Source organism: Lynx canadensis, chromosome A3, assembly GCF_007474595.2.
Source record: "Lynx canadensis isolate LIC74 chromosome A3, mLynCan4.pri.v2, whole genome shotgun sequence".
Taxonomy (NCBI): domain Eukaryota; kingdom Metazoa; phylum Chordata; class Mammalia; order Carnivora; family Felidae; genus Lynx; species Lynx canadensis.
The window spans coordinates 56,895,465-57,039,643 of NC_044305.1; the positions used below are offsets into that span (position 1 = coordinate 56,895,465).

Genomic DNA, 144,179 nt, shown 5'->3' on the forward strand with positions numbered 1-144,179 from the left:
TTCAACGTCTTTGGCCAGCACTGTGGTTACTGTTCTTTCTCTTGGCGAGCTGATGGTTTTGAAATTGGGCTTCCTGACTTCAAGTGGAGATTTACGGCTATGGCTTTCCCACAGCCTTCTGTGAATCTGGCTGCTGCTTGAGGGAGAGACTAGGATGACAATGTAGTGGCTCATGGCTCATGGGTTGGTTTCTGTTTCCAAACTATCGTTGAATGTTTCTGGCATTTTCGAAATAGCTTTTATTTTGTCCATTCATTGAAACATTTTGTCCTTTCTTTGAGACACCACTTGTGAATGCCGTCATAGTGTGGTGCGTAGGCAGTTCCTGTGGAAGCTTTTTATTCTCTCTTTGCCTTTCTCAGTTGTGAGAGCCCTGGAGTTTCAGTGTTTCTTTCTCCCCTTACTCAATAGAGCACTGACAGACTGCTGCCCTGTGGATGAGTTTGCAGCACTGGACCTCTGCCCGTATTCAGTGAAGCTGCTTGTTTTTAACTAACACCCCAAAGGAACAGAGCATAAAATAAGTCCTTTTGACATGCAGTTAATGATCACCTTATTTGGGATTTTCACCCCATTTCCGTCACATACGTTCTTACTCTTCAAGTCTTTTGAGTTTACCCTCCAGGATTCATGCTGCGCCTTTCTATTGACCCCCCCCCCAAAAAAAATGTTTATGAAGGTCTTTGCTTTGAATGTGAACAGTCATTAAAATGTTTTTATTTAATATGACGTGAGCCTGGTTTGAGTAATGATAGTTCTGTTAGGTGAACGTCATACTCTTTGCCAACAGGAGAGCTATACATAAAAATTCTTTCTTGCTATGGGGACCTCTACAGTGCTTGGTGGCCCAGGGATGTGAGGGAGCCCTGGGAAGCCTTGCAGGGGTTGTGCCACGCAATGTCCTGTGTAGATTCAGGTCCTTGTATCCTGAAGGTGAACCTGAGGGAGGTTGAAGTACCAGAAGCAGACCTTTGGTGTTCCCCTCCTCCCTCTGTCCCCTAGCCCAGCCTCTGAAATGTACCAGAAAGCTCGTCGGTTTCTCACCGCATACTCTCACCACATTCCTCCTTCCTTAGGTGTGTGAGGTGAACCCGACATCGGTATCATTTCAAAATAAACACAGTACTATAATCACAGGAACATAATCTATCAAGCCTCTTAGGAATCATCTTCCGGCCCCGTCCTTTCTCACATTCAAGGAAATAGGTCTAGAGAGAGTCTCTCTACCTAATTACCAAAGGGATTTATAAGTTTGTTTCCCAGAGAGGCTGGTTATCAGGCAAACACCCTCTCTGATGTTTAGACACAGCTGGGTATAGAACCCAGCATCAGTGTGCTGGCAGAGTGATGTGCGGAGTTAAACTTCTTTCAAGAAGATCGCTGGAAACTGTTGTGTTACATCACAGTTGGGAGAAAATTCAGGCAGACCCTGCAGGAGCATTGATCGAGTGCCTGCTATGCATCAATCGACATTGTGGGCAAGCTGTGTTACCAGAATGCACAGTCTGTTCAGCGTATGGGAGTATGGGCGCAGACAAGTCAAATACATCAGCAGAAGTAGGAGGAATATGAAGTTGTAACATATAATTGAATCTCTTATTAAGCCATGTCACAGCTTTCAGTTTGTTTAGTCAACCAATTCATAACCCTCTTGCTAATAGAAAATCAGTTTGTATTGTTTAGATGACCGTGTCATCATATTTTTATATTTTTACTCCCTATCCTTCTTGCCTGTTCTGTTTCTCTCTGTAGCAATTATCACCTTTATACACATACACACACACACACACACACACACACACACACACACGCACACACAGGCTCTGTGAAGATAGATACATTTGTGTCAAGGGTCAAAGTTAATGCTGGACGTATAGTAGGTATGCAGTGAATGTTTATTCACAGAGTGAATGAATAAAAAATGATACATCTCTGTAGAGAAGTCACCATGAATTGCACTTGGCTAACAGAGAGGACCGGAGATACTGGGATGTCAGGGTGGGAGGTGGGGAAGCTGAGGATTCAGGGCTTCACCACCAGGGGTAAGTTGACCAACTAGGACCGTGGGGCTCGACCGGGAGTCCAGTCACGGAGGCATCAAACTGCAGAGCTTAGACATTCAAAGAGAGTGGAGACTAGAACTCTTGTCAGTGATAGAGATGAAATGCAAGATACTTTTGGTCTGAAAAATGTCACAGAGCATGTTTCTTGTCCCCTTACAGGTATTTTTAAACACACACTCTCCATTTCAAGAGCTCTGCTCTCTGATCTGGTTGCAGAGAAGGAACGACCCCTAGTAATTGGACAGTTCAATGCAGCCTCTGGTGTGGGCTTCATCTTGGGCCCCATGGTTGGTGGATATCTTACTGAGTTAGATGGTGGATTTTATCTAACAGCCTTCATCTGTTTTTCTGTCTTCATTCTCAATGCTGGTAAGTTGACATTTCATCATAAGAAGACTGTTTAGTTTATGCATTCACACTGATTTACTTTTATCTCCTTACAATTTGTTGTTCTTAAAATAGGCGGATTTTTGTTGTTGTTCCACTCTAGTTAACATACAGTGTTCTATTAGTTTCAGGCGTACAATACAGTGATTCAGCCATTCTGTACATGACTCCGTGTTCATCCTGTTAAGCATATTCTTAACCCCCTTCACCTTTCACCTTAGAATAAGTAGACTTATAATTTGAAGTTGGACCACTTCATCCCCTGCTACAGACCCCCCCCCCCCATGTCTTTCCATCATGCTAAAAGCACATATGTGTCTCATACAGCCAGCGTAGTGGTGAGCTGGCCCTGCCCCTCACTCTGCCTCCCTTCGTATGCGTCAGCCACACTGGCTTCCTGGTCGACCTCACACACACCAGGCTCATTCCCACAGGAGGGCACTGCAATTTGCTCTTTCCTCCGCCTACAGCATTCTTCCCAAATATCTTTACTGGGTCTTTCTTCTTATCATTCAGGTGTCAAATATTTTCTTCCTTGGAAAGGCCTCCCCTGATGATCCTGTTTAAAATAACTCCCATTTTCTTGACAGCACTTCTGAAATTATATTAGAAATTTGTTTTCTTGCCTCTATTCTTTCTGTCCCTCTCCTCCCCACCTCCCCACACATACCATTAGAAAGTAAACACACAGGCATAGGGGTTTGCTCATTGTTGTCACTCCTGCCCAGAACATGCCAGGCATAAAACTGAACTCAATAATATTTGATGAATCAAAGAATACTGACTGGACTGTGAGCCCCTGGATACAGGGTCAGTTACCTAAAGCAAAGAAGATGAACCTCTTTGCCCAGAGACTGGAACGTGGATGAGCCTTAGATGAACAACTTTATAAGCAAGAAGAGTGATTCACGTTATTCAGTTTTTCTTAAATGTAACGCTAACCTACTGCACCATTTTCAGTCTTTGTATTCAAGGCTCCACATTGAGTGATAACTTCCATGTTGAGCTAGGATTTCACACTCAGGAAGCAGAGTTCGTGGGTTCAGTGTCAGTCCTCACAAGAATACTTTATGATTTCCTGCCAGAAGTTTAACCTGCAACCTCAACCGGGAGGCGAAGTCTGATGGATTAGTGTAAATCTAGATAATACTTTAAGCACCTGACCAGTTGGTGTGGCCAGGTACCTTCCCACACGAAGGAATGTGATGAATGCGATAGCCCTTGAAGTCAGAAGTCAGTGTGTAAACGAAGAACATGATTATGGAGTTCTGTTTTGGATTCTCCAGTAGTGCTGCTGTTTAATATTTTGTCCTCACCTAAGCCTGTGAATGGGTCTGAGTCAGTCAGGGATACATTCACCTGCAAGCGTTCTCAACCACGATGGCTAAAAAAAGTAATAGGGATTTATCTTACACTCTTAAGAAATGTGGAGGTCGCTGGACCAAGCTGATGCAGGAAATAGCAGAGGAGAACAAGGGGGGGTGAGGGGCTGGAGAGCAGACGGTGTCTCACACGGGGCTTTGGCCTAACAGTGCATTGAACTCAGTGCACGGTGTTTGTTTTTGTTTTTGTTTTTTTTCCCCTCAACAACTTCAACTGTTTTCCTCAACCCTCTTTACCCCTTCAGCTTCTCATATCCTCTGTCTGATCTGCCCCGTTGCCTGAGAAAGGCCTTTTATGTCTTTTTTCCACGATTTCTGTTTTCAGACAGAAGTCTAACAGACTTAGATTCAGATTCCTGCTTTGCCACTTTTTAGCGTGGGCCTTGGGTGGGTTGCCTCAGTTCCTCATCCGTAAAACAGGGTGACAACACTCCTGTGCTTGTTAGGACGAACACCATAGGCCTTGCACACAAGCAGCTCACCCCTCTGAGTCGAGTATGGGAAGCCCTCAGTAAATGTTAGTTGCTGTCATGATTATCATCTTACTATTATTTTAATTATACTCCTCCTCTCAGTCTTCCAGGGACAAGCCTTTCTCATTTTTATCAAGGTTCTATGAAATGTCTGAGGGCCCTTTTAAAGATCAGAAGAGGTGGAAAGTCCAGGCCTGCATTCTTGCGTGGTTAGTTTCCTGTCATAAATTAGTCCCTGGCTAATAGTCCACCTGTACTATATTTGGAGAAACCACACACACACAGATGTAGCTGCTGAAAACGGCATGAGGTGGCCTGAATGGTCACTGGTCCAAGTTGAATTTAAGTGTGGAAGGACTGAGAACCCAACAGCATGAGTTTGGAAAAGATATCGTAGAATGGCAAGCCGGAATTCAGTTTTAAGACATTTGGGGGCATGGATTGGCCATGCCAATAGGTCATTCTACTTGGATGGCATGGGATAAATAAAACAATCATGGCAGGAATGTGCCAGTCACAAGGGTGGAGGTGGGATTATCCGAATAGGAATGGAGTTGCTGTGTCAGGTCATGCATCACGGTCCGTGAGAATGGCACCCCCAGAGATTTTGAGGTGTGACTCACGAAAGCACATGATGGCCTTGACTAGGGGCAGATCCAAGCAGGTGCTTTCTGATGGGTCCTGGGTGTCAAGCTGTCCCTCCCCGGCTGTGTCTGTTCACAGCATCCTGTGCTTCCCCTAACTTAGCACTTACCCTGTAATCCAGTTGCTTTGCTTGTCCAACCCCCCTTTTAGACTTAAATTCCTTGAGGGCAGGGATTGTATAGGCCTGGTCTTGTTGGTTAATATATTCCTACTATTCAGCACAGAATTTAGCATTTAGGAGGCATAAATATTCAGTATTCGAACGGATGAAATACGGGTGGTGAATGAATGGGTGGATGGATGGGTAGGTAGATAGTGGATAGGTGGAGAATTAGAAGGTAATGATAGGAAGAATTTAAACACACAGCATGAGAACTTAGATATTGCATGATATAGGAAACCAGCTCTTGAGATGGGAAAAAAGTGAACATTTTGCAGGTGTAGGTTTTGGTTTTTTTAGGTGAATCGCAGAATTCTGCGATCAAAATGGGGTAGAAGGAGCTGTGGGAATAGTTAAAAACTGGATTCAAAAATACAGATGGGTAAACATACTAATACAGAAATACAGAGTAGCAATCCCTTACAATTGCTCACCCCCGTGGGGGCGCTGTGGGATTCAGGGCGGGCAGCCTGCTGTGACTGATCCTATGCTGTCTTAACAGGGCTGGTTTGGCTGTTTCCATGGCGGGATGCTGAGCTCACCAGTACAGAAAAAGGCCTGCCAGTGGGTAAGAACCCCACACTTTGGGGGAAGACAGACTGCGAAGTGCAGGAAGCGGCCGCCCCCTGCCAGAGCAGGGCCAGTGGGAAGCCTGCCAGGCCGCCCTGGGTGGAGGTCGCTTCCACCCTGCGGGACATGAAGAGCCTGATATTTTCCGAAATGTGGGACATCTTTATGGTGCGCTTGCTGATGGCCGTGGCGGCCATGCTCTACTACAGTAACTTCGTGGTGGGCCTGCAGGAGCGCTTCGGGGTGCGGCCGCGGGCGGCCGGCTACCTCATCAGCTACAGCAGCGCCCTGGGCGCCCTGGCCGGCCTGGCGCTGGGGCCCATCCTGCGGCTCTACCGGCATGACGGCCACGCGGTCCTGCTGCACTCGAGCGCGCTCACCTGCCTGCTGCTGCTGCTGCACGCCGCCACCCACACGGTGGCCGTGGCCGTGCTCTGCGCCTCGCTGCTGGCCGTCTCCACCGCCGTGGGCAGGACCTGCATCACCGACCTACAGCTGGCTGCGGGAGGGGCGCAGGCCAGCGGCACCGTCATCGGTGTGGGGCAGTCGGTCACGGCCGTGGGCCGGATCGTCGCCCCCCTCCTTTCGGGGGTCGCGCAGGAGGTCAGCCCATGCGGGCCCCCCAGCCTGGGGGCTGTCCTGGCCCTCGTGGCGATTTTCATAATGTCAGTGAACAGACCCCGCTATGGGCGTGGGGGCAGAGACAAATTAAAAAGCGAGTAGAATGGAAGTGGACGGGCAAGAAACCAACTCCGAGGCTGTGAAGGAGGGATGGTTCCCCAGCGGGTGTCCCGCGTCGATAGACGTCCGGGTCCATCCTGCTGGATGATCAGAAGTCATCTCTGTCAAAGGGGAAGGTATTAAACGTTCTGTGAAAGTCTCCTCTTCGCACCCAACCAGCGGGGTTAAAATTTTCCAGGGAAAGCACTACCAGCTTTGGGAGAGGGGGATGGTGGTAGGTTAACAGAAGGTGATATGGTCCCCTGCTAAGTAAAAATTAGGGTATCACATTAATAAAGTGATCCACTGGGACACAGGTGTCATTTCAAAATGCGTAAACTAAGAGGGGGCCTTTCTGCTATGAGAATCCTAGAGATGGAAGAAGCTGCTTTACTGAAACTCGCCTGTCACTTTCTCAAGTCATAACAAGGTTATGAGTTCTAGTTCCCCCTGGGAAACCAGGAAAATCAGATAGCTGGCCCCAGAGACTGATTCGGGGGGCCTCGGGAAGGCCCAGAAACCTGTATTTTATCAGCACCACTTGCACTTTCTCATGGAGGCAGAAAAAGGATCATTCAGAGACCATACTGGTTTTGAGTCAAGTCAAAAGCCAGAAACTTGGTTGTGTTTATGAATAGCTAACCCAGTTCGAACTATTAAAATTAAATGATCACAGTGTGTGACATTTCCCCGAGCTCTTGGCAGTCATGCTCCATAAGAGGAGAAACAGGTTCCTGGGCCCCGTCCCCTGTGTCCACTGCCTCTGAAGCCCCACGCTCTACAGAGAGCTGGTTGTTGTTCGTCTGGCCAGTTCTCCCTGGATTATCGGGCATGAACTGCTCCCAGAAGCCAGTGGTCCAGCAGGTGCATCAGTTGGATGGTGGTAGAGCCCAGTGGAGAAGCCAAAGCACAGGAATGCCTTTAAGATGACATCTCATGCAGTGTAAGAGTCAGGTGTCATGCCTCATCAGAGGGATCTTAGTTCTACAGCATCTTATGTTAAAAGTCATTTCCTTTATCTCTTTTTAGTATCACAACTGGGAACGAAAGAGCTATGCTGATCTACAGGGAAATGTTTTGGTGTGCCTTTTCCTAGGCCCAAACTGCCATTCCAAAAGTAGGTCCCCAGGGTCCAGCCAAGAGGCCCAGAGTGAAGGTTGGCACAAACTCACAAGAGCATCTGTGAGGCTCTTGCTATTTGGATGATGTCAGCCATTAATAAAAATTACTTTGGAGCCCCTTCTATTTTCCTCACCCAAACTACCACAGTTCATATTCCCTTCATTCTTTTTAAGTGGTCCACTAGGAACTTATTCCTGTTCTCAGCCTAACACATGTATAATTGTAAATGATACTTTAGTACACTAATCAGTTGTAACGTTAATACTAGTATGTAAAGCAGAAAAAAAAATGTTTCTCTATTTTTAGAAGTTGTGTGTGGGGTAAACTCATACCTTTATGAGAAAGAATTAATTGGATGTTTGAAGATTGTCCTTTCTCCTATCTGGCTGCAAAGAAAATATTAACTTTTTATTAAGTGTTATAATTGTGAACTTTTATACAAGCGCTAAGTGCTTTTGGTGAAACCAAAATATGATATACAATGGTGTTGGCCCTTAAGGAGCACACCAAATCATCATAGAGGTTAGACGCAAAAGACAAGAAGTAATCATGGGTTTATGCAATGAAGTAGAATTTCTCCGAAGATTATCCTTTCTGTGCACTCAGAAATAGACAAGTTTCTTAAGCACTCTTTAATATAGTCATTATTAAATGTTTGAAATCATAGGACTTTAATTTTGAAGTTAAATAAAGCCTACAAATTTATTAAGGCTTTACAATTAACCAGATCTCTGGAAATCCCGAAAACCAGGGTTGATCTTAGTACAGAAGAGTAGAGAAACATTTTCGTTATTCTCCACACTTATGTTTTTTTTTGAGAAATATTATGCAGGCATACTTTGTCTTATTGCACCTCATTTTATTGTGCATCACAGATACTGTGTTTTTTACAAACCGAAGGCTTGTGGTAACCCTGCATCAAGCAAGTCTGCGCCATTTTTTCCAATAGCATTTGCTCGCTTTGTGTCTCTGTGTCACGTTTTGGTCATTCGCACAATATTTCCAGTTTTTTCACTGTATTTGGTCTGGTGATATGTGATCAGTGATCTTAGGTTTTCCTCTCGTAACTGTTTTGGGGTGCCATGAGCCACACCCATATAAGATGGTGAATTTAATCAATACTTGTTATGTGTTCCAACTGCTTTACCAATTGGCTGGTCGCCTGTCTCTCGCCCTCTCCTCGGGCCTCCCTATTTCTTGAGACCCAACAGTACTGAAATCGGTCCAGTTAACAACCCTTCCGTGGCCCGTAAGTGTTCAAGGCAAAGGAAGAATCAATCGATGTGGCAAACTTCCTTGCTGTCTTACGTTAAGAAATTGCCACAGCCACCCCAGCCTTCAGCAACCACCACCCTGATCAACATTGAGAAAAGATCCTCCAACCAGCAAAAAGATTACCACTCACGGAAAGCTCAGAGGGTGGTTGGCATTTTTTAGCAAGAAAGTATTCTTCACTAAGGTATGGACATTGTTTTTTTTAGACATAATGCTACTGTAAAGTTAATAGACTACACTGTAGTATAAACATAAGTTTTATGCATAAGAAACCAAAAAATGCATTTTACTCGATTTATTGCAATATCCACTGTATTGCGATGGTCTGGACCAAACCCACAGTACCACTGATATATGCCTGGAGTTCCTCTTACGTGGTCCAATGTATTGCTCTTCAAAAGTATGTTCCAGGAACCAGCAACGTCCACATCCCCTGGAGTTTGTTAGATGTGTAAACTCGTGCCCCACCACAGAGCTGCTGGGAACCACTCTCACAAGATACCCAGCTGCTTTGTATGTACAGTAAATTTTTAAAACCACTGGTCTAATGGACAGTATTTGTATGACTTATGGAATATGATCTCAGGGAAATTAAATCTGCTCAATTAAAGTTTGTGTTAAAGTTTGCGTTTTGTTTTTAAGCTCTTGAGTAACTTGTGTAAAATTTCCGAAGTATGTAGGTTGAGCCACATGAAATTGCCATTTTTCTAAGTCAAAAATAACCGCGGTTTCACATGATTCAACTTAATATTATATGGAATCTTATTTTAGGGGCATTGAACTTGCCTGAGAAGTTTATAAAGGAAATGGCACCCTTTCACCATTATGCCAGCCACAACTTATAAGTTCTGTGACTCAGCCTCAGGGTTTTGGGTTCTGAATACTTGGCCTTCTCCACAGAAGGAAGGTATACCTCGCCCTCAAGTCCAGAGAGATGAGCAAAATTCACAAAGGGAGCAGGGCATTCCTGGCCAGGGCAGTGACCCGTGCAAGGCTCCGAAACCCAGGCCGTGTGGGTCAAGAGTGATGTCTGCAGCACACAGAAGGGGCTAGAATCAGTGCTGCATATTAGAGTCACCTGATGCCCAGAGCTTGCCCTGGACCTTGAGAACCAGACTCCAAAGTGCCCCAGAGTTGAGAGTGTCTGGCTTAGATCATGGAGGGTCTTGTGTACCATGCTCAGGAGTGAGCTTCATTCTCACAGATGGGGGGGGGGGGGAGCCACTGAAGAATTCATGTTGGAGAATGCTCCCAGGCTTTATGTTAAAGGTCCCTCTAGGGCGGGAATCCAAGAGGAACATGAGGGAGAAGTGGTCATGCACACTGAGGGAGGCAGGTAGGGCACAAAATTTTCTGAAAGGCCTGGAGATTATCAGCTTGTGACCTCCAGGGAGATTCTGGAAGGGACTGTGGGCAACACCCACGTGTCTGGTCCAGGTGGAGGTCAGGCAATGTTAGAAAGTCTCGTAATGAGTGTTGAGCACATTGTGCCCCTTCTTATGTTAGCTGGCAGAGAACACGTGTGGGCATTTATGGAAGTTTGTTCTCTGCATGTTCAGAACATTAAGAAGGCGTCTTTTCCTGAGGACATTTCTAGAAGAAATTTAGACATCTGTGGGGGAGGGGGAATGTCAATCCACTTAGGAGAAATTTCAGGCATTTGGGCGTCTGTTACAAGAGAATGGCTTTTTATTTGGAGTGTGAGCGTAGCCAGCATGGTAATTCTCCATGTCCTATTCCTCCTGGAAACTTAAGCCTTTAGGAAGTCTCTGAAATAGGGGCACCTGGGTGGCTCAGTTGGTTGGGCATCCAATTTCAGCCCAGGTCATGATCTCCTGGTCCGTGGGTTCAAGCCCCACATAGGGCTCTGTGCTGACCGCTCAGGGCCTGAAGCCTGCTCAGGATTCTATGTCTCCCTCTCTCTCTATGCCCCTCCCCTGTTCGTGCTCTGTCTTGCTCTGTCTCTCAAAAATAAATGTTAGAAAAAGATTTTTCTTTTCAAAAGAAGTCTCTGAAATAAGAGATTCCACAATAGAGATACCACAGATCTAGCCAGGATGATGTATAATGTGACTCCTCTCAGAACAGGGTGATGAACTGAAAAAATAATTTTCTGTCCTAAAGCTTTATTTTTCCTGAAGAACTTGCCAGTTACATGGTAATAATTTTCTTTAATCATACAACCCCTTTAAAATTATAATGAAGTGTTGTCATTTATTCTAATTGTCATTTTTAGGAGCCATTGCTGTATCCTGATACATATTTTACATCAGTATCCAGAAGCGCCTGAAAATGTGAACTTCCAGTTACTGTAGAAACATGTCCTAATAGTAAGAACAACAAGCTTTTGGCTTTGCACACCATCTGCTAATACCAAATATACACATAATCTGAAATTTATTGCACACCGTTGGTAAGCAAATTGTTTTAAGATATCTCATCAATAGGATTTATTTTTAATCAATCAGGTACACAAATGCTAACTTATTTTAAAACATTATTTTACTTTAGATTTCTCACTTTTCCCAATGGATTGTCTAATCCCACTATTTTACAGACGGCTGCATATGAAAAACAATGCAATTTCTACTGTTTTTGTGATTCAGTACATTGTAAGAAATAGTGTGGATTTTATCTGGAATTGGACACTCTCAAACAGCTTGTGCTGTTCCTTGAGGGGAAAAGATAATTATAAACATTAAAGAAGGAGGTGTTAATTATTACCAATAATTATACGCATAAACTATAGCATAAAAGTGGACTATAAGGATCTTGTTAGAATGAAAAATTGTATTTTAATCAGTCTTGATTTAAACTATACTACATCCTGATAAATAAACATCTTTTTTTCCAAAATATACACTGTGGCGGGGGATAAAAGTAGTTAAAGTACCTATTAATAGTTGCAGTTTACAACATGGAATAGGAGATGTCCTTTCTTCAGGCTTATCAAAGAATCTCTTACATTTTGAATCACTGGGACTCAGCTTCTTATCCATATTGAGAATTATTTTTTCATGTGATAGCTTACCCACCTAAATCTCTCCTGAGTTTACCCAATGAAATTGAGGCCACATGAACTATCCAGAATGAACCTGATGTAATGAATGCATTTGCTGCTGACTTGGGGCCTGGCCCTTGTGAGTGGGAGTGCATGTGAATGGGTGCATGGTCCAGCTTGCCTTGGTCATGATGCCTGGCATCAAGCCAACTCCTGACCAGTGCCAGGTGGTAATGACACGGGTAAGGGTGATCGTTTTCTCCTGGGCACCTTCAAAGCACCTTCCCTGTGCCATCTTTTTGGAATGAGTAACACAACAGAGTATGCCAAGTTGTGACGCCATTCAAAGTAACTTTCCAGCTAAAGGGAAGAACTTGAACTGCACGCCCAGCAGTAAGAGGTACTTGGGGTAGCAACTGAAACCACAGTAAGTGGTTTCGATCAGGTACGAAAACGTTAGTGAAAACCTAAAAATGTGATCTGTTGGTACACAGCCCTGCATAAATCATCTCTAAAAATCATTCCTTAAGACAGTGGATGGCATTAACCTAATTTGTTTTCCTTGCGTTGGCTTTGGAAAGCAGCGTTCAAAATTCCAGAGCATGCATTATCTTCGAGCCCTTTACAAAAGGGTCTGTTGACATACAGAAAATTAAGGGGCACCTGGGTGGCTCAGTCGGTTAAGAATCTGACTCTTGATTTCAGCTCAAGCCATGATCTCAGTGTTGAGATCAAGGCCCACATCAGGCTGTGCACGGAGCCTGCTTAAGATTCTCCCTCCCTCTGCCCCTCCCCCACTGGTGCAGGCCCTCTGGCACTCTCAAAAACAAAAACAAAAAAAGAAAAAAAAAAAGAAAATTAATGGACCAGTTAAAATCTTCATTCCTTTAATCGGGTTCTTTAACACGGTAGCAATGTTAGCCCTGTTTAAGATATGTGTATTTGAAATTAAAACAACTGAAATTTTTAATACTCTTGAATTCTTACCTTTCACTAATTCCAGCTATCATGCCTCCATTTTAGCACAAATGAGAGTGGTTTTGATATATAAACGTAAAAAGTGGAATTTGGGGAACTGTCCTGGTTTCTTGTGATGCATGATTTTCTCCACGGTGATTATTTCCATTTACATTTATTCCATTAAATGTTTCCACTCCATAGTGATTTAACCCTTAGACTTTTGTATACTTCACAGACACCAGGAAAACTTCTTTGTTGGTGTACATCTATAAAATTTGTTCGGCAAGCAGTGACCATGACTAGATGCAGAGAGCCTTGTTTAAATTAGAAATGTTGTGGGGCACCTGGGTGGCGCAGTCGGTTAAGCGTCCGACTTCAGCCAGGTCACGATCTCGCGGTCCGTGAGTTCGAGCCCCGCGTCGGGCTCTGGGCTGATGGCTCAGAGCCTGGAGCCTGCTTCCGATTCTGTGTCTCCCTCTCTCTGTGCCCCTCCCCTGTTCATGCTCTGTCTCTCTCTGTCCCAAAAATAAATAAACGTTGAAAAAAAAAAAATTAAAAAAAAAAATAATAAATTAGAAATGTTGTTACCACTTGCACTGAGGACAAGACCCAGTGAAATAAAAAAAAAAAAAAAAAAAGGAGAAATGTACATTTGAATATTTAATTCAAGGTATTTTTTTACAGTGGTGAAAATCAGAAAAGTCACCGCCAATGTGTCTGGCATTCTGTCTACTGGGCATCTAATGGAGGGACAGTTCAACACCGAACAATACAAGGATAAAAGATCCCCATGAAACCTATGTGACATAAAAGCACTGAAGTAGGTGCTGAGCCATTCAAAATAATCAATATGCTGTGCAGATTGAAAATTTGGTAATCCGTTTGCAGTAGATATATTCACTCTACACACAGAAACACTTACTTCTCTGACCAGACAGTTAAGAGAGCTAGCCACATTTTAATGACTCTTTTTAGAGGTAGTAAAATAGAATTTTCTTTGAGAAAAAATGTAGAAAATTAGAGAACAAAAGGGATCAAAAAGCCGTGTACCATTGCAACATTAAAGACGTTCACAACTAACCACGTGGGTGCTTGGTCTGCACATCTACGGTGGGCGACCATGTTTGAGGGTGTCAGCCACATGTGGAGTGAATGACATCGTAAAAAGTTCTGAAGGGAGGCGTCAATTTTCTTGAACAAAGAGCTGTGGTCACTGGCAGGCAGCAGTTACCCAAAAGGGGCTCTCACTGCCTTACAAATGGATTGAAGAAAGGGCCTGGTTAAAATATCAGAGATAAAGTACCAGCAAGCTACTTGTTTTGCTCTAAAAGAAAACAAAAACAGAAACAAAAAAAAAAAACATTCACACACACAAAATCTCAGATAATGAGACAGTTGAGTCACGAGCCAAAATCTCGTTCATCTCAACAAAGGGAATCAACATACTGTGTTCAGGCTTTGGCAGGTGATGCCAACAGCTACTTCAACTGGACAAAGAAATCTCTTTAATAACTCTTCAGAGAAGAAAGTCAAGTGTGAACTTTGAGCTAACAAAATATTACAGTTCTCACACTTGTCTATAAAATGCCAGTTTTCACATAGACATGATTTGGGCAGGACAACAAATGGAAAACATGCTGAGACATGTAATATATAACTACTTCTCTATGCTCTTTATATAAATAAACACTCCCTTCCCCCACTACAAAGCTCAGAAAAAGCCAAAGGCAATTTCATCCCAGATATTCTGGGGGCTCATACATAAAACACATGTTTTTTAAAAGTATCAAACTCTGGAGCCAATTTCTAGTTGTTTGCTAACTGGCCTGTTCCCAACAGTCAGCCCTTAACATTAAACGTAAAGAAACAAGCCTTGACCTTGAACTTTACAGGTTTCAAGTCAAATCTGTTACAACAATCACCAAACACCCATCAAAATTCTACAGTTACACTGGAACTTTGGTTGGATCAAGTATTGCTTGAAATAGGGGAATCATTTACAAAGGGTCTGGGATGGGTCTGTCCTACAGAAAATTTAGACTGTTTTGATATTTAAAGTATCATATTCTCTCCTGTAGTGTCTAGAACTTAATTTTATTTGAAAAAAAAGTATAGAAAAAAGCGAAATTAAGTCAAGGTTATTTTTCATTGCTTTCGTCATTCAACAAATAAGAAAAAATTTAAATTGATGATGACATTAAGTGCTCCTTTTTTTGTTTTGTTTTGTTTTGTTTTTTGGAAGTTTACACAATGTCAACCAAATTCTTTATTGACTTTTAATCAGTGCTAGATGAACTTGGTCTACCTGCTTAACAGGAAGAAATGTAACAAAAATTTTCAGGTTTTCTCCTTCGGTTCTAGAAAATTGGACTCCTTATACTATTTATTATTCTAGGACACCAGGAAAAATCAGGAAGTTTATTTTTAAGGTCATTTTCCATTTTAACCTCTTTTTTTTTTTCAGTCCTCATTAACTTCTAAAAATTTATTCTGAACATTCTCAAAAATATTCATCCCATCTCTTCATGAATCATATTCCTATAGTAAAATTCTAAAAGTCAGTTTTAATTTCTTTTCTGCAGATGAAATATATGTATTTTTATATAAATATTTTTGCTTAAAATTAAGATATTTGGCACAGAGTCCTCAGCTTACAGTTTCCAAATTGTGGCTGTGCCACTTTCCACTGGCCAACGTGGAAGAGTTTGGGAAGGAAATGGTGCTCTTGATGAACTTGTACCTCCTGTCCTTATCTCTCCCTCCGCCTCACGCCCAGCAATCTAGCAGTATTCCAAGACTGTAGAACATGCGAGAAAGGGTGGAAGATTCATTTCTCCATGTCGATGGGGAGGAAGGAAGGGGGTAGGAGAAGTGTTGCTGAGGATTTCTGAGTACTGAGTCTTCGTTTAATTTATTCATGTTTTTCCACCAACAATACCATGGTCCCTTGTGTCCTCTGCTGCATCTCCAATGTGCACCCAGGGGACAAAATGTGTGGCCGGGTTTGTATCTAAACCCAGACATTTAGAATCTTGTTCTAGTCAAGTTTTAAAAGGGAGTTTCTCAGGAAAGAAAAAAAAAACAAAAACAAAAAACCAAGACGGCAATAAAATCTACAGTTTAAGAGACAGAAATTCAAATATTAATCTTTAATGATTATATTCCACTTCTTGTCTTTCTGCTGTACTTTTAAAAAGTACTCAGATGAGGAGAATCCATTTTTATATGAAGAATTTGAGTCACTACTTTATTGAGGGGCCGGAGGTAACAGATTACACACTAGTGCAAAAAAAAAAAAAAAAACAAAACAAAACAAAAAACTACATTCTCCAAAGTGCTTCCTGAATAAATTTCAAGACCTGAATTCTCACCAATTTGCTAAATATTGGAATACTGTTTGAATAAACTGCTTGGAGGCTCAAAGTTCTAGAACATTCTACAGAAAATTCTGAAGCGGGTAGTCCTAGAGGGGCATGAAAGGGAATCTCCTGTATCCTCTTCCCAGTATTGCACAATATAAAACCTGCCCACAAGGTGTAAGCAGGTGCTGCTTTATCTCCCCCACATTCAACATGAGGCCTGCACGCTGGAACTTCATCAAAAGCTGCCACCAAGTCTGTCATACGTCGCGTCACCCACACAGCCTGTTTGCGCCAAACACAAATGAGAGATGGAACCTATGTCACCCCCAAACATACAGAATGAGGAACACAGTAAGTCCTGCTGACTCATTGTTTCACGGGAATCCGCGCTCTGGGAACCAGGCCACCTCATCTGCCTAGATGTTCTGGTTGTCTCCCTGGTCTGAGTTCATGGAGCATGGTCTGCTCCATGCTGTGCTCTTCCTGTACCAACTGGTCATCAGCTCAGGATGGCAAAACACCTTGACTCTGAACAAATGGCCCACCATCCTCCGGGCGCCGCCTTTTACACCCCAGAAAGATGTTGAGTATGTTTAGCGCCCTTCATTTAAAAACTGATTACAGATATACATGTTTTCATAAATAAAACTTGAGGCATACATGTATATATTAAAATTTTCACCAACAAGGGTGTGTTAAAAATTTCAAGTTCTGTCATTCAAGTTCAATAAAGGCACACTTTTTTTTTTCCTTTAGGCTTGCAAGGAATACAACTGCTAGCAAGAAGTCATAAAAGGCATTTTATGGGACTTTCTTCTTTGATTTTCCTCTTCTTGGGATGAGCGTTCATCCTCAAAGTCAATGGCATGACTCTGCTACCCAAAGAAGTATTGAGATGCATAGAGGGCATTAAATGGATTCCACTTCTGTGTCATGTTTCAGAGTGACAACCCCCAGCTGTGCTGGGCCAGTCACTCCAGGTCTGCTTTGGCCATTTCCATCAAGGCTTCTCACTTCCAAATCGGGCTTTCCGGCTGCCGGGTTCCGATGCCCTCCGGACCAGCCTGGGTGGTGGCTTGGGGCAGACGCCTTCGGTCACACTGTCTTCCCGCACTGAGCCAAACTGGCCTTTGGAGAGAAGGGGCTGCCGTAGCATGCCTGGGGTCTGGGTGCCCCCCTCTTTGCTGGGGAGTGCTGGGGGGTTACAAGGCTGGCCCTGTCCGGAATCGACGTCTACCTCGTTCTTCCATTCCATTTTATAGGGCTGTGGGGCTTTCTTTGAGAACTGTTCTGGCAAGAAGCCCCTTGCTCGGGGCTGCAAATTGAGGACGGTAGTCCCAACATCTGTGTCCGAGTCACTGCTATTGCCACCTACCACAGAGCAAAAGAAGGACAACATGGGCAAGCATTTCAGAGGGAAGGAATTTTAAGTGACTCAGCAATGCATCAGTGGGTCCAGCATTTGCGGTGCCCTCAGGCACCTCAGGCAGGGTTTGGGCAGGGGAGGTCCGAGGGCTCGCTACCTCTAGCCCACAGACCTGGGCATGATACATAACCTCTGTGGGCGTTAATGTTGACTGTCCACACTAACGCCGAAGAGCTTACTGTGCGCCAGGCAACTGTCCTAAGCACTTGGAAATGCATTAACCCATTTAATCCTCACAAGCGCCCATTCGGCAGGTGAAGTAACCGAGCTTCAAGAGATATTATTAATCAGTGCATGTGGGTGTCACAGTGCGACTATCTGGCAACAGCAGCTGTGTTCCCACCTGCCCCATCAGAACGATCCCAGAAAGGCTCAGCTACGTGTCTGGCACACAGAAAGCAGATTGGCAATTGGCTGCTATTATGAAAATTCTTGTCTTGATCTGGAATCTCAGAGACAGCCTTCTTTATCTCCTGTGCAGTTTCATAAAAGGGCCGAAACACCCATGTGCCGTTTACAAACAGTGGGAAGACACACGATCAGAATGAGCTGGTGTCAAAATTCAGGTCCTAGAGAACTGTGGGTAGAAGAGCTGACGGGGAGCTTGCCCAGGAGCTGAGATTCTTGGGACCCTAAGACCCGGTCTTAGTGGACGTGGCCCACTGCTCTACATATTCAGTGCTGCCTGGCCTCTCTTCTCAGGTCTCATCTCACTGATCATCACCACCAGCCAGCATTAGAATTTCCTCTTCTTGGTTAATTAAGTAAATAAGCAAAAATAAAGGGCGTGGTAGTGTTATACCCCACATTCTAATAACATGGTATCTTAAAATATTTCTCCTGGGGTTCACAGAAAATGGCTGGGAGTCCACCCAAAGATTATCATTAAATAAAGAGATATTAGACTCGTGATTATAGGCAGAAGTAAAATTTATGGTTGACCTTATGAAAATATATGCAGGTTGTAAAAATTTAAACACTCCTTCGCACATTCACAACTCTCTATTTATCTGTTCACTACCACAGGTGACAATAGTGGCTCATGCTGTATCAAATGGAATCATTATGGAAAATCATTGGCTAAATTATTTATAACGTACACAGAATTCCATCCAAAAAGCTTACAATGCTAATAATAAGTCACCATATTATTATTTGAAGTTTGCAAACCATTAAACAGATTGTCCTTAATGAAGAAGAAGAATGGGAAATTTTCTCTATTTTGTGAACATTAGTAACATGACTCTGCTCCAACTGAGTTCATTACCTGTGTTAGAAATATTCTTTTTCTTTTGTAGCTTTTCTGGAAGCTTTGTATTTTTTGGTAAGGATAAATATCGAGAGGCTGAAGTGGACGCCTGTGAGAAACACAGAAAATGTTTAGATTACGCAGATGTCATTTATTGTATATTAGAAGTTTAAATTCTTAGGGCAAACCCTGGTGTTAAAAATTAAAATTGTACTTTTCTACTCCAAAATTACTTGTGAGGGGCTGGGGGCATAGGGAATAAAGCTCCCAGCAATAATTATTTTACTTAAAATAACCAAATCTCTTCTAAAATGTAATAGAAATCAGTATTAAGGAAAATGAAAATAAAATAGGACCATTAACAATAAGATGTGCAAACTACTGAGTCTTTTTAAAGAAAAGCTAAGGAAACACCTATGTATAAGAATATACAAAAGATATGTAGAAACAAGGCACCTGGGTGGCTCAGTCAGTTAGTGTCTGACTCCTGATTTCAGCTCAGGTCATGATCCCAGGGTTGTGGGACCCAGCCCCGTGTCAGGCTCCACGCTGGGAGCCTGCTTGGGATTCTCTCATTCATATTCATTCTCTCTCTCTCTCTCTCTCTCTCTCTCTCTCTCTCTCACCCCCCTTCCCCGCTTGCACTTTCTCACTCTCAAAGTAAATAAATAAACTTTAAAAATATGTAGAACCTATATGTATGGGAAGAAAACATGAAAAATGTAGCTTACTTGAGTTTTAATTACTTTAGTAAGTCTTGAAAATGATAGAACAAAAAGTTATTAGTATAGCTAATTTGCTGACAATTCAAATGCCACAATCCTACTTTCCTTAACTTTTCATCGATGCTGCCACATTTTACACATTAAAAAAAGATAATTATCTTGTTCACACATTACCATTTTGGTCTCTGACGACCCAATACAGAATATTATTAAAAAATGAAATGCAATCCTAAAATTAATGCAACCTTGTGTGTCAGAGTGATAAGATACAACGTCTGCTACGTTAAATCAATCAATCATAATGTCATTTAAGATGGCTGTCCTTATCTGTTGACAATGTCCTCCACCAAGGGCAAGGTGAACACTCACGTCCCCCCCAGCGGCTGTGACCTTGCAGTTCCAGCACGTGCCACTTGCCCATCTTTGGGCTGCAACCTCTCCCTGGAGATATCAGATAGGACTTTGCAAATGAAGCTTGGTCCAGCCATGCTGTTTAAATCTGCAACTTAACTGACCCTTTCTGTGCTCCCAATCTCCTTCCTCAGCATTGTTTTTTTGTTTTTTTTTTTTTCCCATAGCACTCACTGCTCTCTAACATAACAGATAATTTATTCCATTGCTGGCTGCCTTCTCACTAGAATAGGAATTCTACAAGCGAAGTATCTTGCTTGGTCAGTTCGTTCACCAACATATTTCAAGTGCCTAGAACAGTGCCCGGAACATAATAGGTGTTCCAGAAATATCTAGAAAGACTTTACCATTAACTCCATCTCAGAAGTCCTGTGACTCAACCCTCAGCAGCCATTCTGTCAGTAGAGCCTCCAGACTGGCGGCTGGCTCTGCTCTGGGAAGCCTCCCTCCTCCCAGACAAATGGTAACAATGCCAGTACCCTGTGCTCCTGGTTCAAGCTGCTGTCTTTCCGGATGCTCTCTCGCCAACACTGTGCCTTCGTCCGGATCAGAATTTCCTTGGCTTGTCGCTCACTTGTGTCAGCCGTCAGATTGTGTCTGTTGTAGGACAAAGTCTGAAATGAAAAAAGAGACATTTTACAAACAACAAACAAACAAAGCCTGATTGCTGCCCCAGAAATTCCAAAACTTTGCTGGTTTCTTTGGCTTTGCACCTCAGCGAGGCACTTAACTAATGTGCAGAGCAGAAAATAAATGAATAAAAAGCATAAAAGTTGTTAACACTCATAAAAAGTTAACACTCGTTCAAATTTTGAAAGCACTTGTTTTCTAATAAAAGTGTGTGAATAAAATATCTTTCATTCAAAAGCGTGATCTTCATAAATCAGAAAATGATGGAACTCATCAAATGCCTCTGTCTACCTTGAAGTGCTTTATACGTTTTATTAGCCCTCATTAGTAGCTGGGGAAAATGATACAATTCATCTTAATAAATTCTCTATTGAACAGGAATTACTGGTATGAAAACAACCACTTTGAGCCACTTGGTGGTGCGTGTCCTTGTGATTAAACTTAAGAACACTTTTACAAACTGGGTGGTCAAACTGAAAAGGCTGGGGGCTATCACCAGCAATAACCATGTGCCAGTATTTGAAGCAGTAAAATTTCTAAACCGGACTGGCACACATTGTTAGTTTTCTAAGTTTCCTAAATAAACTGTAATTAGCGATGGAGTTCATTTTCTGGTGTCTTAATATATTCTTCTTGGGAATATCCAAGAAGATTGGGAATATCCAATATTCCCCACTTGGGAATATCCCTGTGTCCCGAACTATTAAATATTAATCTTGAAGAAATATGCAAAACTGATAGAGAACAAGGCTCAAGTCCTGCCTTGAGAAAATTACTGGCTGGCTGGACAATCAAAGGCTAACAAGTAATACAAAATTGTGAAATTAAGTGCTAAAACTATGTGGTACGTTATCAGCTCCTAGTGCTACCCACTTGAAGACAGGGCTGGGAACAATACGGAGGCTGTTGAGGGAATCCTTAAACATCGGAGGATGTGGATCTGCTGACAGGAACCAGTGGGACATTCCAAGTGGAGACAGAGAAAAGAGGAACAGAGTCCAAGGAAGGAAGACAGAACCTGGGGGCTTGGGGAGGGCAAGGAGGTGTAAGGTCAGACACTGTAGAACTTGGAATTAGAGATCCCAAATTCTGAGAGGATAGTTAGCCTGTAAGCCACAGCTGTGGTTTGTTTCAATTCAAACAGGGGAAGGCTGCTTAAAAGGTGCTTTAGGGGAAAAAGGAGGAGCCATAGTAATGCAGGATGGAATGGGGACTGCTTTGGGGAAGACCAGCTGAAAAGTGCAGAAATGACCCCAACATGGGTGAGGAAGGCTCCTGACAAGCGATGTGATCTGTGTGCACCTCGCCTCACTGTACCTTAATTTATTCATCTACAGAATGGAAACAACAGTCACCCCACTTGGAGAAATGAGTTAATACCTGCCGAAATGGGGCACGGCAAATTGTATGCACTCTCGAAATGTTAGCTATATTATTAGCCAACTGTTAGAATGAGGTGTTAACAATGGGACGGCTGTGAAAGAAGTGATTCCGGAGATACATTAAAGGAAGACACTATAGCACTTTATGAATAACAAGGAAGATTAAACGAATTTGGATAAGTTTTCTTAAAGCTGTAAGTTTTCTACAAGCTATAAAGCTATTTCACCAAAAAATTAATGCCTGGGTGGCCCAGTCGGTTAAGCGTCTGACTCTTGATTTGGGTTCAAGTCATGATCTCATGGTTGTGAGATCAAGCCCTGTGTCAGGTTCTGCGCTGAGCATGGAGCCTGCTTAAGATTCTCTCTCTTCTTCTCCCCTCTGCCCCTTCCCCACATGCGCTGTCAATCTCTCTCTTAAAAAAAAAAATCAGAAGAGAGCCATCAATTTCTTTTTTCACAATTAGTTAAAACATATTCTTTTATCTCCAAGTCCAGAGTAACAGAACTCCCAGGGGACTCCAAGATTTTTCCACTGGTGTCTGGGAAGGAATGGCACCCTAACAAGATAGGACCCAGAGAGAGAAGTTGTCTGGTGTGGGGCAAAAGGCTGGCATAATCGTAGGGCAATATCCGCTACAACTGGGTAGCATGAAATCAGAAGGCATATTCTCAGCCAAAGGCAAGGAAATGCTTGGCTAAATAAATTATTCTCACTCGCTGTCGGATTTGATAGAGATTTCTGGATAATATTTCTCGGATTTCATCCATTTCACCAGGTGTGAGCTTCCTTATTTTCTCTTCACGACAATCACTGTGAAAGTTTAGAAGAAGAATACATTTTACTATTTATTGGACAAATGTTGGAATCATCAATTTTTTTTGAGATAGAGTATCATCTAAGTAGAATCTTAGCTTAAAGAATAACACTTAGGGATTATTCAGTATTTTAAGATCACTCAAAATTCTAAAACTGTTCAGCATCAAAATTATTCAAAACAAGTTCAATCATGCACAAGTTTTCACAGTCTGTTCATGAAATTATTTTTTCCATACAATTATTATTTTAAGGAAGAAAAACTATAGTAGCTTATAATGGTCTCACTTTAGTATTTCTAATACTCCATAAATAAGGTAATACATGATTGAGTTTTTTCCAACAGAAACTTAATTAGCTACATTTTACTATTAGGGCTTAGTCCTTTAAACACATCATTATAAATATTTGCAAAGACGCCACTTATAATATGGATGCATATACAGTCAATCATAATTATTCAAGGATTTCATATTTGTAAAGTAACCTACTTGCTAAAATTTACTTGTAAACACAGTATCAGTACTCCCGGCACTTTTTCACAGACATGTGCAAAGTGGGGGGAAAATATGAGTGCCCCAACACACAGGTTCCTGGATAAGGCTGAACAGGGCAACACTCTGCCTTCTTGATTCAGGTCTTGTACTGTAAACAAATGTCCTTTTTGTGGTCTATTTAATGACACATTTTTCGCATTTTTGTGCTTTCTTTTGGTGACTTCACTGTTTAAAATGGCCCCCAAGCATGGATCTGAAGTGCTGTCCAATTTTCCTAAACAAAAGAAAGCTGTGACGTGCCTTCTAGAGAAAAGTCATGTTTGGTAAGCTTTGTTCAGGCATGAGTACAATGCTGCTGGCCGTGAGAGGAATGTTAATGAAATAGTAATATACATGAAATAAGGCGTCTTTAAATAGAAACGTACATAAAACGAGGTTATATATCATCAGTTGATGAAAATGTTGTGACCAGAAGCTCACAAGAACCTAAGCCCGTATTTCCCCTAGGAGCAACTGTTCAGTATGGGCAAATCAGCGTTTATGGCAATTTTACAAGACATGACTACTGCCAACAATGAGAACCAACTGTATTTATACAGTTTTATTCTACTGCCTTCAAAAAGACTTTGAGAGGGCCTACAAAAATATACAGTAAATAAAATACATAGCTAAGAAGATAAATTAAGAGAATAAAGCTGAGAAAGTTAATATACATAAATCCAGGTCTTATAGAAGATGGGCTAAGGACACAATTGAAGGCATAGTTCCTTTATTTTTTTTTAATGCAAACTTGCTGTTACTGAAAATCAGCCATAATATTAATTACCTATGCCCATTGGTACTGGAGAAAAGCAAAGGAACAGATACAGAGATTTAAGGCTTCAGCAGGACAAACTTCTCTAGATATAAATGATTCAATTTTGCCTCAACCTCAATTGTTCTTGAGTTTTTAAGAAGCATCTTCTTAGACTAAAGCATTGTGTTTAGACAGCTGTCCAGGTATCTAATCAGGAGTTTGATCAGCAAAGTTAATTCACAGGACTTGAGAAGGACAAATATAGTCAAGAGGTAACATCTTTTGGGTGTCTGATTTTCTTGTACAATGTTCCCACCAAGTTTTATCCAACATATGTTTGTATAACTCTAGTGGTAAGTGCCCAACTACCTCCCTTGTTTATACCCAAAGTGTATCTACTGGAATGTAATACAAAAACAAAAAGTACAGGAATCTTACATGCACAGCTCAATGAACTACCACAAAGCAAGTGTACTTGCACAACCGCTACTCAAGTCAAAAAACAGAACGTGACCTAGAACCCCAGAAACCACTTCATATTACACGCCCCAACAATCACTACTTCCTTCCCTCTTTGACAAAAACAACCACAATCCTAACTTTGGAATTCACAGAATACTTTTGCCTGAATTTGAACTGTATATAAATGGAGTCTTTTAAATACAATAGGTAGTTTTTTATTTTTATTTTTTATTTTATTTATTTTTTATAATAGGTAGTCTTTTAAAATTTAGCCTCTTTTGCTTAGCGTTATATGTTGGAGATTCAACTGTGTTATTGCATGTAGCTATTGTTGGTTCATTTTATTCATTGTGCAATATCCCATTACATGAATATATCACAATCTACCCACTTTACTATTGATGTGTATTTGGCTTATTTCCAACTTTTGGATATGACAAACAATGCTTCTATGAAAATGGGTCTATTCCAAACTCTTACTTTGTTCTGCTGGTCTATTTGTTCTTTTATCCTTACCCAGGAATCACATTGTCTCAATCATAGGAGTTTTACAGTCTTGCTACCTGATAGTATAAATCCTCCAAATTTGTTCTTTCATGTTAAAGACAATTTTGTCTTGGTTAATTTGGGCCCTTTATGTTTCCACAGAAATGTTAGGACCAGACTGTCTAATTACACACTGGGATTTTGAATGAAATTGCTTTGAGTCCACAGATCAATTTGAGAAGAGCTGATAGTCTTATAATATTGAGTCTTTCTTTTTACTAATATAGTCTTTATCTGGTTTGGACTTTCTGCAGAGAGGTCTCACACATATTCTCTAAATTTCATTTGATGTTTGACATTGACGTATATGAATGTTTCATGATACCATTCTAAATTAAGCATTTTTTTAAAGTGTCATCTTCTATTTGTTGATACTTATAAAGCCACCACTGATTTTTTTTTTTACCATGTTAAGAAACCTAGATAAATTACCTTATTATGTCTAATTACTTTTCTGTAGGTTCTTTTGGATTTTCTCTGAAAACAATCCAGCTGTTTGGGAATAGTGACAGTTCTACTTCTTTTCCTATCCTTAACTTTTAAATTTTTTCTTGCCTACCATTGGTACAATATTCATAGAAATAGTAATAATAGGCATCCTTGTTCTTGATCTCAGGATAAATCTTTCAACATTTCAACATTAAAAATCGTATTTGCCATAGATTTTTCGTGAACAAACTTTATTAGCTTGAGAAAGGATTTCTTCTATTGTTAGTCTACTTAGATATTTAAAAAAAATAAAGGATATTGAATTTCATCATATAATTTCTGGGCCGCTATTACAGATAGATAATAACCCTTGATTTTTCTCCTTTATTCAGTAAAAGTGGTAAATAATGGATTGATTTTGACTCTTAAATCATACTTATATTCCTAGAATAAACCAAAATTATTGTGATGTGTATCTTTTTTATAGATCTCCGGATTTGGTTTGCCAATATTATGTTTAGAATTTTTACAGGTTTTTATTTTTCCTTTCTTATAAGTGTCTTTGTCAGGTTTAGTATCAAAATTATGCTAGTCCCATACGGCAATTTGGGAAGCTTTCCATTTTTCCTTACTTACTGAAGAAGTCTGTGGAAGATTGGTTTTATTTTCTCCTTAAATATTTTGTAGAATTACAAATAAAGCCAAATGGTCTTGGGGTTTACTTTGTAGAAACAATTTCAAGTACAGATTTATTTCCTTAGTATTTACAGTACTATTCAAATTCTCTGTTTTTTATGGGTTTAATTTGTCATTCCTTTTTCTAATTTCCTAGTATGATTTATTGATTTTCAGCCTAACTTTGTTGTTTTTTTGTTTTTGTTTTGTTTTTTTGTTTGTTTGTTTTTGCCTATTAACTGTATTTCTAACATTTTCATTAAAGGTTAAAAAAATTTTCCTCTAAAAATGCTTTATACAAGTTTTCATACATCCTGTTTTTCAAAGTATTTTCTGATTTATAGCATAATTTCTTACTAGATCCAATTTTTATTTAACTTCTAACTACAGGGATATTCTACTTTTTATGCTGTTTTATATTTTATTTTGGTTCTGATTCCCGCCTGGTAAGGGAACATACCCTATATGAAACTTTTTAAGACTTGATTATTTATTATGTTATTGAAATCTTCTATATCCCTGTTGAAAGTCTGTCTGCTTATTCTATCATTTTCTAGGAGAAGAGCAATACAGTTATCCACTATGATTATGAATTTGTGTATTTCTACTTGTAGTTCTGTTATGTAGAATGTAATGTTTACATTTTATGGTAATAATATAATTATACAAACTTTCTTTTGTTTAGGTGCTTTAACAAGATACCTTTTTATCAACCTTTCACTTGCAATCGGTCTGTACTTTTAGCTAGAAGTGCTATCTCTTATAAGCAACACTTAGTGAGTTGTATTTTTATCCATTTTGATCATCCATCCTTTCAAATGGAATGTTTGTATTTAATATAATTACCTTTGGGTTCAAGACTATCATCTTAGTATTCGCGTTCTATTGTTCTACTCGTCTATAGTGTTTTTTCTTTGCCTTTTTATTTATTTTATTTTGCTCTTTACTTTGCTCTTTTATTTTATTTTTTTATTTTGCTCTTTTATTTTTCTTTTGTTTTTCTTTTTTTTTTTTTTTTTTCTGTAGTTAGGTTGGCTTTATGTTATTTCTTTTACTGTTTTTTTTTTTTTTTTTTTTTTTTTGGTGGTCACCTGGGATTACAACATTAATCACTGACTTATTAAAATCCAAAATAATTTTTACTATTTCTGGACAACACAAGGTTATCAAAACACAATTAACACCATTTACCTCCTCCCAATTTATAAACTGTATTTGTTGTTCATTTTAATTCTGCTTACATTCAAAACCACACAGACATTATTACTTTATGCAACTGATATTCATTTAGCTATTACAAGTACTCATTTCCATTGTTTTAATTCCTTCCTTAATCTCCAACACTTCTCTCTACGGAGACTCTTACCCTTCTGTCTTACCCTTCTGAAATTTTTTTTTTCTTCTGCCTGAAATTTTTTATCATTCAATTTAGTATGATGATTTTTAATTGTCTGAAAATGTTTTCATTCTCCTTTTTGTGAAGAATATTTTAGCAGTATATGGAACTCTATAGATTATCAGTTGCTTGCTTTCAGAATTTTGTTGAAAAATCAGTTGTCAGCATTTCTTTTTTACTTGAAGAAAACAGGTCTCTTTTTCCCGCTGATCATATTGAAAATTCTCTCTGTGTCTTTGACTTTTAGCAGTTTTGTTAGCATGTACCTGCATTTGGTATTTTTCTTATCTAATCTGCTTGGGGTTTGTCTTTTATCTGTCTGGGAAATGCTCAGTAATTAACTGTTAAAATACTATTCCTACTAATTTCTCTCTCATTTTCTCCTGGAACTTTCACATAATCCCATATATTACTTACTTTATTTTCAACATTTTCCATGCTCCCCTCCCACCACCGCCCCACCGCACCAGCTCTCTGCTTCATTCTGGTTATTCCTTCTGTCTTACCTTATAATCAGTCGATTCTCTCGATACCTGTATCTAATCTGCCTTTACACTATCAAATGAGATCCTAAATTTAGTTATTTTAGTTTTAGCTCAAATATCCCACTTAGATCTTTTCTATTTATATCATCCCCCACAACAATGTCAAAAGCATCAATGTCATTTTCTTTCCTTACACATACTATTATTTTTATTTTAAAGTCCCTGCCTGATAACTTAATTATGTGAATCCCCTTTATGTCTGTTACTACTCCCTGTTTTTGTTTATCTTTTTCTCAGTGTTTTCAGTATCTCACTTCCTTGTCTACTCTTATGCTTTGGATTGGTTGATAGACATGATATAGGAAAAATCATGGAAGTAGTTTAAGACTCTTTATAATCTTATTTTCCTCTGGAGAAGATTTAAGTTTATTTCTCTCAAGCAGCTGGGAGGAGTAAGTAATACCAATTTCAGATGATTTAAACAATCATGGATTGAGAGAATTCTAGGCTAGACTTCTTTCCCTTGAGGGTTAAAGGGTAGAATTTGGAAGTAATAGCCTATAAGCTGGGTACAAGAACCCCTCCTTCTTAGTAGGTACTGAATTCCAATTGTATTCTGTTTTAGCCTTTTAGACTCTCAGATAACTTCTCTGTGATCCAGGGGAAAAAATGGCACCAAATGCCCGTTCCATCTTCTTGGACTTCCCTTTTCTGTTGACTCTTGGCCAAGAAATTCTTCTTTGCACTGGTGCTTTCCACCTTTTCAGCAGGTTTCAAAAATACATTTTGTGTTTTTTTTTTTTTCTAGTTGTTTGCATAGGATGGTTTGGACTACAACACTGAGTCCATTACTGTCAGAAATACAGTTCCTTATTACCTCCCTTTCTGCTTTTCATTTCTCTAAAGAAAATGTTTCAGGAGCTGTGGAATGGTCAATATGCTACTCATTTACACAGCCACGCAGCTGACCATTAATTCTGTTACCTACTTCCATAACCTTAAGCCTTTGCCTTTCTTCTGCTTACTACCAGCTTCCAAACGAACTATACACAGAGAGTAAAACTAAGATTTCTTAGTGATCGCAAAGATAATGGCTCTCCTTTGTGAAGCTGAATAATTGAATTATCCTTTGCCACAACTGTGAAAGGAATGGTGAGTAAGAAAGATCATTAATTTGTAAAGCTAGAGGGAAACAAAGATCAAGTGTAGCCCCATTTTCTACTTGAAGAAACTCAATCTCAAGGAAATAGATGGACCAGCTTAAGGTCACATAGTGAGTTACTGCAGCGGAGGACTAAATCAGTCACTGCGCTCAGTCAACTACTGTTCCTAGTGCAATATAATGCCTTTACCTCCAAGCCATTCTTGATCATTTTTTTTATTTTGGATTGGGTAAACTCCCATAATTTTAATAGGGGATGTACAGTCTTAGTAAAAAACCCTAGTTAATATGGTTGGGTGTAATTTGGAGTTTCCTTGTCTTATTTCAACTCTCCCATTGATAGCATTCTAACTACGTGACATGTTCTTTAAATGCACTTGAAGCTCATCGGTGAAAGAAGAAATCAGCAGAACCCGTAATTTCTGTTATTTTTGTGGCAGGGAAGGACTGATGTTTACACGATAAAATGACTTCATTTGTTAACTGAGCAGTAATTTACTGCTCTGCTATGGACTTGCTATAAAATTTTGGGTAACTCACTTTACCATTCTGAGTCTTCATTTCCTCATTTTAAAATTAGGGAGATAGACTAGGTCAGTGGCTCTCAATTCTGGCTGCATATTGGAAATGTCCGAAGAACTTATAAATATACCTATACCTGGGCCTTAATGCCACAGATCCTGGTTTTATTGGTGTGGGTGAGGCCCAGACATTTGTATCATTTAAATGCTCCTAAGATATTTTTAATACGCAGCCTAGGTTGAGAACCATCATACCGTATGATCACTAATGTTCCTTGCAAGCCTTAAACTACGATGCATGAATAATCTATGAGGAAATAGCTATATCCACATGCGTATTTATAATACCACACCTTAAGATATTCCATTTCAAAATGCTCGCTAAAGAGGCACCTTTAAAAAGCACTGAATTACATTAAGAAGATAGAATAAAGGCATACCCATCCTAAACATGACAAGTATTTGCTGACCAGTCAATTCTAAAATAACGTGACATGATGTGACATACGGCACACATTTCTAGGCTGCACATTTTAACCAGGATCTCACTCTTCTGTGAGGTGTCCAGGAAGAGGTCAAATTTGTTATTATTACCGGTTTCAAAAAACTATAAAGACATACACAGGAATACTAACTTTTATTTGCAAAACAGCACTTACTTCAGAGATGCAAAAGAAGGAACAGTACTTATCATCCCCGTCTCTGCCATCTCAATGGCATGTTTTATTTCAAGCTTCTTATATAAAGACACAATGCTTGACTTGGGTTGGTTTTCCCGAATCAAAAGCTTCCGCAGGTATTTGTCATCGAACTTCTTAAACCTGGAAATAAAGGAAATCAGAGCTTCAAGTAATTAATACTAAACTGACAAAAAAAAACAACAACAAAACAACAAGCCTGCTTTTACCAATAAAATCATTTCTACTATACTTGAGGAAAAACTCAGTAGCAATGTTTAGCTCATCTGATCATTATATATATATATATATATATATATATATATATATATAATATATATATATATATGTGTAGACCTCAATGTATGTGCATAATATATGTATACATAAATGACACTGCTGTATCCAGCCATGATAACATGTATCTAATATTTACTAATAACAGAGTAAACTATGTATTTTTTTTAACAATTGCTATTTCACTGCTTCTGCTTTCAACAATATTACTCAAAAGTGTTTTAATGCTTTCTATCTCCAATTCCTCTCCACGGATTTTCTCTTGCACATTCACAAATTATGCTTTTGTCCCCAGCACTCCATTGAAGCTACTTGTACTGAGGTCATCGGTGACCCTACAATATAAATCCAATGGCCAATTATTAGCACTCACCTTTCCTGACCTGTCCTGCTTAATAGGTCATTTTCCGGGACATCACATTCCCCTGGGCTCCCTCCTACCTCTTTCCCAGTCTCTTTTGTTGGGTATTTTTCTTCTTTCTGGCCTCTTGATGTAGGAGTGCTCAGGGTTCCATCTTGGTCCTCTCTACCTCCACTTGCTCTCTAGCCATCTTGCCCAGTCTCGTGATTTTAATAGCATCTCTGTGCCAGCGACTCCCATATTTGTATCCTGCTGTAGCCTCACCCCAAATCCCAGAAATGAATATTCAGCTGCCTATTCAACATCTGCACTTGGATATCTAGTTCTCCAACTTGACTTTCCCAGACCGAATGCATCTTCTCCTATAGTTCTCGCCATTTCAGTTAATGACCACTCCACCCAGTCAATTTTGATTCTTCTCCTTCTCTGACATTCCACGTTATGGACTGAATTGTGGGCCCCTGAAAGTTCACAGGTGGAAGTCCTCACCCCCAGTACCTCAGAATGTGACTGTCTTTGGAGATAGGGTCTTTACAGTGGTGATTAAGTTAAAATGAGGTCATTAGGTCAGGTCTCAATCCAATATGACTGGTGTCTCTATAGTAAGAGGAAATTTGGACACAGACACACACACAGAGGGAAGACCATGTTGAGAGGCAGAAGGCGGCCATCTACAAGCCAAAGAGAGGGGCCTGTAACAGATGCTTTACTTACAGCCCTCACAAAGAACCAAATCTACTGATAACTTTGATCTTGGACTTCTAGCCCCCAGAACTGTGAGAAATTAGATTTCTACTGTTTAAACCACCCAATGTGTGGTACTCTAACAACTCTAGCAAACTAATACTCCATGTCCACTCTACCAGAAATTTCTGTTAGTGCCACCATCAGAACACACACACAATCCCACCATGCCTCGACACTTCTATCCTCCCATCTCTTGGATCCACCCTGATGCAAGACATCATCACCTCTCAGTGGATTCTTGAAACAGGCACCCAGTTGGTCTCCCTGCTTCCACCACCGCATTCCTCCAGACTACCCTCAACACAGAAGCCAGAGCGAACCTGGTAAAACGTTAAGTCAAACCACACAACAACGCCGCATCTCTCTTGAGTAAATGTACAGCGACCTGGGGGCCCTACACAGTTTGGAGCTGTACCTCTTAGCACTGTGCTTCTCACATCCAGCCTCACTGGTGTCCTTCCTGCCCTGGAAACTGGCAGTTCTACTGCCACCTCTGGGGCTTGGTAGCCACTATTCCTTCCACCAGGAGCACCCCTGCCCCACAGTTGCAGACCCCCTTTAAGTCTTTCCTTAAGAGCCATTTTTCCAAAAGGCTTTCCCATCCATCCCATTAGAAATGCATGCTGTCTCCCTCCCACCCTCCTAACTTCCCATTCTACCTCCCAGATTTCTCTCCATACCATTTATCATTTTCTAACATGATATAATTTATTTATCTTGCTTTCTGTCCCCTAGCACTAGAATGGTATATATGGGCAGAGACTTTTTGCTTTTGTTTTTTTTTTCCACTTTTTCCTGTATCACCAGTGCCTAGGACAGTGCCTGGTACACTATAAGCATGGATGGTAGAAGAGATCTTTTGCCTCGATTCCTCCCTGTATCTACACCCTCTGCCATATTACTTGGCAATGTCCTTCCACCACGGCCTAGGTGACCTGTGCTGTCCTGTTTCCTGCCACTGGCCCCAATAACGTTACTTGCTCTGGTCAGTGGGCTACAGCAGACATGATGATTGGGGCAGAGGCTTAAAACAGACTTGTTGGCTTGCGCTTGTGTATTGAAGCTTATCTCTTTTGTTTTCACAATTACCATGAGAAGGACATGCGTGGAGTGACTCCTGAGTCCCAGGACAAAGGTGAATGCCACACGAAACAGAGCTCTGTTACTCCAGTCACACACAAGAAGGCCAGCCAGGATGAGCTGACAACTAGCCAACCCCCTGAAGCATTAGCAAGACCTGTCCGCATCAGCCCGGCGCAGCCCCAGATCCTGGACTCTCAGACGCGTGACTCATATGCTTTCATAATGTGACTGTTGTTTGGACAGCTGTATATCAGGGCAGTTTATTATGTAACATTATTATGCCAACAGGTAAGCAAAACAGCATGCAATAAATATTTGTTGAGAAAGAAAGAAATGCATTCCAGTGATCACCATAAGCCCAAAGAGGTTTACAGGTACACCTGTGCTATGAAAGGAAACAATGTGAACTCACATTCTTGGTACTAGTCCTTTGTTCTGTACTGGAGGGCTATGAATTATTAAAGAGAGCCATCCTTTCCACTGGGGCCACAACACTAAACACACAGCTAACTTTTTTCTCCGTTTATTCTCAACTTCATGTTAGGCCCATTAGGCCAGGACTCCCGGCATCAGCAACACATCTTTTCACTGTATTTTTTTTTTAACGTTTATTTATTTTGAGAGAGAGAGAGAGAGAGAGCAAGTAGGGGGAGAGAGAGAGAGACAGAGACAGAGAAATCCCAAACAGGCTCTGTGTCGTTAGCGCAGAGCCCAGGGCAGGGCTCGATCTCACAAACTGTGAGACGAGGACCAAAGCCAAAATCAAGAGTCGGACTCTTAAGCAACTGAGCCACCCAGGTGCCCCACAGCAACACCTCTTTTTAAACTTCTGTTATTTTTATTATTGCTTTAGCTTTTCAGTGGAGATCAACAGAAGAATTAACATCAAGGGCAATGACATCTGATCTATTTAGCATAGGAAATATGTACTTTCTTTTCTTTATTTCCACACCTTTCATTTCTCTGCCAAGCCACGCCTAGGTGCTTTCTTCCTTTCGCCATCATTAGGCAACTTTTACCAAGTCTGAGAAACTTCCCTACTCAAAGGATCGCGCCTTACCCTTCCTCAAAGCATCAAATGCCTCAAGAATTCTCTGGCAAGACCACTAGAAATTTACAGCATAAGGATTCCAGACGAAATGGAAAGATACCCAACATACCTGAAACAATCCACTTCTTTATATGTGATCTTTAACATCAACAATCATGTACATACCAGAGATAGGATCTGCGGAAAGCTAATTTTAAAAATGGCCTGCGTCAGCACCAAATTCCTCCACACCACACCCACTTCCCTGCTCTACCTGTGACATACAATGTACTTGACAGTCCAGAGAAGTATTTGAAATCTACCTGGACAATATGAGGCATGGAAATATACAGGACTGAAATGAAGTATGCACACTGCAGAGAAAAACGTGAGACACGCCGCAATACCACCTTCCGGACAGGAAATCAGAGTTGGCTCTGCCCTCTTTAGTATTTATGGTCCAATTACCCTGGCAGCATGTAGAAATCAGTCTGGAGCAGACTCCCGTACCCCAGAGACAGAGTATCTCTGCCTGCAAGACAGGATGTAGCCAGACTTTTCTCTGCTGTTCCAGATCAAACCCACAGAATCACAGGGTCCACCAATCCCTCCTACCACTGTCTCAGCGGCTGCGGACCTAATGCCTACATCTATCTACTCATGTCTACTTCCCCTGTTTGGGAGGCAGAGGAGTGGTATAAGTCTTTAATTTCATCGCCCCTTTGGAAAGGAACCAACCGTTGTGGGCTACCACACTCTCCTGTCCCTCCAGGGAAGGAAGGGGTGCCTAGAGAAGGGAGAAAAGTGGTCGGGTGGAAAGGGAGGATATAGGTGGAAAACGGGCCGGGCTGAGAAAACAAGAGAGAGAGAAAGGCAGAAAAGTCTCTACTGCTGGCTTGGCAAAGACAAGGGTTCATCTTTGTTAGGAAGGTCCCAGGGATGTAAAGCAGGGTAGCGTAGAAATTCACAACAGAGATGGGTAGGTTCTCTCATCTACCTCCTGTCTGCAAAAAATGTAAAATCCTGCCCAAGATAAATGGCCATTTTTCTCCATATTTTTACGATGGAGATTTCAGTTTGCTTTATTACTTTGTGCTCCCATGTGGCTAACTGGGCACTCTCTCCAGACAAATGAAATATTTTTTCTTTACTTAATAAAGTAACACTAAAGGTTGCTAAAAGGTCCACCAAGGTCCACTAAAAGGTCCAAGGAACTTTTCTACATTAATAGAAAAGTGTAGCCAGGTTTGTAAAGGTTGCTCTCGAACTTAGAGTCTCTGTAACTCATTTGATCACCTAATGATATCACACACACATACATACGTACACACACATACATACGTACACACACACCGGTTTGCTGTGTGTCTGTGTTGTTACCTCTATTTTATTGCAAAATTTTAAAGTCCTGAGTTCATGGTTTATATTTCTCGTGTAATCCAATACCATGTCAGAACATGTAAACAAACAGTAAGCACGCAAAAACCCCCTTATGTGAAACTGCATAAATTGGTACGTTGGTCAACTTCACGTAAGTTACCTGGGAGAGGGAGGGGCTCTAGCAAGTCAGGCAAGCAAAGGCAAGCAGCAGAGGAATCTACCAAAATATAGTTTAAATCTGTCTGTCTGTCTGTCTGTCTGTCTCTTTCAAAAGGCTCTCCTCAACAGTGATGGGCTGATAAGTGTTAACAAATTGTTTTATGACAAACCAGAAAAAGGCTCTGGTTCAGAGCGTTTGTTAGCTCCATGGCAAACTCCTGCCATGGCTGACTCAACCTACCCGTATGGATGGCAGTGAAGGCGCACGATCAGCTCCTGGTGGTCGGGTGGGCTGGCTCCTCCACTCTGTGGTCCCCAGCCCTGCTGTCACACTAATCCTTACTGCTTGATCCCATAAGTCCGGTTTTCAGTTAATATGAAAGCATGTACCTAATTCTGTACCTAATTCTGCCTGGCTAGTGTACCTTGTCCATTTCAACTCTAAGATCCTTGAGGAGAAGCACTGAATCTTCTTTATCCACCGCAGAGACTTTAAAGGTTAAACAAAACAAAACAAGGACAAAGAAACAAACAAAAACGGACAGAGACAGACACATTTATATAAGCACACACAATATTTCGTGTAAGTGTAGATTGAAAAGACTTTGTTATTTGTATTTTAAATCTATTTGTAAAACGCGTGTTATTCTATTTATATCCTCAGGTGCTCTGAAGCTCTGCACTGGACAAGGCCCCTCAACAAGCGTGGGAGAACAGACAGTAACAGAACCCTCAGTTTTTAACCAAATGGACTACATTCCTCAGCCTCCTGTGCAGTGAGAACTGCCCACGTGATGGAGCCCTGGCCCTATAGGGCCAGGCCATGTGTGTAACTAGAAGAATTCTGTGAAAGCTTCGGACAGCTCCATTTCAGAGGAAGCTGGTACATATTCCTTGTCTCTTCATTATTTCTTCCTACGTGCAGCCTGGAATGTGTGCATGATGACTAATGCTGCAGCAGCCACTCTGGTCTAAGAGGCAACCTTGGAAACGGAAGTTGGTGGATTCACCTAGACAGAAGGGTCCCGAGAACCACAAGCGGTCCGTGGAGCGGAGCTCACCTATTAATGCCTACGTGGTCTACAGAGCTCTGGCTTTTTACAGAAGAGAAAAGTAAGCTTCTATCTTGTTCTAGGTGTCTGTGGTTGTTGAACTTTGTCTTAAAGGACAGAAGCTGGCACAGCGAAGGAAAGGTGTGCAACTCAGAAAAGTAACACAGCTCAGTAAGCCCTGCTTCCAGAGTGAGCCAGAGCCACTTCAGAATATAATGGCGCAAGACCTTCTTACTTGTCTCTCCAAAAGTTGTGACCCCAATGTCCACAAACATCTTCAATCCCGGTCTTCACATGATCAAAAAACTAAAACGGAAAAAGCAGGCTCTTGATTAATTGTTACCTGAAATCACTAATTTCCACCCTACTGCCACCACTTCTAAACTCTGAAGACGCGGATCATTTTTTGTTTCGTTTGCTGTTGTTGTTGTTGGGTTGTTTGCTCATTTGTTTTTTTTTACTGCAAGCCACAAAACAATAATGCACCTCCAAACAAATTGATGTGTATTATATCAATATTAGGCAATTCTCAGGTTAGTTTTCTCATCGTAACACTTTGCTCATAATTTTGGAAAATAATGACATACAGTGATAGTTTTCCAGCAGAAACATTTTCAGGTTGAATGAAGTAACAAGAGGGATTTCTTGGGCCCCTATTCCCAAGAGGTCTAGTGGGTCAATTTGGAGAAGCCACTATGGGGTTGTGCTCGTTCTATTCCCCCTACTCATGCCTTCCTTGGCCCCCCTTCCCTCTTATCCTTTGCCATTTCCCTCTCCTTCAGGAAATGAACACCTTAATATCAAGTGGTTGACCGAATCCAACAATTTTTTCTCTTATCATTTCAACCATTACATTACATTAACACTTACCCGGCAATGGATTTCTTCACTGACCGCTTGCTGTTTCTTATTGGACTTCTTCACATCTAGAAATTCCACCAGCGGTCGGATAGTAATTCCCTACGTAGGAAAAAAAAAAAAAGTGTATCTTCTTATAAAATTAAGTTTAAAATTCAAGAATAACTTTATTCTTCTAAGCTTTGATAACTAACAAAAGATACCCTCCTCTACTAGAAACACAACAATGGACAAAGTACAAGACATTGCAAACAGACTCTAAGTAAGTTATTCTAAGAAACAGAGAAAGAAAGAAATTCTAAGAAATAGTAAAGTATTACCCAAGTCAGAGGAATCACCTACTTGCAGTACCCATAGAAAACTTTTCAGTAATTCTTATATTCATTACTTTATTAAAACCATTTTTTTTTTTCAACGTTTATTTATTTATTTTTTTGGGACAGAGAGAGACAGAGCATGAACGGGGGGGGGCAGAGAGAGAGGGAGACACAGAATCGGAAACAGGCTCCAGGCTCTGAGCCATCAGCCCAGAGCCTGACGCGGGGCTCGAACTCACGGACCGCAAGATCGTGACCTGGCTGAAGTCAGACGCTTAACCGACTGCGCCACCCAGGCGCCCCTATTAAAACCACTTTATTGAACTTCTGCACAAATGTTAGGGTCTTGGGCATTTGGGACAAAGTTAAGGCACTCAGCTCTAGGACTTTGTTTTACAGAGAGAAGGATACACCAAAAACAGTTATAAAGTAGGCAAAAGGAAGAATGAGAGATACCCAGGAAGCCCATCCAGGAAGGCTTCCTGGAGTGGGAATACTGGATAACAGTCTTAAAAGACATTGGAAGCGTATCATAGCAGGACCAAACACGAGCAAAGAATCAGCAGTGAGAAAGGGTACAGAGAGGTTTGGGCACGTTTGCGAACTTGAAAAATGGACAGAACCATAAGGTATTTAGTAATCTAAGAAAAGAAAAAAAATATCCTTAATATAAAAAAAAAAAATCTGCCAGAAATCTGTAGTGAACATCTGACATCATTAAACATTAAAAGCCTTTCCATTAGAACTAGAAATAACACAAGGATACTCCTTATCTGCTATTTGACACAGTTCTGCATGTCCCAGCCAATTTAATAAGAGACAAACAGGTAGAAGTAGAGATAATAAAAATGAAATAACAAGATTTTTGTTGCTCGTGAGCGATCTAGTTTTTGTCCTAAAATATCTAAGACGATTTTTTCATTAAAAAATACCAAGAAAGTTTAATAAAGTCACTAGACACAAAATGAACATACACAAATCTATCCCATATCCTAATTTAAAAAAGAAACAGAACACTTACATGAAAGAACACATATATAATACTAGTGTGTGCCAGTATATAATAACATATAAAATATATGCTAGTATACTATATAGATACTAAATATTATTATATACTCCACATATGCATATTATGAAATATATGCTCCCATCATGAAATGCACAAAACCTTTATAAAAATAACCATAAAAATTAATAAAGGATATTTAAAAGATTTGAGTTTTAAAAAGACACAGCTCCTAGATGGGATTACATTACAGTATGATCCTGACAATTTTATCTCAGTACATGCAATAAAATTCCGGTAACATACTCCAAAGTATTTTTACTAACAGAACTTAAGAGGCTGGCTCTAAATTAGTCTGGAAGAGTACAGATAGCCAGGAAAACTTAGAAAAAGAAGAATGAGGAGGAAGTTACAGATATCAAAACAATCAGTTAATAGACTTAAAATTATGAGATACTAGCACTAAAACAGGCCAGGTAAGGAGGTGGTGAAAATGTGGGGTCAAGGAAGATCCCCAAGTCTGCTGCATGGTAGGCAGATGGGTGGCCCTTCTTGGCATGGGCAACACATGAATGGGGGGATGGTAACTGGGTTTTTTGGGGGGTGGATACACATATTAAAATATGTTCCCTGCCATGTATTTGATTTTGTCTTGCCTTTCCACATGTCTTTGAGAATGTTTTTGATAATATAAACTGTGCATACCACACACACACACACACACACACACATTCTTAAACTTTTTTTTAATGTTTATTTATTTTTGAGAGAGAGACACAGAGCATGAGCAGGGGAGGGTCAGAGAGAGAGGGAAACACAGAATCCGAAGCAGACTCCAGGCTCTAAGCTGTCAGCACAGAGCTTGACATGGGGCTTGAACCTGTGAACCGTGAGATCATGACCTGAGCCGAAGTCAGCCCCTTAACCGACTGAGCCACCCAGGTGCTCCCCACCTTTTTTAAAAAATTTTTTAATGTTTATTTTTGAGAGAGAGAGATACACAGAGTGTGAGTGGGGAGGGTCAGAGAGAGAGAGAAACACACACACTTTTTAAAGGAGGTTATCCACTGTGTCCTATCAATCCAGCTTCAGGTATTTTTAAGTTTAACTTTCTGGAGTGTGAACTCATTTTGACCAAATTTGGTATATAAGACACATTATGTTCTATTTGCATTTCAGTCTGTCACTCTGAAATAATATAAGAGGTGATACACAGTTTCCCAATCAACAAGTATTCTGTAATTTTTAACTTCTATAAATGAAAATAGGTGTAAACACGTGGTTTACAGAGATGGGTGATTCCATTGAATTTGAGATTCCATGAAAACACTGATTTAATAATCACTCCAGGAAAAAATCAACAAATCAGTGTCATGTAGAAACTATCTAATGTGTTCTAAGGACACTCGCGGTTGTTTTCATGCTTTTTTTTCTATCAGTATCCATTTAGTAAAAAATAAACAAGGGCCCAGGCATTGTAATATAGGAGACATAAAAATAAAGACAGGACACGGGCCCCGATCCACATGTGGACTCCTTCCACCGGACATATAATCTAGAAGTTAATGTACTGCTACAAATAAAAGAAAACTGATCAACTACAGGAAGCAAGTGCGGTCTGGTGCTTAGGGCAAATCCAGTTTCCAAAAACACCACCTATTTTATAGTTTATAATTAATAAAATCTATCGGTTATATGCAATGGATCACTGGTACAATATTTTGACAACCTGTTCTTAAACAGCTCCTTTAAGAGTCTCCTATTTGCTCTTTGAAGTATTTGCAGTTGTCATGTCATGTCAACAGGAATTATTTGATAGGTTCCTCTCCTTCCCTTCTTCCTTCCTTCCTCAGTCCATCTATTTTGGAGGCAGAGTATGTGGCATCTGCATATGTCATATAAAGTTCCCCAAGCTGGATGCTCTCTTCTAGGAGCCCTGGGTCTTGGGTTGGGAGAAACAAAGGGGGAAAACAACAACAACAACAACAACTAACCCTTGAGAAGTCACCTCATTTTACCACACTGGAAAATTTCTAATTTAGGTCACTTGGGAAGCAACCTGATCAGCTTGTTACCATCCGTGTGGGTTAAAAACAAAATAAAGAAACCCCTTGGTTCTCCATCAAACCACTGAAAAGCGCATCTGCAAAGTACGAGTAAAATGTTCACCCATTCATCCGGCTTTGGCACAACGAACATAACACCGCAGGGCCAGACCCCATGGAAGGGAATATTTAATAGCAGGTGCAAACAGAAGGACAGCGAGGTGAGCCTTGTTTTCTACCTGGTGCCACCCCTGTTTCCACCCACCTTGCCTGCTTCTGTTCCCAGTAACAAGTCACGAAAAAGAACTGCTGTCTGATTAAGTAATGAGCATTCTTTTGGTTTAAGCTTTTGGAAGAAAATGAGTTGGTTGGTTTTAATTAAATTTTACCAAAAAAAAAAAAAAAAAAAAAAAAGGAGGTGGGGGGGGGGGGACTACCTTCTATTTCTTTGCTGATTTAGCAGACAATTTCCAGAACAACTTGAGGAAACTCTCTTATTAAAAAATGGCTGCATCATTGCTATGTGTAGCCCATATCCTATGTAAGGCCGTGCTCACATTACAAACTTGATCACAGAGATTGTAAACCCAGTTGCACACACAGTATTTATTTTTGAATGGGATAAGTGGGCAAGAACCATAAAAGTGTTCACACGGTGCTCACGCTCTTCACCCCCCAGTCTCCCGGCTTCTGTTTACATTTCTTTCTGAGCTTAACCACGTTGCCCGGTATCTGGCCATCATCTGTCTGTCTCTTTCCCTAAACCAAGTCTTTCCCTTTACTGTGCCATCAATGTTTCTCTCTACTGTACCAGCACTCAGGCATGCTACTATAGCTCCTACTTTGAAAAACACAAACAAAAGCCCACACAGTCCCTTCTAGCTACTACCCCTTTCCTCTCCCAGATCTCAACAGACTTGCCTTATGTCTCCTGTCTTCGATGTCTCTTTATCCTTCTCCCTGGAATCCAATCGACTGGTGTTTCCTCACCATCGAACCCCAGCACTCTTGTGAAGATGTCCACTCATCACAGACTTGCTGCATCCAACAGTCCACTCTCTGCTCCCATCTCACCTGACCATGCACCCCCTTTATCACAGTTACCAGAACCCTCTCCTTCCTGAACACTTTCTTCACTTGACTTCTGGATGAGCCCCTCTTGATCTTTCCCCCACTTTACTATTCACCTTTCTCATTCTCCTAGGCTGGTTCCTAAACATTTTCTTGACTTCTCAATATGGATAGGCCTCCTCTTCTGTATTCCTCCTATGCTTGCTCCTGAATAGTTTCTTCCAGACTCCTGCTTTAAAAACCATGTATATACCAGAGTCTCAAATTTCTATCTCCCAGTGAGGAGACAGATTCTCTCATAAATTCTAGCCCCATATATATAATTGCCTAGTCAAGATTTCCATTTAGATGTCTAATAGGCAAATATTCATATCCAAAATGTACATGTCCAAAACTGAACACCTGGTTCCCCACCCTTAAAACCCAATACTCACCCCCGGTATTAATTTAAACATTGCCTTCTCTCATCTGGTTGCTCAGTCACAAACCCTTGGAACTATCTTTATGCTTTCTCCCACATCCTAAATTATTCACCTACTTTTTTTTTTATCTTATCTTAAAAATTCCTGATCATCTTGTCATTTTACTGTGGGACCAGAATGAATTTTTGTTAATTTCATAGCCCCCTCCCCACTCACTTAGTAATGATGTATGTTAATTAAATATGGAAGGTGTCACTGTTACACTACATACATATCTTAAATATGACCAATCATTTAACAAATCAAAGCACACTTGAAGGTCCTCGCAATATCTATAAAATAGTTGGCATCATTGGCCCAGTTTGAGAGGCTAAGTTAGCAGAGATACTTGTTGTTGAAAAAGGCCAGCCCACCTCGGATCCTGAGTGTCCCACCCATTCTTGCAGGGGGTACCAATAATGCGGGGCCTCAACCACTTTTACCCAGGCCATTTTTCAGGGTTGCATTTGCAACAAGCAACATTGAGGGATGAGGTAATATCCCCCTCAAGACAAAGAGAGATAGAGCCTCAAGCTCAGTGCCTGTGTCCCGTCTCCTGCCACGCACCACACGTGCAGACCTCCATTGTGAGTCCTCTGTGGGGAAACCCCGGGGGATGAAACACTGACACAAACCAACACGAAGCTCCGGCTACTCCTTTGGTCATGTGCGAGAAAGCCCCTTGTCTCTGAGTCATGAGTCAGAATCTTCTCTGACTTCTCTGATTCATGGAGTCGTCTGCAAGTATCCGTGGAAATTTGACAAGCAGGTTAAACTTGTTAACTTGCAAACAGGGTAAAATCTCAGATGCTTTACGGTTCTGAACAACGACTTACAACAACACTTATCTGCAGTGGAGACTGAAAGAGACTGGCCAGGACAGCCTGACCCCAATGTCTGTGCTTTCTACTACTGGACTCTACCTCATCCCCAATCTTGAATATAATTTTAAAACAGGAGAGACAGCTTATATTTTATGTATCATTACCTATCTTATCTAAAAGAAAATGAATTCACATGCTCAAGGGATCAGATTGTTTACTCATTCAATATTCCACAAGCAAGACTGTACTCTGGTAACATGTTAATGTGTTTCATAAAGAGGCAACCTTCTCTAATTATCACCATGACTCAAGGAACGCTAAAATTCTCCTTATAAATCTTGGTGTCACACAATAAACCATGTCACGTGGAATTCTATTTTAGAATATAGTGCTGATAACTCAACAGTATTAGAACGGAGGCGCTCATCATATAAGAAATAGTGAAATAAGGGGGGAAGGCATTTTGAAGTTTCATGATAGATCCATCAACATAAAAGTTGTCATTTGAAAAAGAATGCATAGCCCTTAATCAGAAGGCACAATTTTATGCATATGTTATAATTATTTCTGGTATGTTTATAATCCATTTAAGTATTTTCTTCCAGGTTTCTTTCCCCGAGTCCCTTAATTATGGATGGATTCTGGAAAAAATATCCTCTATTAAGGAAGTGTGTGTGCATTTGTCTGCGTGTGCATGTGTGTGTTCATAACCCAGAGGCTCTTAAGAACTAGATTCAGGGGAGCCTAGGTGGCTCAGTCGGTTAAGCGTCCAACTGTGGCTCAGGTCATGATCTCATGGTTTGTGGGTTCAAGCCCTGCATCTGGCTCTGTGCTGACAGCTCAGAGCCTGGAGCCTGCTTTAGTTTCTGTGTCTGCCTCTCTCTCTCTGCCCTCCCACTCTGTCAGAAATGAATAAACATTAAAAAAAATTAAAAAATAAAAATAAAAAGAGCCAGATACATTGGTCTCCAATCTGTGCACACAAAAGGGTGGGCAAACAACAGTGACAGGAAGATTATGGGAAGTATGGAACTATAGAAATTCCTCTCCTTCAGGGGCATCAGAGAGAGCTTTGCCAGGTTATCCTTAAGCCGAATCAGAGGAGAAGACTATCCATGGTGTATGCTTACAGACTCCCAAATGTTGACCCCCAAATATCTCCATCACTGAAGGGTTAATTTGATATACGTACTATACCAAATATAGCAAATACATCTAAACTATTCTGTTTGTGGCCGGTGTTTTTCATTTGTCGCATCAAAAACTCTGTTAATCGCAGTTAAGTCTGGATATACATGCTGTTCATTCAAACTGGGTGTGTAGGCTTTAAATATGGGTATGTCAAGTTCACCTGTATCTTTTGGTTGATTTACAGTTCCAAAAAGCCAAGATACTATAAGCATAATAATGGCACTCTATATTAATCACCTATATACACACATTCATTGAATAACTGTATACTTTTCTGTAATACTTTCCTTTTCCCTATGTTATGTTTGTTCTGATTGTAGAAATGCAATCTTATGCCTGTTGACTCTAATAACTAAAACATTTGAGGTTGTATTTTGTATGTCCTCTCCTGAATTACATCTTCCTATTTAGTCATTTTTTTTTAATGTTTATTCATCTTAGAGAGAGAGTAGTGTGAGCAGGGGAGGGGCAGAGAGAGTGAGCAAGGCAGAGGATCTGAGGCGGGCATTGCGCTGACAGCAGCCAGCCCGATGGGGGCTCGCACTCTCAAACTGTGAGATCATGACCTGAGCTGAAGTTGGACACTCAACTGACTGAGCCACCTTAGTCAGGCGCCCCTTAGTCCTTTTCATTATATTTTACAAAAGCATGTGCCCCTGATGTCGGGGGAGGGGGCTGGTTCTGCACTATAGGTATTTGAGAAGCACTTGTGTAGGTCATTAATAGCAGCTGATATATTCATCTCCAAATGACCTAGTTCCTAGTTACCCCAGGCTGACTTGGTTCTATTTTTGTATTCGACACCTTAAGTTCTGAGGGCACGGAGGAGTCCAGAGCACTGACTAAGCCTTGGCAGGGCTCGCTAGGAGTGCTAAGTAGGGCAGCTGGCCTAGGAGAGGCAGTAGTTCACTCACTCTCGCCTGACTTTTCCCCTCGAGCCGGATGCCCCAGGATGGATGCTCCAGAGAGATTAAAACGCTCAAGGCAAAATGGATTCAATGCACAATTTTGCCTCAGGTAACGTGGGGGTAGCAAATCGGATGACTTTTTACAAGAATCCTGTAAACACCACAGTAAAGAGATAAAGACAAGGTCAGTTTGCTTCTCCTGTACACCCCCAGGTGACTCACTGAGCGTAAGAAGGGGACTCAAGCCAACATGGGATATTTGAACCACAACTAGTATGTGTGACTATAACCGGCACTGTTATGAATCATAATCTGATAGGTAATGTCTTCTCTGAGTGAAGTCAATGGAATTCAGTCATTCTGAGCTCGTCTGTGGGGTCAGAGTCCTAGGCTTAACCTCAGCTTCTGTCATTCGCCTATGTGTGTCCTTGAGTCAGTCTCCTTTCTCTCTTTCAGCCCCATGGGGCTCGTGCTCAAAGGTTTGTTGTGCAGATGAGATAATGCACAGAGGAAAGTCCTTGTCTGAGTACCTGGCACAGGATTCACTGATGGGTACCAGCAGTCTGAAGGTGCTGAGGACAAAGACAGTAACAAAAAGTGGCTACTTCTTGACTTAGGAAAGGGTCGCCCAAGGAATTCTTCTCCAGGTTTCCTCAGACAGGACAACCACTGTCCCCAGCACTGGAGGTATGAACGGATGAAGGATGAACTGCTTTTTTGGGGAACTGATCAGCGGAGGAAAAGGAGCACAGTGAGTCACAATACTGAATGCTTATTATGTGCTTTATTGAGAGTCAAGACCAAATTGGTCTCCTGGCACACCTTTTACTATGCGTGTAAATTTAGGAAAGCGACTTAAGCATAGGCTCAGTGTCCTCGGTTTCCCCCTCTGTAATATGGGGTTAGTAACAGTGAGTCCTAGAGTTTTGTGCCATAGAATTGTTTATGAGGATCGAATGAGATACTATAAGAAAAGCTTAGACCTGAGTGAGGCAGCTAGGAAGCATTCTGTGATGAACTGTTGAACAAAGTTTTTGTTTTTTTTTTTTAAAGTACCTCCTGGGTTTCCCCCTTTGTCATTATCACTTGCTCTCAGTGTCCTTGGCTACCTCCTTCTTCTCCCCAGTGTCTTAGAGTTGGGCTGCCCCAGAGACCAGTTGCTGGTCCTGTATATTGGCTTCCTTGATATATGTTCACTCCCTTGGCAACAGGTCCGGTTTCACGGCTTCCAACACCAGCTCTCTGCATTTGACCAAGCTATCTCCTGAATCCCAGACCAGGACCCCTGCCTGCTCATCCCTCTGCTTATAGGTTTACACAGCACACCTAACCTGGCGTTGCATGTAATCGAGTCCAATCCCTTCCACCCACACCCTTCCCTCCTCACTTAAGAGCAAGTCGCCCCTCCTAGCTGCTCAGACCCAAAGACCTTGCGTCCTCTGTGTTCATCCCCCATCCCTCACGTGTTCATCCCCATCCCTCCAGCCACACTGGCCAGGAACACATGCCTGCAGACCTATGGTCCTACCTTCCAGAATGTCTTCAGCTCAGCTAATTCCTTCCCCCCCCTACCAGCCTTTGATCCAGTGTCATTTGATCCAGTGTCGCCTTCCATGACGACTCTATTTAGAACTGCAACTCCCTGGGGCGTCTGGGTGGCTCAGTAGGTGAAGCGTCCAATTCTGATCTTGGTTCAGGTCACGAGCTCATGGTTTGGTGAATTTGAGCCCCACATCGGGCTCTGTGCTGACAGTGTGGACCTTGCCTGGGATTCTCTCTTTCCTCTTTCTCTGACCCTGCCACACTTGCACACACGCTCTCTCTCTCTTTCAAAATAAACATTAAAATAATTTTAAAAAGAACTGCAACTCCCTGTCATTTACCACTCCACCCTCACCTGAGCCCTTACGTCTCCTTATATAGCACCTTTTACCTTCTTACATACTCTATTAATTTACTCACTCGCCATGTCTAGGGTCTAGTTTCTGCCATCCCCTCTGGGATGCTAAGTTCACACGGACAGAGATATTTCTGTGTTTTGTTCAGTCACAGATCCTAAGCCCCCAGAGCACTGTCTGGCATATCGTAGGAGTCCCACTACATATTTACTAAGTGAGTATCTGCGAAATATAATCTCTAAGGGCTGGCTCATTAACTTAAAGAGACTGGTTGGCGAAGTCAGGATCCTGACACAGGCCCGTGTGTTCTTCCTACCACACTTTCTGCCTCATGATACTAAACTGTATTCACACCGCCCATCATTTGCAGGGACACGCTGCTATGCAGTCAACTAATGTCAAATTGCTGTGGGAAGGTCATCACACAAGTAGCATTTAACGAGCACATTTACTAGGTCAGAGAGTAAGACAAATGACAAGGTTTAGCAAGCTTAGTTCATAAGTTTCCAGTAGTAAGCTAGATCACTTAGCTGAGTTTCCTTAAATAAGAATTCCTTGGGGGGGGGGGGCAAGCTGAACAAACTGGATTCTCCCAGGGTCCTGTACCATCAGGTGACATGAGAAGATAGCACTTTCCCTAACGTCACGACTGCCAAAGCTCCAACCCACCTTTGCCACTTTGTATCCTGCAAAAGGAGTACATTATGATAGCCTGAAAGATCTGGTCTCCTCTTGGTAACCAGACAGACTCTGCTGGAACAAAGAACTTACTCACCAGGATGAAGACAGTAAAGAATATGACAACGATTGCAGCTGTAATGAACAGCTTTTTCCGAGGAAACACAGCAGCAGGTAGGAGAAACACAAGCGCAAAGCAGATGGCACCTCGGAGCCCTCCATAGGCAATGATGAACTGATCCTTAAAGGTCAGGGGAATCGTCCGGAACCAGTTAATGACCTGAGTCAGGACAAAGACACCTGAGAACAAAAGCAAAACCAAAGAGAGCAGACTGTGTGAGGCCGGGACGTGAAACTAGGAAGACTCATTTTCTGCGCTTCTGTGGCACACGGGCAGCGTATCTAATCTAAGTCCCATGATCTTCCCCTGCACCTCCGCTCTCAGGCGCGCGTCCTCATTGTCCAGGATAACGGGAGAAACCGTGGACTCAGAGAGGCCCAGAGAGGTTAGTCTGACTTACAGCATAGTCACGAAGGTACTTGGGGATGGAAAGCATCTATCAGGAATGGGGAAGAGGGGGAGGAGAGGGCGAGGGAGAAGACAAGGAAGAAGACGAAGAGCAGCAGCCAAAGGGAGGACAAGAAGAAGCGAGCCCCATTCGTCTGAGTGTTCATTTGCGAAACAAGCACCATTACCCAGCGCTCGCCAGATGAGACAGAAGGCAAGAGTGAAGCACACGAAGGCCCAGTTCCACTCGTGGTTCTTTCCAACGGTGGACACGCCCATGAGATGAAGATCAGGGTCTCGCTGACGCTGCTCAGCATCTTCATGAAATACTTGATGGTCGTGTAGGACTTTTGAGATACGTTTTCTTCAACATACTTATTCATAGTCATTGCACAGGCGGTGATTCTGCAAGAAAAGATGCAGCTCCTATTGAAACATGACATGGATCCTAATCAGAATATGAGCGTCAGCACTTAAGGCTCAATGGCGGCTCTACCCTTCTGCCAGTCACTACAGTGTTATTGATTGACCGGTGTAAGTGAACGTGACGTGCGTCATCGGAGCCCCACTGTCCTCTGGAGGTCTTCATCAGTACCTATGGCCTTGAACGTCTCAGCTCTGCCCAGCTTTGTAGTCTATGGGCACGGGCCCCTGCCAGCATCACAAAAACAAGTCCACGATAAATTCAAAACCTGTCATCTTCCCACAAAACCGGCTTCATCATCTCTATGCCTCCAGTGCCTAAAATGCTAAGGTATTGCCTAAAACCCTGAACTTGAAACTGCAGTGGCATTGGCCTTCTCTCCCCTGCCACACCTCCTCGGGCCCCCTACCCCACCACCTAATTGGTCACCAATGTTTTCTACCCTCATCCTGAATATTTCCCAGACCCACTTACTCTTTTTTATCCCAAAGCCTTAGTTTCGGGTCTCGTTTCTACCTGTCTAACTGTATGCGCTTCTAGAAAATTCCCAATGTATTTATAGGCTCAGAGAAACTCCAAGAGGAAAGAAGCCCTTGTTCTTGTTTCCTCCAACATTTCCAAAACTCTGGGACTACAGAGCCCTTATTTCCCCTCGGAATATATCTGTTTTAATAGAGCACCTGTGCCACTCTGGTGAGGGAAGGGCTTTAGGTCAAGTTCATGCTCCTAAGTTGGACATCCAAAGCTCTTCACACTCTTTCCTCAGTGGACAATCCAGCTTCATCTCCCACACAGCCTCTCCACCCAGCATACACCATATGGCTCAACCGTAATTTCCCCACAACACCCTGCTCTTTATTGTCTTTTTGCTCACCGTGTGCATAAGCTCATCTCCCGGTCTGGAATGCTACCCCTGACCACTCAGATGGCAACCACAGAGGAAAATTCAGTATGAGCCCAATGACAGCTCATCCCAGGTTCCATCTAAAGAGACACAGATACTAGACATCGGCTTGTAGCAACATTTTTTTTAGATATGTCTCCTGAGGCAAGGGAAATAAAAGCAAAAATAAACTACTGGGACTTCATCAAATACAAAGTTTCTGCACAGCAAAGGAAACAACCAACAAAACTAAATGGCAACCTACTGAATGGGATAAGATTTGCAAATTATATATCTGACAAAGGGTTTGTATCCAAAATATATTAAGAACTTCTACAACTCAACACCCCCAAAACCAATCTATTAAAAAAAAATGGGCAGAAGACGTCTAGGCGGCTCAGTCAGTTGAGCGCGACTTCAGCTCAGGTCATGATCTCATGGTCCGTGAACCCGAGCCCCGTGTTAGGCTCTGTGCTGACAGCTCAGAGCCTGGAGCATACTTTGGATCCTATGTCTCCCTCTCTCTCTGCCCCTCCCCCGCTCATGCTCAGTCTCTCTCTCCCTCTCTCTCAAAAATAAGCATAAAAATTTTTTTTTAATGGGCGAAGACATGAACAGACATTTCTCCAAAGAAGGCACTCAGTTGGCCAACAGACACATGAAAGATGCTCTACGTCATTCATCATCAGGGAAATGCAAATCAAAACTACAATGAGGTATCACCTCACACCTGTCAGAAAATTGCTAAAATCAAAAACACAAGAAACAACATGTGTTGGCAAAGATGTGGAGAAAGGGAACCCTTGTGCCCTACTGGTGGGAATGCACACTAGTGCAGCCACCGTGGAAGACTATATGGAGGTTCCTCAAAATTGAAAATAGAACTACCCTATGATACAGCAATCGCACTACTGGTATTTACCCAAAAGATACAAAACACTAATTCAGGAGTGCCTGGGTGGCTCAGTCAGTTAAGCGTCTGACTTCGGCTCAGGTCACGATCTCACAGTTTGTGAGTTCGAGCCCCACATCGGGCTCTGTGCTGACAGCTCAGAGCCTGGAGCCTGCTTCAGATTCTGTGTCTCCCTCTCTCTCTCTGCCCTTCTCCCACTCACGCTCTGTCTCTCAAAAATGAATAAACGTTAAAAAAAAAAACACTAATTCAAAGGGATACATGCACCCCTATGTTTATTTCAGCGTTATTTACAATAGCCAAACTATTGTGTGTGTGTGTGTGTGTGTGTGTATATATATATGTGTGTGTGTGTATATATATATATATATATATATATATATATATATCTCCAACAGAATATTATTTGGCCATAAAAAAGAATGAAATCTTGCCATTTGCAACAACATGGATAGAGCTACAAGAGTATAATGCTAAGCAGAATTAAGTCAGTCAGAGAAAGGCAAATACCCTGTGATTTCACTCATATGTGAAATTTAAGAAACAAAATACATGAGCAAAGGAAAAAAGGGGAGAGAAAGAGGCAAACCAAGGACAGACTCTTTAGAGAACTGATGGTTACCAGAGAGGAGGTGGGGGGGGGGGTAGAGTAATAGGGATGAGCATTAAAGAGTACACTTATCATGATGTAAATTAAGTGATAAAAAAAATATACAGAGACATGGGGACTAGAAAGTACAAATGACTTCATTATGAGAGAGGGTGTTCCAGAATGAAGGAAGACAGAATTTGAGTGAGCTGTCCGCCTTCCACCATGCCCATAAACCAATTGCTGGCCATGATCTGTGAAGTTTTCCACATTCTAACTTCAAAGCTACAAGGACCCTGAATGCACCCTGCCCCCAACCACCACATATAGTCCTCCTGACCTTGAGAAGATGGCTGGTATTTTAGGAAAATCCTCCTACTGTGAGCACAAGGATAGGTAAAGAACACAAACCTAAGGGCTCTCTGAATTAAGACCTAAACGGGGTAATCATGAACAGATTTCACTGCAAGAAAAAGACCTGTTTTTTAAACACAAAAAATGTATATTTATTTTTTGTGCCCCTATTAAAAGAAAACAAAGACCCCATCAGGTCAAGAACCATGCATTTAGCTACAATGTCACTGTCCCCAGAACGAGTGGGTACTTCTTTTAGATTTATATGTGGGAGGAATGCATAATTCACGTGGTTCCCGAAAGAAAGAGTGCCTTATTAAATAACCTAGTAAAATTCAGCAACCACAAACCACAGCAAAGCCTTTGACATAGCCGAGGGCTTGTATAATAACAAGCAACCTTTATAGCACCCCTGCTGTGCCAGGTGCTATGCAAGCTCCCTGTGTGGATTATGTCAGTTAGCCTCATTACAAGCCTCTCAAGCAAGTTCTGTTATCATTCCCATTTTACAGATGAGAAAACAAAGGCAGACAGAGGTCCTCTTATTCAAGATGACACTGCTAATAAATGGTGGTGCCAGGATTTTACTCAGGCAGTCTGACTCAAAGCCAGCACTGTTGAGGATGTAACCCTTGCTCTCTGTGAGCCCGGTTACCTCCGATGGGGGAAGAGGTCTTAGTCCTCTGCCAAGCCCTTGCTCATCCTGTCTCAAGTACAAGCCCCTCTGTATGAGCTTCGTATGGCTGCTGTAAGAAATTAGCCAGAACTTAGCAACAACAACACAGACTCATCATCTTATGCTTCTGGAGGTCAGCAGTCTAAAACCACTTTCACTGGGCTGAAATCAAGGTACTGACTGATAGGGTTGTATTCCTTCTGGAGGCTCTTTAGAGAGACTGCTCTCCCTTTTTCTAGTTTCTGGAGGCCGCTCACAGGTCTGGACTCACGAGCCGGTCATGCAGCTTCCTTGGCCATCTCCTTCCGACTCTACGATCCTTTCCTCAGGTTCTATGTGATCAGATCTGACCACCCAGACCATCTAGTGTTAGCTCCACATCTCAAGGCTCTAACTTAATCATGCCTGCAAAGTCCCTTCTGCCATGGAAGGTACCATATTCTCAAGGAGAGTCTGGGGATGAGAATCTTCAGGGGGCGTCACTGAGCAGATGTGTGGTGGCCACAGTCAAGAGTGTGTTTCTGGATGAGCGTGACCAGAGTTGCTCAAGTGTGCTTGGTGACAGAGGCAAACAGAAGCTCTGCCACGCTAACCTGAATCAAAGGCTGGAATGTCCACTAGCAGGCGAGAGAGCCGGAGGAGAACAGAATGGCAAGGAGCATCTCTCTGAGCAAGTCTACAGGGCATCTCACCAGCGCCCCCCCCGAATAGAAGCCACTTGTTAACTACACTCCTGAACATCTTCGGCTTCCATATTTTAGATTTTCTTTAACCCGACTTAAAAAGTAAGATTTACCCAATAGAAAGTAAGGAAGGCAAAAGCCAGATTAAGCTGATTAAAATCTAAAGCATATGTTTTATACAAAAAGACATACACACAGCAATACACACTAGTGAGCATTTCTTCGTTGTTGTCAAGTTGAAAATTTGTAACAAAAATAAATTATAATGGTCCCATTACTTCCTGAAATTGTCTAATGCTATGCAAAGGGTGCTCACAATGATTTTATTATAAAGCATTTAAGCTTTAGATATGAATATACAGAATAAACACCAAAGTACCTTACTACCCAGCTCTTTCTAATCACTTTTTTTTTTAATTTTTTTTAACGTTTATTTATTTTTGAGACAGAGAGAGACAGAGCATGAATGGGGGAGGGTCAGAGGAGAGGGAGGACACAGAATCCGAAACAGGATCCAGGCTCTGAGCTGTCCGCACAGAGCCCGACGCGAGGCTCAAACTCACGGACTGCAAGATCATGACCTGAGCCGAAGTCGGACGCCCAACCACGACTGAGCACCCAGGTGCTCCTCGCTTTATTTTTTTAATAGAACATCAGCTACAGAGTTTGAAATCCCTACACTTTTCTTACTACCCCTATTTCCCTCTCTCCCTCCTGGCATTGGATTTTAATCATTCCAAAAGTGATTTTTAAAAGGCTGGAGGATATTGTTTTTGTGAATATGATAAACATTTCCCTCTAAGATCACGTTCCCATCAGTCACTGGGCAAAATGTAAACCGTATATAGGCAGAGAATAAGCTCCAGTTCATTATGGATAATGAATAAAAATTCTATTCAGAAATTATTGAAAGAGATAGAGCTTTGGTTGTAAGAATAAAAGACATGAATGAATTTTACATGAATGTCCATGGTATCAATTTCCACGGCTTTGTGTCCTTAACACGACACCACAGTGATGCTCATGTCTGCCAGACACGTCACTGTAACTTAATGCCACTTCCTACCTGCACAGTGAGACACTGGAGGGAGAAGAACGGCCCTGGCAGGTACCACGAGGCCTCGGCATCCGGTTATTTCCCCATTCAGGAAGTGTGGGCACGTCTAGGACATTGATGCGCTCCACAGGCTGGGGACAAAAGTTCCAAGTGTCCCTGTTCTGGCATGTCACGGACAGCTTAATAATGCACGTGGCCTCTCAAGCAAGGCTAGTAGTGTTTTCATCGCAAAGGGGTTTTTTGTTGCGCTACGCTCTGACCTGAAGTCAAACCACCTCACTGCAATCATCTCGTAAGTACCCCAAACGACCCATTAGGGAGGCAACAACAATACAGTCTCCCAGGGCTGAGAAGAATAGAACCTTCTCTCCTCGCTGCAAAGACCATCATCTGCAGTCGACAGTCTTGGCACCATAAATTTGATCTTCTTCATTTTTTCTAAAAGCCAGGCACAAGAAACTTACGAGGTGGTAATGGTCCAGGCTGGTGTCTGTCTTCAGCCTCACTGGCTCTGAAGTGTGTGGCCAGGAGTGTCCTTGGGCACAGGGTCATGTCAAAGCATGTCACTGTAGCAATGTCCTTACAGAGAACTAAGATTTTCTTCCTCCATCAGCATGGGATCACATGACGATTTCATGCCTGAAATCCATTGCCTTCTCATCCTCATTCTGAGCATCAGTGTGACAGATAATATCCGCACCAAAATAATAACCTAAACAGAGGCGCCTGGGTAGCTCAGTCAGTTGAGCGTCCGACTTTGGCTCAGGTCATGAGCTTGTAGCTCGTGAGTTCAAGCCCTGCGTCAGGCCCTGTGCTGACAGCTCAGAGCCTGGAGCCTGCTTCGGATTCTGTGTCTCCCTCTCTCTCTTCTTCCCCTTCCCTACTCACTCTCTGTCTCTCTGTCTCTCTCTCTCCAAGATAACATTAAACTTTTTTTAATTCAAAATAATAACCTAGACAGGCTCATTTTAGAAAATTCTAGTTGAATCTCTAACTCTAAAGCTCCATCAAATATAAAACCATTGGCCTTTAGAATTTGCAATAGAGCCTTACTTTTATAAGCCTATGTCACTAAGTCATCCCCCTCCTTCCCATGCACATTTCTCTTTCCTAGTCTCCCAGAGCTAGCTAATATGATTATGAAGAACAATTTAAGATCAACCAACATTTTCTTAGCATTTACTCTGGGTCAAGTTCTGTGCTGGGTCTAGGAAGGTAAAAAGCAAGTAAGGCACAGATTCTATTTTCAAAGGTTCACAGTCTCAGAGGAGAAAGGGCCACACAAAGATAGCATCGTGACACAACAGTGCAAGTGCCAGATATGGGGATTGGAAATGAGGCTTTGGGAGTGCAGGGAAGGAAATCACTCTACCTGTCACAAGGAGGAGACATTTGAGCAATATCTCTATGGCTAAGGGAAGAGCTCACAAGCAGGAAGAAGTAAGCCGAGCAAAAGCAGTGGCCATGTACGAAGGCATGAAAAAGAAAAAAAAAAAAAAAAGTTGGCATATTCAGGGAACAAGGAATGATTTGGTTAGCCAGCGATGACAATGTCAAAAGAAAGGAGTTAGGGGCCAGATAATGATAAATGACACTGTTATATGTTATGCTCAGGAGTTTCAACTTCATTCCAAAGGTTGGAGGGGAAAAAATGAGAGGTTCTACCTTTGATCTTATACTTAATGCCTATTTCCCCAACCCAACTGTTAGTTTCATGATGAAAAAAAAAAAAAGTGTCATCAATGTTTAGCAGTGTCCAGCAGGTCATTAATGTGTTTCAAATCATGACTACTTTGGATCAGGGATGAATTGTTCACAGAGATGTTGGTGTGGTGTGCACAGATCTTGTGTTTTATCAAGAGAACTCTGAAGGAAATGCGGAGGACCAGATTTGGAGGGACAGGAACCTAGAGGCTGGAGTCAACTCATTTCCTACAATGGTTGGTCATTCTGTTTGTAAAATCCATTGTAGCACCTACCTGGCCCATACGATATCCCAAAATGTGTCCGTGTTTTGACAGGTGTCGGCCTCCATTCTGCGGGGCCACATGGAGGTAAGGTATGTATAGAATTCACTGGTGTTTTCTGCTTTGTTATACCTTACCTCACATTACCATTTTAACATAAATGTATGGTGATTATCACCAATTTAGAGGCGGAGAAACTAAAGCACTACAATTAGTGGTTTTTACCTTCACCAGCAATTGAGGTTTGCTTCATCACTACGTCATGCTAAATACAGCATACACAAAATTCAGGCCAGCTAATACTATCTCAACAGAGTCTTTGGGGGGAAAAAACAAACTTTGTATTTAGAGGACCTGTCATTTGACTATTTCTGAATAGAAAATTCCAACAAATCCTTTTCTCTGTACTGCAAGACTCCATCCCAGCAGTCCATGAAGCCAGTGTTCCATGGACGTTCATTTCCTTCTACCAGAATGTAGATTTTGAGAGAGCAGGGCTAGCATCAACCACGCTTACCATGGTTCACTTCATGTTATGGTACTGAGTTGCATGTTCAAATAATCCTGGCTGAGCTTAGTTAATGAAGGTCCAGAACCCTTCATTTAGATGACAGTGATCTGTAGGACGAAAGGGACCAGCATCAATACTGAATGCATACCCTGTCTGTGTTTATGTACATATGGTGATGCCATGCATCAGTGACTTCAGTTTATAAATACAAGTGCTTTTACTTTTTTTTTTTAAGGTTCATTTATTGAGAGAGAGTGAGAAAGAAAACAAGTGCAGGAGCACAAGTGGGGGAAGGCAGAGAGACAGGAGGAGAGAGAATCCCAGGCTCCGTGCTATCAGGCAGAGCCAGACACGGGGCTCGATCTCGCAAACTGTGAGATCATGACCTGAACTGAGATCAAGAGCCGGATGCTTAACCAACTGAGCCACCCAGGTACCCCACTTGTATGTTTCTGAAGAGTGGTCAATTCTCTAATTTCCATTCCCAGATTAGAGACTTTCTTCTGTAATCTGAACTGCTTATTGGAGTTAAACAGATAAAAAGAATGTTGCAAAGTTCTTGGCTCCTGTTCTATCTCCACATGTGAACTTAAAAGTACGGATTCAGGGGCGCCTGGGTGGCGCAGTCGGTTAAGCGTCCGACTTCAGCCAGGTCACGATCTCGCGGTCCGTGAGTTCGAGCCCCGCGTCGGGCTCTGGGCTGATGGCTCAGAGCCTGGAGCCTGTTTCCGATGCTGTGTCTCCCTCTCTCTCTGACCCTCCCCCGTTCATGCTCTGTCTCTCTCTGTCCCAAAAATAAATAAACGTTGAAAAAAAAAAAAATTAAAAAAAAAAAAAAAAAGTACGGATTCAGTTGCAGAAAAATACGGTCCAAATTATAACTGCATATTCTCAATAAAGACTTTGCCAGATAGGAAAGCATTACTCCACTAATCAGTGTCAAGCATTAGCAGTGACAAAGGACAATTAAAAAGCTTTCTCTGTATTGATTAAAGCCAGGTCTCGTGGTGACTCAGGGTACACTGCATGTTCTCAGAATAAAGTACTCACTCATGTGAGGTAAATTAATTATTCCAGGGCATGAATTACTATATAATGGATTGCCTCTTCTACAAAACCTGACAACCGAGAGAGAGAGAGAGAGAGAGAGAGAGAGAGAGAGAAAGAGAGAGAGAGTTTGACATATGAGAAAACACAAGCAAAATTTGTTTTTAAAGAAGGATCCGAGTCTAAGAACGGAACAATCGTTCTTAAAATACCAAAGAAAAGTAAACTTAAACTATTGCAAATGCCTGGTTATTCGTGTAGTCTTGCTCATTTCGTGTATTTTCCACGTCTTTTGTTTCTTCTCCTTTATAGGCTTTCAACTCAGGTCAACTAACATTTATAGGTCACTCACTGAGTGAGGGTTGATTTTGTGGAGAGAACACATAAAGAATCACAGTTCATTATCAATAGTATAGTGACACACAAGGCATCAAGGGACCCACGGAGTCCACTGACTCTAGTTGGGGAGTGTTGGCAAAGGCCTTGCGTTTCTTTCATAAAAATATAGCTTCTCTGTAATGACTAGAAAGCCTGGGACAAACATAAATGCCTGGGCCCCATCCCAGACCTATACAGACTCAGAATCTCTAGCTGGGGACTGGGATTCTGTATACACGTAAGACAACTTTCCAGGTGATTCCTAAATACATCAAAGTTTGAGGAAAGCAGGAGGGGTTACAGGCAGAGGGTTCAGTGGAGTAAGAATGAACGAGAAAAGCGTTGCAACTTGAATCATTTTATTTACAATGTTATTGGAGAGTGAAAATAAGGGCCAACGTGAGATGTGAGGACTGAATTAAACCTCACCACCTATTCTCTCCTTCCTTTCTCCCAATTTCCATTACTCGGTTCTGGGTGTAGGTTCTATCTTCTCTTGCCTGGACGGCACACATTCTTGTCCTGGCAAGCCTCCACCTAGGCACCTTCACTCTGCTGCCAGAAGCTGTTCCCTCTCCTCCCACCCAGAAGGCGAATACTCTGCCCCGGGGGGCATCCAGTGAGCCTGAGGCCATGACTGCCTGCCAGCTTTCACCCCAGAGTGCTATGAAAATACTACTAGTTTGATGTGTGATGGCCTAAGAAAGCTTTGGAGGCACTCCAGTCTTCACTATGAAACAGAAACACAATTGCGTCACCTCTTTGCTCAAAGCTTCCAAAGGTTCCCAACTGCCTACAGCACAAAGCAGGGCGAGACCAAGCACCTACCGCCTTTCTCATCACCCCCGGGTTCCATTCCCTGGAGGCAGCAAAGCTTTTCGCCTTGGAGCTCTCTGCTGTGCATCACCCTTGGCACATAATGCCCTTCTCTTCATCACTGAGGCCTCAACTCAATACATCACCAGTCCAACCCTCACTATACTACAAAGGACTGAACTTTCCTGGATAACTTGTGGTCAACACAGACCGAGAGGCAGGTCAGACTCGAATTAAGTTTAACTTCACGACACCTTCTTCCGGTACTTCTCCCACCACAGGGCTGGTCATGTGACACAGTCTGATCCAATCATGGTCCTTGCTTTGAAATGTCTTCTAACAGGAGCTGGCAGAGTAGAACTCCCTGAAAGCTTTAGTGACAAGAGTCGCAGAGCAATAAAGCCCGATCTGTCTGTAACCCCTGCTTGATGCTTTAGAGATGGCTAGCCTATCAGAAGGAAGCCATCACACAGAGTAAGATGAAAAAGAGAGAGAGGGGGTTCTGGCCTGGGGTCCCATCAACCCAAAGCCAAATCTACACCTGCCCTCATCAAGAAGTGATTTACAAGAACCTCTATTCAAATAAATCTGGTTTGATTTTGGGTTTCACTGGGTGACCAATAATCTGGTTTGATCTGGGTTTCCCTTGCTCACACAGAGCCTCCCTCTACTGTCTGAGCTGGGCTCCTGCTTACAAGGACCCCAGGTGACTCTATTTACCTTAAATAGCCGGGGATTAACTGCGAGGGTGCATGTGGGAAAAAGATTCTTGGCCACTTTTCCAGATCCCCTGGAATCAAATGCCCTCATGTCTGACTGGCATAAAGGAAGTGGCAACAGAGGGACAGGGCACACTGACAGAAAATACTAGAGCATCAAGAGGAGCTACTCACAGCTGCCCCATGCCAAGGGCACCAAGAGAGGAAGTCTCTGGGTTCATTTCAGGCTAGCTTCCTCCCCCACACAGACAACTGCTAAGTAGTACACTAAGGTTTGGGGTGCCTGGGTGGCTTGGTCGGTTAAGCGTCCGACTTCGGCTCAGGTCATGATCTCACCGTCCGTGAGTTCGAGCCCCGCGTCGGGCTCTGTGCTGACAGCTCAGAGCCTGGAGCCTGTTTCAGATTCTGTCTCTCCCTCTCTCTCTGCCCCTCCCCTGTTCATGCTCTCTCTCTGTCTCAAAAATAAATAAACGTTAAAAAAAAAAAAAGTACACTAAGGTTTGTTAAAGCAAGGTGAAAGAGAAACAGGTTTTCCTTAGGGCACCTGTCCTGTTCTTGAAAGAGCAAATGTTGACCCCCATTGCTGAATTCCCTCATGAAGGGAACGGGACATTGATTCGAGCCATGTGGCCAAAGGCTGGTGTCCTACTCAGAAGTACTAGCTGGGAAGTAACTGCATGCTTTCCTTCAGCATCAGTTTGCTGCAACATTTTCATTTTTCATTAAAACAGAGAAGGCAACTGCTTCTCAGCAATTATACAACATTTACGTTTCTGATTTATAATCTTACATCTACATTTTAGCCTATATATTACTAGAAAACAATTTTAGGGGCGCCTGGGTGGCTCAGTCGGTTAAGCGTCTGACTTCGGCTCGGGTCATGATCTCGCGGTTGGTGAGTTCGAGCCTCGCATCAGGCTCTGTGCTGACAGCTCGGAGCCCGGAGCCTGCCTCGGATTCTGTGTCTCCTCTCTCTGTCCCTCCCATACTCATGCTCTCTCTGTCTCTTAATAATATATAAACTTAAAAAAAAAAAAAGAAAATAATTTTAGCCTTACTATTGCAATTTACTTATACCTGAGAATATGGAAGCGGAAAGCACCATGTGAAGTAGCGAGCTCTGGACCAAGAGTAACCCGGCGACGTGGTGCTGTGATTGTTTTGACAAAAACACAAACAAGACTTAAACAGTCCAAAGAGCAAAGTGACAGTAACCCCAGTACTACCCGATCACTGGTTACTATCGAGAACCTCTATTCATCAGAGATCTCAGGGAATGGGGTTCTTAATTCAGGAGCCAATTGTTAAAGTTTCACGTAATGTAAATAAACGTAGCAGGCCAACACCAACCACGTTCCCTAAAATAAAGATATGTGAAAATGACACGCCTAAAGGAGCCACCAAAGCCCTCCAGTGAGGAAGGCAGGCCTCAAGTTCTATCATTCTATTCAGTTGCTCTCAAAAGAGAAATCCATAAAGTGCACTTCACAAAACGAAACACACTTATGGTGACATTCACTGTGACCCCTCTTTTTAATTTTTATACTCTTTTCAGGAACTGCCACGAAATATTCCCCTGGGTCACTTGCTGCATGCTTACCCTCCCTGAACATGCCGAATGACAAACCGTGTGACCGAAATCATATACCACTCCTGTAGTCGAGAACTCATGGCCTGTATGAATGATATTCCCCATACAGATGATTATGATAATGTTTTTAATGTTTCTACTTATATAAGAAGATGAGGCGTGAAAACACATTATTCTGAACACTGAATTTTACAATTTCAGTTTGTGAAAAACATAAAGTACCCAACCCCAGGGAATCTGTTTTAATGGACTTCGCTCATTCCTATAGCGTAACAACTTTTTCTCAGGAACAGTCACTCCCCTTGGCCATGTTTTGAAGAGTTTATTCAAAGCCTCTAAATGTGGACCTTAGGGTAACAATTTTCCTTTCCTCACAGGGGCTTTAAGTTGACTTCTTAATCATCACAAGCCACCTCAGGAGAACCCTCTGCCCTCTCTTCTGTTATTCCTCTCTTGCTTTCTGACCTTCCTTACTCTCAAAGAAATTTTCTTTATAAACAGCATGATTTATAAACATCCATGAAGGGAATGCATTTCCGTTCTGTTTCTTACCTCCGTCTTTTCTTGCCCTGTTATTTTATTCTACTGTATCAGACGGAAGAAAAATATATTTCAACGTCTTCAAATATCCAAACAGCAAAAACTAAAGGCGAGCACTAGAGAACACTGTTATCTAATAGAAATATAATGCGAGCTTAAATTTCCTAGTAGCCATGATTAAAAATGTAAAACGAAGGGCGCCTGGGTAGCTCTGTCGGTTGAGAGTCAGACTTCAGCTCAGGTCATGATCCCACCATTCGTGAGTTCGAGCCCCACATCAGGCTCTCTGCTGTCAGCGCAGAGCCCGCTTTGGATCCTCTGTCCCCCCTTCTCTCTCTGCCCCCTCCCCCACTCGTGTGCATGCTCTCTCTCAAAAATAAATAAGTATTTTAAAAATGCAAAAAGAAATCGGTGCGATTAATTTTCATAATATATTGATTTCACTCAACAATTATTTATATTATTTATTGTTGCTTCAAGTTGAAATCAATATAAAAATCATTAATGAGAGTTTCTACAATTTTTTCCCACTAAATTTTAAAAATCTGGTGTCTAGTTTAAACTTGGAGCACATCTCAATTTAGACTAGCCACATTTTAAGTGCTCAAAAAGCCACATGTGGCTGGTGGTCACCACACTGGACAGCACTCAGGGAAAATGTGACAGCCCACTGGTTCTGCCCCTTCTTCTGAAAAACCAAGCAAACTCTGCAGTTCGTCAGTTTGACTCTGTTTCGTGAAACAGTTTAAACTATAAAAATACATCCAAGCAATTTCATGAAGCGCTTACACTACTCTGGATAAATACTGCATGATCTCACTCATGTGTGGAATCGAAAAAAAAACCAAGGTCATAGAAACAGACAGCAGACTAGTAGTTAGCAGGAGTGGAGAGCAGAGGGGGTGGGGAGCAGGTGGAGGGAGTGAGGGAAATGGGTGACGGTGGCCAAAGGGTACAAACTTCCCTTATAAGATGAATAAGTTATGGGATCTAGCATACAGCAGGGTGACTGCAGCCAGACCTTGCTTATTTAGAATAAGTTTTTTCTAATGTTTATTTTCGAGAGACAGAATGCAAGCAGGGGAGGGGCAGAGGGAGGAAGGGAGACACAGAATCCAAAGCAGGCTCCAGGCTCTGAGCTATCGGCACAGAGCCCGATGCGGGGCGCGAACCCACGGACCACAAGATCATGACCTGAGCCGAAGTCAGACGCTTAACCGACCAAGCCACCCAGGTGCTGCAGAATGAGTCTCTGTCCATCTCTATACTCCGAAATGTTAGCGGGATGCAAGATGGAAAGTGCTATGGAACAACACAACTTAAGGAGGAGGTAGACATGCGTTGCAGTATGCACGCATGGGAGCCACAGGGCGCCGGGACCTGGGGCTGTCCTTAGAGCATCCCCTACCCATTCTTTACTTGTGATGCTTCAAGAGCTCCAGCTGGCCTGCACTGAAACCAATAACTGACTCAAAGTGCCGGCTGTAGGATGAAGTCAATTCTCAAAGGCCATTTCTTCTTTGAGTGTGTGCAGGGAAAGGTATGAGTGCTGGGATGGGAGTGGATTTGAAGTTCAAACTAGAAATAAGCTGATGTGATCTGCTTGCTCTCTGTTTAGACAGGCTTTAAGACCAAATGGATTTGCATGGAGGCCAGGCCGGAGGGTGTGTAATAACAGATTACTTGGGGGCACTATTTATCCTGGTTGCATTATCCAGATTGATTTATTAAAGCTCCAAGTCACATTGTTACACTAAGGAAAACATTCACTAACATGAGACAAGTCTAGGAAAATTAATAAAAGGAGTTTGTCTTCCACATACATACAAATATATGTATATATGTACATATGTAAGGTTTTATGAATGTCCTGCAATGTCGAGTGTTCATTTTTGCCCCATATTTGGAGAAGAGCAGAATACATGAATATTCTGTAAGCAGGAACATTCTGGCACACTGGCCTATGATTCCATATGACTGTCTCTTAAAGAGACGGTCTTCTAAATGCTACCAATGGCAGGCTGATCAAGAGAAACCAGGGCAGTCGCTATAAAATGGCAAACAAAGGCATGCTTTCCTATTTTTCTCAATGTTTGAAAAAAAATGACAATTACCAACTCATACACAGAGAAATGAGGAGAGAAAAAACGGCCTTCACATCTTCAGCAATGACTCCTCAGTCCAGCTAGCTTGGCCCACTCCTAGACTTCATTTCTGAGCTTATCATTCTGGAAATTCCCTGTTAAAGTCTCACTTAAAAATTGTCATACAAATGTGCAGTTTTTTTAAATGTATACTGGGGGGCGCCTGGGTGGCTCAGTCGGTTGAGCGCCGACTTCGGCTCAGGTCACGATCTCGCGGTCCGTGAGTTCGAGCCCCGCATCGGGCCCCTGTGCTGACAGCTCGGAGCCCGGAGCCTGTTTCAGATTCTGTGTCTCCCTCTTGCTGACCCTCCCCCGTTCATGCTCTGTCTCTCTCTGTCTCAAAAATAAATAAATAAACGTTAAAAAAAAAAATTAAATGTATACTGGGACATATGCTGGACTGGCCTGGTAACTGGAGTCCAAGGGTCCAGGACCAGCTTACAAAGACTCACCTGCAGCCATATTTTTTCACCACCTGAGTCTCAGTTTACTCATTCATAAGACAGGACTTATATTTCCTATTGTCTACTGCCTTTGCACAACGCTGCTAGAATAATTGAAACGACAAATGGAAAACATTTAAAAAAAATTTTAATGTTTATTTTTGAGAGAGAGACACACAGAGTGTGAGCAGGAGAGGGTCAGAGACAGAGGGAGACACAGAATCCGTAGAAGGCTCCAGGCTCTGAGCTGTCAGCACAGAGCCAGATGTGGGGCTTGAACTCATGAATAGTGAGATCAGACCCAAGCCGAAGTTGGACGCTTACCCGACAGAGCCACCCAGGTGCCCCCAAATGGAAAACATTTTAAGTACCCTCAAGAGAAGGAAGACTAAGGAAGGATGAATCCATGAAAGAAAAAATCAACTAAGAAATACTGGGTGCTTATTCTCCTATCTGAAGGAGGATTTAGCCATTTTTTGAAATTCCTGGAGCACCTCAAAAAGAAATCAGCACTTCCCCGCAGGCTGCAAGCTGCTGTGGAGACTAACATCCCCTCCTTGGTGACAGTGTGTTTTTAGCATCTCATTGACTGGAGCACGGGGGACGTGGCAGGCACGAGGTGAGGACCGAAAGAGGTGCTTGATGTCCACAGGAAGAGAACAAAGTCCTACTTCAGTTCACTTCTTTGTGGATCTGATCTATGGAATCATCTTACACATCCGTTTGTGTCTTCGGATAAGAGAAGGGGACAACATGGAATTGTCACTGTCTTATCTCTGAGCATTTTTCTGAACATAAAGCCCAAAACATGCAAACCAAGACGCGCATTTCTAAAGCCAATAGCTATTCCGCTTCCTCTATATGCCCTACCATGGTGCTGTGATTCTCAGAGGTGTCCAGTGCTCCTGAGACATGAAATTCCCAGTTCAAGGGACTACGGATACTTCCTCTTAACTTTAGCTGCAGTGCTGTGGAGCTGCCTATGAAACACACACGCACGTGCACTTTTCCTACTGCAACAATCTGTTCCGGTGTAGAAATGAACAAGAGAATATTAGGAAAGAAGGAATTTCATTTACCCTCCTAGGGGTTGCAGCGAAAACCCTCCCGAACACACAGGAAGACAGGACTACCATTAATCGCTTAACATTAAATTAGCTTCATGAAAGTATGAAGAGACCACAAAGGGGAAATCAGACCTAGGGATGCCTAGAAATCAGCTCTCCAAATAGCTTCTGTCAGACAGAGGAGGAGAAAGCAGATAGAACTCCACCTCGTGTTATTTCACGTACTTGTTGTCAGTGAAAATCAGGTATCACCACAATTCCATGACAAAATAAACAGCTGCAAGGGGAGCTTTTGGATGCCCATGGTACATCATTCCCAACATCTCTCCAAAGAAACCAAGGTGCTGAATTCCTACCCAGGGCCTTCCTACCTAAAAGACTGACTGCATTTTGAGCTCAGACCCAAGTCTTCTGTTCTGTGGAAGGATGTTTCTTTTTAATCAGAGCTTTGTGTTAACTTCCTGCTTACTGAGTGATCTCAATCTTGGACAGGCTGCTGCCTAACAGCCCACCCAAGACAAAGTGCAAGCACAGAGGGTTACAGCATCTGGAAGGCAATCAGAAGAAGAAGGAAGAGAAAGGAGAGATAGATGGAAGGAAGGGAGAGAGGGAGAGAGGGAGGAAACCAGGCAAAACTCAAGCAGGACAGATGCACTTTGCTACACTGTGTTACAGATTCTGAGAGGGGCTTTAACCTTCCTCTCTGCTCCCCAGCTGCCTAACCTCAGTGCCTATTTTCCTTTCTGCGTGGCTGCACACTTCTCTCAAGAAAACAGGGGAAATCACTGAGCATGCTCGGCATGTCACATGCCTTCACTCCCATTAACCTTAAAATTTGTTTTTAAATGGCAGAAGAGTGCAATTAGCATGAAGTATGATGGGAATTCTTAAACTCCGTGCAATTTAAATGCAGAAAAAAATCCCTAGTTCTATAAAAGCAGCACACATGGATATGCAATTTTAACTGCATCATTAGAGTGGATCCCCTGGACCGACGTCCCAAGGTAAGGGTAGTACTTACAATGGGGAAGAGCACACAGTGCACTTTTCAAAGGGGCGACACGCACACCTTGGATGCACACCATACAGAAGGATCACGCATGGGCGAGTCCCGAATAGCATACTAATACCCCACATTAGAAAACAGGGTGGTCCTTCTGAGAACAAACGCACTCCAATATCAATCTGTCCCTTCATTGGCTATCATAGGGTAACGGGTGTGCATGGTAATTCCAGATCTGAAAATGTTTAAATCTCCTGCCATGTCTTATTTAGCAGTTAACGTATTATGTTAGCGCACTACACGCAATGACAAAATTTGTTTAAATGTAATAAAGGACCTTTCTGTACAGTAAGCTGAATGTTCACACTGAAGCTGGAAACAGAGGTGATGTTTTTCTTCCACAACAAACCATGCAGAGGATTCCCTTTGCTATCTCCCAGGGATATGTGGCCCTATTTGTCCCTGATTTCCTAATTCCCAGAGCAAGTAAACCCCTAATCTCATCTTCGCAGGAGGTCGGGGCCTTGGTGGAGAACCAACCAACCACTGTGGACCCTGGGCCTCACGGACATTTCTAGGCAAGATGCACCAGGACCCCAACCCCTTGCAACATGTCAACTATCCCCCCAGCACCCTAGATCTTCCCATCTCAGTCCCTGCCAATGTCAAACATATTTAGATAATTGTGTGGGTGTTCTAGAACTTTCACTTGTGCACGTGGTCAAACGATATTCAAGGTTCTGACACAAACTGCTGCTGTTAGCATACTGTTGGGATACTAGACACAGAGTTCCACCCCCATCATTCTTTAGAGACCTTGTAACTAGCTGATCACACACTTTCAATGACACTGGTCAAAGAACAGTGAGGAAACTGGAAGTCATACAAATGATATGAATAGCAACCAGGAAGATACAGAACATTTCATTACTGGGTCAAACTGGATTAATATGTTGCTTTATTTAGGCTCTCTGTGAAACAGAAAACCACACAACCTTTAACTCATGGCTTGCATTATAATGGATTCCACTCTCCTCGCGGAGAGGCACCTGACTTCTTCCACCACAAACCTAGCCTGCTTCCAATATAGCAGCGGTGATAGGAGGTGAAAAACAAACAGTCCTTAATCAAAGCAACATCTAAATCCGGCTGCAAGACGAAACTTCAAGAACCAGGCTCGTGTCTACAAAACTCAATATGTAGCAGGGCCAAGCACAGAGCCCAGCACATGTCTAGCTATAAATAAGTATTTATCAAAATGAAACCATATAGAGCCATTCCATTACTAAGCATTTCTCACCAACCCTATACAGGGTGTGACCATAGTAGGCTTGTTTTTGGAAATTACAAAAATATCCACACTCAACAAGGAGCCTCCTTCAAAGTGACCCTGTGAAGGCTAGAAACTGATCCAAACACCACCCTTCTCTAGCCCGCATGCAAGGCTTCTTGAGAAAAGTCCTTCAGAATTTGTCGGTGAATGATACACCAACTGTATCTTTAATAAAGAACTTCTTGCTTTATACATTTCTTGCCTTATAAACATACCTCTTTTTTAAAAAGCTAACCTGAAATGACATGATTACATGCTTTCCACATTGAATTTTGCTTTGAATGACTTAAACCTATTATTTCAAATCGAATGGAGCACGCAAAGTGAAAGTTCCCTCCTGCCAATATCATTCATATGAATATACATACGCAATTCCAGAACTCCAGATGCAGTTTGGGCAATCTGACCTTGCTGGAGTAAGTTTAGAGCCTCCCACGTGGACAACCTCTGAGTGAGCATCAAACTGGGAAAATTCTTGGTGCTTGACAATCAACCCCAACAGTTTATTGTCATGTTTCATATGAGACCCAAAAGAGAATTCTTTAGTAGTTTTCCATTCTAGCACCAGATCGCTTTAGTATAAAATTGGCTGAATTTCTTCATTTCTTTGAAACTAAGAGTAAGGAGACTCTATTTTTAATCTTTCTGGAAAGAATTTAAGGAACACTGTTTTATAAAATGGATTCAACCTTAGCCTCTTGGCTTAGAATACATAAATTTAATGAAACTTCATCATTAAGTGCTTTTAACAAAGAGTTAAATACTTACGCCATGATACCTGAGAGGTGAAACATTTCGGCTGTTATATAGGACAAATAACTGTACAGGAAGACAAAGAGTGGTTCAATCACCCGGATGTTATGCGTGAACCGAGTAGTAAATGCCGCTATAAATCCCAGGAAGATGCCAATCAACACCCCACCAATTCCCACAACAAAGAAGTTTGCAATTCCAGCAAACACGTCAATGGTCTCAATGGTTTTCATCTGGCAAAAAGACTTGAACAAGTTGTACAGGACCTGTGGGAGAAAGAGAGCGCATGGTCAAGACCCTTCCAACTTCCCCGTGTAACTGCAGCCACAGAAAAATCCACCTGGCCTTGCAACAAGGACATTCCTTCTATGTACCAAAGTTGATGACCAGTGGCAATAACCATATTTCTCTATCGCATGTTTTAATATTGTGTTGAATAGCTTTGAACAGAAAGCCATGTAAAAGTGTATTGTCAGGAAAGAGATTTCTAAAAGTGAGGGAGAGGAGACTTCACAATTATGATGTGATTTGCTCCTAAAATGTTATTTTTTAAGATACCATCTAAAAGATAATTTTATGAGATGTGGTTGCCATCCAAGAGGCCCTGCTTGTATTACCGATGCTGGACAAGTAGTACGTCACAGAGAAAGCTTGTCTGTGTTGCTGTGAGTTTAGTTACTTTGTGAGGCTCTCTGGTGAGGCCCTGCCCTGGAAGGGGCCCCACCCAGCAGTCCAGGTACCCCATCTAAAGGTATCTTCCTCCCAGGGCACTGAGGTCCTCCCTTCTCACCCCTCCCTCACCCCGCCCACACATGCACATCAGCTAGCACAGGAGACCCAAAGGAACCTTCTTGAAGTCAAGAGGCACCTGTGTCATGTGTGTGTGTGTGTGCGCACACGCACTGTAATTTCATATATATTTTATCCCTTTTCTAAAGTAATGAGCTTACCCAGTTACTTGGCTTCTGAAAAATCCACAGTCTTTACATAGTCTCAGTTTAATTAAGCTTCAAAAATGCCAGGCACTTCATGTCTGCTAGGGAATATGCTTGCAAACATGTTTCTAAGGGTCACTGGGCCAAATGAAACAGGAAGTGATGGCTTACGCCCTGCCACACTTTTTACAAAGCCAGCAAGTAAAATACTCCAGCAGGTGCCCTGCTTCTTTTCATTGCGTTATTTACAGCCAGAATCTCCAGGGAAGCTGGCTGTCAGGACATTGGGATGAAGGCCTTTTACAGTACAGGCCGTGCTACCCCCTTATTTGGTTTCTGAGAAGCTAAAATTGAACCCATTTGTCCATGGTCACACAAAATGTCACAGGCAATATGAGAATCCAGGTCTTCTGACCTTCCTGGTAAGTTTTTCAAGCTTCAACCATGGGAGAGTGAGTCAAGTTCTGACCCAGCGAACCAGAGTGTGATCTGGAAAAAAGTCTACTCCACTCTTCACCTCACTTAAGGTCCTTTTTTAGTCTACCGTGTTACAGGTTTTGTGGAATTTTTCCCTCTTTTCCGCTGGATCATACACTCCTTGTGGTCAGGGTTCATTCCTTATTATAATTTGCTTCTTCCATGCTGCCTGGAGGGGGACAATAAATGTCTGCTGGTTTTGAAGAAAGCAGATTACTAAGAAATTAGGAGCTTTGCTCATTCACAGGTATGACACTCAAGAGCATTTGGTCTTGGACCACCAAGAAATGACTTGAGTAAGAAGAAAAAAAAAAAAGCAACTCATGCTCCCAAAGATTTGAATATGTTGAAAGTATCATCATTTTCTGAAAAAGAAACTGACTTCAAGCAGTGGCTGCTTCCTACTTTCAACCAGAGGCTTGCTGCATACGGGATTCCATCAGCATCAACATGCCACGGTTGCTTCCTGAGGCAGGTTCAGAGATGTGCTATATATACCCCATGTCTCCAAACAGCCAAGACTGAAGGGTGATGGTCACCTGTTTCCTGAGGAGAGAGGTAGGTTTCCTGGCCAGCCATCTCTGCATAGACAAGCTCCCCAGGCCACTTGGTCACTGTACTTCTATCCCCAGGCTCCATGACTTCTGCTCTCCTTGTCTCCCACCTACACCAGCAAATCTCAGCTCTCCTTTGCTCAAATGCCCCATACAGCCAACACAAGACTCACTTCCTTTATTTTTTTAAAAAATTTGTTTAACGTTATTTAGTTTTGAGAGAGAGAGAGAGAGAGAGAGAGAGCGAGTGGAAGAGGGTCAGAGAGAAAGGGAGACACAGAATCCAGGGCAGGCTCCAGGCTCCTAGCTGTCAGTACAGAACCCGATGTGGGGCTTGAACTCAAACATGGGATTGTGACCTGAGCCAAAGTCAGATGCTTAACCTACTGAGCTACCCAGGGGCCCTAAGACTCCCTTCCTTTTAATATTGTTATTCTATTTGTCACTCTCAAGTTTAAAATCCTTGACTTCCTGGGGTGCCTGGGTGGCTCAGTTGGTTAAGAGTCCAATTTCAGCTCAGGTCATGATGTCGCAATTTGTGACCTCGAGCCCCACGTCGGGCTCTGTGCTGACAGCTTGAGGCCCGGAGCTTGTTTCAAATTCTGTGTCTCCCTCTCTCTGCCTGTCCCCCACTCACAATCTGTCTCTCTCTCTCAAAAAAAAAAAAAGAAAAATTAAAAAAAAAGTAGTAATAATCAAATCGAATCAAATCCTTGACTTCCTGACTTTGGGGAAGGCTCAATACACCTGACAACAATTTTTTTTCTTTTTTTTACCACTTTCCAACACCCTTCAGTCTGGAAGGGGGTCTCATCACAGCTCCACAAAACATACCATATTTATCCATTACTGCCCCTGGTTTCCTTCTTGTGGTTTCTCTTGGCAGAAACCTACCAAGTAAACCCAGGGCAATCTTTATCTATCTTCCATGGCCCAGCTGAAGCTGCTACTTCTCTCCAGAGCCTTCCTGTACATCTACAGCCCCTGCAAATCACCTTATCCTCTGCCCTCCTACAACTGAGATGAGCTCCAAACCAGTTGGGCTTTGGTGATGCACCATCTTGCATTGCAGGTGTTGCCTCTTGGTGCCTACCTCATTTCCCCAGCAAAAGCAGAGAGTCCTTGCACACAGAACCCAAATCTCCTTCTCTTCCTCTCTCACATCTCCCCTCCCCACCCCATCGAGCACATTTATGAGGCCTCCAAAGGAGGTGCAGGCCCATGACTAGCATATAGTCACAGTTTTTCCAGAGGCATTTTCCTCCATTTCAATCCATCAAATCCATCCAAGGGACATTCTGGTTTCAATAGCTTTTTAGGTTTTGCAGAGAACAAAGCTGAGTCACAGGCACTGTACGTTCTGCACCCGGGCAGAAGCTCCAGTTGGATCAATCTACTGCCTCAGATACCAGGGCAATGTTACAGGGAAATGTCTTAGGTAGAGACGTTGCCTTGACAACCAGAAAGCTTTCCATAACCTCCCACCTGCTTTACACTGAACCTGATACCTAGTGATCGGCACAAGATAAAATTCTTTTAGTTACCACTGGCCATAACCCATAGTTAGTTCATTCCAGTTAAATACTTTAGTTGTATCACAGGGGAATCTATGTAGAAAAGTGCTTTTGGAGATTTTATTATATACTATATTTATATACATGTTATACGTGTATGTAAAATATATAAACATATATATAAATATGACGGCTACGATTATGTCGCTAGTTGGTCTGTGCAAAGCTGACCTCAATCTGACAACTGTACTTTTCGAAGACTGAAATACGGGTGTTGCCTGTATTTTGTAGTGGGCTAATCTGACAGCTGAGTACTTTCCAATCTTTCTACTTGATACTGGGGTTTTAAAAATTCTTACATAAGCACCCTGCTAGCTCAGCTGTTAGAGCAGGAGACTCCTAAAATACTTACATATAGAAGAATTAGAAATGATCTATTGTGACCTTTGATTTAAAATGTGCAATAATTCAGTGAAATCACAGAACACAAAGATGCAAATATGGATCCTTTATCAGAATAGCTCTGTTCTGGAAAAACAGTTTCCAGGTCACTTTTTTTTTTTATGTGAAATACAAGAAATAATCATTTTTGCATAAGGAATTTGAAATATAGTCTGTTACTCGCAAGAGCAACAATGAGTACCAAGTGGTTGCTGTTTACCTTCTAGCTTCCTGAAGTTAAATTCCAGGGCACTGCACATAAAGACTGGGCCATTAAAGCCCATCCCCAGCCTCGTTCCAAAGAACCAGCTATCCTTATCCAAGCCTTGTTATGGTTGATTAAGGAAATTCTTTAAGTGTTCTTGAAAAATGTATTAGGTTATTCAATGGGTGCATTAACACAGTCTAGAGGTGATATTGGAAATTACCATTTGAGCACAAGTCATTGGATTATGGACTATTAGGAATGGCAGGAATGATCTGGTAACTGACAGCCTGAGCCATCTTTGCCTAATAAGGAAAATTTTGACAGATTTTCCTAAAATATTTACCATAAGGGAAAGTACAAAGTTCCCAATTAAAAATCTCACCTTTGTTCCTTTGGCTGTCATTTCTCCAGTAGATTCCAATCTACTATAGCCTTAGACAGTGGCACAGTTGGAGTGCAACATATGTATCATCAATTTCTCTTTGAATGGGGACATTTTTTTTTTTTTTTTTTTTTTTTATTTTTTTATTTTTTTATTTTTTATTTTTTTTTTTTTAAATTTTTTTTTTAACGTTTATTTATGTTTGAGACAAAGAGAGACAGAGCATGAACAGGGGAGGGTCAGAGAGAGGGAGACACAGAATCTGAAACAGGCTCCAGGCTCTGAGCTGTCAGCACAGAGCCCGATGCGGGGCTCGAACTCACGGACCGCGAGATCATGACCCGAGCCGAAGTCGGCCACTTAACCGACTGAGCCACCCAGGCGCCCCGGGGACATTTTTAGGGTAGGTTTTCTCCCCTCATCTCTGCCACCTCAGTAGTGAACCTACCATGATTTGGGGAAGGAATTAATTGCACTGACCTATAATTTCACTCATCAACCAGACTACCTTTTTAACACGAGTTCTCTCTGTTTAATCTTTACCCTTCTAGTTGCAACTTCTAGTGACTCATCATTTTCACTGTACACAGCAGGATTCATACTTTTCATGCCTTTCCCTACCCTAAGAGTCCTTAAAACACTCCTGGAGATAACTAAATGTCAAAGAATCTTCCATAAAACATCCCCACTTCTATACTCTGAGGGTACCTAACTGGGAGGCAAAATGATCATTTTTACAACGTTGTTCTAATCATTCCTAACACCACATCAGTGCAGTCCACTATTCAGCCAGTTCAGTGAAAATAATACCTGGTAGTTTATTCTTCGGCTTTAGGTAGGCAAAACCCTTGGGCATGCCCTGCTATCCTGTGGGTGTGGCTTTAAGGGTCCTCAGCTTGGAGCCCAGGGTATATAACCTGAGGAAGGCTCATTCATGGGAAACCATTACAGTCATCATGACTTACAGGTGTTGGCTTTGTAACAAGGGCTTTCACATCTAAAGAGCAGTCATGCCCTTTCTCTGTCCTTGTCCTCCTTCCTGTAGTGGAATGACGTCCTCAATTTGGCCCACTGCCCTCTCTGTCCATAAAATCACATTTGATGGCTTGGTGCCTCTTGACAGGAAGCACAGGATGTGCCTCTGGAAAGCCTGGGGCCTTCGCACACTTTGAATGGTGGTTTAGCCAGATTGTTTCTTCATATCTGATTCTCGACAAACTCAAAGAATGGACACTGAGTTGTCTGAATGACAGATTTTATGAGAAGAGAAAGCAGTGTAGTATCACTCTGAAACTGAGCTGACATTGCTATACTGCCCAAGAATGAGTACAGCAAGGTGTTATTATTTCTTTATAAAATTTTCTATATGCAAAAGAGATCCAAGAAATCCTCATTAAAATGTCCACAATCTATCTCCACAAGGGTAATGTGTACATATCAAACTAGAAATTAGAATAAATCACAAAATGTCTTCATTGCTATGGCACCTTCCCAGTTAACAATTTATATTGGTAAGTTAATGACTGATCACTGTTAATGAACAATGGAATAAAGGAAGTGTATTTTGTTACTTGCGTGAGGCAACTTAGCTGCTTTAAAATACCCATCTTAGCAGCCATTCTAAAAGATGGGATTTCCTGGGGCACCCCAGTGGCTCAGTCAGTTGAGCGTCTGACTCTTGATTTCAGCTCAGGTCATGATCTCATGTCTCGTGAGTTCAAGCCCCACATCGGGCTCTTTGCTGACACTGCAGAGCCTGCCTGGGATTCTCTGTCTCCCTCTCTCCCTGCCCCTCCCCTACTCGCTCTCTATCTCTGTCTCTAAAATAAATAAACATTTTAAAAAATGGGATTCCCTTCTCAATAAATTACTTTCTATCTAATAATGTCCACATGGAGTTAGCAGATATCCTTAAAAATGATACTTTACTCAGTTCAGGGGTCTGAATATAGGCTAATGGCGAGTGATGTAGGTTTCTGTGCTGACTTTTAAATGAATCAGGAATAATATTTTAATGAAAGGACCTAATGAAGGGGGTGATGCAAATTACGCAAGTTACTTAAAAGGATTTAATCCTTCTCTGCCTCAACTTTCTTCCCTATCAAAGGTAAAGAAATAATTACTGCATAGGTTGTCATAAAGACCCAAGCACAAAGCAGACATCCACAAAAGGGTCACGGCTACATTGACAACTGTCACCATCACCACTACAGATTGGTGGCTGACATAAAATGGCCTCACTGGTGCCCACTAACAGGTTTACTGATACAGGGACACCTGAGTGTCTTTTGCTGCCGGAGGGGCATTTTGTAGGCCTTTTGCTGGGTGGACAGAGACACTTCCCGGTCACTTCTCCGTGTTTTGCCTGAGCTCCGAAAGCAGGGCGGAGGTAAATTGTGCTACCGTGAATATCCCAACAGCCTCGGACTCTAATTATGGGGTAATTAGTGACAATAAAAAATAACTAGGATTTTCAGAACAAATACCCACTTGCAGGAAAGTGGCGAGGACCAGAAATAAGCTGGCTGAGTGATGTGTGATGAAAAGTTGGCCTAAAATCATGAAATGACAAACCAGGCCCAGATACAGAACGGTACACAGCAGGTATTATTGTTTCACTTCTATCGCGTGTATCGTATACTGGCAGCGTCGCATCTCACAAAGAATTCTGGGACTTGAAGTCCTTAAATTCTATTCAAAGACCATCACTTTTGAAAATGGCACATGAGGGGTGCCTGGGTGGCTCAGTGAGTTGAGCGTTTGACTCTTGGTTTCGGCTCAGGTCACGATCTCACGGTTTTTAAGTTTGAGCCCCACATTCAACTTAGTTAGCGTGGAGCCTGTTTGGGATTCTCTCTCCTCCTCTCTCTGCCCCTCCCCCACTTCCTCTCTCTCTTTGCCTCTCTCTCAAAATCAATAAACCTCAAAAAAAATTTTTTTGAAAATGCCAAATGAGAAATCCTCAGAGATAGGGAGGTCACAATCACTCTTACGCTCCTCTGTTCCAAGCAGGGACCTGCAACACAGTTTGTACAACCCAGTGCAAAGTGAAAATGAGGGGCCCGCTGTATAAAAACAAATAAAAAATTCATTAATCAATAAAAATCTTTACAAGGTATTTCAAGACAGCAGTAACAGCATGAAACCAAGCGTGGGGCCTTCCTAAGCACAGGGCCATACAAGTGTGCAGGCAGGCTGCACCTTCGGGGTCTCACCTCAGCTGTCACTACCAGACACAGATAGACCAGTGGTGTTGGAGCGACACAGCATGAACCTGTTACTCACCACTGTCACTGCATCATTCAGCAGGGACTCTCCAAAGACCAGGATGTAGAGCTGCTCGTTGACCTGGATGTTCTCGAAGACAGCGAGCACAGCCACGGGGTCCACCGCTGAGATTAAGCTGCCGAAGAGTAGATTCTGGAGCAGAGTGATGTCACTCAGGCCAAAGGCTTCAATTTGGCAGATACCAAACAAAGACACCCCAATGCCAATGGAATTCCAGAGGGTCCCTACCACAGCATACCAGAAAATGGTGCCAATGTTCTCAAAGAACGGGCGAGTGGGCATGAAATAGCCCGCATCAAGCACAATGGGTGGGAGAAGATACAAGAAAAACACATCAGTCTTCATGGCAGGGGGGGACTTTTCATCGACCCCAAAAATAATCCCTCCTAGCAGCAGGCCAACCATTATAAGGAGGCAGCTCTCAGGCACTATTGTGGGCAACTTGTGATACAGATGGAAGCCTGTGAAGGAAAAAATAAAGACAAGGTATTTGGGTTGTGCATGAATTAGGGAGAAGGTATACTGATTCTCTTTGCCAGAACCAATAGGTTCTGTTTCAAAACCTCCCAGGTCAGCATAATTGGCTACAGACTGGCTTTACAGATTATGATGTACAAAGTCAGATGATCTCCTTAAAACTATTCACAAAGTACATGGAGACACAAATGCAACTTTACATTAGAAGTTGAATGAGATACATACATAATACACAGCACGGCTTTGTCTAAATTCCAATTAAGTTTTCTTAAATGAGATCACGCAATTTTACATTTGAAGCAATTCTGCGATTTCCAACACATTTTCAAATGTGACAGGTCATTTCAAAAAAACTTCAATGGGGCACCTGGGTGGCTCAGTCGGTTGAGCGTCCGACTTCAGCTCAGGTATGATCTTTCGGTCTATGAGTTTGAGCCCCGCATTGGGCTCTGTGCTGACAGCTCAGAGCCTGGAGCCTGCTTCGGATTCTGTGTCTTCCATTCTCTCTGCCCCTCCCTCACTCATGCGCTCGCCCTCTCTCTCTCTCTCTCTCTCTCTCTCTCCCCCCTGTCAAACATAAGTAAAACATTTAAAAAAATTTTTTTAATAAAAATAAAAAAATAAAACTTCAAGGAGGAGGTAGGGCAGTTATTTTCACCGTTTTAAATGTATTCATTTACGTGGAAACCGAGGCTCACAGAGATACAGGGTCTTGCCACGGTGGCCACATCACATGGCAGCTTTTGGGTTACCACTGTGCCCTCTGGTACTGAGAAGAGCTTTAACTTACTTAATATTTTTAATGTCTGATGATCTCTTGGAACGCTAAGTATGTTTAATTTTTCAGAGGTCTGAAACAACCAAATCAACCCTCCAAAGGCACATCAGGTAGTTATGACACGAGAGGTGTAAACACACCACGATCTCCAGTCTCAGAGAGTCTCCAATTGAGGCAAAGGAAGAGATACATTTATGACCTCCTCTGATGTAAGACCTTGTGTGATAAGGCCCCAAACAGCCACTAGGGGAGCAGCAGAGAAGGACATCATGGAGGAAGCAACATCAGGCAGGGCTTCCTTAAAGGACAGACTTTTATTTTTTTTTTTTAATTTTTTTTTTTTTCAACGTTTATTTACTTTTTTTGGGACAGAGAGAGACCGAGCATGAACGGGGGAGGGGCAGAGAGAGAGGGAGACACAGAATCGGAAGCAGGCTCCAGACTCTGAGCCATCAGCCCAGAGTCCGACGCGGGGCTCGAACTCACAGACCGCGAGATCGTGACCTGGCTGAAGTCGGACGCTTAACCGACTGCGCCACCCAGGCGCCCCAAGGACAGACTTTTAAATACACAGAGGAAGCATGAAAAGTCTCCCAGGAAGAGAAGAAATGGAGGGAAATACCCATCTCCTAATCCATGGTGGAGCCCAGTGTAGCTTTATTGCAAAGACTATGTCGGTGGGGGGGGGGGGGGGGGGGGGCGAGGCCTGCAGCAGTAAAAGGAGAGGAATGTGAATTGTACCAGTACATGGGGTAACATGAGGAGCAAGTTCACACATGAAAGGCCAGCCCTTATTTATGAGGCAACAGCGAGCCATCCTGAAGACATCTCACACACTGTAGAATTAACGCGGCACGTGGAAGTGATCTGTTATAGGAACGCAATACGGAAATGACAGAATGAGTCCTTAGAAGCTCTGAATCACAAAAATTTTAACAAGAAATCCCTTAGTACAAACCGTACTAAAGTCATAGCACGAAATAGCTTCTACACGACAGCAAAACACTAAACGAACAATTTGAAGAGACGTAAAGACCTAATTTCTAAATAATGAAGTAAACATCTTTACATTGGGATTCGAATCATTCCTCCAGGATTGATCATTTTATTATTCATATTCTAGCAGGCTCCACTAATTGGTGAATAAATGTATTCAACTGGTTCAGCCACTCTTTATCCACTCTTTATCTATCCTGCTGACCCCTCTGCTGAACAGAGAATTTTAAGAAAGTCCCCTGAAAACCAAATCTTTGTCTTTGTTTTTTTTTTAATTAAAAAAAATTTTTTTTTAATGTTTATTTTTGAGAGAGACAGAGACGGAGCATGAGTGGGGAGGGGCAGAGAGAGAGACGCACACAGAATCTGAAGCAGGCCCCAGGCTCTGAACTGTCAGCACAGAGCCCGACCGCGGGGCTTGAACCCACGAATCGTGAGACCATGACCTGAACTGAAGTTGCACACTTAACCGACTGAACCACCCAGGCGCCCCTGAAAACCGTATCTTTGTAACCTCTCTTCACAATGACTCCTGCTTCTACATTCAACTTCCCCCTGTGTGATAAGGATGTGCCCACAATAGCCCTGCTGGCCCCCTTGATTCTAAGGGAAACCAGCTCCTTTCTGGAATGCAGGACAGGAAGATCCAACTTGAAGGCGCCGTGTGTGCTGTGAGCCTTAATGGCTGCTGTCTGACAATGGCCCGTGGCTTCACATCCAGTGCTCCCACTCTGCCTGTGGCTGTGGATAGGTCACAACCAGGCCCAGGCCTGTTTGGTTATCTGGCAACAAACGTACCTGCCACCTTACGGACTGGAACGATCATGAGTTGATGGCTGCATGGCAGTCACCACTGTGCCTATGATATCACACATGCCCCCCAATTTTGGCTTCTTCTCCGTCTTCTACATGAAAACACAAGAGAAAAAAGTTCTAAAGAAATGCATAGAAGGCCTAGGATCCTCTACAGATGCAAGGCCTCTTCCTGGTGGTGGCTCCCTCTTCTTCTGGCCTCTTGCTTTCCTCTTCCTGCCACTCAGTCCCAGAAAACCCAGTGTTGCCATGTGGAGTGTTGTCTCCTCTCACTGTATTGAAAGGAGGTCCTACTCCTAAGGATGGAGGGTGGGAAACAAGGCAGATGAAAGAAAGGAAGAAACAGAGGCTGCTTGTATGCATTTTGCAGGCCAACAGCTGCCATGCTCTGGCGCCATGATGGATCCTAACCAGGAACTGGGGGAGCAGAAAATGACCAAGCAGATGCCAGAGAAAGGCAGAAGAATACCATTAGATGAAAGGGCCACTGGGAGAGGGGGCTAAAAGAGATGGGACTGGGGGATGAGGAGGGGGAAGTCTGGCAGCAGCAAACATCAGAAAAGAAGAGCGAACATCAAGAACTGTTGTTTAAAAGGTCCTGCCTTTAGGGGCATCTGAGTGGCTCAGTCAGTTGAGCGTCCGACTTCAGCTCAGGTCGTGATCTCTCGGTTTGTGAGTGCCACGCATGAAGCTCATTGCTATTAGAGTGGCTCCTCTGTCCCTCTCTCTCTCTCCCCCTCCCCCTCCTGCGCTCATGCTCTCTTCCTCAAAAATAAACATTTAAAAATAAATAAATAAAAGTAAAAGAGCCTGTGTTTATATTTTTAAAACACTGTTTCCCTTTCTTTTACGAATGTTTTGGTCATTCCGAATTGGTCTGAGTGACCCTTGCTTGAAACTGGACAGTAGTCCCGAATCTGCCCAGTTGTTCCACAAGCAAGGGGGGATTAAATGAAGGGTGGTCATAAGACATCTTCGTTCTGTGCTGCCGGGTAAACACAAGCAGAGACACTGAATTTTCTAAGACACTCTCTGTGGGCACAGAAGGTTTTGGGTGTTAAGCGTCTATGGTTTATGAATGACAAGAGTCAAGACACCTATCACCAAAATAACTAATCAAAACAAAAGTCGTCTTAAATGTCACTGTTCACAGAATAAAACAAATAAATCAACACTTGCCAATGTGAATTCATTTGTGGCTCTCCCCACCCTCAATTCTTTGGAGGGTACATGAATTTGAATGGACAGAATTTGCTCTGCAGAGTCATTATCTCATCAAATGCTATGGAGAAACAGATCAGTAATCAGGGAAACAAAAAAAAAAGGAAAACAAATGAACTTTCTGATGATTTTCACGAGGTTGAACGTGTGCTACTCCAAGTACAATCTACTGCTCAGTCTAGGGGTCAGCTAATTTTTTTCCACAGAGGGCCAGATAGCAAATATTTTCAGCTTGCAGGCCATATTTTACTCTGCCGTTGTGGTACAAAGGAAGCCAGAGATGATACCTAAGTGCAGGAGTATGTTCTAGGGAGGCTTTCTTTGTGGACATGTCCTACTAGTTTTTATGTCACGAAATGTCATTCTTCTTTTGATTTTGTTTAAAAATATAACAGCCTTTCTTGACCCACAGGCCATACAAAACCAGGGCAGGAGCCATGCTGGGCCCCTAGGCTGTGGTTTACCTGTCCCTGTTTTAGTTTGTTCTTTGTATTTCCTGCTAAATTCTACTTAGTAATGTATGGGGAGTTGTAATTGTGTCATTCACTTTTTATCACTAGCACATAAGAGTCTGTGAGGGTGGACGCTTTAAATTTTCAAAATTCACTTAGCAAGAAGGGGAACAGGATTAGGGTCTCATACAAAATGCATAGTTAAGACAATCCTCTCTTGGAGTGAATCTATTTTAATTTCTCTTTGCATACAAGTGTTGAAATTAACTGAGCTTTTTTTTAAGAGCTTAAGATCTATGTAGAAAGAAGTACAATGCAATTAATTCACTGTATTTTCTCATTATGCTTATAAGCTATTTGTCAAATCCTGGGAAGAGAACATAGGAAGCTTCCAGATAGCAGGATCCACAGAAGAGCAACAATGTAAAAATCTAAATCCCAGAGAACCACCACCAACAAAAAACCATACAAAATAAGTTTCAAAAATTACATACAGTTCTTTTTTTTTATTTATTTACTTTGAGAGAAAAAGTAAATAAATGTGAGCTGGGGAGGGGCAGAAAGAAAAAGAGAGAGAGAGAGAGAGAGACAGAGAGAGACAGAGACAGAGACAGAGAGACAGAAAATCCGAAGCAGGCTTCATACTGCCAGGGCAGTGCCCGATGCAGGGCTCAAATTCACCAACTGCGAGGTCATGACTTGAGCTGAAATTCAGAGTCAACGCTTAACTGACTGAGCCACCCAGGCACCCCCAAAATTACCTACAGTTCTAATTAGCAAGTGACACGGCCAGGAGGGAAAGAGGCAACTAGCATAGGTGAGCAGGGACAAAGCCTACAGGAGAGAAAGCCTACCCTCCAGGCCCAGACAAACAAAACTATCCAATTAATGTTCCAGATTTTATGAGAGCTTAAAGAAAAAATAATGACATTTATTGGATCCACAAATATTTTCCAAGCTCGCGTTAAGTAGGGGACAGGTACCCTTGGAAACAAAGTCAGCATAGGCAGCCTGACTCCGAATTCGTGTCCCAGGGTCATCCTTCTTGAAGCAACTCTGGGAAACATTGGATTTAACATAAAGAATAGTCTAAAATAAGCCATGCCTACTTGGCTGGGGGATAAATAGGTAAATATAGAGTATATTAAACTTGTTTTTAAGTATTAAGAGAAATAAGCAAGTTCATTCAAAGCTAAAAATGCTGGTTTTATGTATCCCAATTCACATAGCAAGCAAGCAAAGGCACAATTTCAAAACCAAAATGGCAGTAAGCACTAAACAATGAGAAACTGGAAATAATGCGAATCATTTTGATCTGATACAGCAACAAGCTGCTGTCACTGCCAGATTGATGCCAGTGGACAAAGACCGAGTGACAGATTTTAATTCTAAAAATAGAATTGGGCGCCTGGGTGGCTCAGTTGCTTAAGCGTCCCACTTTGGCTCAGGTCATGATCTCGTGGTCTGTGAGTTCGAGCCCCGCATTGGACTCTGGGCTGACAGCTCAGAGCCTGGAGCCTGCCTCGGATTCTGTGTCTCCCTCTCTCTCTGTCCCTCCCCTGCTCATGCTGTGTCTCTCTCTCTCTCTGTCAAAAATAAATAAACATTAAAAAAACTATCTTAAAAATAGAATCAAACTGCATTCGTAAATAAAAATAAACAATAAAAGTATGGAAATAAATAAACACATAAAATAAACAATGAAATTCAATAAATAAAACAGAATTAACTGATTTATGTCAGTAACTTATTGACACATGAATGTATACTTCTTACAACATTTAATCAGATGCCGGGGCCGAAAGGTACATTTAATTTCTCCCCACCAAAAAATAGTGCAACTATGAATATATAGCCAACTCTTGTTGTATTGCACTTTGCTTTACTGTGCTTTGCAGATACTGCACTTCTTTTTTGTTCGTTTTGGTTTTTACAACTTGAAGTTTTGTGGCAGCTCTGTGTCCTTGAGCAAGTTGACTAGCACCATTTTTCCAAGAGCATCTGCTCACTTCATGTCACTGTATCACATTTTGGTAATTCTCCCAACATTTCAAACTTTACATTATTATTATATTCATTATGGTGATCTGTGATCAGTGATTACAACTTGCTGAAAGCTCAGATGATGGTCAGCTTTTTGCAGCAATAAAGTATTTTTTAATTAAGGTATGTACACTTTTTTTTAGAACATTTAGTAGACTGCAGGATGGTGTAAACATAGCTTTTATATACGCTGGGAAACCAAACAATCCATTTGACTTGCTTTATTGCAATATTTACTTTATTGCAGTGGTCAGGAGCTGAACCTGAAGTATCTCCATAGAGGTTTTAAAAATGCCCCACTTAGGAGGTCTGCAAAGGACTTATAATAATAAAATAATTGAAAACAAATAAAATATAAATGAAACATTAAAAATTTATTGGGATTATTCCAAAGCAGAACTCAGATGGTATTTAATTTTTCCAAATGACATGACCACTTGCAAAGAAAAGAAAAGAAAAGCACAATGAGTACAGTCAGTCCATGAAGAATTTCGAAAAGGAAGGAGGAGTTAAACCCTTAATCAGACTGTTGAGTCCCTTCCCTGCACGAGGCTGTGAGGGAACCAGTATCGTGGATCATGAATGGGCTGTACCTTCAGTGAGCTTGGATTTGGCACAGAAGATCAGACACGAACATAAGTAATTATAACACAACACAGAGAGTGATAAACGTGAAGAAAGAAGAGCTGTAGAAGTTCTAGAGACATAAGGAAGGGAAGAAAATCACAGAGGAGGAGACTCAGGAAGAAACTGGAGGAGGTGGTGTTAAAGATAACTAGCTGTGGATATGTAGGTTTCAAGGGGAATGAAGCACAAAGAAGGCACGAGAAAGACTGGGTGCCATGAGGGAGGGGCAACACACCTGATCTAGATACAAAGTGAGAACAGCAAAGAAGAGATGAGCCAAACAAGGAATGGCCACACTACAGAAGGCCTGGAGAGCCGATCTTTGAAGATCTGCCTCTGTTCTCTGGATCAGAGGGAGCTATTGAGGGGGTCTCAGAACCATCCTTGTCTTCCACGCATGGCGTGAACAGGGATGAGTCCCTCCTAAGAGACTAGAGACTGGAATTTAAAAATGAGGGATGAAAGCTGCCTAGAGTTTTACACCAGATGGATGCGATTAACCATCAGTGAAAATAAAGAAGACGATGATGCAAACATGTGACTAAAAAGTTTAAGAAGAGCCCAAACTCCAAAGGGATGTATGCATAATCTCATAGAGGAAAAGTCTGAGAGGAGAGCCACTCAGCACAACCATGTAGTAATGTAAAAAGAACACATACATAACAGAACAAAACTATATTGCAACATTATATGTGACAGGGAAAAATCAGGAGCAATAAAAATTATCAATACCATCCGATCATATTTTTCATTCAATATACGTTTACCGGGACTCTACTATGTGCCGGGTACCATATGAGGCACTCGGACTGCAGCAGTGAAAGAAAGAAAGCCCCTGTGCTGGAAGGCTGCAATTTAATGGAGGGGAACAGGAAATGAATAAATCAGCCGGTAAATTCAGAGTGGCAAGTAGTGATGAGCGCTACAAAGAAAGCCAGAGAGAGGTGAGGCATCCAAAGTGACAGGACAAGGTGGTATCTGGCATCAGTCTGGTCAAAGAGAGCCTCTCTGATGGGTGACATCTGAACAAAACCCTGCGTGAACTGAGTATGTGAAACATGGTGGAAGAACTTTCCAGAACAGAGAAGAACAAGGGCTCTGCGTTGAGGGCACCCTGAGCAAGAAAACCACCGTGGTTGGAACAGGGGAAGTCAGGAGAACAGGGTAGGAAATGACATGGAGAGCAGCAAAATAATAGAACACTCAGAGCCTGTGGCCATGGGAAAGGCTTTGGATATTTTATTAGTGCAATGGGAGCCACTGGGAGCATCTGAGCAGAGGAATGTTATGATCAGATTCAGTTTTATAGGGTCATTATGACCGCTGTTGAAGAATGGAAGCAAGAACACCAGTCTCTCAGGAATTCAGGAAGGAGATGATGGTTTCCATTAAAGTGGTGGTGTGTATAAGAGGGGGCCAAATGCTGAACATATTTTGATAAGTGCTCCAAGAGGGCATGTTGCTGGCCTGGAGGAGGGATGTGACTGTCATATTGTGATATGAGACAAATATATATATTTGGTCTTCATCCCAAGCTCCTGGCCAGAGCTCCTAAAACCTTTGTAATTTTCCAAGTGATAATGGTGCTAGGGCATCTTTTGTTCTAATATTTGATCTTTGACCCCACTTCTTGACACAGAGCTCTAAAATTCCTTGGAATTTCCTGGGTGATAGGAGTGTCTTTGGTTCTAATAAGGCAACTCAAGGTGGGCTCCTGGATAACTTCAAGATGAGGTCAGGTCACCAGGAAGACCAAGCCATGAGTAGAAACTTGTAACTTTCAGCTCTCCTTTCTCATCCTCTGGAGAAGGAAAATGGCTGGAGACAGAGTTAATAGTCCATCCTGCCTATGTGACAAAGGCTCCATAAAAACCCCTCAACTGTGGTATTCAGAGAGCTTCCAGACTGATGAACAAGTCTACCTGGCAGGAGAGCTGTACACTGCAACTCCACAGGGACAGAAGCTCCTGCACTGGGGGATCCTTCCAGATCTTGCTTTATATGACTTTATCTGGCTATTCATCTGTATCCTTTATCATATCCTTTCTTATGTAATACACCAGTAAGCATAACTGTTTCCTTGAGTTCTGTGAGCTGATCTAGCAAATGACTGAACTCACGGAGGGCATCATGAGAACCTCGATTTATAGCTGGTCAGTAAGAAGCACAGGCACTCACAACTGCCATGAACAGTCTTATGACGCTGAGCCTTTAACGAGTGGGCTCTGACACGAACTCCAGGTAGATAATGTCAGAAGTGAATTGAACTGTAGTACACCCAGTTAGTGTCCTCAGAGAATTGGAGCATTGCTTGGTGTGGAAAACCCACACATCTGGTGGCCAGAAGTATTCCGTAAGTCTAGATGTTTTTCTCTTAGTGAGACTGATGAATCAAAGATGAATCTGAGCATTTTGGAAAATTCCATATAGGTTAAATAGTTTAGCATTAGAAAAAAAGAAGAATCTATGAAACACACAATAAAATTCTATGCTGCAATTATCTCTCTTAAAAAGCAGTGACATATTGTAATCAATGACCCCAAAGTAGAGGATATTAAGCTAGAACTTAATATCCTTTTAAATTCACCTTTTAGCTCTGTGCTGGCAGTGCAGGGCCTGCTTGGGATTCTTTCTCTCACCCTCTCTCTCTGCCCCTTCCCCACTCATGCTCAGGTGCTCTCTCTCTCTCTCTCTCCCTCCCTCCCTCTCTTTCTCTCTTAAAATAAATGGGTAAACTTTAAATAAGTAGACAAATTCACCTTTTAAAGACTGTGAAAAAAGTAAGAAAAAAAAGATTAAGGAAACAGAACTAACTTCGGCTTCTGGAAAGATGCAGTATGAATGTTTCTCTATTATTACAAATAAGTAAAAAACCCTAAAATCCCTAGACATTATATACAAAACAAGCATAAGGATATTCTGAAAAGTGGACAGAAGAAGGAAAACCAGCTAGGGACCTTGAGATCTGAAGAACAACATGGCTGAGAGTTTTTTGGGTTTTCTTTTTGCCTCTCATCCCAGACCTGAAGAAGCCACTAACCTGGAAATGCCAACAATCATAGATGACAAAAGTCCCAGCAAAAGTCTGCCCTATCTATACTACGGACCAGGAAAGAAGCAGTATAGCAAAACAGAAAACTTTTAGATCACAGCTGCTCTACTCCTGCCAACATGTCAAAAGAAACTGTGGCCCCAGTCTCAGCAAAGTCTGAGTGGGGAGCCTAGATTATGTGCCTACTAGACTGTAAGGAAAACCCCAGCCTCCCTATTGAGATAGTGTCAGAAAAGAAAAAGGAGGGAAGTAGGACTTTCTTCATCATGGAGTGGTAACTCTCTTCTATGGTGCCATTAAAGGCTATGTGGAGAGCCTGGACCTCTGCCATCTGCAGTAATGAGGCACCCCAGATCCTCTCCACTGAGGTGGGTCAAAGAAGACCTAGTGGAGTCAAGACTAGGTCACTTCCATCCAACCGAAATGAAGCCACCGCACCCCTGTGGTGTAAGTGGAGGCCACCAGAGGAACAGCAAGGAGGTACTCCTAATCCCTCCCAGCCAAGGAAGGATCAGGGGAGCACTCGTAAGAATCCAGAACCACCAGCCCCATACAGTAATGAGAAGCATCCTCCTCAGGTAATCAAAGCAAGCAAAGCGGAGACCTGAAAGTCCATCCCCACCTGTCAGTAACGATATAGCACCTTTCTCTCCCACCACCAAACTGCTCATCATAAGAAGTCATCTGAAACAGAAGGTATAAATAAGATCCAGAGTCTCATAACTAATACGCCAAATGTTCATGTTGCAGCAGAAAGCCACTCATTATACCAGGAATCAAGAAGATGTCAAACCGAATGATAAAGAAAAAAAATTAACAGATACCACTATCCTGATGACTGAGATGTCGGATTTATTTGACAAAAATGTGAATACCGCCATGATAAACATGTTTCATAAGCAATTACAAACACACTTGAAACAAATGAAAAAAAAATAGGCAGTCTGAGCAAAGAAATAGAAGATACGAAGGAGAACCTTCCATAAATTTTAGAACTGAAAAACATAATAATTGAAATAAAAAAATTCAGTTGTGTAGGCTCAATAGCAGAAAGCAGTAGACAGGAAGCAATTAGTCAACTTTAAGATAGCATGACAGAAATTACTCAATCTGAGTCATTGGGGGAGGCTTAGGGACCTGTGGATCTATAGCAAAAGATCTAACATTCCCGTCATCAGAGTCCCAGGAAGGGAAGAGAGAGAGAGAAGGGCTACAAAAGCATTCAAAGAAATAAGGGCTAAAACCTCCCCAAAGTTGGCAAAAGACATAAACCTACAGAATCAAGATGAGTAAGCCCCAATTGTGACCAGCCCAAAGAAGCCTACAGCATGACACCCGATAGTCAAGCTTCTGGAAAAAAATTATGATAACAGCCAAAGAGAAAGGACACCTTCTCTACAGGAGGGAAAAGAGAATGACATCAGATTTCTTGTCAGAAACCATGGAGACTCTAAGGAAGTAACAAGACATCATTCGTGTACAGAAAAAAAGAACTGCCAACCCAGAATTGTGTATCCAGTGAAAATATCCTTTAGGAATAAAGGGAAAATCAAGACCTTGTCAGCTGAACAAAAACTAAGTAAATTCATTGCAAGTAGACCTGTCTTGGCTAAAGGAATTCTCAAAAAGAAAACAATGTAACCTTAGTGTGTGTGTGTGTGTGTGTTTACATACATACATACATATATTTTAATGTTTGTTTTTTAGAGAGAGAGAGAGACAGAGTACAAGTGAGGGAGGGGCAGAGAGTGAGGGAGACAGAAGACAGAATCTGAAGCAGGCTGCAGGCTCTGAGCTGTCAGCACGGAGCCCGACGTAGGGCTTGAATTCTTGAACTGCGAGATCATGACATAAGCCCAAGTCACATGCTTAACCAACTGAGCCACCCAGGTGCCCCAAAAATGGAATCTTAGAACATCTGAAGCATAAAAGAAAAACAGATAGAATAAAAAATATGGACAAATTCTATGCATTTGCCTTGTCCTCTTTAATTTTCTAAATTAAGTTTGACCACTGAAACCAAAATTACAACACCGTTTGATGTGGTTCTCAATGTATATAGAGGTAGTGTTTAAGCCAACTATATGACAAGTTGGAGAGAGTAAAAAGATGTAACAGAAGATAAGGTTTCTACATTCATTCAGACTGGTAAATGACTACACCATTAAACTTCTATTTAGTCACATATATAACATAATACCTAGAGGAACCACTAAAGAGGCTATACAAAGAGGTAATCCCAAAAACACTATAGATAAATAAAAAATGGAGTTTTAAAAAAAATGTTCAAATAACCCACAGGAGGGCAGGAAAAGAAAACAGAGAAATGAAAAAGAGAACAAAAAATCAAAGTCACAGACTTAAACACAAACATATCAATAATCACATAAAATGTAAATGGCCCAAACGCATCAATTAAAGGCAGCTGTTAATAGAATAGGTTAAAAATATGACCCAACTGTTTGCTGTCCTCAAAAAGCTCACTTCAAATACAGGGATATAGGCTGGGCTAAAAATAAAATAATAGAAAGTTATATCATTAAACATTAACCAAAAGAAAGTGGGAGTAGCTATATTAATACCCAGTAATGTAAGCTTCAGTGCAAAGAAAATTATGAGACAGGAAAGACCATTATATAATGATAAAAGGGTCAATTCACCAGGATACGGCAAGCCTAAATGCATATATGTCAAACAACAGAACTACAAAATACGTGAAACAAAAAGTGATAGCATTAAAAGAAGAAACAGATAAATACACAACTATAGTTAAAGATCTTGATACCCCTCCCTCCCTCAATAATTGATAGAATAACTAGACCATCAACCAATAGGATCTAATTCTACAGTGGACTCCAGCCAATTACAACAGAATACACATTCAAGAATCCACAGAAACACATCGAGAGACATATCCTGGGCCATGAAAACATGCCTCAATACACTTAAAAGAATGGAAATCATACAGAATACATTGTCTCATCACAAAGGAGTCACACTAGAAATCAGTAACATATAAAAAAACAGGAAAATCTCAATTTGGAAGTTCAATACTCTTCTAAATAATCTGTGGGTCTTCACAGACACCAGGGTGGCTATCCTCAAAAAGACAGGTAATCACAAATGTTCATGAGCATATGGAAAAATAGAAGCCCTCATACACTGCTGCCAGGAATGTAAATCGTACAGCCACACCAGAAAACAGCCTGGCAGTGCCTCGAAACGTTAAACACAGACGTCCTGGGCCTAGAAACTTCATTCTCAGGTATATACCCTAAAGAAATGAAAACCTGTCCACATAAAAACTTATACAGGAATGTTCACAGCAGCATTATTCATAATAGCCAAAAGGTGAAAACAACCCAAATGTCCATCAACTGATGCCTGTGATAAACAAAATGTGGCAAAAAAGGGAGGGGGAGGGTATAATTTGGCCATAAAATGGTACATGCTACAACATAGATAAACCTTGAAAACATGCGCCAATTGAAAGAAACTCGTCACAAAACCACATATGGTATGACTCCAGTTATATCATACATCCAGAAGAGGCAAATCTACAAAGACAGAATGTAGATTCGGGATTTCCTTATGGTGGGGCAGGATGGGGAAATCACACAGACATAGCTAAAGCATATGGGATTTCTTTTAGAGATAATGAAAATATTCTAAATTTGACTAGAGTGATGGTTGCACAACTGTGAATATACTGAAGGCCATCAAGTTGTATACTTCAGACGGATGCAATACATACTATATAAATTATACCTCAATAACACTATTACAAAAAAAATCTATGGGTCAAAAAGGAAGTCTCAAGGGAAATCAAAAAGTGCTCTGAACAGAAAGGAAATGAAAATACAAAATATCAAAAGCTAAAGTTTTGCTGAGGGAAAAATTTATACCACCAAATGCATTCATTAGAAAGTAAGAAAAATCTCAAATTAATAATCTAACCTTTTACTTTACTATTTGCAGGTGACATACTACTATATATGGAAAACCCTAAAGATTCCACCAAAAAAAAAAAAAAAACTACTAGAACTGATAAATGAATGCAGTCACAGGATACAAAATTAACATAGAGAAATTGGTTTCATTTCTATACAGTAAAAATGAGGTAGCAGAAAGAGAAATTAAAGGAAAACAATCCCATTTACAAATGCATCAAAAAGAAGAAAATATCTAGGAATAAACTTAACCAAAGCAGTGAAAGATCTGTACAAAAACTATAAAGCATGGATGAAAGAAACTGAAGATGACACAAATAAATGGAGAAACATTCCATGTTCATGGTTTGGAAGAACGAATATTGTTAAAATGTCCGTAGTACCTAAAGCAATCTACAGATTGAATGGGATTCCTATCAAAATGCTAACAACATGTTTCACAGAACTAAAACAAATAATCCAAAAATTTGAACGGAACCACAAAAAACTCCTCCGAGCCAAAGCAATCTTGAAAAAGAACAACGAAGCTGAAAGTATCACAACCCCAGAATTCAAGACACGCTACAAAACTGTAGTCATCAAAACAGTACAGAACCGGAACAAAAGTAAACACACAGATCAGTGGAACAGAATAGACAGCCCAGAAATAAACCCAGGCTTTTACAGTCAATTGATCTATGACAAAGGAGACAAAACTATGCAATGGGAAGAAGACAGTCTCTTCAACAAATGGTATTGAGAAAACTGAACAGCTACATGCAGAAGAATGAAATTGGATTGCTTTCTTACACCGTGCACAAAAATAAACGCAGAATGAATTAAAGACCTAAATGTGAGACCCAAAGCCATAAAATACCCGGGAGAGAACATAGGCAGTAATTTCTCTGACATCAGCCATAGAAACACTTTCCTATATATGTATCCTCTGACAAGGGAAATACAAAAGTAAAATTAAACTATTAGGACTACACTAAAATAAAAAGCTTTTGCAGTGAGGGAAATCATCAACAAAACTAAAAGGCAACCTACTGAATGGGATAAGATATTAGCTAATGATGTATCTGATAAGGGGTTGATATCCAAAATATATAAGGGACCCATACAACTCAATAACCAAAAAAACAAATAATACAATTTAAAAATGGGCAGAGAACATGAGTAGTCATGTTTCCAAAAAAGACACACAGATGGCCAACAGGCACATGGAAAGATGTTCAACATCACTAATTATCGGGAAAATGCACATTACAACCAGAAGGAGATATCACTTTACACCTGTCAGAATGGCAAAAATTAAAAAACACAATAAATAACAAGCGTTGATGAGGATGTGGAGAAAAAGGAGCACTCATGCACTGTTGGTGGGAATGCAAACTTGTGCAGCCACTCTCAAAAACAGTATGGAAGTTCCTCAAAAAATTAAAAATAGATTTACCATATGATCCAGTAATTCCACTGCTGGATATTTATCTAAAGAAAAAGAAAACACCAACTCAAAAAGATAGATGTACCCTACATTTATTGTACCATTATTTATAATAGCCAAGATATGGAAGCACATGCACACGTGCACACACTGGAATATTACTCAGCCATAAAAAAGAACGAACTGTTGTCATTTGCAGCAACATGGATGGATCTAGAGGGTATAATGCTAAGTGAAATAAACCAGACAGAGAAAGACAAATACCATATGATTTTGCTCCTGGGTGGAATTTAAGAAACAAAAGAAATGAGCACAGAAAAAAGAGACAAACAAACACAGACTCTTAAATATAGAGAACAAACTGGTGGTTACCAGAAGGGAAGTGGCAGGGGGGAGGGGGGGTGGTAAAATAGGTAAAGGGGATTAAGCATACACTCATCATCAGATACCTGGGTGGCTCCGTCATTAAGCATCTGACTTCAGCTCAAGTCATAGTCTCACAGTTGTTGAGTTCGAGTCCCACATTGGGTGAGCTTGTGCCCCATTTCGGGTAAGCTCCAGCCCCACTTCAGGTGAGCATGAGCCCGCTTTGGATAAAAAAAAAACACGAGCCCTGGGTGAGCCCCACTTCTCTCTCTCTCTGCCCCTCGCTCACTTGACCCATCTCTTAAAAAAAAAAAAAAGGTGTATACTCATCATGATAAGCACTGAGTCACTGAGTCATGTACAGAATTGTTGAATCATTACATTGCACACCCGAAACTAATATAACACTATGTGTTAATTATACTTGAGTAAAAAGGAAATTTTTAAAATCAAAACAACTAAACACAGCCAACAAGTCTCTCCCAAATAGAGGCAATTGTTTAAACTAGAGCCAATCAAGTAATTTTCTTCCTTTACTTCTAGTTCTTCTCTATGAAAGTCTTGCCCCTGGTTCCTGCCAGTTGAGTGCTCCTAATGACTTCTGGTTTGTCACCACCCAATTTGAATAGATTTTTTCTCAAATAAACCCTTAAAATTAAAAATGACAATAATAATAAAAGCAAAATAAACCCAAAATAAACAGAAAGAAGGAAATTATAAAGAGCAGAAGTCAGTGAAATCAAACACAGAAAAATAGGGGAAAAAATAGTGAAATAAAAAGCTGAATCTTGGGTCACCTGGGTGGCTCAGTCAGTTAAGCATCTGACTCTTGATTTTGCCTCAGGTCATGATCCCACAGTTTGGGAGACTGAGCCCCGCATCGGACTCTGCGCTGACAGCACAGATCCTGCTTGGGATTGTCTCTCTCCTCTCTCTCTGTCCCTCTCCTCACTTGCACACGCTCTCTCTCTCAAAATAAATAAATAAACATTTAAATGCTTGTTTAAAAAAAAAGGTGAATCTTCAAAAAGGTCAATAAAATTGGCAAATCTTTAGCAAGACTGGTATTAGTATTTACCAATAATTTGGGAATAAAAAAAGGGTATCCACTACAGACCCTGCCATCATAAAAAGGATGATGTGGGAATACTATGAACAGATTTACATACACATTTCACATCCTGGATGAAATAGGCTGATGCCTCAAAACACACAAACAGCCATAATTTACCTCACATGGAGATAATTTATATAGCCCTGCAACTAGCAAAAAATAAAAACAAAAACACAACTGAACTTATGATTTAAAACTCTTAAAAAAATAAACTCTTTAGCCCAGATGGTCGTATTAGTGAATTCTACAAAATAATACCAATTCTACATAATTGCTTCCAAAAACTGGAAGAAGAGGGGACATTTCAGTTGACTTCTGAAATTACTAGACCCTAGTATCAAAATCAAACAAAGAGTACAAAAACTAAAGCAACAGGTCAATATCCTTTATGAGCATTGTGATATTGTAATTTATAATAATAAATACATATTTGCTCTTCAACCCTTTTTCTGGTTTACAGAGCCCCTAAAACCTTTGTTTGATAAGAGGGCAGTCTTGTGGGACTGAGCCCTTAACCTGACGTTGCTTCCCAGCAGATAGTGTCATAATTGAGTTGTAGGATACCTAGCTGGTATCCAAGAATTGCTTGGTGATGCTGAAATTGAATGCGGGATTATGGTATAAATGCAAAAATCCTTATCAAAATATTATCAAAGAATTCAGCAATATATACAAAGACTCATATGTTGTCTTTTGACCAAAGGAGGCTTACTTATTTCAGGGAGGCAAATGTGGCTTAATATTCAAAATCCAATCAGTGTAACACATCATATCAAGAGACTAAAGAAGAAAAATTACATGATTATACCAACTGATGCAGAAAAAGTGTTTAGCAAAAATTCAACATCTGCTTATGATAAAGACCCTCTGCAAACTACTAATAGAAGGAACTTTCTGAACTTGATAAAGATCATCTGATTCCAAATGCCAAGTTTTAATTACCCTGCAAAAAAAGTGCCTAGTTGGCAGAAAGGTTGGCCTGTTCACTTAAAAAACCCCAAAGTTGGTGCTCAAGACACATACGTTTGGGAAATGACTGAATAGACTATAAATCATTAGGTGGAAACCATGTATGTTATGGGAAAATCGTTGCAAAGAAAATATTCTTCCTTCCTAAAAACTGATAAATAACTCCCATGATTACTTATTCTTTCATTTATTGACCCACAAGCATTTCCAAGCACTCAGCATCATGAAGCATGCATAGCACTAGAGACATCGCAATAACCAAGATGGAGATGTCTTTGTCTCCATGAAGTTTACCATCTACAGGGACAAAGGACGCCAAAGAAGTGGTTACAAATGCCATGCTTGTTACGGAAAGGGAAACGTAAGTCACAGTGGAACCACTGCAGGGTCTTTAATCTTGTCTGCCCCATTGGAGAAGGGCTCATTAAGGAAAGAGTGGTAGGAATTGTCAAAGCCAAGAGGCATGGGAGGGGCTTCTGAGCAAAGGGAATGGCATGTGCAAAACTCAACAGTGTGGGCACCAAGTGTGGCCCATAGGAGGCGCTGCAAGAAAACCAAGAGAGGGTGACAGTAATGTGTCCTAGGGCTTGTCATCCGCAGTTTGGATTCACCTCAAGGCAGTGGCAAGTAGTAACACCCAACACAGGCAGTGATATGAAGAAAAAGGCATGCTCTTCATTGGAAGACATTTACAAAATGTTTCAGAGGGCAGTGAGTACCCACATGGCTCTCTGTCCACAGTCACACTGTGCAGATGTTGCTAACAGACTACTTACTGCACTACAGTTCACAGACCCACCTGAGGGTCTGTTTCACCCACTAGAGCAGGTTCCCAGGGTGGTAGCGAGTTATACTCAATTTTGCCCTCCCGTTATCTCATAGGTTGTAGCGGGTGGACCAAAATGGCAGTAAAGAGGGGCATCTGGATGACTTAGTCCATTGAGCATCCGTCAGCCGGCACAGAGCCCGCTTCAGATCCTCTGTCCCCCTCTCTCTGCCCCTCCCCAACTTGCTCTCTCTCTCTCTCTCTCTGAAATAAATAAACATTTGAAAAAAATGACAATAAAGAGAAAAGCGCTTCACCTTCCCTTTGATCTGGATGTGCTCCTTTAGGGGTTTTACTCCATGCCTCTGGACAAGCATGCAGTGACAACCAGATAAGCATGCTGTCACTGGGGGTCAAGCACTTGAAAACAAAGATCAGATCATGGGCTTCGCCTTTTATCACAGTCCTCACCCACATTCTTAGTTCCAGCTTTTCTATCATTTTCTTTAATCTTTAGTTTTGTTATTTTATTTACCAGCGGAACACCCAGCCAACTGGTTTATATCTGATTACCCTAAAGGTTTATGCTTTCATCACCGATGGTGAGTTCTACCTTCAACTCAATTTCCTTAAGGTTGTAAGAGTTACGCTGTTTCTCCTTAAAATCTTCACTTCCACCAGACACAAAAGAACACACACTGTATGATTCCCCTTACATGAAGTCCCTAGAGTAGTCAAATTCGCTGAGACAGAAAGTAGAATAAAGGCTCGCAGGATCTGGGAGGACAGAGGATATAGGACAGGGAGTTAGTGTTTAATGGGCAGAGTTTCTGTTTGGGAAGACAGGAAAGTTCTGGAGATGACCAGTGGTGATGGTTGCACAACATGGTGACTTGACCTAATGTCACCGAATTGCACTTGAAAGGGTTAACATAGTACATTTTATGTGGCATCCATTTTACCACAATAGAAAATACATCTTCACTTTCATTTTTCACTTTCCTACTCATTCTTATGAAGTAATTATGGCACAGAAAAGTGAAATATTGATAATAGCTACATAAACCCTGCTCAGCAAACAAGTGCGAAAAGATGTAGCTGAAACTGATCTCTGCTGATAGGCACTGGCACCATGCACATAACCCAAAACAACTACCATCAGCTGAAGGCAACTCTCAGCGTGGTGAAATAAAGCGTGTCTGGGCATTTTCACTGTGTACGTCTCTGCCACAGCATTTCCACTCGCAAACATTTTCACCGCACAACTAATCGACCAAAAGGACTTCTGCTCTAAAAGACAGAAGGACTGATTGACAGTTTGGTTTCATTTCTCCATTGACAAAGTTCCCATTGTTACATTATACAACTATTGGCTAGACCTCATAATGTTCTATCCGGTGATGAGCAGACAGGGTAGTATTAAAATAGCAGGCGGTAACTTCTAAATCGACTTGATAGAAGAGATGGTAACCAAACTTACTGGAAGTGTGAAATAAGACAGTCCAAAGCTGTATTGCATACTATACTCTACTAGAAAATATCAGTTACAATGATAACAAAGCTCAGTTACAAATGCATTACAGCATCACTATGTCTTTTACATTTCCCATAGAACTCCAGAACATCTATGAGCAGACATGTGACAATATGTCAAGGATGAACAGCAGTATAGAAGCCTTTCAGAGTGCAGTACAAAGCTCCGTTATAAATGTGTATCCTAGTCTTTGGAAAACTGACACTTCTCTAAATGAAGGAAGACATTAACAATGAATTTTATTGTATTTTTCATGTTTATTTATGTCCTTTTACATGTCCCTGTTTTACCTTCCATGGCTTGATCTTTTATTACAAATATCCTAATGGCACTTCTATTAATTTTTTCATGTTTTGTTATGTCCATTAAACATGAACGTCCCTGTTATCTTCTGTGATTTTCTCTTTTGCAGCAAAATTGCCTTACACCCAACTAGATATACAGCAAAACGTTTGTGGCAATCATGTTTGTGGTGAAATGACCAAGAACCATAAAATGTGCAAAGCATGGGCTGTCCAAAAATAGCAAGCAAAAAATCAGGATTTTCTGCGATGCAGAGGGGAAAATAACTAATTTTTACAAAAACGCTCATAGCAAAATATCAAAAGGAGATGGCTGACCAAAGTATAACACGCTAACATGCTATCCCAATCTACCATAGCACATACGTCAATTACAGCAATACTCCTATGGGTTTATTGTAAATGATGCTCAGTGAACAAGAGCACAAGAATGGTTGTCTTTATTATCGTTAAAACTGTTAAATTCACCAATCTTGTTCACAGACATATTTTTAAAGGAAAGTGCCTCTTATATGGGACCTCATCATCCACTGAGACCCTAAGACCAGATAGCCTTATTTAAATTGGCAAAACAGAGACATTTGGGGGAAGGTAACACGTTCATTGTTTTAACAATGGTCGGGATGACATTTGATGTATCCATAGAGTTTACCTTTCACAGATAATGAAGTTGCTGTGTAACATAACTAAATGTCAGAGGCAGGGTGAGAGGGACGTGCCAGCAGCCTGGCATCCCTCCCAACACTGCTTCCCACGCCTGTGCTCCTTACTCAAGGTGTAAAACGAGAATGCCTTTTACTTAGGGATTCCATGACAGCCTCCCCATTTTTATCAATGGTAAGGGGATGTCACCATTTTTACTTATTTCTCTTTTGGTAACACAACCATATTCTGAGGACGGTATTCATTTTGACTATTATTAACTTGATAAATTCCAACGGATCCTGAGTGCATAAGAATCCCAATCAATAGACTCACCTCCCTTAAATATAAGCAGGTATAAATACTGGAAGGAAAATTTCATGTAACGTGAAAAAGGCTGGGCCAGAGGTTACAAACTGGCAGCTCATGGGCCATCGTGGCCTATAGACCGATTTGGTTTTGCTCGTTGTATTTCTGAATATCGAGCTAATCTCTCTTAATGAGAGTTTCCACATACAAATTCCTCTGTTTAGTTTATCTTGAAAAATCAGCAGACTGGGCCCTCTGTCCCCCCGTCTGTGCAAGGTGGCAATCTGCTGGAACTGGGCAGGGGCTTCCTCTAGTCAGAGCGAGTACTGGCTCTCCAGCTTGCCTGCCAGCCTCCCCCACGCTGGGCATCCCCACCCATCCAGTCCACACAGCATGCATATGCACTACTAGGCCACACTGTGTGCCGTCCGTCTAGACTGCAGGTCCAAAAGCCTATCTTCAGAGGCTACTCAGACTGCAATGGAGGGGCACCTGGATGGTTCAGTCGGTTGAGTGTCCAACTCTTGATTTCATTCAGCTCAGATCATGATCCCAGGGTCCCACGTGCATGATCCCTGCGCGCATGGGGCCTGCTTAAGATTCTCTCTCTCCGTCTGCCCCTCTTCCCCACTTGTGCTCTAATTAAAAAAAAAAAAAAGACTGCAATGGAGACTGGGGTGAGAAACCTTACATTGTCTTTCTCTTCAGTCTTCTTTTTAGATTCCTGACTTCAAATCGGAACTGCAGCAATGAGAACACAACTCAGCACTCAGATTCCATGGCTTATGGGACTGGCTTCCCATCTCATAAGCAAGTGACCAGTGCTTAGCAACTCAGGGTGGGGGTACCTCCCTCTTCTCACCGGGCCCCATGGCTGGTTTCCGTCAATGGGGCGAGCTCCCTGAAAGGTCCTAAGTGCCACACTTGGAGTTGGTGACTTCTGCAGGCTGAGCGAACTTCCCTCAGTGTATGCTGAGGCATACATTGCAGGCTGGGACTTTCTCCTCCACTGAATCCTAATCTGACCCCTGAGCCAGGGCTGAGCACAAGAAGTGACTTGTGCCCTTGCCTCATTATCACCTGAATTAAGGCCTTTTCTTCAGTCTCAGACCCATTATTTGCATTCCGGGGCCATCAGCAAGATAAGATCAATTCTCAGTGTTAGTTAGATTTTTCTTTCTACAAGAAGTTGGGCCCAGAGAGTTAGCCTATCACCAGTGGGTCAGAAAAGTATTTTTGCTGTGTCGAGTATGCAAATATTCATGAGCAGAAATCTCATATTTAGTTTTTACCTGGCTACCTGTGATTGCTCATGACAGACTTAAAAGTTGTGTGTGTGTGTGTGGTGTGTGTAACACATGGAGATACATGTGTGAAGTCATCCCTAAGCCCTGTGGTTTGCCTTGCTTCATGAAAGACACTGCATCCGATGCTGAGAGTTTTATGTCACACAGAAGACACATTTACTGGGGCCGAAGGCAGATGCGGCTGGAGGTGCTGCTCTCGGAAATCCGACGTGGAAAAAATAAAAGACTATATAGGTCTCTGGATTTCAAGGAAAGCCACAAATTGAAACAACAGCAAGCTATCCCTTCAAATGATAGAGAATTTTTTGGTTCCACACATGAAGGTGTCTGGGAGGAAATATGTGCTGGGCTGAGCGGGAACCAGGTGGCCTGGGAAGATGTTCCTGGCACTGAATCCCTTGGCTCTCAGGGGCCCGGAGGCCAAGCGAAAAGGGCCAGAGTCTCTCCAGGCTTGGCAGCCCAAATCAATTTTGGGCAGGCCGATCACAAGGAAAGTTCTCCTGGCTGTAAAAGAGGCTGGGCCACAGTGGCGAGCACACGAAGCACTGTGCAAAGTTAATGACTCTGTTGATACGGCTCCTCAGCTTGTGCGTTACAGCGTATCTCCAGTCTTCCAATACCTCTATAAAATCTATTCTAATGAAGTGACAATCGCGTGCCCTGGCTGCTCGAAGGCAGCTTCTGTGACAGAAAAGCTCACTATTTTTCTAGGAATTCTGAAAGAGACGGTCATGCAAGAGACTAGCTTATTAGCATCTATGTAAAGTACATACATCATAATTATTTTGCATAGTTATCTTGTCAAAAGCAAATCAATTTCTTCCTTTCCAAGATAAGAAAGAAACTATGCTCAGAGAGTGAGGAAAGCCAGCGAAGAAAGGAGAAATAAATAAATGAACACTGTGCTTTTCTGTAAATAATATTCCTTGCTTTTTATTTGAGTTATTTGCGGTTTTCAATTTTATGTTAGGTTGCTTACCACTCAATGGCTTTCAGAGGATCAAACCAATTACATAGTTTACCATCTTGGTTACTTCCTACTGACGAGGCCAATCTTAGATTACTCTGTTAACAGGTCACACTCTCCTTTTTTTTTTTTTTTTTTTTTCCATATTTATTTTGAGAGAGAGAATGCACAAGCAGGGGAGGGGCAAAGAGATAGAGAGAATCCCAAGCTGACAGCATGGAGCCCAACATAGGGCTTGATCCCATGAACCCTGAAACTGTGACATAAGCTGAAATCAAGAGCCAGAAGCTTAACCAACCAGGTGCCCCCACAGTCTCCTTTTTGAAGCTACAGGTAGGCTAGGCCAGGGAAATGAATTCCGAAGATGTTCAGTTCTTGCTATCAGCATGCTCAGATTGGGTCCTACGAATTTTGCAAAACGTTCCATGAGCGCAGTGCAACCAAGATGGAGTAGCCATACCACACCATCCACATGGCCCAGAAATTATAACTGATTTGGGTGCGTCCTTACCGCCCACCAAGGCAGCAACTCTGCACCAGGAAATAACAATGACACTGGCCAGTGTCCCAAGAATTTTCACATATTTTACATCTGGGTGTGAAATATGTGCCTCCCTATGCCAAGTAAAGTAATCCACAGATGCCAGGGGAATTTCTAATATCGCCAGGTGGGAAACAAGATCCACGCTGTTAAAATGCTCAGAGCAGCCCTCGGACGCGCCAAGAATTCTTATTTAGCAGAGTCCTCGACTCATGTTTCTCATGAAGTACACATAAAGTCGTCACAGAACTTGTCCTGCATCTGTCAGGACTGCAGGTTCAGATTTTACATCTCTGAAGCGGATTCGACAGCCCCATATTCTAAATATCTTTAACGTTACCAAGTTGTACCCCCTTGTGGCTCTTGGCCCACCCCTTTTCCTTCTTCTTCTTTCTCCACTGCAGTAACACCCTTCGATGAAGGGGTTCGGCCAAGGAAGGGGTAGACTGAAAGAGATCTTTCTGAGGGGAAACAACTCTCCCGGGTATAGGCATTATGTAGGGGGAATGACAGTATCCAGGGAGCAGTTAGGTTTGCCAACTGTATCTGAACAGACTTTCTGCAGATCTGGCTGGGAGGGAGAGGGACAGGGAGGGGACACTGGGATCCAAGACCCAGGAGTGGTGACAGGGACCCTGGGGTACTCTAACCTAGAGAGAGGCAAGACTTGCCATGCAGGCCAATGGCTGAAAGCAATTTTTTTCCTACTGCCCCAGCTAGATGTTAAAGCCCAAGATTTGTCATTCTTTCAACCCGTGTGTTAGTAAATGATTTATGCCAATTTTTGGTTGTGTTGTTTGCCCACCCATCATTAAGTTATGCACGGTTATCCAGGGAGCCTACCGCACCCACCCAACCACCTTGTGTTGGGAGTTTTATGTTCCGTTTGGCTTTTATTCCTCTGAGAGCCTGCCTTTAAACAAACGTACCACTTGCTTAAAATAAATAGATCAAAGTATAGTAGAGGAACCCACAATTGCCAGTAATTGCTGCCTAATTGCATTTTTCAATTAAGTGGTCGCTAACACTTAACTCCAGCCACTGGTTATATACACGGAGGGGATCTGCGTGCACACCGGTGGCCAAAGCTAAATTAAGAAACTACCCTATTTGGCAAAAGGATGCTATTTTCTCAACTTACCAGAATCAGCATATTTTTGCTCATTTTGCCTCCTCTCCAGCTTCTGATTACCAACTCGGTGATCTCTGCACATCCATGTGTCTTTCGATTTGCTTATCATTGCAAAGACCAAAGGGATTTCAATTCTTAAGAATTCTATGGTCCAAGCATCATCATAATTATTACACTTTAGGAAAATAATAACCAGTACTACTAATAATATATTTAGTGGAAAAATAGAAGACCGGAGTCCTGCCAGTTATACACACTTGTTCACAGATTCAGAGACAGCAATAAACTCCCTTGGTTTCAGTGGCCTCAAAACACAAAATTGAGACATCAAGACCAAACGGAAAGAAAAAGAAGAAAAGAAAAAAAAAAATCACTGCAGAGAGAGTAAAGTCATTACATATATAAATTGGCTATCTTATCAACCAAATCCCTTTAGCAAAGCCATTAGCACTCACGAACCACGCTTCGAATGAAAGCACGTGAATACATGTCAGCAGTAAAACAAAGCCAAGTGAAGACTCTTGTGAGAATCAAAATAGGTTTATTCATGTGAAGCAGCTGAAAACAGAAAACAGTACTGAGGATGTAGACATCATGAGTTTTGACTGTGAATCGCCTAAGCCCTGCAGAGGTAGACAAAAACAAAAGACACAGGCCCCCATCCCTGGAGCCTGTACTTGAGGAGGGAGGGACTGTGAGCACACACAGGCAACTAATAAATAAATAAACATATGTCAGATAGTGACAAAAGTGCTAAAGGAAGGAAGCCGCGCACAACAGGACCCAGAGAGACTGGGGTGGGAGCTGTTTCACGCAGGCACACACGCATATTTTCTAGTTCTCTTAAAGACATCAGCTCCTTGAGCCCACGGCAGCATCTTTGTATCCTTCCGGACAGGTCACGGAGGATGCACAAAGAATGATGCCATTTTCCTAAGAAGACAGGTAGACATGAATGGTGTATTCATGATTACTTTGGGCAGGACTTTGTTTTACAACTCCTTCCTGCCTCGATTCCTAAAGGAACACAGTTTAAAAAAAAAAAAAAAGAAAAGAAAAAAGTACAAAGGGACTTGGGAATGACCTACTGAAAAACATGTTTGTCCTGCTTGTGTGTGAATGGACATTGCTGGGGACCCTGAGGACACGGAGTAGACCCAGCAGCTCAGAGGGTGTCAGGAGGAAGGCCTAGGGGAGAGCCAGCTCCTACAGAGAACGTCTCACCGGACCACAAGCCTTGTGTGCAAGGCCCTCTCTGCTGCCTCCCACCTACTATGCCCCTTACCTACTACGCCTGGCTGTTCACCCTTCAGTCTTTGACAGAGGAACCTGCCACCAAACAAAGGGGGGGGGGTGCGTGGCCTTTCTTTTGTATTGCAAATTAACTTACAAAAGCAGACAGATGATTTTTTTTTTTTTTTACATTTATGCAACACTGAAAACTGCAAGGTTATGATTTAGAGAGAAGCCCGTGCATACCACCAACAGCAGGAGACAGGGCCATCCAGACAATCTAACAACTTGCTACAGAATAACTGGACGAAACAGACTTTGGTGGCGCGATACCGTTACGCTTTGGAGGAGGAAGCAAGACATCGGTTCTTATCCGAGGGCTAACCACATTTCCAAGGTCTGAAGGTGGCAAGTTTTCTACGTGCACTAACTCTACCCTCACATCAACCTCACAAGGAAGCTACTCCCATTCTCCTATTTTATGGATGAAATAACTGAGGTTATAGAGGATTATTAACTCACCCAAACTCCACAGCTAGTAAGTGGCAGAGGTCAGATTTTGGACAACAGGGCAGAAGTTACCACTCAAAGTATATGCAATTACAGTATATGCATTGTATGTAGAGTGACTAAATAAATGACCACGTGAACTAGCATATTGGAGAGTGAGGGGCAGACTATTAATATATGTTCTCGGATAATGGACGCAAATCATGGATATCATGGACAAACCAGGAGGCACAGTTACCTTAATTACCACATGATTAAGCTGAGGTGAAACAAAAAGTGTCTCTAACTACTATTTACTTATTAATTTTCTCAGTGCTTATTTATTGAGTACCTGCTCTGTGCCAAGCACTGTTCTAGTCAGCACGTCAAAGAGACAAAATCCCTTCCTGCACAGAGCTTCCATCCTAATGAATGTCGTTCACGTGTGCAAATGTGTCTGCATGTGCATGCAGTTCAACACGTGTGCATGCACGTGCAACCACGAAACACATTTAACACCCTGTCTCCTGTAAACCTGTTGAAGCTGAACTTTGGCCTATTAAAATGTATATGGTAGCCCAAGTTATGGGTTGAACCTTTAACCTATGAATCTTAACATGTTAAATATATATATCAAAAGCATTGGAATTCTATATTCTCTAAGTTATGCATGGGAGAAAAAGCTAGACCAAGCTTCAGAAATTCCAGACTCAAGTTCTAGCTCTGACACCACTTATGAGTTATGCCACCTTGCCTTCTGAAGCTCCTTCCGTCCTACCAGTTTACAGAGTTGCGGTGAGGTCTGACCAACGTCAGCTGTAGAGTCAAATGTGCTTTCAGTTGGTCCACACAAAGATCCTGTGAAGTAGACAGGATGTAATCATCGTGGTCCGATTTTACAGTGAAAATCTGAGACCATCAAGATTAAGGTTAAGAGTGTATGAGATAAGACACAACTAGGTGCTCTGGAGACTACAGACAGATGCCTAGAACTTAATACTCTTCTCCGGGACAAAACACAGTAGAGCAATGACGTACGCTGACCATGGATCCCACCTCTACCACTTAAGAGTTGTGATACCCTGGACAGGTTACCTCAGCTCTCCAAACCTGTTTCCTCATCTATTTTTTAAAACTGGGGATAATAATGATGGCTTACCAACCAGAGTTGTTGTGATGATTAAATGAGACAATGGGTATAAAACACTTGGCCCAAATACCGGACATGGAATAATGCTTCATCCTGGTTGGCTATTATTGTTTTATTAAAGAAACCTGTGATAAAGGGATTATGTAGGCCCACCCATCTCCACCCTCCAATGCCAAAATAAAAGACTCTGCTCGGCTGCATTACATTGATCAGGTTTCCCAGCCCATGGATCCCTAGGAAAGGAGCTTAGTAATAGGGAGTAGCAGAATTGCCTGTGGCAGAGTCACAGGAACACAGCAAAAGAATCGTCCCATGGCCTTGTGACTCCACGAGAAACTTTCCATGGATAACAAAATTTTTAAACTGCTTTAGAGCACTTTCACAGGCAGGATGGGCATGTGTAATCTGTTCCATTTGCCGCTGAAATTTCTAAAGACAGTTGTGAATTTGACTTTTCTGTTTTTCACATGTGGGCCTTTGTATGCCAACACCAAGTATTAACATGAAACTCACCTTTAAAAATATGGTTATGTCACAACCACCCAGAGAGCTTTCAAAGGAATTCCCATACCTCCCCTGGAGTTATTGAAGAGGGAAAGGAATGCATACATCTTCAAACAAGGGATGAATTTTACAAATCAAGATTAGAAAGCCCTGGAACAGTGATGAACAATGTGTAGGATTGTTGCAGGAAGTACATCAATTATGATTCATCACATTTAAAAGATGTAATTGCAAGAGAGTAACCTCTAATTGTGCACGCCTCATTTAGAATGACAATACGCCCATGTCTGCACGTCCCTTTAATATAATAAACACATGCTTCTCTTGGCTTAAGTTTCTTTTGCTATAAAAGTAAAATCTTTGTTATAAATTACTTCCTCCCCTACAGAGTATCTCTTATTATCCCTTGGAAATGTTAAACAGGTGGGGCAGATACATATCCCTACTTCTACTAATTAAATGTGAGAACCAAGTCTTGGGAGGATCATACAACAAAGTTAATGGCAGAACTCAAAGTGCCACAGGGTCTTCCTGCTTCTAATCTGGGGACATATTTTCCAAACCTCAAGTCCAACACTTTTTCAATTGCTGAACTATTTCTCTTCTACCCAACTATGAAAATATAGAAGAGAAAAGGAGAATAGTTACATCTTCCCATCCTGCAGATAGAAAAACTAGGAAAAGAACATATTATATTCACCTTACATTGAAGAGGGTCCATTATGATATCCTATGGGCAGAACATATCCATGGGCTTTTAACACTACATAGCACGCATTTCTTTTAAAAGTGCCATATAAAATGTCACTGAGCCATCCAACAATGTGAACACAGATAAAACCATCTCGTACTTCAAACACAGAAGATTAATATCTAGCCACATCCGAAATAAAGGAAAATGTCTCCGAGGCCAGAAACAAGAGAAGTCCAAGCAAGAGACATCAGTAGGATTTCAAGCCACAGTGAACCTGGGGGATTGGATTCCACACAAGTTACCTGCACTACGTGCTGGGACCTAGCATTTGAACACCTATATGAAGCCAAGAAATCCAAAGTCAGACCAGTCAGGGAAGGATTCATGCATAAATTCCTGAATCTCAGAGAGCCACTTTGTGCCAAATAAACACGTACTAAAAGATGTCTATAGCCAAGGAAAAATTGAAGGAAATACATCAACTCTTTATAGCCTTGGGCAGAGGGAAAATTCACCTGTGAAGTATAAAATTCCAGATTGACCCCACACACAGGTTTAAAGTCCACTTGAATAATATAGGAAAACCAAGCTAGCACTAAAAACCAATCACTGAAATTCTGGGTCCCAGCATGAGAACTCAAAACCATTTTTGTTAGAACCATTCATAACTTAAGGGAAACAAACCACTTCCAAGTAAACATCCCCTGCTGAAGCTAAGCTCACAATACAAAATATAATCTATATGAGGAAATAAATATCCAAAAGGGAAAATCGGTAAATGTGATAAACATAATTAACAACTAAAAATAACAGAAAAATCTACCTTTTTAAGTTTTTTTAATGTTTATTTTATTTTTGAGAGAGAGAGAGACAGAGACAGAGACAGAGCATGATCAGGAGAGGGGCAGAGAAAGAGAGAGAGACACAGAATCCAAAGCAAGCTCTAGGCTCTGAGCTGTCAGCACAGAGCCTGACACAGGGTTCGAACCCACAAACCGTGAGATCACAACCAAAGTTGAAGTTGGATGCTTAACCAACTGAGCCACCCAAGTGCCCTAACAGGAAAATCTAAAAAAAAAAAAAAAGGAAAAACAAAAAACCACAACAACTATAAAATGAATACAGTTTAAATAAAATACTCCAAAGGAGGAGTATAAGTTAATTAAATAGTAGAATAGTATGAACAAAATGCAGGTAGACTGGAAAAAGAACCAAAGCAGCATAAATGAAAATATAATTAAAATGAAAAATCCAATGAGTAAGTTAGGCACAGATTAATCTGTGAAAGTATAATGTGGTACTGGAAAAAAAGATCTGATAAAATCACCAAGAAATAGAAAAGAGATGAAAAACACCAAACGGCATTAAGAAACATGGAAGCACAAGTCCAAGCAACAAAAATAAAATAAGTCAATACCCAGACATACTGAAGAAGCAGCAGAATATCAGAAATAACCAAAGAAAAATCTTAAATACACACAGACCGCAAAGTCTGATTAATCCAAAGGGCAATGAGAGTAATAACATAAATCTCCTTAGCAACAAAACCAGACAGAAAGTAATGAAACAATATTTTCCAACTGATAAGTGATAATAATTCCAACTCCTATGTTGTTATATAATCATTCAAGAGAATAATCAAGATAAAGACATTGTTAAAGATCAAGAGAATTTATCATTCAAAGGTCCTCCCTGAATGAAGTATGTATCAAAGAAAACACTTCAGTAAAAAGAAAACAATGTGGAAGGGAGAGAGAAGAAGTAACAATAAAAAAATTGGTAAGCATGTTTGCAAATCTATGTAAACACTGCTTATAAAAATTAAAAACTAATTTGGAAGAAATTAAATACAAACCAGGTCTAAAAATTAAAGTCTAATTTGGAAGAAGTTAAATATAAACCAGGTCTGAATTCTAAACCAAAAATTACAATTCTGAAACAGGCAAATAGCAGTTAAAAATTTTAAAGTTTAAATATTATTAAGGAACAGTATAAAACAATAACATAATAGTAAATACTGCATTTGCCATGTTCCAAAAATTGTTTAAATATTTTACATATATTAACTAATTTATTTTTTATAGCAGCTTATGACATTGGTACTTTCATTATACCCATTTAACCAATAAGGCAACTGACCCCAGAGAGTTTTAAGTTATGTACCCAATATCTCACAACCACAAAATATGTAGGAACATGTAACTGGGATGTGAGCCAAAGCAGTCTGCCCTGACTCCTGTTAAATCAGGTAATCAAATTAAAATTGAAAAGTAAGCACAAAAGGAATAGAAACAGAATATATAATAATATGTTAAAAATAAATGAAAAAAATCGACTAGGCCAAAATATGACACTAAAATTAAATATACCAGATAAAAGCACAATAAACAAAGAACAAAATAAGCTCGCATATATCTTAACTTACAATAAATGTAATTGCAATTTTTTAAATTACAAATATTTTTAAAATTTAAATTAAATATAAAAAAATCCAGTTATATGTAGGGGTTTTTTTTGAGCTTGAAGTACGGACTTTATTTAAAAAAAATTTTTTTAACATAATTTATTGTCAAGTTGGCTAACATACAGTGTATACACTCTTGTACTGTTGGTGGTAATGCAAACTGGTGCAGTCACTCCGAAAACAGTGTGGAGGTTCCTCAAAAAATTAAAAATAGAATTACCCTATGACCCAGCAATAGGACTACTAAGAATTTATCCAAAGAATACAGGAGTGCTGATTCATAGGGGCACATCTACCCCAATGTGTATGTAGTTTAACAAAATATATCTGAAGAACAATTATCTAGTTGATTTGATTGCAATGTTAAGGGAAAAGATATGTCTGGAAAATGTAGATGTGAAAACAGATACAGAAAAAATACATGTGCAAAATCTAGTTTTATTTTGAATAGCAATAGTAATAAGAGAAAAAACCAGACTATGAGCCACAAGAATATTATTGAAAATAAAGAAGCTCATAATTTAATCATTAAAGAATTCACTCAGAAGATATAATATTAAACTTGTATGAACCTAATAACTTGGCATCAAAATATATAAAGCAAAAACTGACAAAATTACAAATAGTAATTGGCATCACAATCTTAGAGACTGATTTTAATGTACCCCATAACCTAATAGATAAAATAACCAAAACTCAGCAATTCTATTAAATATCTGAACACAATAATTAAAATGTAATCTAATCCTCTGTGTGGAGGCATGTTATCTTCATATGTGCACATGTGCCTGTATAGAATCCTACATCCAATAAATAGAGAATATATAATCTTTTTTTCTTTCTTTTTTATATTAGAGAGACAGAGAGAGTGGAGGAATGGGGGGGGAGAGAGAGAGCGCACAAATTTTAAGCAGGCTCCATGCTTAGCATGGAGGCCAACACAGGTCTCAATCTATGAACCTGGGATCATCACCTGAGCTGAAATCAAGAGTCAGACACTCAACTGACTCAGCCACTTAGACACCCCTATAATCTTTTTCAAGCAAGCATGGAAAATGCAGTTTAAAAAGGACCAGATATTAAACCACAGAGGATATCTCAATCAATATTAAAAATCAATTATCAGGCATATCTAACCAAAATTAAATAAAATATGAATAAATAAAAAATAACCACATATCTCAATATGCTTGCTGACTAAAAACTATAATTCTAAATAATTATTGGGCTAGAATAAAAAAATCATAAGGGAATTTAAAAATACTGAAAACTAAACAATAGTGAAAACTCTACATATCAAAACTATACAATACAACTAGAGTAGGACAGAACAATATACTTTTAGCCTTAAATACATATATTGCTGGGGTACCTGCTGGCTCAGTCGGTTAAGTGTCAGACTTCAGCTCAGATCATGATCTCGCGGTTTGTGAATTCAAGCCCCATGTCAGGCTCTGGACTGAGGGCTCAGAGCCTAGAGCCTGCTTCACATTCTGTATCTTCCTCTCTCTCTCTGCCTTTCTACTGCTCATGCTCTCTCAAAAATAAATAAACGTTAAAAAAAAATACATACATTGCCATTCCTCTAAGATATACCCATTTGGATCATGAGAAACCATCTTTAAGAAGAGTTTCTTTTACTATTCCTATTTCAGCACATGAGGCATTTCTTTGACTTCATAAAGACTGTATTGGATTTTACAGATTTTAAATCGGTGGCTGGGTGCCCTTGATGAGATACTTCAGTCATCTTTCCAGCTTTATCACTGATATGTTAAGTTCTCATTTCAGAATACAGGTGGTTTGTCAATTAATAGCAGTAATGATTTCATGCAATTGCTTAGGAAAGTGCAATTTCATTTGCATCACCTCCCTGAATTCTTTAGTCTTTGCCATGCTCTTTATTGTTATTATAATTTGCAATACAGATAAATTTACATAAACATAGTTATCATGACTATGCTTTGTAACACAGTCTTGAGTGTTAGTTTATCACAGCTTTGAATTTAATGAAAACAAGTAAATAGCCACATTTTGGAGGAACTGATGAAGAGAAATGGCTTCTTAGGAGTTGTAATAACTAAAATAAACTACTGAAATAGTTTTGTGCATTTTACTAAGACTGATGTCATTTTAGCATAAGGGCATGCCTATTTTAGAACATAGGAGCTCATAAAAACATTTGTCATTAAAATTTTTGAAAGTAATATTATGTTTTCAACTATAATTGTTTTTTCAGGGATTAATTATCATTGTTAGGTGGGAATACACATATTAGAAAACAAGTAAATTCAATAATTAATGAGCTAAACTTTCAATTCAGGAATGAAAAAAATATATATATGCCAATAAAGTAGGAGTAACTAAGTAATACAGAGAAGAAATTGGTAAACTAGAAACCAAACAAAATCTAATTCTTTGAAAAAGTATAAAATAGATAAACTTCGGAGACTGTTGATCAAGGTAAAGAAAGAAAGAAAAATTACCTGTTATTCTTTTAAAAGACATGAAAATATTTCTGCGTTACAGTGCAGTGGTAAGATTCCAGGTGGCACCTGAATGATCCTTAGAAACAATACAAGCTGCTGCAGTCATCCTTCACACAGAACACAGGAAATGTATGGTTAACCCAAAGTGGAGAGAGATGGAAGCTTTCAGACAAAAAGAAATCAAAATTCTTCTTTTAGCTTTATTAGGAACAAGCGCACGCCATCAGGAAGACTGAGCTCCACAAGTGTGTTCAAAGTAAGATGTGGTTCAGAAACAAGGAAAGATCATGAGCTTCATCCACTGACCAACCAGCTGGTGTATACACTTCAGGAAAAACAAATACAACAAAGAGAAACAGATCAAGGGCAATGATAGGTTTTTCTAAAAGATCAAGATCTCAGGTAATACAGACAGATAACAACTGCAGAAACTATCTGGTTTCATATTTCAAATCAGGACAGACTTGATCCCAGAGGAGAAACCTTCAGGGACCAAACTGCTTTGACTTTTCCTTAAAATACTACTACAAGTTATTTAATGTCAAGACAACGGGGTGGAGGGAAGTGGAAAATTCTGCATCCTAACCCCAAGTTTAAGGGCAAAGGAGATGAAAAGGGCAGGATTCATGCTGACACCTGGAAGAGGCAAACAGGCCAGCTCAACAAGACTACTAGGTAGGTGAGGGGACAAGAGAACGGAGTTGTGTTGCTTTAAACAGCAGGGACCCAGTACTCTGTCCCTGAACTCCGAAGAACGGTAGAACACATGCCCAAGTTCACCTGGTTTAGGACAAATCCACTGATCCACTTCATGGGCAAGGAAATCAGAGGAGACAATCTTAGAACACTCCTGGAAGTTCTTCCTCTTCTTAATTCTTTGGCTACCTATTACTCTAAGCTGTAGAACTCCATTGCTGTGTATAGGATTTACCAAGCAAGGTGTGCATTTTATAACTGTTAAAAAAATCAACAATTATTCAAAGTATAGATCTCAAAAATTATAGAATAATATAAGTTCACATGTGCTAACTTGGATCTAAGTGAAAAACAAATTCTAAAACTGCAAAATTTAACACCTGTTCAAAAGTATAATAAGTTTCCTACATTCTTTGATTTATTTAACCTACTTTACATACACATTCACATCATCATCATGATGAGAGGATTTTCTTTTTAACCAAATAATTCAGAAATTGAGTTTCCCTAATAATCAGGTAAAACAGTGAAAAGTTGAATCATTCAACGCTCTCCCGCAAATGCACCTGCTCACTTCTGACTGCAATATTTCTAAGGTTATATTGTACTGCAATCTAGCAAACAATTCTGAATTCACCATCAGGCATGATTTAAACCTCCTACAAATGTTATTAGGAGCCTCCATTTGGGGCAACCTGTTACCTTTGTTTAGATTAATCACCAGCAATGTTTCTCCATGTTCTCTGGGTAGGTAAGTTCAGGTACACCAGGTACATGGCATAAAAGTGCTCCAAATAGAAACCATGGCATTTTGCATGAGTTAACACATCTGTAATCTCTCAAGTCTCCCTGCACAGCTCAATTCATCACCGTGCCCAAAATATGAGCAAATTAAGTCATATACGTCTCCCCAAATAATAGTTTTTCCAGGGCAAAAGTTAAGATAGCATTTGAATAACTAGATACTGTTTAATGGGCTGTAAAGGCATCCCACAATACAAGGACAGTCTTCCTCAAATCCAACAAAAAAGTGCAGGGCTGGTGGGGGAGGGGTGTGGGGGTGGATATCTGGGCATTTCCAGGCTTCTCTAAGGGCAGAGTTGCAATAGGAAGGCAGGGCTGGACTATATATACACAAAGAACCTAGGAAAGACCCCCAAGAACTGGCTTTGGGAGACTCAAACTATACTCTCTCTTCTGGGAACTATATATACCCTTTACCCCCCGCCCATGGCAGTCTCCACTGAGGTCTCTCTCTGGTCAGACCCTTCTGGTTGGGAGACATGAACATCTGTCTGTGTTCCCATTTCTGTGCCACCCCAGATGCAGGGAAGAAAGGAGACTTAGTAGCCAGTAAAGATGACAATTGGGGGAGGGGCAGAAAGGTCAGAACAACAAGTGCCAGGGAATATAAATACATCTGGGTATAAAACAAAAATACTGCCAATGGGCAGATGAATACACCTATGAACTCATAGAAGCATTTTAATAAAATACCACACAATTAATGGGATAAAGTCAAACGAGATGAATAGATGATGACAGAAAACAACAAGTATGAAAGAGCAACCCACACACGAATAGGAACACTTGGGAAAGGCTGAGCCTAAAGGAGTAGAGAAAGGCAGGTTACCCAGCGCAGTGGAAAAGGAAACACAGTGCCAGAGCACTACCCAAGGCTTCAGTTCACTCCTCTTCCACGCCTACTAGTGACAATATTCAGCACTTACCACACGTCCAGCATTTTCTAAGAATGTTATACATAGGTAGTGTCATTTAATCCCCATAACAAAACAAGCCTCCAGGATAGACACAAAGATGAGACATCAGACAGACCTGGATGGAATTCTGGCTCCCCACCCACCAGCAAGGTAACCTCCCCACTGCTGTTTCTTCGTATAGGAAATGGGGTAATCAGACCTACCCACGATGGTTGTGAAAATTAGAGGTAATGAACTTAAGTGCCTACCAGCAGCTGTTATTAGTGTAATTAATCAGATTAAAATAATCAGGAGTGAAGAACAAAACAAAGACTTGTAATTGAATAGAAATAGCAACCGAGCAGCAGTAATGGAAACAGGGCACAAAAGCACCTCTCCAGCGATGGAGTCTGGGACAGAGTGAACAGAGCCTGCATTTGGCTCCCCACTTTGTATATCTGTGGGCAACTCCTGTAAACTCTCCAGAGTTTCAGTTTCCACCTCTATCAAGGGCGGGGGAGGGTATTAATATCTGCCCTTCCTGCGTGGCAGGGTTATTGTAATGACTATGTGAGGAGACAGCACCTGAGTTTATTGTTACAGACAAGGAGTTTATGTAAATGTGTATACCCTACCTGACAGATGGGGAAATCCACTTCCCCTGCTTCCACTTCTCAGGTGGAATTAAAACACTGAACTAGTACAACAATGTCAAAGCCAGGCAACCGCAGCCTGAAAAGTCTCTAAACAGCATGTGCCTCCTTTGGCCACCATTAATAGGATCTAATTAATTTTATCTGACATCAGGCTTACCTCCCACAACTTCCACCCTCCTGCAAACCATCTCTTCTTACCTGCTTTGTGCTTTCCTCCCAATTTGTGCCTTTGTTCATTCCTCTCTGGAATGTTGTTCCCTTTCATCTCCGACTGACCCTACCCTGGTCATCCTTGAAAGCCCAATTTAAATGCTCCCTTCACATCGTGAAGTGACTTCTGCCTCCCGACACTGCCATATTATCTTTTCTGAATTTGTCACACGACTTAGCACTTTCTTGTATTAGGGTCACTGGTGTGTATGGCATCCCTCCCACCAATCAAGAAGCCCAAGGCCGACAGGCAAGGCGTCTTCTCATTCTTTAGGGCGACCTGCCTCACGGTGCAGCACAGGATCTTTCCGAGGACAAATGCAGAAGACGTATGCAATAATGCATACGTGTCTTTCGACCTAATAACTTTTTGAATCATGACGACAGTAGTTGACATATTTTAAAATAAAAAAAAAGTATTTAAAATATAAAGCAAAAATAGCATAAAACACCATGAGCACAACTAAAGTTTACGTGTTGGGGGCGTGGGGAATGCAGGTGAGAAAAGACATTCTGCGCTTCTGCTTTCCAAATGAGAGTTAAGGAGACAGTTTAAAAAGTGGGTTAATTATTTTTAAATATGCATCTTGCTTCACTGGCCTCAGTCACCTAAGAAAACGCTTCCTGGATAGTGACAGCCTCAGCCCAAAGGAGGGGAGGAGACAGGGTGTTCCTGTCGCAGCTGCAGGCACTCAGTCGTCCCCAGTCCTCTTCCATGCACCTCATTAGTCAGGTGCATGGCAGGGTCTGGGTCACTGCCAAGGCGCCTCTCTCGCAGAGCATCCAGGGCTTTAACCGTTTTAGTCTCTGTGCTAGCCCGCGCCTCTCTCCCAGTGGGGGAGACCAATAAACCTCAGCTAACTCGCCTCCTCCCTCAGTAAACAGGTCTCTACTTTGGCAGGAGGCTGTACCACTTGGTGTCCGAGGCAAAAGCAAGCAGCAAATCGCTGAGTTTGTATGGACTAATAGTTTCGGGCTATTTCAAGGCCAATGTCCACTTAAGAACCAAAGCATGAAAGTGTTCCTCCCGGGGTCCCTGTGGAACAGAAGCTGCTTTGTCGCCCCTGCCCTGATCCGCAGGGAGGTGGCCACCACCCAGAGGCCAGCTCGCCTACTCGGACGCCCACCTGGGCGTCCCCTTCCCATCGCCTCCACCCCAGCTCCCGGGTCCAGCTCGCTCACCTATCTTGGCCAGGGAGGCCAGCAGGATCCACAGGGTGATCTCGAAGGGGATCTGCACGTGGGGGTAATCCAGGGTGAACACTGGCAAACGACTCTCCTCGAACGGCGTCGTTCCGGGAGCCACCACGCTCGCGGGGCTCGGCGGGCTGGAGCTGGAGCCCATAGCCCTGGACGCGTCCAGCAGGGTCTCAGCCAGGGTGCCCGCCGGCCCCGCCACCTGCAGGAGCAGCAGCAGCAGCAGCAGCGGCGGCGGCGGTGGCGGCGCCCGCAGGCTCCTCCCGGCGCCCGCGGGCTCCATGGGGTCGGCTCCCCGAGCTGCCGGCGAGCCCCGCGCTCGGCCCTCCGCGAGCTCAGCGCATCGCTCCGAAGCAGCGCCGCGCGCTCGGCCGCGCACAGTGCGGATCCGTGAGCCGCCGCCCGCCGCGGGGGCCGGGGTCTCTGCAGCCGCCGGTTCGGTCCCCGCTGCGAGCGGGCACACCGCCTGGCCGAGCGCGCACCCTCAGCCGCCCTCCGCCGCCGGCCGCCGGCCCATGCCCGGTGCGCCGCTCGCCGGCCGCAGCTGCAGGCCCTGCCCCGGGCGGCCCGCGGGCGGGGGCGGGGGCAGGGGCGGGGCGGGCACGGCGCCCGGGCCGCGGGGCGGGAGGACGCGAGCACCGGGCCGACGCGCCGCGCACCTGCCCCAGCCCGCGGGCGACGCGGGGCCGCGCTCCTCTCTAGCCCGCACCGCGCGCCCGGACCCCCCACCCCCGGAACCAGCCGGCTCCGGGCGGAATCGCGCAAGGTGGCCGGAGCTGTCCCCGCCCCGGAGGCAGCGTCGGGCGTCCCTCCAGCGAAGGGGCCGGCGCGACCCACGCGTCGCGCCCTTTCCCCCGCAGGCTCCTACGAGGGGACGCCGGGTGTGCCGGGCTCGCGCCCAGGCGCCGCAGGCTCGGGGTCCGGAGGGGAGGCCGGCCCCGCGGGGTGGGGGCGCTCCCGACCCGGCCCCGGAGCTGCGGAGGCCGGGACACACTGGGGAGCTCTGTGGCTGTTTCAGAAAGTTGAGAAAAGCCTCATTTTGTTCCCCTTCCGAGGGTTATCACATCGCGTACTGTACAGGGCATTCTGCGCGCTGAAACTGTCCGTGCCAGACTCTCTTCCCACGCTCCCACTTTTCTCGTCCACCCCGTACTGGTTTCGCTCCCTCCACCACTGTCGCTTCCCCTGTTTTCTCCCTGCCCCCGGTCACGAAAAAGAAAAACAGCTGTCTCTGTTTTCAGGCTTAGAGGTGCACATGTCCGAGAGCAACACAAATATAATTATTTCGTGAAAAGCCAGTGATTTGCCTAGCTCAGATTGACTCGCTCCGCTAATTACAGGACGGGTTGCGGTTAGGAGAGGGGAGGAAAAGGGAACGCGATTCTCCTTGGATCTCCAGGAGCTTCCAGCGCCGACCGCCCCCTGCCTTCGGAGCGCAGCCTGCTCACAGGGCAGTTTTCCGCTTCCCTGGGTGAAGTCTTACTGCCCCAGTATCTTCATCACCAGAAACTGAAAGGATCCATCGTCGAAAGCGGACGGGTCGTCATTCAAATAATTGAAACCGTTTTCCCTTCGATATTTAGGAAATAAAATCCTTCTCTTTTTTCAAATGTTTTCAATGTCAAAATATGATTCCTGCTACTAAGCACTCGGCATTTCAGAGTTTAAAGCAGACCCCCCCCCCCAGTTCTAACATAGGGAATCTATGAGAGGTCAACAGAGGATACACGGGAGAAAGAAAAAAAAAAAGGTCTCCACCTGAATAGAGCATATAAGTCATCTTCAGACTTTGAAAGTTATGCAGGACAAGTCCAGGATAAGAGAAGGATTCTAGGAGTACTTCAGTTAATATAAAGCATTAGTGTTTCAAAAGTGTAACAAGAATTGAATGTAGGGATGTCCTATCTTCTTAAAAAGAATCAACGAGCCATTCAAAAATCTGCCTGCCTTCTAAATTTTCATTAAAAAGTATGTGCTTCATATGCCTGGGAAGAAAGGAGCAGCAAATAATATGTTTGTAAAACTGTGTAGCTCTATGTGGGGAGCTGCATGCAAAGCACTTTACCTGTATTTTTTGTCAATTATCACAAAACCTCAAAGAGGTAGACATTCTTCTATCCATTTTACATTCTTGTACCCTTTTTGTAAGCGAAGAATTGTCGATGAAGAAATACTTAATTTTTTTTTTTTTTTAGCATTTATTTATTTTTGAGATAGAGAGAGACAAAGCATGAACAGGGGAGGGTCAGAGAGAGGGAGACACAGAATCTGAAACAGGCTCCAGGCTCTGAGCTGTCAGCACAGAGCCCGACGCGGGGCTCGAACTCACGGACCGCGAGATCATGACCTGGGCCGAAGTCGGCCACTTAACCGACTGAGCCACCCAGGCGCCCCGATGAAGAAATACTTAAAAGCAAACAAGCAAGCAAGCTGATGTACCCAAGTTTACCAATCAAATAATGGTCTAGGAGGAATTTAAGTCAGCCTGTCCGTGCCAGCACTCCCTCCACCTGAGGACTAGTTGGCCATGAATGGCAGATTATTTTCTCCAGTGGTTTTACATAGAACAGTGGAGGCTAATTTAAAGATTGTCCAAAAAAGCCACAGCAGAATAAAGTTTTCTTTGCAGTAAGCAAATCGGGCCAGTTCTACAAGTTTAGTGAAATAACAGCAGGGCAAGGGCACATTCAGACAATAATTTCTAGAAGTTTGAATTACAGAATGCTTTGAAGAATGATTGTGCATCATAAACAAGAAAACGAATGACAAATCTATGTTTCTGGGATCTGACTGCCCATAGCAACTGTAGAAATTACAGACTCTAGTATCACTTGTATAAATCTGTGTTATTGTAGTTAAAGATTATCAGCTTTTTCTTACATTTAGAAAAGTACTCTTTTCTATAAATGGAAGATGAAGGACTTAGTTTTATAAACAATCTTTTCATCCTTCCCCTAAAGCAAATAACAAAGTATCAAACTATACTCCCATGCTGAGGAGGGCCTGGCTGAGCCATTTTTCAAAGGGGCCTATGAGTCAGAACTCAACCCCTGAAAGTGGTAACACCACCTATTACTGTACACATGAAATGACTGAAGGTAAGATCATATCTCTATCAAATTAAAATCCTTCAGTGACTTTTCAGTGCCATTTGGAAAGATTAAAATCCTACAGTGGCTTACCTGATTTGACCTCTGCCTTTCCTACTACCTTACTCTATCCCATCACCACCAATGCACTGTGAACTCTGACCAAAGTTCCAGGCTCCCTCTCACCTCAGGACCTTTGCACATTCTGTTCTTCCTCTTTTGTGCCTTTCACATTGTTAATTCTTCCTAGGGTCTCTGCTTGAAGGTAGCTGGTTCAAGGATGTCTTACCTGACACCTACCTTTCTGGACTAATTAGAATCCCATTTTATGCCTTTGATGTCTTTCTATAGCTTTCTGTCTTAGCACTTAATCATTTTACTTTTCTCACACTAGACCAAAAGCTCTGTGAAGGTAAGGGGGATCGCTTTGATTAACTTGCTTATCCTTAGCTCCTAGCACAGTGCCTAGAATAAATACCACCTAGTATGTATCCGATGAAGGCCAGCTCTCCTGCCTTAGGGGTATAGGCTGCAGTCCTTTCCCTGACTGTATCAGTCACAGGAAGGATATGAAGGGTTCCACATGAAATGTTTCCCTTCAATGATCCCTGGTTCATATTTTGGGATCTCACATCTCCTTTTTTTCTTTCTACCCAAATGATGTGAAAATCTGATCACACGGCAGGATATGTAAATATTTTCATACTTTGGGGTGCCTGGGTGGCTCAGTGGGTTAAATGTCTGACTATTGATTTCAGCTCAGGTAGGTCATGACCTCACGGTTTGCGAGTTCGAGCCCCAAATGGGGCTCTGCACTGAGAGTGCAGAGCCTGTTTGGGATTCTCTCTCTGCCCCTCCCCTGCTCGCTCTCTCTCTCTCTCTCAAAATAAATAAATAAACATTTAAACAATATTTTCATGCAGGGTAACTACCTGATTTGAGACTGACCTTCACATAGGAGCATATGAATCCTCCCCGAGAAACCGGTGAGGCTTTTTCTCTGCCCTTTGATCCGACGCGGTCGATTGGAATATTATAATCCTGTAACACAAATAACTCCTGAACCATCCAGTCATGAAACTGGACAGTACCTCTGGCATCACTAACACTCACAAAGGACTTTGGAATTTAGCTCAAGAGAAAGTGCACCTTAAAAAATAGAAATGTGAGTCCTGCAGGGAAGATGAGGATCATCCTAGTGCAAGGCTGCTCTTAAATCTCCGCCTCGCCCTGGAAAGCTCGGGAGGATCTGGGATTTAACTGGCTGCCTTGCTACCCAGAGTTTGGAGCTCGGTAAGAGTTGAACCCCAGGAACTTCTGTGTGAAGGAGAAGGCGGGGATCTCTATAGCCTGGCAGACAACTCCAGAAAGCCTGTGTATCACCCCGATTTTTCAGAGGTAGAGTGGAGGCTGACCAGAGGAAGGGATCCGTCTGCAGGTGGCAGTGGCTCCCCTGCACCACAGCGTGGCGCCCGTCCTCTCCCCACTGGCAAACTGGCGACAGCAACGTGGGCTGCAGTCTGCTGCGCATGCGTGCTCCGTGCTCCGGGCACAGGGGGCGGCGAAGGGCTCCGCTCTAGGGTGCCGCAGAGTCCCTAGTAACAGAAAAGAGTTAGAACTGACATTTCACACTATTTATTTTTTTACACATTTTTATAATATTCATATTTTAACTTCTCCTTCTTTGAAATCTGCATTGTACAACTACAAACCGTTAATGTTGTAATGATATTTCAATTCCAAATCTTTGCTTATAAAGTCAGCCCTCATAAGAGTGTTGACTTGATAATTATATTATTATATTTGCAAGTCTTGAAGCCTGCACTAGCTTTGTTTGTTTGTTTAAAGACAGTTCTCAGCAAAAACCTAAAGCCCACTCCTTAAAGAGCCACCCTAGCAAGGATCATGCAGTAGTGTGAATGTTTTATTATGTGCACAGAATTAAATGCTTCTCCCTCTCTCTTTTTAGCCAGAGATACTTGTTTCATTTCAGCAGAGAAATGTTTTGGTGTCTGAAAAGCTGCAAATTGAAGGTAAATAAACAAGCGTGGTACTTTTCATATTGAAATCTCCTAGTATATTTAAAAAGAAGATTCTGTCTTCAGATATTCAACCACTAAGCTTTGCAGAGCCTTGTTTTTCTTTTGTAAAAAAAAAAAAAAAGACTTGTAATAATAAACTTTACGTTTCTTTCTAGAAGGCTTAAATAAAATCTAGGGTTTGAATCCAACACATTTGTGTAAAAGAGATACACACCTACATCCTATGTCACCCTCCTCGGCCCTGTGATGTCAGGTGTGGGGGGAGAGCCTCCTTCTCCTTTATCTCGCTATATCTTGGTTCTGAAGTGCGGAGCAATCAAAAAACCAAAGACAACCCACAGAAACCTCTCAGTAGTATCCCATGATTACATATAAGGCACACCCACTCACCAATTCAACAAATATTTATAAAGTAAACCTCTGAAGTTGCTAGGCACCTGCTACTAAAAGTCGTTTTGTACCTTTTTTTTTTTTTGTACCCTTCTGAGTTTTCAGCTGAGATTAACGAGAGAAAAACAGAAGCTTATTAACATGTGTGCCTGTTATGTGCATACATGAGAGCTCTCCAGGGAAAAATGAGTATCTCTCCAGGGTGGCTTAGAATCCAGGATGAAATGCCATCTTTGTAGGGAAAGTAGAGGGAAGATGTAACCTTTTAGGGGAGGGTAAGGGAATAGATGGGAGAGGATAATGATGAGTGAGCAAAAGGCAAGCTGAGCACAAAGTACAAGCTGGCACCACCCCCTCCCCAGGTGGGATATGTATGATATTCCTCAGGCACTCCTGGCTGCCCAAGAACAAAGGAAAGGAAAGAAAACAAATGGTGGTTAACTGATAGAGATCACAGTCATGCAGAACACGGGTCTCCATCAGTTACAAATGTCTTAGTAAATGACAAGAAAAAGGCAATCTTATCAATAACCTAATCTCCAGAAACCTATAGGCTCACTTTTCTGGAGCCCCTAATATCCACCCTCCCCTCCGCAGTGATGTGGGGAACACAGGCAAGAGGAAATAGCAGGTGAAATTAAATTTCTTTATAACCTGCAGCCCATTGACAAATACTTGAGGCATATACGGAGTATAACCTTAGTCCAGGAACCCCCAACTGTCTTCACGTTAATGCCTTCCTGGAGGGAAAACTACCTTAGCGTGACTAATAGCAAGTCCTCAGTTATTTTAGGAGTCCTCTTTAGCGTATCAAAGTCCTCCTGGAAACCTGCATTTGCCTTTACCTCCCCAACTCCATAACATATAACCAGCCACTCTTCCTAACCCCAGTGCAGCCTTTCTGGGCATGTCCTGTCCCCGTGCTCCAAAAAAATCACGTTTTTTGCACCAAAAACATCTTCAAGAATTCCTTCTTGGCTGTCAGCTTCGAGCCCCCACCATTCCAAAACACCAATAGTTCATGACACAGTGTGTCTCCTGTCAATTTCCTGTGACCAGTCCATCTTTCCTGGTTGCTGAAACTCCTAGGAAGATGTATAGCAGCCAACTTCCTTCTGGAGAATCTGTCTTTAGGCAGATAAAGGGAGTTCGGAGAAAGCCTCCCTCTGCGTCTGCTGTTTTTCAAATGTCCACGGCTCAAAATAATCAACATACCAAAGTGGCATGTTTTGGGGTAGTGTATACCACTACTCTTCAGGATCATGGCGAAAATGCTTGTAGAAGCAGCTGGGAATGAGGAATCCCCTCGCAAATGTATATTTCGTTTAGCATTCTGGAAGTGAATCAACTGCTACCATACTGGAGATGGAAATCTGCCCAAACCCTAACCTGGAAATAGAGGAAGCAGACTTTAAAACACCCATCTTCATCCCAGCGTCTTCAGTCACTTCCTCTTGCTCTTTGATCTGAAATAAGTCCTTAAAGCTTTTTGAGTTTTAATTTATCTCTCCAAAGGTCACTGTAAAGGCATGCTTGTGCAGATCTTATTTAATGAGAGTTCACTCTGAGAAAATCTCATCAGCTGCAACCAATGTGAACTCTGGCCCAGTCAGTTCACCAAGGGCTATTTCTCTGGATTCTCGGTGCTTCTCCAAGGAGAAATCCAGTGTGTGTACCTCTGAATCTCCCTTCTCCCAACAGTCCCTGGCTTCTATAATTCTCTTTATCAGCCTTAAAACCTGAAAACATCTTGGGGTGGCTTGCTGGCTCAGTTGGTTGAGCGTCTGACTCCGGCTCAAGTCATGATCCCACAGCTTGTGGGGTTGAGCCCCGCGTCAGGCTCTGTGCTGACCGCTTGGAGCCTGGAGTCTGCTTCAGTTCTGTGCCTCCCTCTCTCTCTGTCCCTACCCTGCTTGTGCATTCTGTCTCTCATAAGTGAATAAATGTTGAAAAAAAAATTTAAAAAAAAACCTGAAAACATCTCAAAGAGATAACATTAGTTTAAAATTTAATGTGTGCTACATTATGCCCTGCCTATCTTTGACTTCTGTTTTTATTCATCCATCCATCCATTTATTTATTTATTTATACAACCAAACCTCTAGTATTTATTTAACTTTTTGCGACTCTACTGTGTGCTAAGTGTTCGTTCCTACAGGAAATACAGAGATAGACCATATGAATCTTTCCCTTGATAATTATATACCCATGACAGAATAGATAGAATACCAATAGCTAACATTTACTGATCACATGAAGTGAGACAGACTCTTTTTCAAAGACTCCATCTATCATCTCATGGGTAAGATGAGAAGGAAGACAGGGCTTTTGGTTTAGAAACGTAGAGGTTTGGGGACCTGGAGAAGAACAATTTTTGTACAGCAGTACCTGTGAAATTCTGACAGGTTGAAGAAGCGGGAGCTGGAGACAGTGAGTAGAAACATCGATTTCAAGGATTTTACTGTATGGGGAAGAAAATAAATGGGACAATAGCTAGACGGAAACAGGTTCAAAGAAAGAAACATTTGTAAAGCCTGGAGAACCAACAGCATGTTTTCCTAGTAATGACCATGATCCCATGAGACGGGGGAAAGAAGAGAAACAGAAAAATCGCTGATGCGCTATCCTGGTTAGATGTGAGGGATGGTATCCAGTGTGCAGATGGAAGGATCCGGTGTGGCTAGGAGCAAGGACAGTCTATCCGCGGCAACAGGAAAGAGGGCACAGACAGGTCGGTGAGCAGTTGTGATGACAGCACAAATTAACGCGTTCTGGTCTCACTGCTTCAATTCTTCAGTGAGAATGAGGTTAGGGAGTGAAGCATTGAAGATTTAAGGAGAAAAGTGAAAATATAAAATATTGGTTCAAGGACATTGGAAGAGTGAATGGCATGTAGGCATATAAATTATGAATTACAAGCAGAATTAGAGCTCCTTTGGGGCGCCTGGGTGGCGCAGTCGGTTAAGCGTCCGACTTCAGCCAGGTCACGATCTCGCGGTCCGTGAGTTCGAGCCCCGCGTCGGGCTCTGGGCTGATGGCTCAGAGCCTGGAGCCTGTTTCCGATTCTGTGTCTCCCTCTCTCTGACCCTCCCCTGTTCATGCTCTGTCTCTCTCTGTCCCAAAAATAAATAAAAAACGTTGAAAAAAAATTAAAAAAAAAAAAAAAGAATTAGAGCTCCTTTGAAGCTTATAACCAGGCATATAAAAAGGGACCAGTCAGATAAATTGTGTGTTTTCTGTACGTACATTCTCTTGTATAGGTGCGGGCATGTAGTGGGCAGAGATCGGATTCACCTACGTTGTGGTTTCACCAGGCGTGTAGGACAGAGGGAGGTGATTGAGTGCATACGCAAGGGAGTGGTACAATGGTCTAACGGCATTTAAGTCAGGTAGGACTGAGGGACTACAGGTGCCAGTGAACGCAAGGATTGATACCATTGAGGGTATTTGAAAGAGTGAACCAGAAAGATGTGGAGGGCACCAAAGTGTGGAGTGTTTAATATTTGAATTTATTAATGAGTTTGTTTATTTTCGTGTATACTTTGATTTATGAAAAAGGGCTGCAAAAGGTGAATGTAATTTGTGAAATGTGTTCAGATATTGATTTATTCATTCAACAAATGATTATTCAACTGAATTATTTTAGACTTTGTAACAGACTTTCATCATTGTACAATAGGAGGTATTTGAACTAACAAAGCTCATTTTCTCGTGGATTGGCACAAATCTTAAATGGTAATTCAAGTTTAAAGACAGTCCTGCCTCGGGGCGCCTGGGTGGCTCAGTGGGTTAAGCGTCCCACTCTTGATCTCAGCTCAGGTCATGATCTCACAGTTCATGAGTTCGAGCTCCACATGGGGCTTGGCACTGATGGTGTGGAGCTTGTTTGGGATTCTCTCTCTCCCTCTGTCTCTGAACCTCCCCAGCTTGTGCTCTCTCTCTCTCTCTCTCTCTCAAAATAAATAAATAAACTTAAAAAAAAAAAAAAGGCAGTCCCTCCTCTAGAAGCAAATGAATAGCCCATGAGATACCGTTCTTATAGATTCAAGTTTACAAACCAATATAGATCACAGTTGATTTTTGCACAGGGACATGGCCTGGAATTTCTTCAGAATTCTGTATTTGACTAAAATGGGCTATTTTGTATTAAATAACAACGTATCCCTAATATGAGCATATAGATGCATGGTAAGAACTGTGCAAATTTAGAGCAAGATTTAAATACCATAAAGTATTTCCAAATAATTTCCAATGCTTAATCTGAGCTAGAATTTACCCAGGCTGTTAAAAAAATCAAAAGCCCTGATTTGTTCTGGGAGACTACTTCCTTCTTGGTCAGAGAAATTACTTAGAGGTAGTTTTGTCAATTCTGGAATTCTGAGAATATTATACAGAGAAAAATCCTTACAGAAGACTTTATATGCCCCTTAATTAGTTGCTTATGTGATTATCTATGGTTCTCTTCCCTGTATTCATTTATTCCTGTCCCATTCTCACCCTCTAGGAATGTGAGTTTCTAGTGAGCAGACGCCATGTAGATGTTCAGCCAGTGGTTGAATGAGTGGAAAAAAATCAGCGAATGGCCTTGATTTGCTGCCTGGTCCTGTCCTACTTAATTCTTACTGAATTCTTTTTCATTCTGTCTGTCATTCTGTCAACTGTGTGCTCCTTGCGATTTCATCTAAACTCTCCCTCGGTCTTTCTTACATGCTTTTCTCATCCTTGTAAAGAGAAGGACATTGAGCCCCAAGATATGCAAGTCCTCGCTTGCAACTGGCTTTTTCTACTCAGGAGTCTGGGTAGCAACCTCCCAGATTGTAACATTCACTCATGGCTTCCTCCTGAGGTGAAAATGGCTGTGTGGAATGCCAAGGACAGCTCACCCTGGTAGTTGACTTCTGGAGTTGTGGAACCAGTCTGCTTCGGAGCAATTGATGAGTTTTCCACAGTACCCTTTTTTTTTCTTTTTCATATGGTTAGCAAATAATGGAAGTTTACAACAGCTCATAGAATATGTTCCTCAAAGCAACACTGCTTGGTATGTCAGACTTGTCTGCAGTCGAAATCTATTGTTGGGCAAATGAACAGAATCATCTTGAGTAAAGGCTGAAGGCAAGCATACATTCAAGTCGAGTCCCTGCAGTCCTGATTCTCTGAATATGCTCTTCTGATCCCAAAATCAGTGCCTCAGCAGAGCACTGCTCTACTTAACCTCCTGAGGGAAACTTACCCTCAGCTCACCCCTGGGAGGGACAACGCTAAGGCATTGGTTTGAGATACCAATTAACAGGGCGCCTGGGTGGCTCAGTTGGTTAAGTGTCCCACTTCAGCTCAAGTCATGATCCCACAGTTCATGAGTTTGAGCCCCGTGTTGGGTTCTGTGCTGACAGCTCAGAGCCTGGAGCCTGCTTTGGATTCTGTGTCTCCCTCTCTCTGCCCCTCCCCCCTCCTCAAAAATGAAGATTTTTTTTTTTTTAAATAAAAAAAAGAAAAGATATCAGTTGACTAACTTGAAAGGAAATTAAAGAATCCATTTATGTGAAAACCTCAATGAAAAGTATAAAAGTAATTAGGTACAACAGATCAGGTGGATAGCAATGTGTTTGCTTCTCTGTATAGGTCACTCTTTCCAAAGGAGTTCTTGCAAATCCTCCTTCAACAAATGAAACATTTTCAATTCAAAATGTAGCCTTTCCTCTCCTTCTAAAATGAAACTGATAGCACAATCATCTCAACCCTACCTGAGTTCCAGAACTGAGCGCTGCTGATCTCTGAGGCTAGGACATGGGAAGTCCTCTTAAACGTTTCCAAATGAGTCAAAGCCTTGTATTTTATTTTATTTTTTTTTATTTATTTTTTTAAATAGAGATTAACACATCTCTTTCTTTTTTTTTTAATTTTTTTTTAACGTTTATTTATTTTTGGGACAGAGAGAGACAGAGCATGAACGGGGGAGGGGCAGAGAGGGAGGGAGACACAGAATCGGAAGCAGGCTCCAGGCTCTGAGCCATCAGCCCAGAGCCCGACGCGGGGCTCGAACTCACGGACCGCGAGATCGTGACCTGGCTGAAGTCGGACGCTTAACCGACTGCGCCACCCAGGCGCCCCAAAGCCTTGTATTTTAAACCTTAAATATACAACAACTCGATATCAAATTTGTTGTGACAGTGGGAGGTACAAAATGGATGAACCTGGTAAATAAGAATGATAAGAAACCAGGACAAAGACATTTCCTACCATCTCATTTAAGGGGGTTTCTTGTATCCCTTCTTGGAAAGAAAACTGGAAATTCATGCAGAACCAGACAGCGCTTCATTTCTAAATTGATTAATACACTACTTGCCTTTCAAGTTTTACAATTTTAGAAAACAGTGTATATTTCCTGTTTATGCCACAATGTCAGAGAGAGAACATTTTCCTCCTTCTGGGTTTAGAGCATTGAGATTATCCAGATACACTGTTTCCAAAGATACTTGACATGGCTTCCACAGAAATCAAGTTTCCAAGATCAAGAAAGTTTTACTCCCTGACACTAATTTTAAATGCATATTTTATGATATGCATCTAGTATACTGAATGCTCTTCTAGGTTAGAATAATTTTATGAAAAATAATGTAATAGCTTTAAAGAGATAAGTATAACTTAGGCCAACTAACAGGTATATATAACAACATATACACTAAGTAGTTTCTTATATTAAAATAATGATGATAGTGGTAACAATAGAACTCTCTTATGTATTGTAACAGTGTGTGACCGATAAAATAGACTAAAAACATGCAAAGAGAGATTCACTGATGAAGGGCAGTATGACTTCATCAATATGACTCACATGTGCATAATCACTATGCAAATTCCTAAAAATGGAATGTCATGTTGCGTTGAGATTTCCTAAGAACTCTTTTTTTTATTATTTATTTTTATTTATTTAGAGAGCAGGGGGGAGGGGGCAGAGGGAGAGAAGGAGATAATTTCAAGAATCTCTGTGCTGAGCACAGAGCCTGATGAGGGGCTCAATCCCAGGACCCTGGGATCATGACCTGAGCCAAAATCATGAGTTGGACACTCATCCAAATGAGCCAACCAGGTGCCCCTCCTAAGAATTCTATTGAGGAAGTAAAATTACCCTTCTATAAACATTCCCTTCTCTAGAGTAGTTGACCAAATATTAGATTTAATTGTTTTTCAGTGTTTATTACTGTTAACATTCCTGTGATAGTTTCACATAAATTTTATACCCTTACTGATCATATGTCTATCTTGAATTGTTCTTTCATTTTATAAGTGTGAATATCTTTTCTATCCTAGAGTTAGTTGAAAAAAAGTGATATACACATGCAAATGTGTGAGTGGCAAAAAAAAAAACAAAAACCCACACTAATCATGAATGTGTTTGATACTTATGACAGGCCCTATGTAGGTACATTTTTACAACTTCACAGACCTCCATTTCTTTATTTCTTCATATATGAAATTAGAGTAATGGTGTCTACTTTGGAGAGCTGCTGTCAGGATTGATTGCAAAAATGTATGGTTAAGTACCCAGTGCAGTCTGAATAGAGCACACTCTAAATAAATATCAACTCTCCTCCCTACATAGTCCCCGGAGGGCCCTGGAAGCTCCAGTATCACATGGCATAGTGCCTGATGACCATTGATACTGCTCAATAACACTTGGGTCCTATCTGAATTCCAATGAATCCTAAGAATATACATATATATATATATATATATATACACACACACACACACACAGATATGTATATATTTACATATATATACATATATATGTACATATATATGTACATATATATGAATATACGAATACATATACGTATATATGTACATATATATGAATATATATACACATATATATGCATGTATATATGTGTGTATATATACGCACATATATATAGGTACATATATATGTATATATATACACAATTATATACATACACATATATATGTACATATATATGTATATATACACATATATATATTCTTAGTATTCATTGGAATCCATATATATATATATATATATATAATTTTTAAATGTTTTATTTTGAGAGAGAAAGTATGCAAGTGGAAAAAAGGGCAGAGAGAGAGGAGAGACAGAATCTCAAGCAGTCTCTACGCTGTCACAGGGGAACCTGATGCTGGGTTCAGTCCCACAAACTGTACCTGAGCTAAAATCAAGAGCCAGATAGTCAAACAACTGAGCCAACCAGGCACTACAAGAATATATATTTAGACTTGGTATCATTTCACATACATAAATTATGCTGGTCCGAAATGGTGAAAATATAACCTCTTCACAGATGTGGTGAGGAAATGAAATTCTTTGCCTTTATAGATTTAAGGGACTTAAATTTTCAATGATTCAAAATCAGCTTGTGCTCTTACTTCCATTTTTCTAATTACTTAGGCACTTATGGAAATAACCAGAAGGAAATAAAAATAATGGGGGTGAAGGGTGATTGGCCAAAGCACCAGTTAATATTGTGTTCTGAACCTACCATTTTCCTTTGAATGTACAGATACATTGGACATCGGGGTGCCTGGGTGGCTCAGTCAGTTAAGCATCTGACTTTCACCCAGGTCATGATCTCGCAGTTCATGGGTTCAAGCCCCACATGGGGCTCTGTGCTGACACCTTGGAGCCTGGAGCCTGCTTTGAGTTGATTCTGTGTCTCCCTTTCTCTCTGCCCCTCCCCTGCTCATGCTTTCTCTCTCTCTGTCTCTCTGTCTCTCTGTCTCTGTCTCTATTTCTCTCTCTCTCTCTCTCTCACACACACACACACACACACACAAATACATAAACATTAAAAAAAAAGATACATTGGACATCAAGAATCACAAACTTGAGGGGCACCTGGGTGGCTCAGGCAGTTAAGCTTCTGACTCTTGGTTTCAGCACAGGTCATGATCTCAAGGTTGGTAAGATCAAGCCTCTTGTGGGGCTGTGCGCTGACAGAGCAGAACCTGCTTGAGCCTTTCCCTCTCCCCTCTCTGTTCCTTCCCTGCTCTCTCTCTCTCAAAATAAATAAGTAAACATTAAAAAAAAAAAAAAAAAAAGAATCGCTAACTCCAATTAGATCTGCAAATAAAATAGTTTAAGTTTTACTAAACTAAATTTTAGGCCTATTTAGATTTAAATTCAGGCCTATGCAGGTTTGAGTTTTAGATTAAATTCGTGCCTAATCGGATTCATTTCCAACTACTCAAAAACATGGATGCAGTTACCACGCTAAGGAGTTAACGGTTCAATTATCCAGGAACCCTGTGTAGTCCTTGAAACCAAACATTAGCAGAAAGGACTTCCAACAAACATTTAATAGGAAAACATACATATGGCCACCAAAGCAGCTGCCTGTGCAAAGTTACACTGGCCTGGACCCTGTTTTCCCAGATGTTTGTGTTTAGTTGTTACATCACAGGTATGAGCCAGATGAATAAACTGAAGCCAGTCGAATCACTGAAACGGAAGGGGTCAGGTGCCTTTTCAGTAATGCTTGCAATGGGGGGGTGACAGTCCCCACAATGCTAAATAGTAGAAGGAGACACATAAGTGAAATGTCCATATGTCCATTCTTTTTTTTTTTTTTAAAAATTTAAGTTTATTTATTTTTGAGAGAGTCAGAGAGAGCAAGCGGGACAGGGGTAAACAGAGAGGGAGAAAGAGAATCCCAAGCAGGCTTTGCGCTGTGAGCGCAAAGCCTGACCTATGGCTCGAACTCACAAATCATGAGATCATGACCTGAGCCAAAACTAAGAGTCAGACGCTTACCCAACTGAGCCACCCGGTTCCCCAATATGTCAGTTCTAAGGAATAGCATCTCCAATTTCCCTTCTTTCACTAACAAGTCTCTGGGTATCTGACCAGAAAAGGAAGGGTCTGAAAAAGAAAGAGCTGGGTCTTCCTCTTATGGGAAAAAAACTACACACACACATATAAACACACACACACACACACACACACACACACACACACACACAGAGTCCAACGCCTGCATTTACAGAAGAGAATGAGTTCTTAAAAAAATGCACTGAATTAATAAAAAAAAAATCAGTGCCATATCCAAAAAAAGAATTCTGACCTCCTGACTTGTAGCTTGATCACTTCCCATTCAGCTTAATAATCCTGGGCGGCGCCTGGGTGGCGCAGTTGGTTAAGCGTCCGACTTCAGCCAGGTCACGATCTCGCGGTCCGTGAGTTCGAGCCCCGCGTCAAGCTCTGGGCTGATGGCTCAGAGCCTGGAGCCTGTTTCCGATTCTGTGTCTCCCTCTCTCTCTGCCCCTCCCCCGTTCATGCTCTGTCTCTCTCTGTCCCAAAAATAAATAAACGTTGAAAAAAAAATTAAAAAAAAAAATAATCCTGGTAGCATGATGGTCCAACCAGTTTAACATACCTTGAACGTTTCTGGATATCTATCTGGGATTAACTGGAAATTTTCCTTATGAATGTGTCATCTAAATAAAGATATTACATGAATAAAACATAATCACAGATGTTGTTGAGACATAATGAGATTCCATACTACTGGACTGTCATTATGAAATATTATGTTTTTATCAAAGAGGGTGAGATTTCAGAGGACAGAATTAGCTAAGGACAGAGGAGAAGGTAAAATGAATTTTCTGATCCCAAAGAATACAGAACAGCCTGGTCTACCCTTCTACCTGCAGAGAAAGAATTGTGAAGTTATTGCTGATCTGCCATGAAAACACAGGCTCACTCAGAAGTTGAAATCAAATCTGGCTAAATCCAAGAATTTGATTTCGTGACACATACACACACCCCTACATCAGCCATGGCCTGGATTCTCAGCAGGGAAAGCCAATAAGGGCCTGTATGGACCGCAGCACCTGCTGCCTTCTGTGCCCTATTTTCAAGACCCATAACCTTGCCTGCACCTCTTAGGGAAAACAGCTGTAGAATGGAGGCTTCAGTGCCCAAGGACGAGCGTTCCCACTTGGTAAAAGCATAGGAACAAAGGTCAGCTGGGATAAGAATCTCCATAGTTGTTGATAGGGAGGAAATAAAGTCAGAAAAGAAATCTCAACCCAGTTTTTTCCCCCATTCTGTATTTACTCACTTAATGATGTCCTTACTCTTTCTCAAACTTCATGTAGCTGTCTATTGACAAGTGGCAAATTTTGTAGTCATCTGGATGAATGAAGTAGGGCAGTCATGCTCCCATTTCTGTACGACTCTCTACTTGTATGTAAAGTCCATATTATGAATTGTATTTGCGTGTGTAATACACGTGCTTAAATACAAGTCTATATGTTTATGTGTTTTGTCCTCCTCTTTATTTATATCTCTCCAAAAGAGAGTGAGGAAACCAAAATCACGCCTTAGGACTGGCAGGGACTCTGCCATGTGCTTTTCATAGATTTTTCTCCTGATATATCTCTATTTTCCTTCTCTTTTCTCCTCCTTCTGTTTTTCCTTCTTTTCCTTTCCTTCTCCTCTTCCTTCTTCATCGTCCTTCTGCCTCTTCCCCTTCCCTCTTTCTAATCTGTCTTTCCTCTCAGATACACAGGTACACACATGCACACATATATGAAGCCATGTGTAAGAATTAAATGGCAATCCAGGGGTGCCTGGGTGGTTCAGTCGGTTAAGCATCCGACTTCCACTCGGGTCATGATCTCACGGTTCATGAGTTCGAGCCCCGCATGGGGTCTGCACTGAGGAGGAGCCTGCTTAGGATTCTCTCTTCCTCTCTTTCTCTCTGCCCCTCCCTGGCTCATGCTTTCTCTCTCTCTCAAAATAAATAAACAAACTTAAAACATTTCAATGACAATCTGATGACAACAAAACTTTATCTAACTTCTCTCTCTCTCTCTCTCTCTCCAGCCGCGTAACTTTTCTGCATCTAAACAAAGGAGGCGTTGCTTTCCTTTATAATTTTCTTTATAATCCACTCCACGTCCCCTGGCTCCAAGCTTTTATTGTATTTCATCTGGTCAGGAAGTGCCCTTGGATTCTTCTCAGCTTCTTCCTATCATAAGGCTCCCTTGCCATAGTCCTAGAGATATAATAGGATCCAGGCTTGTAAAAATGACAAGGAAAACCTGGAACTTAGCCATCAAAGGGGAAAAAAGGACATGTCCATTTACCTGAAACGAGTGGTCAAGCTGCGTTCACAAGAACACACTTTTTGGTTTATATCTAAATCATCCTTAACAATTGCCATGACTCACTGCCTGAGTCATAGATATGTTGTGAAGCCAACCAAAATATATGAAATGGTCTGGCTCATTCCCCTTGTGTATATTCAACTCAAGGTGAGAGGTAGGTTACTCTTCAAGAATGCCTACGGTGCAATCCGGCTTTCACTGTTTAAGAACCAGTTTTTATAAACCTGTTTTTAAGACCTGTTGTTTAATTCATAGATGTCAAACAAAGCTGTAAAACCTGTTCCTCTATTCGGGCTGTACCAAGAGGAGCCTTCTGGTATACATCTTTTCATCAGATGATGTAGTTTCTCTGTAAGTAGACCTACATTCCTCTAGTGGTACTTGGGTTCTACCTTTTATACTTAAATTGCTGCCTGTGTAAATAACTCATGACTGTGGTTGATAAAGATGCTTTATCATAACTTATTAATTTAAAGGAACGCTCCTGTTTTCCACCAACATCTCAGTGTGTTTCTGTCCTGAGATGTATTACACTCTACAAAGTGAGAATATCGGCTTGATCATCAGGCATGGTTGTGCCTTGATCCAAAAGGCTGTGGTTGAAAGGACACCCATTTAAAGGTGTATCTCTTAATTAGATGACTTAACATAGTAAACATTGATCCACATGATTTTTTTTCAAAAATTTTTGCAGTATCATGGTAAATTAGCATATATACGGGATATGTCCCTAGGTATCAGACATAGAGAGTAAGATCAGCAAATAAATTCACCATGGCCATTGAAGTCACCTGGAAACAAACATAAGAATATCAACAAGAGACAGCAACTGAACATGCATTGTTATGGGAAACCCATTTTTTCTTTCTTTACTATTGACCAAAGAGTTGATTATTTTGGGGAAGCTGATCAAAAATAACTAGAATTCTGGGGGTTCCTGAGTGGCTCAGTCAGTTAAGCATCTGACTTCAGCTCAGGTCATGGTCTCACGGTTCGCAGGTTCGAGCCCCGCATCGGGCTCTGTGCTGACAGCTCAGAGCCTGGAGCCTGCTTTGGATTCTGTGTCTCCCTCTCTCTCTCTGCTCCTTCCCTTGCTCATGCTCTCTCTTTCTCTCTCTCAAAAATAAATAAAACATTTAAAAAAGTAACTAAGGGGCGCCTGGGTGGCTCAGTCGGTTAAGCGGCCGACTTCGGCTCAGGTCATGATCTCGCGGTCCGTGAGTTCGAGCCCCGCGTCGGGCTCTGTGCTGACAGCTCAGAGCCTGGAGCTGTTTCAGCTTCTGTGTCTCCCTCTCTCTGACCCTCCCCCATTCATGCTCTGTCTCTCTCTGTCTCAAAAATAAATAAATGTTAAAAAAAAATTTAAAAAAATAAAAAAATAAATAAAAAAGTAACTAAAATTCTGATTTTTTTCAATCAATTCCAAGAAAAATTTCAAAAATACAAAATAAGGAGTTGGTTTTGAGCAAAAGAAATCCAATATCCTCAAATCTCTTGTTCCGCTGTCCTTCTGGCAGGCACTGCACTTCACAGAGGGAGGCAAGGTAAGTACATTTTTTGTTCTGCGTGCTTAATGTATGAAGTATCCCCACTTCCCTCAAGAAACAGTATCATATCTAAAACACTTCGATGAACACTGAATATTAAAACATTATATGACACTACAGAAATCGAAAGAAGCAGACACAAATGCATGCTCTTCAATTTCTCAGTATGTTCAGAATATTCCACAGCATTGATAATACGAAGACAAATGTTTGGATTTATTTTTAAATTGAAAATTCTTCTGGTTGTTCTTCACTGAGGGGCGTTAGCGGTGAAGAGGTGATCAGCGTGCCGCTGAACGAAATGTGTCGGGCACGTTCTTGGTGTCTCCCCTCCGCCTGAGTAAATCAAGCTGAAAGTCTGCTTTTTCTTTGTGTGTTCCCAAGTCTGGTGGAAAACAGCAAAGTCATTAAGATGTGAGACATGACAAATTCACAGTCCCCCACCACTCCTGGGACCTTAACGCTGCCGGGAGAACAATGAGGTTTTCTTCATTTTCTGTCCCAATTTTTGTTTTTGTTTTTGTTTTTGTTTTCAAACCTTTACTTTCCTAAAGAATAATGCTTCACCTCCTTCCCATACCACTCTATCCTCCTTAAAGAGAGAGAGAGAGAGAGAGAGAGAGAGAGAGAGAGAAACCATCAAGAACCCTCTCACCCACACCGTATCAACCGTTCCTTTGTTTCCATACTCTCTCTTTATCTTGTCCTACTGGGGGGTGGGGGTGGGGGGCAATTCCTACCCAAATTTTATTCTTGTATCTGAGCTTCAAATTTCCTTCCCTTGGGTCTTATCAGGACCATCACCATATTGATTTTTCTCTTGTTCTTTGCCATTTAGTCTCTCCCTCCCTGAAAGCAGGCATACACTCTTCCTCCATGATCTTCCTTCCTATGGCTTTGGCTGCACATTCTTAGCTTCCCTGGCAGGATCCCTTCGCCTGCCCGCCCTTTCCTTGTTGAGCTGTTGGCTGATATCCCTCCTCATTCCGCCCTCTTCGTGTATTCTCCATGAGCATTTTCACCTTCTCTGCTGGTGTCCAAGTCCGATATACCCGTGACACATAAATCTACCACCAGCCCTAAATTCTCTACTAAACTTCAGGCTCATGTTTACCTCTAACTGCAAGACAGTGCCTCCTGGATATCTCACAAGTGTGAAAAATAAGACAATAGGCCCCAAACAGAGGCACTTCTGCTAAATCCCATGTGACGGAAGCAAGACTTAATTTAATTACAGTCTCAGCTCTCCCAGAAATGGAATCTTAAACCAGTCCATCAGGAATCACCTAACCGGCACTAATTAGGTAATCTGCCAGAGAAAGCCCTGTCATCCCCCAAAGGAAAGTAACCCTGCCATAACTTTGCACACGCTAATGTGCCTCTTTCCCACCTTCCTTGTTCCAACTCCTTTCGGCCCATGTAAGTCTTCCGTTTTGTAAGGTTCCTCAGAGCTTCTCTCTGTCTTTTAGATTGGATGCCACCTGATTTGAATTGACTTTTGCTTACATGAGCTCTGAAAATATTTAACATACCTCAGCTTATCTTTTAACATAGGTAACTCAATATTTTAGAATAAAATTTGTTATCTCTTCCCCCTATCAATCCAACATGACCCTTTCCTCTAATTCTGATTTCATTAAGTGTAAAACCATCTGTTGGATTAGTCATGAAACTTGGGCACTATTCTTGATTTCTCACTCTCCCTCATCCTAGACAGAGTAAAACTCCAAGCCCTTCCTCCGGGGCTCCAAAATGTCACTGGAATCCATCCACATATCTCCACCTCTGCTGCGTCTGCGCTGGTTGATGCCCTGCTTCCTCCAGCTTAGACATTGCAGTAGCCTCCCTGCCTCCTGTTTCCCTACGTCTTCCATCCACTCTTCATTCTGGGCCACGGTCACCTCTCCACTGAAACTCCACTCAAACTGCATCTACCTACTGTCAGTTCTAAGTCAGCTTGCCCTCCATTTGTTGGTTAGGCTTTAGCTTAGATCTCATTTTCTTTGTAAAACCTTCACACCATGACTCTGGGTAAGCTGTCCTTCCGATGGCCCCCTAAAGCATCCTATTGAACTGAAATTTCCTACTCAGTTGTCTGTATCCAACGCTGAATTTCATAAGTTCTGCCTGTCTTGATCACTCTTGTGGTTCTAGAACCTGGCACCCAGTACCTGGCATACAGGAAATATTCTAAATAATTATTGAATAAATTCATGAATTTGTAAATAAATGGTTTTAAGACTAGTTGAATACTAAATGGAATAAGTTGGGCTGAGGGAGGGAAATCAAACACTCAGCAAGGCAGTTATGAGGGCAAAATGGTCAATGGATTATTCCTGATGTCTCTTTTCCATCATAAATTCTTTAAAAATGTGTTTACACACTTATGACTTTCACATGTTTGCAACAGATTTCACTGAGTCTTATTCTTTGCTTTTCCCTGTATCTATGCCACTTGTCAAGTAATTTTGCAAAGCTTGCTAACCATGGGCAGGTCACGTTTCCCACCTCAGCTCTGATTTCAACCATGACAGATGCTTTGGTCCACAGGTAGATGTGAAAGTAACACAGTGTTGGTCTGAGTCTAAGACCCAAGAAGTCTTGCATGTTTCTGCTGGTCTCTTTGTGCCTCAGCCACCACCATGAAAAGAATACGGCTGTGCCAATGCACTGGTTCCAGGAGGAGAGTATGAGACCCAGGGAGCAAAATGATACAGCCAAGGTGCTTCAGCTGACCCCAGCCTAGGTCAGCTGACCCCAACTGACTTGTAGCCTTGGTTTCTATATAAATGCTTATTGTTTGAAGTCACTATGTTTTAGAATAGTTTTTTATACCAAACTTTTGTGGTGGCAGTAACTGCCTGGTCTATCTGCTACTTGAATGTTTGGGTATTCCAGAGATGGTTATGAAACGTACTTGCCATTGTCCATTAAAAAATAATCATTTTGGAAAAAATATTTATGGTACATACATCTAACGAAAGAGTTCAATCCAAAATACATAAAGAACTGTGCTCACTTTGGCAGCACATCTACTAAATTGGAATGACGCAGAGTAGATTAGCATGACCCCTGTACACGGATGACATGCAAATTTGCAAAACACATAAAAAAAACCCCTCATAATAAAAAGTACAAACAACCCAATTTAAAATGACACCCTTGGGGCGCCTGGGTGGCGCAGTCGGTTAAGCGTCCGACTTCAGCCAGGTCACGATCTCGCGGTCCGTGAGTTCGAGCCCCGCGTCGGGCTCTGGGCTGATGGCTCGGAGCCTGGAGCCTGTTTCCGATTCTGTGTCTCCCTCTCTCTCTGCCCCTCCCCCGTTCATGCTCTGTCTCTCTCTGTCCCAAAAAAATAAATGAACGTTGGAAAAAAAAATTTAAAAAAAAAAATAAAAAAAAAAATAAAATGACACCCCATCACACTTGAACAAATATTTCACAAAACACGGTATGCAAATAGCCAGTAAGCAAATGAAAACGTGCTCTATGTCATTAACCATAAGAGGATGCAAATTAAAACCATGGTGAGATACCTTTCACAGGTGCTAGTGGGCTATTCTCAAAACACCTAACAAAACAGACATTTGTGAGTATCTGAAGTGACTATAAGTCTCATCTATTGTGGGTAGATGTCGAGGAATGTCCAACCACACGTAAGAACTCCTTTGCAACTTCTCGTAAAGTTAAACAGTTACTTTACTTTACGTAAAGTAAACAGTAAAGAAGTAAGGACGATGTGTACACAAAAAGACGTAGAGAAGAATGTTCATAGTAGTCTTACTCATAATTGCCTCAAACTCGAAATGGCCCAAATAACCATCAACAGGTGAATGGACAAACACATTGTGGTAAACTCATAGAGTAGAATGCTTCTTAGTAAAAAGAAATGAACTATTGACACACACAACAATTTGGATCAACTTCAGAAACATTATATCAAGCCCCCTCCACCAAAAAAGCACAAATTGTGTGATTCAATTCATATGACTTTCAGTATAAGCAAAACAAATCTATGTGCTAGAAACTAGAGTTGTTATTGTTGTTGTTGTTGTTGTTGTTGTTGTTGTTGTTGTTTTCCCTGACAGGAAATAGTGCAGAACTGACCAGAAAGAAGTTTGAGAGGATTTTCTGGGGTTTTGGAAATGTTTTCTATTTCCATAGGTTGTGGTTAAATGGGTGTATGCCATCGACAAAACTCTTCAGAATGAGTCCTTAAGATCTATGTATTGTACGTAAATTATACAGCTACATTCGTAAAAGATTGTTCTGGCCAAAGGGGATGGCGAAAATATATACATAGATGAGAAAGAAAGAGACACACATACAGAGAAACAAAGAGAAATAATCAAAACTCAAACAACACTTCAAGAGGGCAGTTGCAGTGTTTTGTAACCATTTGATAAGGGAAGGTGCTCTCCATACACACCGTTTAATAACAAAAGGAAACAGTGCTTTTTATGGAGGGCATGTAGTATTTGTGAAATGAATGGCTGCTACAGATGGTCCTGAGGCAGCCACAGTGAGATCTCTTGGAGTAAGAAGAATGCTGAAGCCCACAGAGGATACAGGAGACTACAGTTTTGGTGGCAAGACATTGCTGTACAAGCTGGCGTGCCATAGGTAGACTCTTGAGACTCACTCGACGCTTTCCTGCCCAACGAGGTACACACTTAGAACTCTCAAGACTTCAGGTTTCCTTGAATCGAATGGCTTTCACCTGGGCTCTGCACCTGGGCTCAGAACATCGGACCATGGGCAGCTGCATCTACTCACGAGGCGCAGATATTTTTGTTTGGTACTGTCTTTGGTGCTAGTGTAAGGAAGGGAAAAAAAGCCTCTTCCCCATCCCCTCCGAGGGTCTCCAGCTGGAGCCTGAAAATAGACTGACAAAGGACCGATGAACAAGAGAAGAACAGAGCTTGTTGACGTGGGCAGCATGCACGCATGTGGGAGAAACTCAGTGATGGGTAATTCAAAGAGGTGGTTTGAACTTGCACCTAAATGGCATCTTAACAAAGAAGGACAAATTTGTAGGGAAGTGACAAGACACAGGGAAAGGGTGTCTGGCTTCTAGGGACTTCCAACTGTGGGAAGGCAACGTGGGAGAAACCAGTGGAAAGGAAGGGCCACTTTAGCAAGGTTTGGTTGCACAGGTCCACTTCGGTGCTGATTTTCCTTCTTCTGCGTGACCATAGAGCTTCTCCGGGAGACGGGATTTGGGGCAGTTTTCATTTTCAGAAGTTTCTGCTTTGAGTCAGATAAGAGAAGTTCTGAAAAGGCTTCTTTCTGCATCTCTTTATTCTCCATCGTACCAAAGCTGCACATTTGGGGATGGCACGTTCTGATCCTCCGCACTAGCTAATCAACTGAAATGAAAAGTATTCCTATGCCACTGACCTTGGAACCCAGAGATCGACAAGCTTCAGTTCTCCTTCCTATGTTCCAGAGTGGAAAGAGGGAATCCCAAGCAGGCTCCTTGCTGTCAGCACAAAGCATGATGCAGGGCTGGACCCCACAAACCATGAGATTATGACCTGAGCCGAAGTCAGATGCTTAACCGACAGAGCCACCCAGGAGCCCCCTTAACGAGAGCCGAGAGCCGATACTACTGCCTTCTAGGATGGGTCCACTTTGATCATTCTCCTTTTGTAATTTAGATTGAGTACTTTGTGTAATACCGTAGGTGAATTCCTGAGGAAACTGTGCATAAGCCATGATCAAATCGTTTTCATGCACTGGAAAGACTCACTATTTAACAGATTCACTATTTAGAGGAAAATTAGATGGAACCTGTCTCTACAATTGTGCCAGCGTTCCTGGTTTCAAGCAGAAGGAATACATTGATTTCCTCAAAGAGGAAATGGATGCATTGGAGAGACAGCTGGCGCTCAGAGTGGTTAACAGCTTATATTCCAAACCGGACCATGGCCACCAAGCTCTGAGGTGCTGTGTGGTAAGAACCACAGTCAGAGTCACAGCGTAGGTAAGGGACACTGACACAGCAGCTGCCCCCATGATGGCTATGGCTTCAACCAGCGCTCTTGCTCGTGGGTCATTCTCCCAAGTATCAGCATCCCCCAGAGGGTCCAAATGTCCCAAGGACTGTCCCCTGCATGGGACCCCCCAGCTTTTCTGAGTGGGGAGTTGGGTGATTTGGACCCCACACTTTCCATAGGAAGACTTACAGTCTACATCCTAACCCAAAGATGCAGGGAGGTGCAGTTCTCCAAAGGGTAATCCTTGGGTGCCTGGGAAGGATGAAAAGGACTGACAGTGGGAGCTGGCAGCCCAAAATTGACAAATGTCAACCAGAACTTTGTTCTTAATTGAGGAATATCAAATTAATTCGGCATGGAGATGTAGTTTCTTTTAGGTATAGGACTGGCAAAAAAAGTTACAGCATCCATAGTGAGTATTGTTACTAAGGGTGTGGAAAGCATTCTCCTATTCTGTGGGTTAGCATGAAAACTGATATAATGTATTTAGGGGACAATTTGGCAATTTCTATCAAAATTAAAAAAAAATGTAATGTTTTTTATTTATTTTGAGATAGACCGAGCACGAGCCGGGGAGGGGCAGAGAGAGAGGCGCCCCTGAAAAGCAGTCTTAATGCATACCTGCAAAAGGGATTTACGGTGTTGGCAAAGTTGTTTATAAAGAAGATAGAGAAGAAACAATTTAAATTAAGTGTTCATCAATAGAAACATTGTCGGGGAGCCCGGGTGGCTCAGTGGCTTGAGCGGCTGACTTCGGCTCAGGTCATGACCTCACGGTTCCTGGGTTCAAGCCCTGTGTGGGACACTGTGCTGACAGCTCAGAGCCTGGAGCCTGCTTCAGATGCTGTGTCTCCCTCTCTCTGTCCCTCCCCCTCTCACACTCTGTCTCTCTCTCAAAAATAAATAAACATCAAAAAAAATTATTTTTAAATAGAAACATTGTCAAAAAAATTATGGTACCTCCAAACAGTTAAACAATGCATAGCTTTTAAAAACTTTGTAGATATGAAAAGATTGCATTCGTTAAAGTAAAAATGTTAAAAACAAGGGGCGCCTGGGTGGCTCAGTCGGTTAAGCGGCTGACTTCGGCTCAGGTCACGATCTCGCGGTCCGTGAGTTCGAGCCCCGCGTCGGGCTCTGTGCTGACAGCTCAGAGCCTGGAGCCTGTTTCAGATTCTGTGTCTCCCTCTCTCTCTGACCCTCCCCTGTTCATGCTCTGTCTCTCTCTGTCTCAAAAATAAATAAACGTTAAAAAAAAATTAAAAATGTTAAAAACAAAAGGTTTAATAAAAGGGAGGCATATGTAACATCTATGCTTGTATACATGAGTAGAATTTTTTTACAGGATTCACAAGAACCTGAGTTGGGTGAGTTAAATTTGAATCACAGACAAACAATGAGTAATCGTTTAGTGAGAGTATGTCTGGCTTGTTTATCTGAAATTCAAATTAAACTGGGCACCCTATCCAGAGGAGTATTTTAAGGAAAAGTCCCATGAAACTTTGTGTCAAGGTATTGCTGAGGACAGGGATGCCTGTGTGGCTCAGTCAGTTAAGCGTCTGACTCTTGGTTTCAGCTCAGGTTGCGATCTCACAGTTCTTGAGTTTGAGCCCCGCATCGGGCTCTGTGCAGTTAGCTTGGGATCTTCTCTCTCCTCTCTGCCCCTCCCCTGCCAGTGTTCTCTCTCTCTCTGTCTCTGTCTGTTTCTCTCTCTTTCTCTCAAAATAAATAAACAAACAAAAAAAAAGATATTGTTGAGGACATTGTTTATTCTATCATGTAGTTTCTTTTTCAAAAAGAGACCAAACATAAGCGTTTTGGTTTTTTTGGTTGCTGTTCGGGTCTAAACGCCAGGAAGAATCTTCTGTGAAATGTGTTTATTTCTATCTTAGAGTCTGAGCGGGAGCACTTGACCAGGTTACTGTCTTCACTGTGGCTGCTGGCAGGTTAGAGCCACATTTGTCGCCCAGACACGTGGAAGGGAGCACATCAATACTTGGTTTGTGCAAATGTTTAGGCTTTTTTCTGGCTCCATTTCCTGGCCCTCTCTTTAGTTTCCTTTATTCTGTTGCTTCTGCTTTATGATTGTTATCCTCTTGGGTTTTGTATCATTTTTAGCACTTTTTAAAAGTCTTGGAGACAGGGTGTGTGAAGAAAAATAAATACGCTAACCCTGAAGTCTTACAAAAATAGTTTGGTAATTTGATAGGGAATTCTTTGTGTTGGATTCCATCTACAATGGTTTTGTGGCTAAAGGTTTATTTACTGTTATTAGGGGATCTACAACATAGGCCCATTTTGAAGGGGGTCCCATGGTCGAATCCCCCAGACCCTCAATGGAGTGAGAATCCAGCACGTTTTCATTCTTCATTCGGGGAAGAAAATGTTCTCTTTCTTCACCTGGCTTCACCCTTTCCTCTATTGCCACCACTAAAATTATCTTTTTGTTTAAAGAACATTTGTGCTAATATCATATTTCTATTCAAATAAACACTCTACCTCCTGTTTCTTCTTTAACCTCTAAGTTATCAGTATGCAGATAAACAATTTTATACCTTGTTGTTAGAGGGGGAAATGGGGCCACTGTCCATATGGGATGCTTTACATGGAGCCCCATCTGAGAGCCGAGTTAATTAGGCAGAATGTTAATTGATTCGGTCGGTGCAAAGGTTGAAAGTGAACACTTAGTTTAGCGCTAGTCTCCAAGTTAACTCTTAGCCTGCTGCTCCCCGGTAGCATAAGTGTTTATGATTTGGTGACAGTAATCCCATTTGTACTTGCTTCATAGGATCAAGTTTTCTCACCTCTAATTTCTTAAGTAGTTGTCACCTTGACTGTGGCATTAAAGGCAGTGTCTTTCATTTCTTCTTCCCTCTGAGTTTACACCAAGCGTGCATCAGGACATAAACAATAAGAACAAATACAAACTGAAAGTGAGAAGAGGTTTTTTTTTTTTTTTTTTTTTTGAGAGAGAGAAGGAGGGGGGGAAGGGCAGAGAGAGAGGGAGACACAGAATCCGATGCAGGCTCCAGGCTCTGAGCTGCCAGCACAGAGCCCGAGGCGGGGCTCAAACTAATGTGCCATGAGATCGTGACCCGAGCCAAAGTCAGACACTTAACCGACTGAGCCACTCAAGCACCCCAAGAAGGGTTTTTAAAATCTACCCTAAAGCCCTGTGACTTTGTCTTCTAAAATGCAGTGTGGGGTTCTTTTTAATTGCCTTGATTGGAACGCCTTGGTGGCTCCTGAAAAATCCATCTGTAGCATAAAACATTGCAATCTTTGCATGTTGAAAAACTAGTAAAATCATTCAAGAGAGTGAATTTAAGCTTAGGTCTCTGGTCTCTGGACACGAAGAACCAAAAGAATCAGAGGAGTTAACGAAAGTGCCGGGACGGGCTCCTCGCGGAGACAGACCCATAGTGCTGTTCTGCTTCCCATTTGCCCCAAGCTCCTCTGACATTATTTCCTCCTCGGTTTCGTCCGAGACTGGGACCGGCTCACATTCCAACCCCAAGGTGACTGTTGTTCCAAGAACTCCTTCTGGAATTCCCCACTGCACTTTCTGGTTTCATCGAGAGAGGTCACTGTGGCACTGCTACTGATAGAGCAGCCTATCCAGCTGGCAGAACAAGGGGCAAACGCAGTCAGTCAACAACCACGTATTGGATGTTATCAGGCACCACTGCCGGGCGGCAGGAACGAAGAGGCGCAGAAAGGAGGCGATCC

General features: G+C 41.9%; 2 protein-coding genes and 1 non-coding gene across 4 annotated transcripts in view; 2 read left to right on the plus strand and 1 right to left on the minus strand.

Moving 5' to 3' along the window:
- MFSD9 (major facilitator superfamily domain containing 9) overlaps window positions 1–9,424 on the plus strand; it is a 16,700-nt gene extending 7,276 nt beyond the window's left edge. For both annotated transcript variants that reach the window (XM_030310317.1, XM_030310318.1), the window contains 2 exons: window positions 2,223–2,432; window positions 5,613–9,424. In XM_030310317.1, the coding sequence (XP_030166177.1) occupies window positions 2,223–2,432; window positions 5,613–6,403 (1,001 nt within the window). In that variant the 3' untranslated portion in view covers window positions 6,404–9,424. The remainder of the gene's footprint in view (window positions 1–2,222; window positions 2,433–5,612) is intronic.
- Window positions 9,425–16,265: 6,841 nt separating this feature from the next.
- On the minus strand, window positions 16,266–115,519 carry SLC9A2 (solute carrier family 9 member A2). The gene is given in 13 exon segments (XM_030310320.1): window positions 16,266–17,491; window positions 18,814–18,904; window positions 20,411–20,545; window positions 22,658–22,754; window positions 30,386–30,547; window positions 36,748–36,818; window positions 37,383–37,472; window positions 47,870–48,072; window positions 48,469–48,561; window positions 48,564–48,685; window positions 68,187–68,437; window positions 75,968–76,431; window positions 115,222–115,519. Coding segments are annotated over 13 exon segments (2,448 nt in total). The 3' UTR covers window positions 16,266–17,120.
- Window positions 115,520–137,462: 21,943 nt separating this feature from the next.
- LOC115511327 lies at window positions 137,463–137,568 on the plus strand. The gene has a single exon (XR_003967996.1). It is a non-coding gene; the product is annotated as a U6 spliceosomal RNA (small nuclear RNA).
- The last annotated feature ends 6,611 nt before the right edge of the window (window positions 137,569–144,179 follow it).